The 126878-nt window shown below is 36.4% G+C and overlaps 2 protein-coding genes and 3 pseudogenes across 6 annotated transcripts; 3 read left to right on the forward strand and 2 right to left on the reverse strand.

The window, feature by feature from the left end:
* Positions 1-8509: 8509 nt before the first annotated feature.
* LOC122147598 lies at positions 8510-14866 on the reverse strand (annotated as a pseudogene).
* Positions 14867-40386: 25520 nt separating this feature from the next.
* On the forward strand, positions 40387-54081 carry anxa6 (annexin A6). Of its 3 annotated transcripts, XR_006161672.1 has the most exons (26): positions 40387-40531; positions 41690-41741; positions 44141-44225; positions 44328-44416; positions 44515-44628; positions 45835-45925; positions 46024-46103; positions 46236-46292; positions 46655-46748; positions 47085-47180; positions 47266-47324; positions 47419-47541; positions 47819-47877; positions 48529-48607; positions 48988-49069; positions 49158-49252; positions 49359-49472; positions 49839-49929; positions 50116-50195; positions 50294-50347; positions 50450-50543; positions 50632-50727; positions 51665-51723; positions 52371-52493; positions 52629-52801; positions 53399-54081. XR_006161672.1 is itself a non-coding variant. In XM_042770512.1 (25 exons), exons 2-25 carry the CDS (start codon positions 41733-41735, stop codon positions 53456-53458), a joined length of 1998 nt encoding a protein of 665 aa, XP_042626446.1. In that variant the 5' UTR covers positions 40388-40531; positions 41690-41732; the 3' UTR covers positions 53459-54081. The 3 variants fall into 3 exon arrangements, 2 of the variants coding, with proteins under 2 accessions (XP_042626446.1, XP_042626447.1); XM_042770512.1 differs by lacking the exon at positions 52629-52801 and having other exon boundaries at positions 40388-40531; positions 52371-52508; XM_042770513.1 differs by lacking the exon at positions 52629-52801 and having other exon boundaries at positions 40388-40531.
* A 6751-nt stretch (positions 54082-60832) lies between these two features.
* On the forward strand, positions 60833-71560 carry LOC122147558 (annotated as a pseudogene).
* Positions 71561-76499: 4939 nt separating this feature from the next.
* LOC122147599 lies at positions 76500-79707 on the reverse strand (annotated as a pseudogene).
* A 1309-nt stretch (positions 79708-81016) lies between these two features.
* On the forward strand, positions 81017-89886 carry LOC109066270 (dynactin subunit 4). Of its 3 annotated transcripts, none has more exons than XM_042770514.1 (14): positions 81017-81184; positions 81783-81853; positions 81994-82172; positions 82603-82646; positions 82745-82852; positions 83835-83855; positions 84359-84432; positions 84584-84696; positions 84958-85067; positions 85651-85724; positions 85819-85873; positions 86052-86159; positions 87616-87713; positions 89048-89886. In XM_042770514.1, the coding sequence occupies exons 1-14, from the start codon at positions 81050-81052 to the stop codon at positions 89259-89261; spliced, it is 1404 nt and encodes a 467-aa protein (XP_042626448.1). In that variant the 5' UTR covers positions 81017-81049; the 3' UTR covers positions 89262-89886. The 3 variants fall into 3 exon arrangements, with proteins under 3 accessions (XP_042626448.1, XP_042626449.1, XP_042626450.1); XM_042770516.1 differs by lacking the exon at positions 81017-81184 and adding an exon at positions 81221-81381; XM_042770515.1 differs by lacking the exon at positions 83835-83855.
* The last annotated feature ends 36992 nt before the right edge of the window (positions 89887-126878 follow it).

A 126878-nucleotide genomic window follows, 5' to 3' on the forward strand; every position in this document is an offset into this window, starting at 1 on the left:
CACTGATGCAATTATTTTGTTTTGTATTACACTACCTGACTCAATGTTATGACTAAAGTCTGGGATGACATCTGAGCCTTGTTTGTGTGTGCTCACTAGATATTCAGATCTTAATGGGGTTAGTCTAGATGTTGTCCTACGCCACGTGGGATCGAGAACTTCTCGTACCGCAGTCGGGCTGGAGACAGAGATCAGTGGGCAGAGATCTGTAACAGAAGATCTGTTCTACACGAGATAGCGCGAAGCCGTCCTCTGTCCTAGGTAGAACCACTCTGTGGAGTCCCCTACTCATGTGGTCAGGTCTGAAAAAAAGCTCGGCTTACAGCCCGCTTTAAACAGTCCTAAGATTTCTCTCACAATATGGTCCATAACCAATAATTTAATAGATGGTAGGACTAATTTAGGAACTACTAAATTCATTAATGTCTTTAAAATTCATAAACAAGTCTTAAATTTTTATCAAAGTAAAACAATAAAACAACAGGAAACTCAATGCATGCTTGTGGAGTCTCAAGGTAATAAGCTTTTAAAACATTAAATATTACAAAGTTTTTGACTTGGAAATGCCACTTTTTGGTAATGTCTATTCAGTGCTTTATTACATCGGCATTATGTTACCGTTTAAAAACTTGGGGGTAAGATTCTTCTGAAAAAAGCCTCTTGTCATGCTTTAAAAATACAGTAACAGTAACACAGTAAATAAAAAAGCAGTCATATTGGAAAATTATTGGCACTGATTGAACATTTCGTTTTCAGCTTAAATATTTTTAAAGGGGTCGAGTATGAAATTGCTAAAAAGAACATTATTTCTTTTGTTATTTGGGATTATCATATTAGTAATTAGATTTAAATTAATCAATTGACAGGGATCCTTACTCTGGTTTTTAGACTCTTGCAATTGTTTTGGAAATTTGTATTTGAATGAATGACGAATGATTGATGTTTCTCTTATTGCTGAAATCCTCCATCAAGTTTTGCGCTACTGGCTGTATGGCGCTGCCTGTGCTCATGAACATCAGAACAGGTTATTGAACAGAGACAGTTGCAGTGGTGTTTGGACCATGTAAGGATGAGCCGCAGGTACGGTCTCTTTCTTTCCTTTAATGCTTTCGCTCAATGATATTCCCTGTTCTGATAGTTGGAAACATTTCAAAGGTTTTGTTGCAATCACATTGCCTTGTTTTTACATTTATGTTATAATTATTATTTTTTGCCACCACTCCACTCTTACTGAGAACAACATTTAGATTGCGGCTAACATTAGTGTTTGTGGTCTTGTTTGTTTTAAACTCTGGATAATTAATTATGAACAGATATATAATTCATTAACACAACAGAGTAAACTGAATTATTTCGATAACATGTTTTTCAACCTTATTTAGGTAACACAATAGTGCTATTATAGCTGAACTGTTCATAACTTCAAGACTAAAGCCAAGATAAGGAAAATAGAACAGTGATTTTCATTTGTCAACTGTAAACCAATGAACTACCAAAATTAGGAAGATAAATACACTTATAGTAATTCCCTATTCAAGACTGATCATTGGTTAAAACACTGAAAACGCAAAGCAATCAAGATGATTTGATTTAAACAGTGTCTTGAGGTGCGGTTGCTTGTAGTCTGATGCTAGGTGCTAGATATATACTTTATTGTGAGTATTCTGATAATTATTCTATTAATTAAATGTGGTCATTTAAATACATAATGCTTAATTTTGTTCCTTCTCGGCTGATGTTGGTGTGGTTTGGATTCTGTCGAGAGTGCTGTCCATCCTGAGGCAGCAGCCTCAGAGAGCAATCCACCCATGACGATCACTGTCGGGCATGTCATCTCCAGAGACGCGACGTAACAAACTCACCAATGCTGGGAAAGTTAAGACTCTGACCTAGCATCACATTCTACAAGTTAACGTTTAAAGGTTTAATCAGTGCTAGCAAATAGACCCAGACATGATGCCTAGATGGTTATTTTAACAAGGGTGTTAAAAATCTACCGGGGGAAATTGCCGTAAAGAGATTCATTGGTAAAACAGGATCTTTTCAAAACAAATACCGATCAGTGAAATTAAAGCACTTGTTCTTATCAGGCGCGGATGAAGAAATGTTGCGTCTTCTGAGAGGCTCTGTTAGTGATGCAGTAACGTATCTTGAAAAACTAACTAACGGTCTCGATAGCAAGGCATTCGGCAAAGAGTCCGGTCATCAGGTAAACTGAACACGTTGAGCCTTAAATATATGAAAAAAAACGACAATCACAAAAACAAAGGGTAGGGAGAAACGAATTTCTTGGGCCTATTATGACCTTTGGTGTAATCATCGGGGGGTCCAGCCACCTCCACAAGCCTGTAGCTCTCACAGTAGCTCGATAATTCAGCGAAACCCCAAACTAGCGCGTGTGATGGAAGCAATAGTAGTATTTTGGTTTGTAGTCGTCTATTACAATGTCTCTGTGACAAATGCAGCTGCATTAATGTGAAAGTTTGAAACAAAAATGAAACCATGAACAAAAATACTGATCGCATATACCCCTCCATGTTTACGAATACAAGCGCATCTGTTTAGAGGTGTCACAAAATTTTACCAGTATTTTGGAATGAGTCTGTGAATGGTGCTTTTCCGGAAAAAAGACGGAATGACGTTGACTGTGTGAACAGCACATTTTTTAATTTACCGGTAAAGTTGTTCCGGTAATTTTACGGCAATTTACTTGTATTACTGTGTGAAAGGGGCTAATAATTATTGGTACCTTGTAATTACACAAATTAGTACTGAGGTATATTATTTACTAACTACATGTATTTACTTTAGGTTAGTTGCTTGGTGCTAGTTTTACAATAGTAACAAGGTCACCGTAAAATAAATTGTTATTAATTTCCATACATTTATTTTGATCTTTTATTCAGTATTGATGCTGATATTCCTTGCTTACAATGTCGTAAACTCTCTTTTCTCAGGCTTAAATGCCCATATTGTCCAATGGAGCAGAATCCCTCAGATGCCAAACAGATCTTCTTCTGATGTCTTTTTCCGGAGTGTAGCCGAAAGTCATGTTAAAGGCTTCTTGGAGCCTCTTTTCGAATGATCCTCGTTCACAGGCATGACAAGCCTTCTGTGGCGGCTTCTCCCCAAGAAGCACCAACACCTCCCTCTCCAAAGCTTTTTTAGTTTACAGAGGTCGGTGGCCATGGCAACATACCTGTAGAACTCGAGTCAGTTAGTGTACCTAACGAGGAAAACGATCTTTGCCGATCATTCATTTGTTAACACAGCCTAGTATAAACAGGCTTTTACAAGAACGGATGTGTGTGTGTATTTCGCTTCCTCTCCATTTGTTTTAATTGCAGAGTATTTTTAAGTTTCCATGGTGTAACGCCTCTCTTTTTCTTTCTTTGTGACTCTTATTAAGTGAATGGGCATGATGCATCTGTGTGGGTGACTTCTTGCCAGAATATATCCACAGTTTCCTCTTTTGAGATCACATTAAAATACATGAACGGGGATTCTTTGCAGGTGTACATGATAGAAATGGCTTTTCAGTATGTTTATTAACAGTGACATAAGGACTGGTGGATTATAAATGAATCACATCTCTCTTTCCAATATAATAAAGGCTTAATTGGATCGAATGGCGTTTTGATTAGTGAGTCAGTGTGAATACTCATCAGAAATCTGAGGATTTGTTGATCCTCTTGATCTTGTTCCTTGCGCCAGTGTGATGTCTGAGAAAACCTTCTTGTCCAAGCCATGTGTGTGATTTGTGATGGTATAAATTTTCATTAGTATAATTACATATGTAATGTATTTAAATGCACACACAAATTGTTTTATCACAGAGTTGACTGGACTTACAGCTCCAGGGTTCTCCACTTTACATAATCAAAATGGGTCTATATACGATCTTGAGAAATGCATCCTCTGCAGACAGTTGCATTAGCGATTGAACCTTTGCCAGTTGTAACATACTGAAACTATATGTCCATTAATGTATGGACTAATGAGTTTCTGGGTGTTTCCCATCGTCCCTGAAGATATAAACAGGGTGACTGTTTATATCTGTATAGGTGACGGGAGACAGTGGAATAATATTTTGTCCGTCAGGATGCTCTTCAAATCCTCCCTGGCTTTAACACAATGTAACAGCTAATTGTTCGGTTCCACTTTAGGGATCAATATCTCAAAATTTGCATGCCGAAGCAGAATGTGGGTTTTTTAAATAGCCGTTTTGCTGTGATTGATTGAAAATGAAATTTGGAAACCTTGCCCTCAACAAGCTCTTCTGACAGATGTGATCCAGACCTGAGACCTAGAGAGAGAAAACCTTTACCAGTGATCTTTGACTTTATTGAAGGTCGGGCATGTTGTACCCATGTAACCAGCACAGCTTCGTTCTGCGGAATGATGTCTCGATTTTTTTTTGTTTTTTGATGTCTTTCTTTTTAAAAGGCCTTCACGAGGTGTGTAGGAGTGCTGTGTGGCACGGGACATGTGGCTGATAATAAACATGTCTGATTTTTCTTTTAGTAGACAATATTGATTAATCCTGGAAAATTTGCAGATCCCACAGCAGAGTACTGGTCACAGTACCGTTATAACAGGAGTTTAAGGAAGTACTTTTTTGTTTAAGTTTCCATTCAGTGATTGTCGTATATGACCTCTGCTTTCTCTGCTGTAACAACCCTGCAAGGCACACTATTGTAAATTTTTATCCTTCTACCAGTACAATACTGTGTTATTATACTTGCATCTTAAATAATAAAAAGATGTATTACTCAACTTTTGAGTTTTGTTGTCTGCACTCTACACACAATTCTCTCTACAACAGTAATTTTTTCAAACCATTAAAAAGTCTTCCAGATGGGTGGTGATTGCATTAAGTACCTCAAAAACTATTATTCTAACATTTTTTTAATATGCCATGGGATACATGCAATTTCAGTGTTTTAAGAAAATTAAGATGTTTAAAATGTTTTTACTGAAGGATTTCTATTCAAATATATGCTGTTTTATCAAATAATAATTAAAAAATGTATCTGGGTTACCACAACAATATTTAAGCCAGCACATCTGTTTTCAATATTGATCATACGTAAACAAAAGAATACTGGGGTTTTTGCTGCTGAAAAATACAATAGAACATGGTGACATTACAATCACCGGAAATAAATCTTAAACTTGTAATACTACTTCTATTTTTTTTTTAATGCTGTTTTTACTGTATGTGATAAATTAAATGCAGGCTATGATGAGCATAAGAGACTTCTTTCAAAACATAAAAATGTAAACCGACCCCAAACTTTTGAATGATAGTGTTCATATCAATTGTTATAGGTCAATGATTCTGGGCGTATTCTTTGTTTTGTCTTAAAAATAAAAATGCCTCCATACTGAAACTATTGAAAACAATAGCAAAATGTTTTAAATGAGATGTTGACCCTTTACTCCCACAAGAGGGAAACCTCAGTTCACTGGGGAATCTGTAAGGGCTTAAATTGATGCAAATGGATATATAACATTACAGGAATTAACATGGAAGTAGTTTTGCAGGGGAAAAAAATGTCTTGATTTTATGTTATAACGAGTTTTTTAAAACAGGACAGTTGTTTGTAATAAAACAGTGGTCAGTCGTTCAACAATTTTATTTGAAACTGTGACCACAGTGGGGGTAGGGCAAATGTAATTTTTCTTCCCATTAAGGATCTCACTAGTAAACCTCACAACCCTTAGTTAAAAACTTTACAGGTTTTCTCCTTACAGCGATTCTGTGAGTTTTCTATGCAAACATCCTGGTTCTTTTAAAGAAATTGAGAATCCTCCTATGGTTGGCACACTAAGTTTAGATGACCTCTGGACTGCTTTAAAAGAGCTTGACATTATAATGGACCTTAGGGGGCAAAGCTATGGCATTCAAGAACAAGATAAAACAGGCAGGATGTTTTTCTTTTGAAAAAAGGTCCACGTTTTATTGTAACTTCTAAAAATAATAAATAAACGTTGTTTCAATTTTTGAAAGTGTAGACATTCTAAGTTTGACCGTCTGCCTTTTCTTTTTTTTTCACAACTTGATTTACTTTGTGGCTTCTAAAGAAGCAAACTTAAAGTCTCTTACCTGGAGACAGAAATAGACTCCTTATTGTCCCTCGTGACAAATGGCCCATTCTGGGTCTAGCAAGGCACTAAAATCGGATCTGATGTGCAGGGCTTGGGGGGTCACATTCTTTGCAAGCCCACAAGGCTTGCAAAACTGTTCCTTAGATGTTTGTTAATTCATTTTTTTTTTGGTTAATTTTATATTTTATTATGCTTTTTGCTACACTGCTTAATTATCGTTTCTTCGCTCAATAGTTTTTTTCCTATTTTTCGTCCCCCGAAAATATATTTTTTATATTTAATGGTATGCAAAAATATTAAGTATTTCTATTACAATGTGGACAATAACCGTACTGTCTCTGTGAACAGCCCTATAAATAGTAGAATAAAATTGGGGTAAGTTTTCAATGAGTTTGGCCGACAGCCAAAAGTCCTAAAAAGGGGTTAGGCCTAAGAGAGCAAATGAACAGACACACACAAGAGTGAACGGAGAGTGAACCATCGGTTAAACTTTACTCCCCGTAGGTAGGGGCTCAATCTTCAAAAGGCTGGCAGGACGTCGGCCACTGAAAGGGTCCCGTGAACGTGTCTGATTCTGTCAGTAGGGAGTGCAACCGATAGTACACATTTTTTCAGATCCGATCCGAATCCGCTCCGATAACCAAAAAATTCCTGACTAATTGGCCGATTCAGCTTCCAAGCCAACTCAGGTGTTTGTTTTTAAACACAATCTTACTAAATATAGACAACTTAATTTTAATGAAAAATAACAAATGAAAAAAATATATAATCTTAATCTGTAACGAAAAATATATATTATAAACTAGATTAGTACATAATTCAGCAGCAAAAGTTATTCTAGAAAAATCAAGAGTACACAATAATTATATAAAATATAAAACTAAACTAAACATTTTTTAAAAGGCAACATTATTTTGTGGGCAACAAATAAAAGATAAGTGTAGGACACAACCCCCCCTAACTGGTTTAAAATGTTTCACATTGCTCTTTGTATTGTTGTAAAATACATTCACGTAAAACAAGTAGCCTAAATATATATATATAGCAACATATGATAGAACAGAACAAAAAAAACTAAATCGTTCATTGCACAAAAGGATAATACGAAAGGGTATGGCTCCAACACAGAGCGGCGCAAAGCCTTTTCTTTTCTTTTTCTTAAATCTCAGTTATTGTGCAGAGTTTAATCGTTTTGACTGTAGTAACCGAACGCGACATGCAGTTTGAATGCTGAATGGACTATGACAGCAGCGGGGAGAAGACTTTACATGAAAAAACACCTTGGTTACGCCCATAGACTGTATGGTTACGCCAAAGCTGCGGGATCGTTAAAGAAAGGGGCGTGTCTAATTCTGCAGAAGTTCTAAGTATTACAGATGTTTAAATTGCGTCCCTATACTTTTACAGATTTACAGCAGCCAAATTCAGATCAGAAAAGTAAAAGTAAACTTATTTATGAGGCTATATAGCCTAATATAATCTATATAATAGATATATAGTAGTACTGGCCTGGAGTCCCGCCCAACAAATAGTCTACCTTAATAAGGTTCATACAATAAAGTTTTTAGATACTTTATTAAAATAATAAAATATAGTGTATGTGAGAAACACTAATTGGGAAGACACATTTGAAACTTTATTTTGCACTAACTGGAAGACACATTATCGAGCTGTGTTTTTTTACAGAAAACAAGGGAAATAACCTTCAGTCAACGTAAGGGGAAAATGCAAGGTTTAGCGACTCTGAGTAAAGAACACCATACCTATATAGTAAAAAATCTATACAATTAATGCATGAACTAGAAGATGAAATTCAGTAGTTTTTAACAACAAGTCACAGTATAGTTTTTTGCTATATTAAGATATAGAAATAATGTGGGATCTAACGTTACCCTTACATCAATGACTTTTCACACACAGGCATCAAACTTTCCAGAATTTTAATTTCACATTCATGCAGTTTTACACATCTTGGGTCAAAAGAATAGAACAGCCCACCAGAGCCACAACAAATACCAATAGTAGCAGAAATGCTTCTATATGGATCTGCTGTTGACATACTTTTTTTTTCTAATGCAAAGGACAACTTATAAGTTGTGTGCTTTTAAAGTGCGACATGAGTTTTAGGGATGCACACTTCTGATTTCAGTATGGCAGCATAAAAAAATATGATGTTGGGATTTGTGATTTATCATCCACTGAAACTCACAATGACCCAGAGCAATATTCAGTACCTAAAGCACAAATATACCATAGAATCAATGAAAAAATAGTGCTCGAACACTCATTGTGATTGTTTAAAAATCCAAAATCAAATTTGGGATGAGTCACTACTGTTATTGATGATTCAAATTTATCAAAGCAAAGTCCCTTCTGTGTTACAAAAACAACCATATTATTTATCTTGCTCCTCTGTTTGGTACACTTTTTGGTCAAACTTACATAGTTTAGTTTATTTATTCGGTTTAAAACATTGTCTTGGGTTAAGGAGCCAGAGCTGTTGGCATCAATCTAATCTCCGATGCAGAAGAACATCTGCAAAGTCAAATTTCAGAGGACTCAATCCTCTCTATCCAGGGCAGGCCACTGGGCAGCTTTGCTTCTTGTAAAACCCCGCCCTCATCTCCGCCCCCTTCAACTCTTGCCCTGCCCCCTCTCAGCATTGCCAGTTCTCTCTCTAAGGCCTCATTCTTGTGGTACATCTCCAGATAGCTGGCCTGCAGTTCCTTCTGGTAGCGTATCACCTTCTCCTTCTCATTCTGCCACGTGCTCCTCTCAATTTCAAAAGCTGAAGCCTGCGCCTCGTTCCTGCCGCCTTTTCCAGCAGCAGTTCAGCTCTGAGACGCTCCTCTGTAGCACTGGCTTCTCCAGTCTCACCCCGCATCCGCTCGATGCTCCTCGAAGGCAGGCAAGGGGCATTTCCGCCGGGCGCCCTGTAGGGCCATCTGTAGCATGTCGATCTGACTGTCCTTACTCCTCGATCTGATTGCGTGCCTCATGCAGCTGAGTCTTTAAGAGGAAGATTTCACTCAGCTTCTGTGTAAACCTCTGCCTGAGAGTCCCGAAACTGTTGCTTCAGTAAAGAGATTTCTCCAGACTTTGGCAAACCTATGAGAGAAATACAATTTAGGCATTTATTACAGCTTATACAAACACACAAATACAATTTGAAAGACTGATGATTGTTGCTGTCCTTTGTTTTAATTATGAAAGCCTCACAGGGGTTTGTTCAGGTAGGCAATTAAATCTTTTTTTTTTTTTGTCATTTCTGATTTAAAAACCATTTAGTTTTTTTGTTTGTACAGTATATATATATTGTTTAGTGGTGAACAAACTAACAAGTATACATGATACATGATGTTTATTTTGCAAGCTAAAATGTATTTCTTTCTTTTATCTCTTGCAAACTTTTCTGAAATCCCCAGAGCTCTGGACAGATAGCTCTGACTTAATGCATACCTCCCATTGGGTCTCTTCCAGCTGGGGATTAATGCTTTGGCTTAGTGCTGCTGGGCTTTGACTTCTCAGGGTCTGGCACTGCAGCCTGACTGAATCCAGCTCCTCCTGCAGCCGGTTGCGTTCCTGCTGTGCCTTATACAGCTGCAGCTGCAGGTTTTCGTGGGTTGGAACGCTGGGACTGCTGGGACACCTGCCGCAGTCTGGCGTTGTACAGGTGTTTCAGTTCTGTCACTTCCTTCTCCCACAGCCGCTGCTTCTCTTCAAAAAACCTACAGGAAACACAGAGATTTGAATTTTAATGTAGTTTTTTATTTTGTAATAATGGTACGTGTAATTCTTTATTTTCAAATTTCTTTTCATTTTTCAGTATTTTCAGGTTTGCTTATTTTTTTTTGTGTATTTACTTTTTTTTTTAAAATGTAGTATTTGTTTATGGGCCTATGGTTAAAATGATTTTAAATATATTATTTTATAAGGTATCAACCTTTAAAAAAAAATAACAAACCTATTTTTTTGTTTAAAGAAATGAATACTTTTATTCACAAAATATGCATTAAATTGATCAAAAGTGATAGTCTAGACAAATATATATTCTTTAACCAATGTTACAAAAAATATCTAACTGAAATAAATGCTGTTCCTTTTGAACTTGTAAATCATTGAAGAATCCTGGAAGAAATGTATTTTTGTCTTCCCAAAAATAATATGCAGCACAAAAACTTCTCTCAATTAATAATAATAATAAATGTTTCTTAAGCAAAAATTCATCACCCATATTTCTGAAGAACCAATGTGATACTAAAAGACAGGAGTGTATGATGCTTTTTCCATCACAGGAATAAAATACATCTGAAAATATATTCAAATAGAAAAACTGTCATTAGTCACAGATATTACTGTTTTTACTGTATTTTTTGATCAAATAAATGCAGCCTTGATGAGATAAAACTGACAATATATATATATATAAATTACATATAAATTGTATAATATATTATGAAAACTAGCACAGTTATTATTATTATTATTATGAATCTTATCCATAAGAATATATTTACTTTATATTGTGAAATTTAGAATAATTAGTTTTAGAATAATATTTCACAATATTACTGTACATTTTTATTTAAATATATTCAGAATTGTTGAACATAAGAGATATTAAAAACATTCAAAAAAATCAATCTTAAAGATGCTGACCTGCGCAATAGCGTCTTCGCTCTCATCCAGGTTCCTCCTCATCTGACGTAGCTCGTGCTCTTTTTCCTGCAGACGGTCCTCCAGGTCCTTCACCACGTCCTCCAGAGAGTGCGACAGCTCGTAGGGTGGCGGGGCCCATCGCTTCCATAGCACTGCAGGCTGTTTCAGCGTAGCCATACTCTGACAGGACAACGTCTGGGGCTGTGGAAGCGTGCTCCCTTGGAGCCCAGCGAGGTGCGATCTAGTGAGCCGATGTGGTTGATGTGACCCATAGGAGGCACTGATTTGTCCCAATGTGTGGGCGGAACGGCGGCCGATAAGGCGGGCAGGCTGTTCATGGAATTGTGCCCCCCGAGTCGGACGTGTTCTCCTCTTCCTGGCTGAGGGCCCCGGGCTGCTGCTAGCACGCCTTTGCTGACACTCTCGCGCCTGGCCGTGAAGGGGAGGAGGACGAGGAAGAGGTTGACAGCGATTTTGGACGCTGCTTTGGCATAGGACGGATGCATGCCGTTGGTTAAGCTGCTCTCTACCTTCTCTGACTTGGAGGGGTAGAGGTTCTGCATTGAACTGAAGTTTTTTGGGGTGACCGGTTTAAAGGCGGAAGGCCTGAATCGTGGCTGTGAAATGAAAAGATAAGTCAACTGCAGCATGTGCATCAGGAGAATAGATCTACACTTAAATTATTGAGCCATGCCAAAAACAACATAGTAATTTAATGTAGACTACTTTCACTTCCATATTTCTTGGTCTCGCTGAATTTCCTGCACAATAACGTCACCTGAGGGGGACCATATTTGATTACAGAGATAAAATTTAGCCAGCAGAGGCTAGTCAGTTAGTCTACACCGCTGCTGGCCTGAACAGGTTATATGATTTATATCCGTTTTGAGACTGTGGGTGGGAGTAGCCCACCTATCACTAAATTACACTTGCCTCCAAGAAGAAATATTGCTCTTATGGAGCCAGACTGGAAAACATTGTTCACGATTTTTTCTGCATTTCATTGACAGGGCTTTGAAACCACAACGAGGAACCTATTTCATCCTTGTTTTAATCCCATTCATTGTAAAGTGTATTTTAACCACCTGCTCCCCTCCGAGATTGTTAAATACTTAATGAAAACAAATGCTGATGGGCAAAAAAGCCAGTAAACTATGATAAATTCATCCTTTCTTTCTTTATGTACAAAGTGGTTGGAAACAACTACTGAACAAAGTTTTTGTTTCTTTCATTCCCTTAATTAAATAAAAATTATTTTAATATTAACAAAAATGCTTTGTTTTGTTTAAAATGACAACTCTGTTGTCACATCTTTAGTTTCATAAATGATTAGTTTCCATGGCAAAGCTCATTATAACCCTAATTAATCAATTTGTTTGTCCACTCAAAGCTCTTTATTCATTAAAAAAATAAAACTACTAAAAATTATTAATAACAATAAGTAAATAAATTATGTTATTTTTTATTAATGTATTACTTCTATACTTTTTTTAACAACTTTCTCTATGTGGTGTTGATGACAACCAAAATCTGCAAGAAAGAAAACGTCCGATTTTTAATTGCTGGTTTTACATAAAATTAGAAAAAATTGATGCTAATTTGTATTTATAAATATTCCTGTATTATTAATCTTTTTTAATAAAATAAAATAGCAGTATATATAAGATTTAATCTCATTTAATATATATATATATATATATTTAATATTAATATTATATGTAGTTTACATATATATATATATATTCAGTGGTGGCCAAAATTATTAGAACACTAGTATTTTCACCAACTAAAAATGGTTTCAAGTCAGTTATTTCTATCTTTTGCTGTATGTGTGTAAGTAGGAAATATCATTTTTACATTTCCAAACATTCATTTTGCCATTAATTGTTATAACAGGGTTCGTACAGAAACTGCAAAATGAAATTCCAGGACTTTCAAGGACTTTTCAAAGCACGCTTTACTTTTCTGCTTTTTCAAAGGACTAAAATCAGAGATCTCACTTATCAAACAATATTGTTATTAACTTTCAAATTCTAATAAACTAATAAAACAAAATGGCACAAATAAAGTGCAGCACAAAATCATGCAACAACTGTGGCAACCTTTACATTTGAAAGGATATTATGGCAAAATTATCGCTTTCCTTATTCAAACTGAATTTTTTTTTTTTTTGTTCATGAATATGATTGACCTTAAAAATGAAAGCTGTATCATACACTTTGGAAATTATGAGCTTTATCACCACTTATCAAAACTAGGGTGTGTGACAATACACTTAGCTCATGAGATATACAGATACTTTACTAGAATGAGACAATATTTGAATACTATTTTTACAGATTTTGTTTTTAAAATGACAAAATATGTGTCTTTTAATCACACAAATCAAAACAATGCAGTTGTATTCTGAAATATTTTAACTCATCTAGGGCTGTAACAAATAATTGTTTTGGTAATCAAGTAATCTACTGATTATTTTGACAACTGAGTAATCTGATATTTTTTAGTAATAAAAATAGACCTAAGTGAAAAACAGGCTTTAGTATGACTATTTATATATAAACTAACGATGAGGCGATAATAACTGGTTCAAATAAAGTATCAAAACCAAGTAATTACATGGTTTTATTGAACAACCCTGATAAAATAGGACTACATAATGTAATATGCCTACACAAAATATGAACATAACCTATTTACGCACATAATGTATTATAACAAACACCTGCAGAGGGCACCAATGGCCTGGCCATACTTCACTTTACAGTGATTCAAGGACGTTTTAAATCCATGTAATTTTAATATTTGCCCCCCTGCAAACTCAGAGTGAGAGTTTGAACTTTTATTTTGAATTTGTGATGTACAACAAATCGCATATTTAGAAAAATGTTGATGTATTATTCTGTGTTGGTTAATAAATGATTTACAAATCTAGTGAGATAACATGCACTGTTGTCCTAGATGAATGTTAAGCAACCCAAACTCAAAGTTTATGCAGAGGACGAGTTTGTCTCCCGAGCAGCTGAGATGCGCTCCACGCTTGTAAATGATAACAGTGCAACACAAAACACATCAGACTTTATATGCGTTCCTAAATGAAACCCAAACGAACATCACATGCAATAAAAGACCGGACAATATAATGCCAGAACTATCAAAAGTTTCACCACAAACACAACTTTATACTAATATCGCGATACACCTCAAGAACTAATATCGCCGAGATCTGGTGCACTGCTAAAAGCCAGGCGAAACAGCTCTGTAATTTGTATTAGACGTGCTGCATAGTTAATTTTGCCTAAAATATTGCTTTATCTATGGAAAAAAATAACACTTATTTCATATATACTGCCCTTTAAAAAGTCAAGTACTTTTCAATTACCTTCTCAAAAATATGGCTGTTTTCAATGGGTTTCCAGGACTTAAATTACTTCAAGCACTTTAAGCAGCTTGTACGAACCCTGTAATAATCCAGTGAGATTTCTGTTTGCACAAGGAGTCTGACAACAGCCAGTGCTCCACAAACACTGTTCCCCAAACACTCCCTGCATCTGCCATTGGCCAGAGGCTCAAACCTATAATTTTGAGCTTGACAAACATGGAAAATTACAATTACCGTAATTCTTACATGACACGAATGAAGCCACTCTTTGACAGTTGTGTACCTTGTCAAACTTGCCACCTATGGGAAGTGAATTCTTTCCCAAATCGACCTCCTTTCCACCCCTGTGGTAGACTTTAGTGTAGAACGTCGTCGTCCTCTCTCCTGTGCTCTCTCTTGATAGAGGATGTCCCAGAGATGAGGGTGTTTGCTGCCCTTTGCTTCCTTCTTGGTGATGTTCAGATAGTTAAGCAGCTCTCTCTGGTTGAAACCCTTCTTGAGCAGGCCGTGGTTCTGCCGTCCTTTGCACTTGTGGAACTGCTCTGTTGCTCTTGGTTGGTGACACGTCTGGTTTTCTCGATTAGGCTGCCCACACTTCCCATGACGCAGCGCACCTGATACCAAAGTGGACGCTGGATAACCGACACAGATGCTTTTGCTGGGGTCCTGGTTCAAGGACAGGGCCTGGACTGTTGCCATTGGTTACAGGATCAAATGGCTCATTGGATCTCTAAATTGAAAGAAGAGAAATGAAAAACAATGAAAACCCCTTCACAGGATCAAATCTGAAACCTGAATCCTTCTTCTGCAGAAAATACGGATATTTCAAGAAGCTCTGGTTGCATCCATCTTTATGTTTCACATCACGAAGCAAGCTATTCCTCTTACCATCCAACTTATTTTACTTGCTGGTTTTACAAAAAAGAACATTTCTTAATTATTTGATAATGCCACACTGCTGTCAGTGCTCCAAATGTCAGCTATTCATAGCACATTTAATATATGTAGTCTAATAAAAACCATTTCATATAAGACCACGAAAATAGGTCAAAAGCTTCTGCTTTCCTTTAAGAAATGAGAACTACTGTACACACTGAGGTTCACAAGTCTGTTATATAACTGAGATGATACAAGCTGGGAATCGTCTCATGAGCCAAATACCCTGAAAATGAGGGCAGACGCCTTTGGAACGCAAAAAAAAAAAAAACACTTTTAATTTACACTGCAATACTGCTGCATTAATCAATGTCCTCTGGTAATCACTAATCTTTCCTTACTAAAAAAAAAGTTGTGAACATTTCCTCTCCCCTGGAAGTGAGGTTGATCTACTTATTCGCTCAGTGCTGTCCCTGCTTCTAAACGGTCTGGGTTTCAATATATCTGTTTAGTACTGCCTCATTCTTTGTTTCTTTCTAACCCTTTCTCAAACAGTTTTTCTCCCTTCCAGAGCACCTCATTAAGAGCCTGTATTGATTTCACCTCAACGACCTTCTCTCTCATTGCTATAAACATAGGCTACTGGCCTCAAACACCCATAAAGACAAATGCACTTAAGTGTTTCTGCTTGTGTGTACACTCATATACAGGCACATCCAGTGTGAATACATACTGTCTGTCTTATATACATGTAGGACACATTTCTGTAACTAAGAATAAACAGATTGAAAAAGAGCTAGTGCCCTCTGAAAGAGTCATAAATAATATAATGACCTGGTTTAAACCACACTTAGGCCAATTATGACTTTTGGTGGAGCTTATACAGAGAAACGGAGGCCTAAAATATTCTAGCACTTTCCAGATCACTACTGAGAACCTCTGGGTCATGCTGAGAGCATCTCTAAGTGTTTCCTTTTGTCTAGTGCATCTTCACCTCTGGCATCTCACCCCAAAGCAAACATTTGCTCACTGTGATCTTCCCCCATGACGATGGATCTGGCATTAAAGAGCCATGCTATATGTTTTTTTTTTATTATCTAATTAGTTTTTTCCTGAAGTCCACCTAGTAAAGTTTTTTGTTGTTGTTGTTTTCCCAAAACACTAATGAACTTTTCCACCCTCTTTGTGAGCCTAGGTGCATTTTGTGCTGCTGTGCCTTTAGGACTTGTACTGTAGATAAGAGAGACACTTATTTGTCCCGGAGGTTACAGGATGTTTTTATGGTGTTTATACTGTTGTATTCCAAAAGATCAAGGAAAATTAAATTTCTTATATGTTTGTTTTATAAATTATTAATAAATACCAACCTGCTGGGAACGATATCCATGTTGCCAGTCAAAACTGCTTTTTGAAGCTCACAATATCTCTTTGGCATTCATAATCAGTGAACGCTGAAGCACAATTGAAGTCCTGGTAATTAAAACTCAGAGAACTAATTTATTCCACTGATATTCCAGTATTACTATATACTCTAAAATAATTTTCTAAATAAACACTTTGTCTTGGTTTTCATAAAAATGTCTAAACATCCTGAAAACAAAACCAATGAACATTTTCTAGGTTTTTAAGGAAATGTGTCTTCATTTTATTTTTTAATTCAGTTTTGAGTGTAAACCTCACTTAATTTTGTTTTTACTAAATCTTGTTTATACTTAAAAACAATGGAGAAAAATACTTAAGATATATTTCATGAACAATGTGATAAAATACTTCTTAAAACCTCAACTAATTTTGTTAAACCTAATTTAATTTTGTTTACACTTAATATCTGTACTTAAAACAGGAAAAAAAAATCTATTTGCCAATGGAGAAAGAAAAATTCTCACCTCAAGATATATTACCTAAAAACAAATGGTGTTGTTTTCCCTTAATAATTTATTTAGAAATAATAAAGAATAGTAATAGTACTAGTAAAAATCGTAATTTTACATGTTTTGTAGTGTATTAACAGCTTCCCCAGATGTCAGCACATTATGCTTTCAAATGCACAGTTAAGCACAGGATCCCCTCCAGGCTCTTCCTTATATCAACAAAATGATAATTTACCAAATTCAATCTTACACCACTGGAGTGATTATGCAAATTGTTAGAGAAGAGGCAAAAAAGTGCGGCACTTAAGTTCAGGCTTTTACCCATAGAGAGATCAAAACGGCACCTCATGATTTTATGCATGAGATGTGGCCGAGCTCTCTTCAGTTTTCTGCCATCACAAGCACTCAGCTAACTACAACACTTACGGCACAAGACCTGCGTCTGCGCAAGCGCTGATTATAAATATGCCATGACTTGGAGTGCCACTTTAGTTTATGATTGACAGGATGAATTGTGAAGTATTCTAATGCGGGAACTTAGAGTAATAAGTGACTGCTCTCCCTCAGTGTGAAAGGAAGTGGTTGTGTTGGGAAATCATTTTATGACTAGTTGCTGAGTTCAGATCATTTCGGGTTTGATATGCATGATGATGCTTTGTGTCACAGCATGAGTAAACACTGACTGTTATGCTTATATCCCTAAGTGTAGAACAGTGGCTGCTACAATTATGTTCAGATACAGTAGCATACTTCCTCCTAAAAGTGCAATCAGGTGAACCAAAGTGATGTTGACACACAGACAAACCAGGAAACTGATGTCTAGCTTTATTAGATATCAAAGTTTACAGCTGTTTATACAACATATGGTTGAGCTATAATATAATTCTTAGTTGTGTTTTTTTTTTGGGTTAGTTAATCTGTATATGTATAAGGTATTTAAATCAATTATATTTGTAATCTACTGACAGGCGTAGCAACCGTGTGAGGAATGTCTGTAGTCTGTTTACAAGAAAGCTTGAGTTTTTATGACGTTAGCTGAGGAATTGGAGGGAAGGTTTAGCAAAGGTTCAAAACCCTTTTAAAAGTGGCCACAAATCTTGAAGTCAGGGAAAATGTTGCATCCAGTCTTTTTCCGTAATTGATTCAGACGTTAAACAGCCAGAGTGAGTTGAGAGACCAGGTTTGATTTACAGCTTAGTCGGGCCCTTCAGAGCCACATACACACACACACTTTCATTTACATCCCCCTCATGGAAAAGCTTTAATTAGAGGCCTGTCTACCTCACAGCGGTTCTGTTTAGTTCATTTGTTTAAAGAGCACCTGAATCTTCTCATTTCTTTCTTCTTATGCTGTTTTAAATATCTCATATTATATATTTTTGCATTATATAATGATTGTGAATGTAACAAATGACATCCATGCGTCGAAATTTGGTGTTTTCTGTGAGGAGTCAAATTTACCTGGGTGTTTGGATAAAAGTTCAAGCATTTTCCAATGAGAGGACGTCAGCGTTCTCAATGTAGTATTTAAAGTACATTCTGCAACTCTCACTAGTGTAACTACTTTTGAACACTTTCTTTCTTTTATTAGTTATTTTATCCAGATAGTTACAATAGAGTATAATGTGTCTGGCTGAAAAACATATGCATTGGCTAAATAGCTTTTATACAAGTGCACAAGGAATATAAAACTAATGCAGGTCTCAAAGATCCTTCAAATTCCAAACATACCTCTAAAAATCAAGTTAAGACCTGCATTCTCTCTCATCAAGACAGTTCCCTGTCTAACTTGATGCATCTCTAAAAATATCAGAAGTTTACTTCCTTTTTTGGCTCTAAACATTCATACTGCCTCATTCTTGTGCACAGACCAGCACAAACCTTGTTCCAGCACAGACAAGAAGGTGATGTTTGGAATAGCATACTACTAGCATGCTACTACTCTTACTATTTCTGCAATATGCAGCATGGATTTTCTTCATCCTTTACCTGTGTGACTACATTTGACAAAACACTGCTGTACAGAGTATACTGTGTGTGTAATGTATCCCACAATGCAGTTTGATCAAAGGTGATTATAATCCAAATATTATTATTAACATCATTATTAATATTTAAAGAAACAATATAATGTATACTATGCAGTATACTAGTATTCCATTCAGAACAACAGGTTTATACTTAAAATGACTTTGGTGCCCCATTAACTGAATTTGAGAAGGACTGACATGCTGACGCCGTAACAGGAAATGACACATTTTATTCCACAAGCCATTTCCAGTCAGCTATCCTTCATGTACTGTCAGTCAAAAAACAACTTACAGGGCTATTTATTCACTCATAGCTCTCTGGTAGGTGATTTCTGTTACATCATAGGCACCGTGTCATAGACAAAGGCCATAGACAAACCTAGACATGAACCCTTCTGTGTATCATCACATTAATGAACATGACCAGTAATTACAAAACCTAGTAAGCTGCCTCACTGCCTACTAACTATACCCTCCCAACCGGAAAGTACTTCATAGACATCAACTCATAGAAAACAAAATTGATCAATACTTTACTGAATGAAATGTAAATAAAAGTTTATTTTAAGTATGTACAATATATCAGTACCATATAAGCTGGTACTGTGATTTATTGATTTTGATTTATTGGTATTGTTTAATACTTAATATTTGTTGGTCGATATTAAATATATTTAATTATGCATGCTTGTTTTCCCTTTTTTTTATATATTTAAATGACTTATTCATCTAATGCTCACTTCATAGAATACTGTATTATCGTCTTATCTGTATTGACCAGAATTTAATATCAGCATTTGTAGTATATTTATAATCAGATTTCTATCAGCTCACTTAATTGTGGGAACATAACAACAGCTTCTTTATTGTTAACTAATTATAGACGTTAATAAAAGGTCTGTTGAGGTAAAGACCCAAAGTGACACTAAGTCTCCTTTTATTATTCACCCATTTAGCACCAAACTACAGTCATTTGGCTGAATATGACTCCCTGTGAAATATGACAAGTCGAATGGTGGCGACTTCATTCACTGAAAAGGCCCTAACTTAACACTAGCTCTCTTTATAGGGATTGCATCATGTTCTTAAGAGGTCTTATTTTGGGATAGAAGCACCATTCATTTTTCACAGGCACACACACTGGAGACATTCTCTTTAGTGAGTACAGGGCTGTTCACTCATGCCATTGGAAAAGCACCATAAACTTGCCCCTTCAGGCTTAGAGGCTTGGGGTCAGACAGAGAGGGCAAAGAGGAAAGTGAATGTCTTATCACAAAATAATGACCTGAGGGCCCCACAGAGACCTTCAGCACACTGCAAGTTCTCTCTGGTGCTAACAATGGTGCTAATATTAGGAGTTAAGGAGCTGACTATATCAACCATACTTATTTTTTTTGTTTTTAAAGGATTCCCTATGACCACTGCTACTTATGTTAGTAGTGTATAGGTACTGTGTATTATGCTGCTGTATATTACGCAATTTCTTTCCCAGCTGTTTAACTTCACATACATAACCAACTGTGTTTTTGTAACTTATGTGTTTTTAACCTAAACTTGTGTGTATTTGATAGTTTAAGCACAATAAGACACGAAAGAGAACTTAGTTTAAAGGGATACTCCACCCCAAAATTAAAATTTTGTCATTAATCACTTACCCCCATGTCGTTCCAAACCTGTAAAAGCTTCGTTCATCTTCGGAACACAATTTAAGACATTTTGGATGAAAACCGGTAGGCTTGAGACTGTCCCATAGACTGCCAAATAAATAACAGTGTCAAGGTCCAGGAAAGTATGAAAAGCATCGTCAGAATAGTCCACCTGCCATCAGTGATCCAACCATAACATTATGAAGCGACAAGAATACTTTTTGTACACTTAGAAAACAAAAATAACAACTTTATTCAACAATTCCTCTCCCCTCTCTCTCCAAATCAGCGTAGTGCCATTTTGACAATTCTGAGCAGTACGCAGGTGGCGTACATTCTTCTGTGTCAGCCGTGCTGCGCTGTTGCGGTGTTTTCTTTCAAACCAAAGCATAAATACACAGAAAAAACGTATCCTTGTGGCGCCGCTGATACAGAAGAGCATACGCCGCCTGCGTACTGCTCAGATATGTCAAAATGGCAACACGCTGATTTGGACAAATTCTTTGTTCATGCTACTTTTTTACATTGGTTAGAAGAACTTTTCGAAAATTTGATTTTTTTACAGTGTGATATGGCTTTGAAAACGCATTATTTCATTGCGATATACATGATAATCAAAACCAAAGAGATGTTTTTTGGCAGAGTATCTGAGGTTCGAGCTGTAAAGGCACAAAAAGATACAAAAGATTTTTCAAATAAATGTTGTTCTTTTGAACTTTTAAGAAACAAAACTGTTTTCACCTGTGCTCATGTACGCAACAAAATTTGGAAATGTGGTCTGAAGCAGAAGCAAGCCATGTGGAGGTGTGTCAAATCCTGCACGTGCGTTAATGTAGTGAAGATCAGCTTGCGAAGGAGCTTTGTGGAGGTCACTCTGAGAGTGTTAAATCGTATTAGCCCTAATGCTGTAAAGTGCCCAGCACAGACCTGAGCTGTTCAGGTTTGTTTTAACAGAGCAAATCCTTGTCCCCCGCCTGCTGAGTGCTGTCAATACTGACCTAAAGCACTTTTTCAAACAGCTACGTGAGAAATTAGTGCATCAGAGATTCAGATGTTATCACTCAACTGCAACCTGCAACTTTAAGGGCACTTGTCTGTATTTTATGGATGCATTTTAAACAGTCTCTATGGCAACTGAATGGAAACTTCACACCTACCTTTGGAAACTTTCAGTAAATATAGCCGATGTGCTTTGCATGTTAACACCTACAAAGTCTTTTATGCATGATACATTTTGATACATTTGCTTTTAAATTATGCAGCAGAGTTGATTAGCATTCAGAGGGCTGTGGAGAAGAAGTATCTATCAATATATTACAGCAATCTGGCTTATGTAATTAATTGCACTAAAAATAAATGCAAATGTCCTTGTTTACAGTCCTCAAAAATTAATCAAATGTAGGTCAGGGTTGCCACACTTTTCACCAATGAACTTCTATGGTTGAGGAATATCTCTAATATTTGAAAGCAGCCTACATTTTACAGGTACCAACTAACACTTCAAAAGGAACAACTAGTTGCACAGTCCAGGTGTAATGTCGTAATAGGTCAGTGGTGAGGAGGGGCACTCAGGTTCTATTGTTTAACCAGCTCTTTTTCTGTTTACTTTTCTCAGTGAGTTAATATGAGGTAGTTCTTCTTTCTATCTGACCCTTTTCAGTGGGATGCCTGTGCCCAGAGCCGAATGGTACATTCTTTAGGGGAAGTTAGATAAGTGGGTAAAAAATGGACATTCCTCACATTTCTGTGGAGGTAATGATTAATATGAGATTTATGGCTTGGTGCTGATATAAGACCAAAAGAAAGAGAAATTGCAGAGAAAGATCAACCAAAATCTACACAAGATATGGAAAAAAATCTGCTGTTTTAGAAATAAACAACAATTAATAAATTATTAGACTTAGAGCTGGGCAGAAATACAGCAATAGTAAAGCTTTAGGAAATATAATATTGGGAGAAATACTGTCCGAAACACAGTCTGATTTACTGCAATCAGAATTCTTAGAAAAAAAGCATCAGTTTCGCTCACAAGGTCATGACTAGGGTTGGGAACCGAGAACTGGTTCTTATTCAGAACCGGTTCTGTTTTTTAAAAAGAACCGGAACCGTGAGCAAATTCTAAATTTCGGTTCTGAAAACCGTTCTGGTGCGACACGTGACCAAGCGCCATGAGCAGCCTTGTGCCAGTGTTCTGACGATTCGTGTTTCCCGTAAAGGATGTCACAAACCAAATAACAGAAACGCCGCCCTGCCTCTTTAATTACTGAGCACATCGTTTCCAATGACGCGCACTCCACAGACTAGTCGCACCGCAACGTGTCTTTAACTGACGAACATGTTTTCCACGACTGTACTGCACTCACGCCTTTGATAACTGTGCACGTCATTTTGTCTGACTGTACATGTACCGGCAGCGCACAGCACCTGCCACCACTAAATTACATTATATTTGTCCCATATTGTCATTAATATACATACTGACTTCATCTTGGACCACTGAATAAATAGACTGCTATTGTTATGTAAGTATGAGGGTTAGATTATTTAGAGTACAGGTCATTTCAAGAGTGATAAATAAATAATTTTATGCATTTTAAATCTTTAAAAATGTGGAAACCACTCATTGCATCACACCATCTCCTGACTGCATTATTATTCGTAAAATAGGGGCTTTATGGCGTGTGTGTATACATGGTTATAAGTATAACAGTTTATATTTCATTCATTTAGGGAAATGAACAAGGGTCTTAGCCCTCAAGGGACTACAGTATTTGGCCAACCAGCTTATTCCTGCTTGAAAAGCAAAATGTTATTGATAGTGTAAAAAACATCAACTTTGAAGCACATGCTGATTGATGGAATAGCAATTATCAACATTATTTACTACCTTCCAGCAACACTACATTCAATAAAGTTAAAATAGTAAAAAACATAATAATAGTTCATTTAAATGGAACTGGAATCGGAACCTGAAAATCTGTATACTGTAATATATGTTGAATTTTGATATTGCCAAACTTTGAATAGTATTGATTGAGCACTGAGTAGTTGAGTATTGTGCATTTTTCCTTACCAACATTTTTTTAATAGTTGTTTAATGGTTTTAATGGAACCAGAATCGGAACCAGAACCGTTAGGCGGAACCGGAACCAGAAATTTTCTATTGATTCGCAACCCATAGTCATGACATCATCTTGGATTATTATTAAAGGAATGCTCTTGGTTAAATGCAAGTTAAGCTTTATTAATAATTAATCATTTACATTTATTCCGCATTATGTAAAAAGATTGCATTTAGAAAGCTTTGTAATAATATTTCATAATATTACTGATTTTACTGTAAGAGACATTAATAAAAACATTTAAAAAAACTTTAAAATGGCAGTGTGTTACAAAAACAGTATATATCACTTCATTATCAATAGCCGTTATGCATAATTTAGATATAAAAATGAAATGTTATAGTATTCTTCCACATATCTTGTGAAAATTAGACCATATTTTTTTAAGTAAATTAATATGTATGATATGTTGCATATTGTTTGCAAACAGTGGAAATTTTAACCATTTATTCCAATATGATACCTTGCCCCATAGACTGTCATTAAAAGTGCCTTATTGTAAACATGATTTTTGTTTATTTTTACAAACTGAAGGATGAGTCAGAATTATTTTATGTTTTTTTGTCATAACAGCATGTTAAAGAGCTTGTATGTGGCCCAGAACATTCCATTAATTATGACATGTCAAAGCATGAGATGGAAGATTTCAACCCTTTCAGTGGTCTCTGAACACAAAGCATGGATCTGAACAATGCCACCCTTGCGCTATAGTTTTCTGAATTACAATGCTGTCCCTGCAGGGAATGAGCATGTAACTTGTACTGGCAAAAAAAACAATGCAAATCCTGTGTTTTCATTTGATGTCTGTATTAAAGAAAGTGGTGCAGTGCATTTTAATTGCAAATAAGCTTCCCAAAGCTACAAAGAGTCTCACTTCACAACTTTCTTGACAGTAAACAGAATGGAAGTTAATCAGCCAAACCATAATAGGTTTGTATGCTGAGAGGATCTTTTATGATGCAGAGAGCCTTCTTTGAGGCAGAGAGAGCTGAATGTCACAGTGAGGCAGCATTCGGAGACAAACATCCTGTCCAGTTCTTATTTAATGATGCTACAAACACTAGAGAGAAACACACAATGAAATGCGGCTACATAAAATAAAATGCAAAACAAGTTGTTCACCTGAGAAAAACTTGCTGCCGCTGCTCTTTTGTTTTCCAGTCAATGCACATATATTTGATTTCCTCCTAATGCCGCTGAGGAGAGATCCAAATTACCCATCAGCAGTTAAACATCTCTTCCTTCACTCCCACGAACCTGCTGCCAGACTATGGCCAGGAACACCCCTGGGAATGTCTCTGGTTACTCTCTCCTGCCACCGGTACACTGATCACCCCTCTCTCCCCCTTTTGTAAATAAAGAGCGCCTTTCTATGGTGCCGGTGTGGAAGAACCTGTTCTCCTTGTTCTGTGACAAATGTGAAGGACACTACTTGTGCCATGGGCAGCGTTATTGAATGCTGCTAATGTGGAATCAAACTAGATGTCGGAATACAGAAAGTGGAAATCGTTTGGTTTGCTTTAGGCCAAAGAATGTTGTTTGTGATGGAGAAGTTCATAGGCTCACCGCAGAATCTGGTGTCCAGTGGGAAACAAGTTGTGTTGTCATCTTGCAATGTGTCTAAACAATAGGCTTAGTCTTGCAGGCTACATCAGGCAGCCTTGGCAAGCTCTCCACAGCATCAGATTACATCATGCTGGTGGGAGACACCTGAAAAAAATGAGGGGCTTGTTCTACAGGAGAACTTTACAGAGCAAATGAGTCAGTTTCTTGTTGTATCCACGTGACTAGAGACCCATAATTGGTTTGAATTTTTTTTTTTTTTTTTTGTTTAGCAGTATTCATAATCTTTGATTACTGATTATAGTTATGGTTTTATTTTTTGTTATATTATTTATTATATTTATATTTTATTATATTTTATTAATTTTTTATTATATTTTGATTATTATACATTGATTATTGGTTATAGTTATTGATTATTTTTATTAGCTATTGATACTAAACTGATCTAGAATATATATATATATATATATATATATATATATATATATATATATATATATATATATATATATATATAGATAGATAGATAGATAGATAGATAGATAGATTCATTACATGTAAAGTAAAACATTTCAAAAGTTTTTTTTTTGTTGTTGTTTAATTTCGATGATTAGAGCTTACAGCTCATTAAGGTCAAAAATCCAGTATCTCAAAATATTAGAATATTTCCTGAGATCAATCAAAAAACAAAACCAAAAAAAGGATTTGCAAAACAGAAAAGTTCAAGTTCTTTAAAGTATGTTCTTTTCTACACTTAATAGTTGGCCGAGTCTCCTTTAGCACAAAAGACAGCATCAATGAGGTGTGGCATGGAAGCCATCAGCCTGTGGCACTGCTGAGGCACTATTGAGTCTTCACCTCATCACTGGATCAACTGTTTCTCATCTTTCTCTTGAAAATATACCATAGATTCCATATAGGGTACAGTTCAGGCATGTTGGCTGGGCAATCAAGCACAATAATATCATGGTCAGCAAACCACTTTGAAATGGTTTTGGCACTATGGGCAGGTGCTAAAGTCTTGACTTTGGATTTGATAAAACACAATGGACCAACACCAGCAGACGTCACGGCACCCCAAACACCACTGACTTCAGAAACTTCTCACTGGACTTCAAGGAGCTTGGATTCTGCCTCTCCAGTCTTCCTCCAGACTCTAGACCTTAACTCTTAATGAATTTCCAGTTGTTTTTCCTTAGCCCAGGTAAGATGCTTCTGACATTTTTTTCTGTTACAGAAATGTCTTTGAAATGTTTCAGAAATGCCCTTTTTCTGAAGACGTCTGAGCGAGGTGACTCTTGATGCACTGACTCCAGCTTCAGTCCACTCCTTGTGAAGCTCTTCCAAGTGTTAGAATCAGCTTTACTTGACAGTATTCTCAAGCTTGCAGTCATCCCTGTTGCTTGTGCACCTTTTCCTACCCAATTTCTTCCTTCCAGTCAACTTTGCATTTAATATGCTTTGACACAGCACTCTGTGAACAGCCACCCCTTTCAGTTTTTACACTCTGTGACGTACCCTCTTTGTGGAGGGTGTCAATGATTGTCTTCTGGACCTTTGCCAAGTCGGCAGTCTTCCCTATAATTGTGGTTTCAAAGAACAGGGGATACCTTAAAAGATACCGGAATTTATACTGTAAGGATGGTCATTTAATTAAACTCAAATGTAAATATTCTAATATTTTGAGATACTGTATTTTTGACTTTCATGAGCTGTAAGCTCTAATCATCAAAATTAAAACAAAAAACTTTTGAAATGTTTTACTTTACATGTAATGAATCTAGAATATATGAAATTGAATCTTTCATAATATTACTGTTTTAACTATATATATATATATATATATACATATGCATACATATATATACACATGTTTTCCTTTAATGGAAAAGCTGAATTTTCAGCAGCCGTTACTCCAGTCTTCAGTGTCACATGATTCTTCAGAAATTATTTATTACCTTGTTATAACTTCTAACTTATTATCAATGTTGAAAATGGATGTGCTATTTAATATTTTTGTGAAAACCATAAAACTTTTTTCAGGATCCTTTGATTATATAAATTCAAATGAGCAACATTTATTTGAGGCCTTTCACAATCAAATGGCTTTATTCGCTATATATATTTTTTTTATAAAACAATACATTTTACTGACCCCAAACTTTTTATGTATATTCACACTGCATCTTTATATTGTTTCACTCTAATGTTATTTGTGCAAAACAGCTGCAACAATACAATAATTATTGGCATACTGGTTATCTAACACTTCTAACAAAAGAATCTGGTATCGGTCGATACATTATCAGTCAATCTCTTCTCATGATCATGAGGGAACTTGTTACAGGTGTCAGAAAGGGCCAGATCTCACTTCTGGAATGCCTCAGCTGCCTTTTATGATACACTTTAACCAAGTACAGTACGTCACTCTTGGCCAGGGATCAACCAGACAAACAAATTCTTTCTGGCAGGGAGATTTTTGGAAAGGCCATATTTACATATGGCTTATTTCACTGACAGAGAGATCAAACAGAAAAAATAAATAGCTACTGAAGGACGAAGCAGACTTTATAATGAGTGCCCCCAGTCATGTTTCTTAAATACAGTGTTCCTTCAGGCAAGTCAGTCTAGAAGATTCCATAAATTCAACTGGCAGGAGAAGGCTTTCCCAAGATGACAGAGGAGCAGGAAGAAAGAGAACAGAGGGAGGATGAGGACGTGTAGTGTGGTAATGTAGACAAGTTGAAGCCTGCTCTCAGTCATCTATCTGACTCCTGATGACAAACAACTAACTGAGCCGGACCTGTTTCCTCAGCCTCAGCCCATCATAAAAACAAATTATTGTGTTCCTCAGAAGAAATGTAATCTTGAATAGCTATGAAAAAACAACATTAATTGCTTCGAAAATCATAGCACAGCTTTCATCAACAAACCAGGTGATTTGAGTTATTTTTCATTGTGAGTGGAAAAACACTCAAACCAACTCTGCTTTTTCTACAGTAGCAGCATGTACAGACAAAATAAATACACAATCCTGTACATTTCTGGAGTGCAGCAATTAGCCAGCTATAAAAAGAAACAATAAGTACCAGAGTTTGATCCTCTTCTACACCGCAGCCCAAGAGACCATCAGAGAAATAACTGCAAACTGATTTCCAGGTAGTTTTGAATTACAACCTGTTTGATGCTATGAGAAATATCTGTGTGATGAAAACAAAGTGCTCTAATCAATATCATCCTGTTGCTTATGATTTGCTGGAAATTTGATGAGGAGAAAATGAGCTCATGTGAACTAAGGGTCACACAAATTATTACTTAGTTCCTCACTGAAGTACATTTCATCCGAAACAACATCCAGCATACTAATTGCAGGGAATGTCCCCTGGAGTAATCTATAGTTAAATGATCTTCACAAGGAAAATGGATCTAAAAATTCAGGAATTTAATATATTAGTATTTTGACTAATATTAGTATACATTATACTGAAAACATTGGTGTAGCAACAATTTTCATTCATAAATTGCTAGTAAATTTCATAAACAATTACAAAGAAATTTCTAGTAACACACTGAATTAAACATCCCAGTTTGAGTAGAAAAAAATGTAGATTTAAAATACTGACAGACCTTGTATTTCAAGTTGTAGCCTATAGATTTATACCATTTTATAGAAACATTAATTGAAATAAAATTTCCAATAACAATTATTTTGGGAATGAAACTGATTCTAGCAACCTTAAGCATTAGTTTCCTTAGCTTACCTCATTATGTCACTCCAGGAGCCACAAAAAACTACCACTGCATTCTTCATTCTATTCAATACACAATAGACCCACATACAAATGTTCCTAACTGAAACCTGATATAAACACTGGCTGTCAAGACCATTTTACACTCACTGTTCTTTTTCAGGCCGTCAAACTTCAAAAAAACCTCTAAAAAAGAATGTTAAAGAAAGCAATCCAGTAACAGACCAGTAGACTGATAGACAGACATGATAGTCCCACTAGGAAATGTTTCATACTGTCCAAAAGACTGTTGTGAAATCACTTTGCAAGAGTATCAGCACTTGGTTTGTTTAGTAATGATATCAAAAGAATCACATGAATCAGCACAAAGCTACAGTACGTGCTTGAAGGCAAACACAGTCCAGAATGACTTCTGCAGAATGCAGGATAGCTGAGGAAGTTTTAATGACGTCCTGATTATTTTGAGGTACTGTTTCAGCCACAAATCTTTAATTACAACGACAGACGTGTCTCTCAACGGATAAAAGGATCTAAAGAATCTGAGTGGTGAGTGTGAGAGCGCTGCGCGTGATGTTGTCCTGAGAAAGAAGCGGACTAATCCCTAATCCTACACAAGACTTTCTATGCAGTGTCAGAAAGAGGTTCATGGGATAGAAGGCTAGCAAGCAGAGGTGAAGGGAGGATGATTATAGCTTAGCTTATCTAGGTCCAGCTATGTTAAAAGCCCACTGTCTTCACTAAGGTCCTGGAACTACATTCCTGTTACTTTTTTTTCCGATGGCATAAAAACAAGGAAGGCATTTGAATTATTGACTTAAAGCGTTAAACAGATACATTTTTTGAACAGATCCAATACTAGAATACACCCTAATTTATATAAATAAACACTGCACTACATTGCTAAAGGTAGCTTGATACCAGATAAGATACAGTATTTTAAAAACAGATAAACTATTGTCACAACACTTAGTTATTTCCCCAACACGACTAATGACTTGAGCAAAAGTTTTAAAAAAGTGTCCTGTTTTCAGATATTCAAAGCAGGTATTACGTGGCCTGTAAAAACTACTGTGCCACAGGATAGAAGCACAAACAGGTGAAGTGATTGCATGCTAATGCATGGTTTAGTTGCTGAGCCAAAGCCCTGCAGGTACCAGCTTTAAAGGTGTAGTTAGTTTCTGATAACGCTGAATGATGCCTTCCCTGCCACACACCTGCTCTCCTGACGCTTACACCAAATTAGTGTTAGTCACTGTTGGATTATGTCTCTTTTGAATGTTAATAAATTATTCATTACTGTTATACAATACTGTTTGGAGTCTGTACGTTTTTTGTTTTTGAAGGAAGTCTCTTATGCTTATCAAAGCTGCAATTACTTGATGAAAAACAGAGCAAAACCAATAATATTGTAAAATGTTATTACATGACAAATTGCCACACTTTGTTTTAAGGTCCAGTTCTCAGTATTAGCTAACAAATAACTACGATTTGTGCCTCAATAAACTCCCAATTACTGTTTGTTAATAGTAAGGCAGTTGTTAAGTTTAGGAATTGGGTAAGATGTAGAATATGGTCATGCAGAATATGTGCTTTACATGTACCAATAAACTGCCAATATGCTAGTAATATGCATGATAACAATTAAGCAACTGGTTAATACTGAGGATTGATCCCTAAACTAAAGCCTTAGGTGTTACCTAACAAAGTCTTTTTAATATATTTAATATAATAAATATAAAACGTAATTTATTCCTGTGATGGCAAAAGCTCTCATTTTCAGCAATCATTACTCTAGTCTTCAGTGTCACATGATCCTTCAGAAATCTTTCTAATATTGCTGCTCAAGAAACATTATTATTGTCAGTCTTGAAAACAGTTGTGCTGCTATTTTTGAGGAAACTGAGATAAAAGAAAAAAAAAATCAGTGTTCCTTGATGAATAGAAAGTTCACAAGAACATTATTTATTTGAAACATGTATAAATGAATTAACATACAGTACAGGTACATACACCCCAAATTCAGACCACTGGTTAACCTCATGTTATTATGTCTTGCCCAGAATAGTAGCACAGTTACTTAACAATGGATATATTCAGCAATGCAGGTCAAGGATGGCATGACAGTTTGTGCCAGATCTTCTGCCTGGACAGGAGCTTCTACTACTAGTCTCATCCGACAGCTGTCATGTACGTTTTCTGTAAGGTGACAACCAAACAGAACAGTTGAAACCCTGAAAATAAAGCCCTAACCCAATGGCTTGTATTTGTAGCTCTTTTTGCATTCACACTAAGAACAATAAGTGAACTGCACAAGAAGCTATCCACTGTCAGCCGTCCAACTGCCTTGTCTAAAAGCCACCCTAAGTGTAGTTTCATGTTGTTAGACACCCCATTAATGCATTCTGTGCCACTGATAGGAGATGTGAGACCCGCAGAGGAGCTTCACGCCCTCTGACCAGCTCCACTTAAGAGCCATTCCCACAATGGGCTCTGACTCTATAGGTCAGGGGTCCTGTTTTGGCCCCAGGTTTCCAAGGTTACTGCCTGGCAGAGAAGAACGCTACTCAGTTCCCCTTTTGTCCCTATAATCAGAGCATCAAAAGCAGAGCAGAGCTGGAGTCTAGAGTAAGGACTCCCACCCAAATATTTCACAACAGTCACCAGTACATACATGTAGACACTGTGCAGAGTGAGTTAGATGGGGGTCCGAGCACTCAAGATGACAGAAACAGGCACGCTGTACTCCAACTATGCAAATGGCCTTTTTCTGATTTGTGGCAACCTATTAAGTGCTGAGAAAACTTCTTAGTGACCTTACTTTAATGGAACTGACCTGCTAGGAGGGCAACGCAATTGTTTTTCAAACAAGAGTGTACTAATCTATTTGCACATAAAATGACTGAGATGATAACAATATGCTTCCATGAGCATAAAGAGAAAATAAATGATAAATTGCTGTTTTAAAAATATCCATATATATACATATGCTATCCACTACCTATTATATAACATAAGTGTTACACGCATGTATGTGAAATTATTTTTGCCGCTCTTCTGGTAACGTTATCAAACTGAAAGACACCTGTAAACTCATTTTCAGATCACGTGCAGTAAAAATAAAGTAAAATTAATTCAAGTTCAGTGATGTGCGCCGTTAAGCTATGTTTACAGACAGATCAGGCTTAATTCTATATGTGGCGGTCTATATAGAGATACTGCAGCAAGTGCAAACCGACTCTAAAGTCACAGCAGACTCACCATTATTGCTGGAGCTCAGTCACAATACAGATGGGATCGCAAGAGATTTTTTTCAGATTGTTTTAGAAGAAAACAATAGAGAGATATTCCTCGGCGCCGATGGCGATCTGTAGAGACGCGGTGGAGATGATCTGATGTCGGAGTCCTGCACAACGTAATGAGAGTTTCCCTCTCTGAGATTTAAACTAATCTGCACTGGAGCGGCTTCAGTGATTTATCACAGCGACTCTACAGCGACGCCTGGCGATTACATAGAGGAACTGCGGGGTGTTTTCTTTTTCTTTCTTTCTTTCTTTCTTTCTTTCTTTCTTTCTTTCTTTCTCTTTCTTCTTTCTTTTCTTCTTTCTTTTCTTCTTTTTTCTTTTCTTTCTTTTTTTTTTTTTCTTTCTTTCTTTCTTTCTTTCTTTTCTTTTTTTTCTTTTTCTTTCTTTTTCCTTTCCCCTTCTTTTCTTTCTTTTTTTATTTTCTTTTTTTCTTTGTTCTTTCTTCAATTTAAAGTAACACTTTTTTCTTTCTTTCTTTCTATTAGTAAACATTAATATTGTAAATATCATTTCAATTTAAAGTAACACTTTTCTATTTTAAGATACTTTCAAATATAATTAATTCCTCTGATGGCAAAGCTAAATTTTCAGCAGTCATTACTCCAGTCTTTAGTGTCACATGATCATTCAGAAATTCTAATGCTGAAATATGGTCTGGAAACCGGAATACATATTTTTCAGAATTACTATTCTTGGATGAAAATACTGCTACTTTTGTTTTTACCATTTTAATGCATCCTTGCTGTATAAAAGAATGAATTTCTTTCAAAATGTTAAATAAAATTCTACTGACCCCAAACATTTCAAATGTAATAATATACAGTAGTATAAAAAGGTATAGTGTGATGAACTCTCCTTCATTTTCCGCTGTTTATCTGGATGTGTAATTTGGAGCACAAATGAGACCTGAGGCTGTGCTGTGTAAGAGCTGCATCAGCTTTATAAAATTTTTATACAGATAATGCATTTTTCCGATGGGAACGAACAGAACAGAATGATCAAAGAGGTGTATCCTAAGCTCTGACACATCCTGTTGTTATAATTATTCATAGAACTAGACACAGACTCGTATCTGGCCCCCAGACCTCCTTATACAGAGTACGACTGACAGCACCCTGTCATTACCGCTCCTCTCCACTCTCTCTCTGATGACTGTAGCCTCTGGGCACACACCTGAGTGAACACTGCATTCTTCCTGTCCTCTGAGGATAGAGCAGAGACATCCTGAATGGTTTTATTTCAGGAACAGTAAATAAGTGAAAAGAAATCAGCTTCTGGAGAATCTTGGTATGTTAAGACTTTTAAACCCCTTAGAGCCCCACTGTAGCAAAAACTGCAAAATTATATATATATATAAAAAAATAGTTCACACAAAAATTTAAATTTTGCTTGGAATGTACTCACTCAGGCCATTCAGGATGTAGATGAGTTTGCTTTTTTCATTGGAACAGATTTGGAAATATTTGGCATTACATCACTTGTTCAAGGGGTGAATGGGTGCCGTCAGCATGAGACTCCCAACAGCTGAGAAAGACATCACAATAATCTGTACGTAAACAGCCAATGTTTTAACCAATTCCTAACTCATTATAAATGTGGTTGTTGTTGTATTATAAACACATTGCTTTAGCTTTTTCCACATCTTTCCTGAGTTTTCAATAGCGCAAATATACCGCCCCTCTGCTGGTAACGTGAACGCTGTGGTATTTCTGAGATTCAGTGGGAGTCACAAACAATAACTTTATTTATTATAACAGTAGTACTTTAAATGGTTATAAAGAACAACTATAACAGAAGCTGTCATTAATATATTGTGTTTTATTTATGTAGTATGAAAACATAGTAGGTAGGTACAGGATTCAAAAGTGCACAATATTTGAAATATGTAAATAGCCAGTAGTAAAATGTTTTTACAGAGACTAAGATGGATACATAACCCTCGTTTCATTTATTGTTTATACCAGCATTTCTATACTTGCATGTTTGATTGTCATATTTTTTTTGTCTGTGATCAACTGCCATTTCTACAATCCTCTTTGCTTTCTTGCCATAGGATCAATGAAACAATAGTAATGCACATACTACGTATGTAATATAAGCACTGTTTCTGCTTTGCTCTGTGTTCTGTGGTGATCATTCTGGTTATTTTTCAGCAATTTATTATATCATGTTATAGCTGAGAATATCTGACTGGCATGCTCCAGGTTTTCAGGTTTTTTGCAAGGACTTCATGGTTTCTTAGGCACAGTTCGTGCTGATTGCACTTTGACACTGGGGTTGTGCAGACTTGAACCCTCTAGGTGTTGAGCTGTGCAGGTGTAGGTTCCTTGGTCAACCTCTCTGACCTCGTCCACCAGCAGTATCGTCTGAGTTCGCTGTCGGTTCTGTCCATCCAACTGCACTGTCTGCACACTGTCCTGGGTGTACAGTGGGCGCCCAATCTGATAATAAAAAAAAAAAACCACCACAAAAAAAAAATCTTTTAACAAAACACTTGACAATGTTGTTCCAAACCCGTTAAAGGATTATATGAAGTGACGGGAACACTTTTTGTAAACAAAGAAAACAAAAAAAAACACAAAACCTCCTTTCATCTACGGAACACAATTACAGATATTTTGGATGAATACCTGGAGGCCTGTGACTGTCCCATAGACTGCCAAGTAAATAACAGTGTCAAGTCCATAAAAGGTATGAAAGTCGTCGTCAGAATACCCATCTGCCATCAGACGTGCAATCTGGGTTTATATGAAGCGACAGGAAACTTTTTGTAAGTGAAGAAAATAAAAATAACGACTTTATTCAAAAATTCCTTTGTCAACAATCTCCTCTGTGCTCTCCATATCACCTTATGCTGCGTGTGCTCTTCTGTATCATCCGTGATACAGGATACAGAAGAGCATACACGGCATACGGTGATATGGAGAGACACAGAGGAGACTGTTAGAAGAGGTAGCAGGGAGAGGAAAACCGAGTGAGAGGTCAGAAGTTTTACCAGAGTTGCATGAACACCCTAATTCCCTCTGGTTACACTCAATGGGATCCTTTCTGTGTTCATTCTACCAATCAGGTCTGAGGAGAGCTGACCATCCAACTCAAAAAAGCAGCAAGTGTTTATTTAGCTGTAAAAACTCAGAGGCATCAGTCTAAGGTCTGCTCTGTGAAAAACATTTGTCACAAGGCAATTTGTAATTACTGAAGACTTCATGTAAAATTGATCCACAAATATGATACCTTGAAAGAAACCGCTTTTAGCTTCAAAGATTTGCATCATGGTGTTAGAAGGGAAGTTTGGAGCTGGGAATACAAGTGTGTAGGAGAAGAGGGTTCCAATCGACATATCAACCAATGCCTTCAGGTCAAATAAAAGAGCCATTATTGCTGGAATAAAGCAGAGCACATGATTTCCAGAGCTTTTGTATTTTGCTCAAAAGCTGCAGACTATTTACTATTCATCTTAAAGAGAGAAAAATAGCCTAGTCTTATGATTTGGCTTAGTCTGTCATATGTGAGAAATGAAAGAGAGGCCCAAATTAATTAATCCGATTTGTAGATTTTTTTTTTTTTTTTAGTGCCATAGAGGTAGTGTTGCCAACATTGGACTCATTGCCATAAATTGACTTTATACAGTGATTTGAACATAAGTCCATCTCTGGCCATGGTGAACAGGACACGGGGCATTGGGAACATGGACCCCAAGAGACTGCAGATGAAATTAAATGTCTGTAACTGTTCTAATACATAACAGAGATTCAGATCTCAATGTGACTACCTTTACCTTGTTTGACAGAAGGGCACAGGGACCCGACTGCCCACAACGTACTTTGCAGCAGCCCAGCCAATGTAAGCTAAGGCCACAGGCAAAGGACTCTGAATGCTGAGTCTGTAATATGGCATCATCAAAGTGAGAGCAGCCGAAACACCAAAATATGCCAGGAAACAGAGATGCCACGATACACACAGATATAGACTTCTGAGGATTCTTCACCTCCTCGCCTAGAAAATCAGTTTAAAAGCATGACTACTGATGATAACATGCACTAACTTTTAAAAGTTTGGGATCAGCAAGATTTTTAAGAGAAAAAAAAATAAAATTATTGAGCACCAAATCAGCATATTAGAATGATTTCTGAAGAATCATGTGACACTGAAGACTGGAGTAATGATACTGAAAATTCAGCTTTGACATTATAGGAACAAATTACATTTATTAAAATAGAAAACGGTTATTTTAAACTGTAATAATATTTCATATTATCACTATTTTTACTGTATTTTGATCAAATAAATGCACTCAAAGTGAACAAAAGACTACAAGAGAAAACATAAAAAAAATCACTAATTAATATATTCATATCAAACTTACATTTGTAAATGCAATCAAAGCCAACAAATACACACATGTATGTAGCTGCCCCTGCAAGTGTTCCTTCAAATCCAAATGGAAAAAAAGCCACCTACTCCATACTGAGTGGTGATGTAGATGGTGGATGTTAGGTTTCTAAAAAAAAGGAAGCAGTTTTAGAAAACAACTGAGGATATGACTGAATTTGGAGTAGCATGCTAACATACTAGTCCTACTATTTTTTGCCATAATAGAAAGAGTAGTATGCTATTTTTATCTATCTATCTATCTATCTATCTATCTATCTATCTATCTATCTATCTATCTATCTATCATGCTGTATTTGCATTTTTATAGGCCTTTAATTTCTATTCACCGATGACATAAGACAGTAAATTCCATCCTGTGGTGAAGGCTCACACCTCTCCTACAGTCACATAGCTGTACAGACAAGCAGAGCCGGTCTTAGGAAACCTTGCGGCAAACTCAGTATAGCAGAACCCAGCAAAGACAGAAGCTAAAGCAGTAATAACTGGTCCAGCCAGGGTCCGGGCCACCTCTCCAGAGAGCACATAAACACCGGCTGCCCACTCCCAATGCCACCAGATCTAATGTTGTAAGACGAAAGGTGGACATCTCTCCCTCTGGTTCCAGGGGCTTCCTGCGGCACAGGGCCCTCAGGAAAGACCGCATTGACTGCATTATTGGCTGTTATAGGTGAGTGAGAGTAAAATTTTAAAGGTTTACTTTGAATATAGCTTGTGTGTAAGGTTACAATTTTTTTTTTTAAATGAATTGTTTACCCAAAAACGAACATTTGGTGAAAATGTACTCAACCTCAGGACATCCAAAATGTGGATGAGTTGTTTTTGTTTGGATTTGTTTCTTACAAACACACACTTGTGGATTATTGTTATGTTTTTTATCAGCTGTTTGGACTCTCATTCTGACGGCACCCATTCACTGCAGAGGATCCATTTGGTGTGCAAGTGATGTAAGGCTCAATTTCTCCAAATCTGTTCCGATGAACAAACAAACTCATCTACATCTTGTATGGCATAAGGGTGAGTAAATCTTAAGCAAATTTTAGTCTTTGGGTGAACTATTTCTTGAATCTAATGACATTTTTCTGCATTTTTATTAAGTTCAAATGACTTTTGTTTTATTATTTTATCATCATATCAAATGTCATTTTTAATATAATTTCCATGCTATTGTGTCATTGGACAACTAATCTGGATTATGCTCAGTAATCCGCTTGAAAATAATACTTTTTAATCCGTTGCATGCTGGTCATTTATTTGTCAATACATTTTTATCCTCCCTTTTACCTTATCACAATGTCTTCATGTTTTCACAAGTACTAAGATGTTTTTCTTTTTTTCTTACCTTTGAAACCTAGATCTCTAATTTAAGTATAAACAGGTCACTTATATCCATCACTAACTATCTTTGTGATTAATAAATTATTTCTTTTTAAAATCAAATTAATTGATTGGTATAATGGATCCACTTTAAATTATTAAATCATTTCATTTAAGTGATAAAAAAAAACCTCAATCTCATTTTATAGGCTATTTTAACTTTATTAACATTACATTAATCTTTTCATTGGTGTATTGGTTCATACAACAAAAATATACAGTCAGGTGTCCTTCACTTTCTACTGTATCACTTATCCTCTTCTAATCTGTGGTTCCATGAGATAGTAATGAAGAGGGATAGACAAAGCTGCCTTAATGACTTGACTCGGCTGGCACACGTTCTCTTTGTGTAGTGGCTTTCTAAAATCTGCCAACTGGAGATTTACAATCCATGCTTATCCTGCCAGGAATCTACTGCTGCATACTGCATTCTATAGCACTGATTACATGCCATGCCAACATGAATGTACAGAACATAGTGGTGCAAAAAAGTTCTACTGTAAGAATTTTACTTTTCTATTGTGACTATTTTATGTAGAAAACTATTATTCGCTAATTTACATGCATTATTTGATGTTTTCTAAAATGCATGTGAACTGAAGCAGGATTTAAAATAATTTCCTTATTATGATATATTTCCTTATAATTTATGTTTTTTTTTAGCAGCATTATTTATACCTACAAATATGCACTGAATGCACTGAAGTAATGCATAATAAAAAGAAAAGCCAAACAAAAAAAGTTATGACTATAATCATAAAATGTTATGACTATAATGACTAAAGAGCTTGCAAAGACATTTCTTAACTCATCGAATTAGTAAGTGAATGTTTGTTTCTTTACCTTAATTGTCCAGAGAAGTTTGCAGTCTGTATCTTTATAATAACCATCTAAATATATCCGTCCCTTTCACAGCAATGAGGCCTGATAATTGCATAATTGCAGCCAAGGCACAGGGTGAGGATAAAATTCCATGTTGAAAACCAAAGAAAGATTTGTAACATTGCTGTGAGGTAACGATGACCATCTATCTCAGGAAATATTCACACAATAAAACAGGACATGGTTTTATACAATAAAGAAATAGGACAATTTCAACAAACACTTCACTTTCTGTACACTAGATGGCAGCCCAGTTTTGCCATGATTTCCTGTTAACTGACTCAGGACTCAGATGGTGACCTTCATGATTTGTAGTGCAGAAAGTTAATAATGCTTTATGTGACTCCAGCAATTAAAGCATGTTTTACCAATAACTGTAACAAAAGTGTTAGGAAAATACTGTCATTCTGTGAGTGTAATGAGATGACACTGTATTTAGGAAGAAAGGTTTACTGTAAATGAGAAGTGGCTGTATCGGCCCCCTCTCCCTCCGTTCTGCTCTGCTCTGCTGTTCTGATCTTGGATTCCTCGCCCTCTTATGGAATGACGGAATGACAGAAAGGCTCGGACAGAAATAGACCTGTCACAATCTCACGCCAAGGCAGACATGATCAGCCACTGGATACTAAGACCATATCAGAAAACACTCTCTGCTTTTCTCTTGGAGTTTATTCAGAAGACACTGTGTTTGATTTAGTTTGTACATAGCTGCAATTCAGACTGCATCTGAGTGCTTCATTAACTGTTCATCTAAACAGTTTAAAAGATGTCTCTGCCAAATATGGGCTAGGCCTAGGCTACATTTCCAAGCAAGAGCTTTCCTCAAGATCTTTTACGTTTACTGTTTCATCTTCTTGGCTATATAATGAAGCCTGTATGTACAGTGCCGTGAAAAGGTTTTTGCCCCCTTCCTGGTTTTATTTATTTATTATTTTGCATATTTGTCACACTTAAATGATTTAGATCATCAAACAAATGTTACTAATACACAAAGATAATGTAAGTAAATACAAAATGCATTTTTTAAATTATGATTTTATTTTTTAAGGGACAAAGGATGTCAAAACCTACCTGGCTCTACTTGAAAAAGTAAAAAATAAATAAATAAATAAATAAATAGAAAACAGCTACGTGAAAAACAGCACTGTATATATACAGTGTGTGTATACATAAAATCTTATCTCAACAAATATGATGCATTTAAAAAAAAAATAATCAAATTTATTACACTTATTTGTGTAAAACTTTGCTGAGAATATATATACCTCACAAATAGCCTACTGTGCATTTTTTCTCAAAGACTCGACTTCACATGAATCCCCAAATTAGCTGCGTATGCAGATAATACTGTCTAAAAAATCAATGCATGTCTTCACTGATAGTAATCCCTACGTCATTTGTGAGAAGTGACTATCACGACACGCCGTGGACATTACATCATAGCTGCTTATCCTGAGCTGCGTCATAGAAGAACAGCTGATACATGCACAGACGTTTCTCCGCAGGACCACTGACGAGAGACAACGGACCACCGTCAACCGGAGCTCGAGACTCCCTGAGATTAAGGTAAAATGTTGCTTTTGCTGTTGTTATTATTTGTAACTATTCTTAACGAATGCATTAGCAAATAGTGGGACACATATTGTAGCATATAAACCTTCAGGTTCATAGCCAAATGGTGCAACTTTATTAACTTTAGCGTTCACAGATGAATTCACTTACCAGTAGTATCATTTTTTCCTACTAAACTTTATATAAACACTTAGTTATATAAATAAACACACATATGATGATTGCAAATGTGAAAAGTTGATTAAAACCAAAGGTCTTAAGATTATGATTGTAGTAAACGTCTTTTTATGTCATATCAGATCAGTTGAGGATAATTTTCATTCATTTTTGTATTAATTTCATTATAATTTGTGGTATTGCTGCCTGGGTGGGGCTGTAAATGTCTTTCTCGGACCTTAGATGTATTCCTGACTCAGACCACACAGAGAGCCTATTTTTGGACTCCACTGGCACACATTTACAATTTTAAACAGCACAGAAAGTTGCCTATGATCTTCTATTTTCTATTTTTATTTTATTTTGTTTTACAAAAGTCTGCAGAGTCAGAATGCACAATCAATAATGTTTACACAACATACAAGAAGAAGCAAGAAATTCGATGAATTGTCCATTGTGCATTAACTGCTTGCATCTTCCGGATGATTTGTGCACAAGTTTAGCATTATAACAGAGAATCAAACTTCCATTGGTCGACTGCAGACTGGACGTTCTTCCCTCACAGAGAGTTCACTGTTCTTTATTTGCCTGATTATGATTTAGTGAAAGAGCAAGAGAGTATAAATTCACTATGGAGCCAAGACAAAAGTATCCTGTGGAAAATGTGGCTTTGCCTTCAGCGTTTTTTAAACCTAAAGGGAGTAGAAATTGTTTGAATTAGGGGGAAATTATTTTTTCAGATCACAATGTGATTAAACAAAAGTCATAAAGATTGAACGGTTTGGGATAATTATAGGAGTAAATTTATGTAAACATTTCATAGTTGATTTGCTTCAGAAGCAATGTATTTTTAATACACTGTGAATAACGGGACTATATCTAACATATTTCTGTTGTAGCTTAGTAGACATAACTCTGTCTTTAACTTTGTCTTTAATCATACACAAGCTAAGGACAGACTGACATTAATTTGTTTCTTCTTAATTCTCTCTCCAGGTTCAAGACTATCATTCCACTGGCAACCAGTAACTGATCAAACATGGGCAAAGTAAGCCAAAACTTCTACTTGCAATATGTTGACGTATAAAAATGGCCACAAAGACTTGACCTCTGCCTTCTTTCTCATGGTAACGAATCTCGTTTTCCATCTATTGTAGTTCTGAGAGTATAGGATATCACAGTTTTCTTTATGGAATCTCAGAGGTCAATGAGTTGCTCATTAAAAAATTAGATCTGTTGCGAACACCACAATGCTGCATGTAGACATGTGGTGGCTCAGAAGTCTTATTTTTGAGTTATTTCATTCTTGATATCTTACATATTATTTGAAATAAGAATGAAAGAATGAAATAATAACATATTTATTATTTCATTATTGATATCTTATATATATATATATATATATATATATATATAATATATATATATATATATATTTTTTTTTTTTTTTTTTAATAGGTAGTAGCAAAAAGCACACTAATAAATCATTATGTATTATGATCCTTGTAAAATTAAGCATCACTATTGCTTTTGCCATTATCAGGATTATGGATTTGAATAAACCTCTTACCCTAAGTATTAAACCTGGTTTGTGCTACGCTTATGAATAATACCTTAAATTAATGCAGCTTATTGAGGAGAGGTGAGCTATTACTTTTGTAAGTGGTCAAAATGAAAAAATGCAGAATGATAAAACAGGAGAAAAAAAAATTAATTCAAGGAGGGACCATGCTGGTGACATACTGTCCTTTATATTGTTATATTTTGTAAGTTTATAAGTTATATTTCACTGTTTTCTTCTTTCTGTAGTTGAAATACTTACTATGTTTCCAAAATTTTCTTGGTGACATCTTAGATAGTGACATCTATGCACTTTGGATGGGTTAAATGCAGAGCACAAACCAATAACATCAGTCACCATACACTTCCACACATCACGCCAATTTCACTTTAGATGTTTTTTGAAAGTAAGAAACTGCTTGCCACTACACTAGATTACATAAAGCATTTCTTATAATACTGTAGAAGTGTGCCTGGCCGGATGTTTGTTTGCTGAGGTCTGTGTTGCTAGGGGTCTGTTGCTGTAGAAGTGGAACCCTACAGCTGCTGTGTTGAGTGATAGCTGCTGGACAGGCCTTGAGCATGTGCACAGAAGCATGATAGGGAGGACCCTGGCTCTGTGCCCTACTAAAACACACCAGCAAGGCCAATATAATGGGGAATAATTATAGGGAGACAGTGAGTGCAGAGGAACTTTGAAAATGCACAGTCATGCAGCATTTATGCCTTGTCAGATGTGAGGCCTGCTGCTCTCTGAAGGAGAACGATCCCTCTATAGATTCAGTAGGGTTGAAAGTGTAAGGTTACAGACATTTAAGTCGCATACAGGCTTTCTATCTCTCTCTCTGTCACACACAAACTGACTTTTTGCTGCTGACCATAACACGCAACTGCTGCACTGACAGGTGTCAGCTGTCCACTCTATAGTCCCGCCTGGGTTTGGACTAGAGGCCAGATGAGGGAGAGTCTGATTGTTGGTGTAAAATTACATATTGGAATTATATAAACACATGTAGCCTGTCCCACCCGTGAGCAACTTAAAATACATTTTTGAGTTCAGTATAATGCATGAGACTGTTAAAGACTTCTAAATGCACGGCAAAAAATAATTGTCTTCATCAGAATTTTGTTTTGTTTTCAGTAAAAATGTTCAAACATCCTTAAAACAAGATGAATTAACTTTAGATAATGATTTTCAGATTTTTTTTTAAATAATATTTTATATATTTTTAAAAACACTACTGTTCAAAAGTTTTAAAAGAAATTACTATTTTATTCAGCAAAGATGCAGTAAATTGATCAATAGTGACAGTGAAGACTGACATTGTTACAAAACATTCCTATTTCAAATAGATGTGAACATTCTATTAATCATACAGCACAGTTTCCACAAAATCATTAAGCTGTTTCTAACATTAATAATATGAAGAAATGTTTGTTAAGCACCAAATTAATGTATTAGAATGATTTCTGAAGGATCATGTGGCACCGAAGACTGGAGTAGTGATGCTGAAAATTCAGCATTGCCATCATAAGGATATTACATTTTAAAATAAATCAAAATAGAAAAATGTAATTGTATAATGTGTAATATTTCACAATATTACTGTTTATACTAAATGTTCTTGTTTAAGCATAAACCTCACTAAATTTATGCTTGAAGACAGAAAAAAATATTTGGGGAAGAGCATTTAATTCAAGATATTTTCCCTAAGAATAAGTCATAATATTGTATGCAGTTTTGCTTCAAGTAATTTGATCTTTTAATATGGAAAGAAAACATTTTGAATGCTTATTATTCATTGGGTTTGACAAGATTAATTTTGCAACAACTCTTGGACTTCACCGTTCAATAAAAACAAAACACATTTATCATTTTTGTTATAGGAATTCAGAGGTACAGTTGCAGATCACCCTGACTTTGATGCAGGCAGTGATGCAGAGGCCCTGTATGATGCCATGAAAGGCTTTGGTGAGTGTCAGGACTCCTCATCTATAGATGTTATATATCAAGCCAGTGGCTGCTGGGATATGTCCATATGATCACTTAAAAGTATTCTCTTTTGTGTCACAGGAAGTGACAAGGAGGCCATCTTAGAACTGATTGCTTCACGAAGCAATAGGCAGGAGATACGTGCTGCCTACAAATCACAGTTTGGGAATGTAAAGGAAAATCAAAATCAACCACAAACAAAAAGTAAAAAAAAAAAAAAAACATAAAACACAATACAAAAAATTAAAAAAAGGATGTTATTTTATAGGATTTAATTGATGATCTGAAATACGAGCTGACAGGGAAGTTTGAACGTCTGATTGTGGGTTTGATGAGACCTCCAGCCTATCATGATGCTAAAGAAATCAAGGATGCCATTAAGGTATGTAAGAATCTTGATGCTTTGAGAATTTGAGACATTCAGTTAAATGTGCTGTGCCTGGCTGATGGAATTGCACTGAGACGAACTATTAAAATGCATGGCTTGTATTTAGATAGATGTGTTATGCTGTATTAATTAATTCTGTCCTTAATATTTAGGAATTATAAGGTTCTATCTGACATTTTTGTCAAAATGTAGTCATTCACATACTTATTCCGTGACAACTTATTAAAATTATGTGATAGATTTTTTAATGTTGTGTACATTTTGGGTCTTTTTATTTAAAACACAAAAAGGTTCTATCTACACAGTCGAATGGAATGCAAAAACTTTGAAGTTCAATATCTCAAAACTATTTAGAATATAGATAGAACCTTATAATTCCAAATGGATGATTTTCTGAAAATATATTTAATTACGATTATATATAATGTAATATGATAAGAAAATGGCTACCGGATGTGTGGTCTTTACTATATCAGTCAATCAGCTAAACAGAATAGTCACTTACAACCTCATCTCTAAGCATCATTCATTAAAAGACCAATTACAATATCAGTTATTTACTTCATGTTTTGTTTTATGAATCTATTTTGCTGTTGCTATCATTAGGATTCGGTAAGTGATTTTCCTTAACTAATTAAATGCCAATATTTAGGCCAGTTCTTTCTTTAGTGAGTGTTAACTATTTCATGATCTGTATGGCTGTGAAAAATCTAAAAGGCTTCAGTAATAGAAACCATGGAAGAAATGTCTGACTATACCTTTGGAAAAGAAATAGATTTATATATCTAATATGTATTTATCACAGATATAGAACCTGCTTTGTTTCATCTCTTAATGGGGAGTTTAAACCTAAATTGCTGTTAATTGCAGATTTTAACTGCTTACTGCAAATGCCTTGTTACAACAAAAGACTGCATGGTTTGAAAAAATGTTTGCAATACTAACACTATCCTATATGACACAATCTTCTCTCATTTTTGAACACGTTCAATTTCAATACTTAAATATTTATTAATTTTAATATTTATACATATTCAATACTGTAATTTCTCTGTGTCATTTAAGTAACTGCACTCATATCCCTCTGTAATAATTATACTATCTGACTATACATTATCTTTTACAAATAGACAAATACAAATTAAGAGACAGAATATGCGATTTATGCTCAGTAATGGACCTTCTTGCTCTGCTTTAAAGGGAGCAGGAACAGATGAGAAATGTTTGATTGAAATTCTCGCTTCAAGAACCAATGAGCAGATTCATAATCTGGTGGCAGCATACAAAGATGGTGAGTTTTCTTAGTTTTTTTTTTTTTACACAAGATAACAAGAAACCAGAGATTCTTCTGAACTGAGGCAAAGCCTGACTCTGTGATTGTATTTACAGCATATGACAGAGACCTTGAGGAGGATGTTATAGGGGACACATCTGGACATTTTAAGAAGATGCTGGTTGTTTTGCTTCAGGTGAGTCAAATCTTGTATATGTTGATTTATGTTTATATATCAAAGGTTTAGAAATGTATGATTTTAAAACCTTCATGTTGTTGTTTTTGGAAATCCAGAAGCTGTGTAAGTTAATCGTGTCTTGTTTCTCAGGGGACCAGAGAGGAAGATGATGTTGTTAGTGAAGACCTCGTGGAGCAAGATGCTCAAGTGAGTGCGAATATTAGACTTAGAACTAGCTATAAATTGCAATCTGTTTCAAACAGATCACTGGATAAATGATACTACGTACAAATCAGTATTGCATTGATTCTGATTGGTTGATTGTGACCTTCTGTGGTCAAATGTTATTTACAATGATTGTGTAACTCTCTTTCTTCCCACATAAAGAAAAAAAAATGTAATTGAATATTCTATGCTTGTTTACATATTTATTTGGCTCTTTAGTGTATAAAGTCAACAGGAAAACTATGTAGCATACTAGAATACCCTACCATGCAACTTCGCAAGTGTGTTTTTGACCTCCTGACTTGCATCCTGAAAGAATGATTGTGTGTAATCTCACTGTGTAGGACCTGTATGACGCAGGAGAGGCACAGTGGGGCACAGACGAGGCCAAATTCATCATGCTGCTGGGAAACCGAAGTGTGACCCATTTGCAGTTGGGTATGAGAATTGCAGCCACACACTGGACACAGAGATTTCTGCTGACTAACACCCCTCCTCCACTACATAATCTCTCTTCTGTGTCTGTAGCACTCCTCACCGCAGTGCTGATTAGATTTGACCATCAGGTTGCTGCTTTTAATACCCTGACACAAAACCACTGTGCAGTGATCCAAATGATGCGTGATTATGCAAGATGCACCACTGTGCAATTTTATGATTGTTAATGAATTTAGATTATTAATGGTTAAGATTCATTGCAATATTCGGATTAACCAGTGTAACATGGATAAATTCTGTATGACGTAACAGCAAATAAATAACTGTGTTTTTCAGTTTTTGATGAATACCAGAAAATTGCTGAGAAGTCCATTGAGGACAGTATTAAGAGTGAGCTCTCCGGAGACTTTGAAACACTGATGTTGGCTGTCGGTAAGCTTTGGCACCATGCAATCAATACCTGAAAGCTCACTGCTGCATGTGCTCTAAGATCTGCTTTTTTGGTTATCTCCCATAGTTCAGTGCATCAGGAGTAAGCCCATGTTCTTCGCCAGACGCCTTTACAAATCCATGAAGGTAGTGTTACCTGTTAGAAAGAATTGTAATGGAGTAGAATTGCATTTCTCAAGGCTTATATCAATGCATTGTTATTTTTCCCATCTGTCTGCAGGGTCTGGGCACGGCTGATAACACTCTGATCCGCATCATGGTCTGCCGCTCTGAGATTGACATGCTGGACATCAGAGAGTGCTTCAGACTGCGCTATGAGAAATCTCTGTATAACATGATTCAGGTGCATATACATCAGTATCCGGACATTTCTGCATTCTCTCAGTACATTTATGTGTGTTACATTTATTATTGTTTGAAATCATTTACAATACAGTGAAATTTTTCTCTTTGGCCTTATAATTGCATTTGTCATTTGTTGTGTAGTTACATAGGAAATATGGTTTATTCATGTCGGGCATTGATGGCTCATATTTTAAAAGTTACCCACAGGGTGCATGTTGTGTGTGTCTGTAATTAAAATAGTAAATAATATATTTTCCCATGTGTTAACCCAACAGGATGACACATCCGGGGATTACAAGCGCACCCTGCTGAAACTGTGTGGAGGAGATGATGAGTAAGCTTTTTTAAGGGTCATGTTAAAAATCCTAGCTTTATATGTAGAGATAACTATAAGTGAGCCATTCAAAGGTCGATTCCTCTCAAAAACTGTATTATGTAAATTGCATTTAATGATTCTAGTGGTGCAGAAATCACAAACTTCTCTAGATCCATTTTGCAGTAACTATGAACAATCAGTAGAGGGTGACATTGGTCTATCATAAAACAAAAAAAAAATTAATAGTATCCACAGTTTTAGATATATAGAAACAAGACATGAGTTTCTATCTATACTTTCTTTAAATGTTCTTTTAATGCACGGTACTGTTTAAAAGTCTGAGTTCAGTAAGTATGTTTTGATGTTTTTCTTATGTTAGTCTCTTATGCTTACCGAGGCTATATTTATTTGATGAAAAACACAGTAGGACAGTAATATCGTGAGATATTACTACAATGTGATTTTCTATTTAAATGAATAGAGCTATTATGCCAGTCTACAATGTCATATTATTGTATGTCATGTATTATATTATTTAGAGGTTCTTGCAGATTTCATTGAGCTAGGGCCAGAGATCAAGAATTGAAACTATTTTGTTTTTGTCAAGCCCTCAACCCACACATTGTTATTTTGTCAGCACAAAAGGCTAAAGAGCTGTTTGTTTTTCAGTATTGCAGGGGAGTTCTTCCCAGAGGCTGCACAGATTGCCTACAAGATGTGGGAAATCAGCGCCATGACCAAAGTCCAGGTTGGAGACCCCCACGTTTTCTTTCAGCAGCATGCATTATATTATCCTCTGTGCCGGCCAAGCTAGAGTTGATAACTGTGTCATGCACCCTGAACATACAGCAGAGCTTTTGTCTCTGCACAGATAGCATACAAATGCAACTCAATTTGCTAATCAGAGTCTTGATTTGCTGCCAGTTCCTGTGACACTTTTCCAGTCACTCAGTAAAGTGTCATACCAATCCCACAGATCTCAGTGTGTCTGTATGTGTGCTTGTGCTGCTGCTGTGATGTTGCTGCTAATCAGTTTAACAAATATGCACTGATAGATCTATGTTATCAATATGTGTATGTCTTTTTAATGTGTAAGTGTATCATTTTGTCTTTCTTATGCATCACTAGTTACGAGGAACTGTGCGACCATACCAAAATTTTGACCCTGCGAGTGATGCTCAAGCTCTGAGAAAAGCAATGAAGGGATTTGGTACGTGAAAACACAGTATGTTATGTTAATAGCATGCATTAGCCCAAAAATGGCTAAATATAATATATGATTTCCTGTTATTTTTCAGGAACTGATGAAGATACGATTATTGACATTGTGGCAAACAGGAGCAATGCACAGAGACAGGAGATCAGACAGACTTTTAAATCTCTTTTGGGACGGGTACGACACTGCCCTGTCTAGTTTTGTTCCCAATTGAACAGAGTATATTACTGTAAATGTGTATGCATTTGGTATTTAGCTGATTTATACAGTTGTTTTCCATCAGGATCTCATGGCTGACCTAAAATCAGAACTGTCCAAAAACCTCGAAAGACTCATCCTGGGTCTCATGATGACTCCAGCAGAGTTTGATGCTAAGATGATGAAGAAAGCCATGGAGGTACAGAGAATAAAATTGTAAAGGCATGACGGAACCAAACAAAAATCTTATTTGAGTCATAGAAAAGGGTGTTTCATCATTTAAGCAGATCGACCTGCTTTTGCTTTTTAACCTCTGTGTTCATTTGTTCACTGGGGGTCAGTGACCTGTCCAAACAAGAGCAGAGGTGATCTGTTTGTTTGCCAGTGTTGCTTTCATGTTGAGCTTCACTGGGTTAGTAAAAAAAATTAAGCCAAAAGCAGTATTTTAGTGATATGCATATGTTTACATATAAAAATTTAAAGCAATTTGGTATGAAATACAATGTTTATGCTTAAATAGATCCTTGTTTATGCTTGAATAGATGTATTTGAAATTTTTTATTAGGGCGCAGGGACCGATGAACATGCATTGATTGAGATCCTGGTCACTAGGAACAACCAGGAGATTCAGGAGATGTGCTCTGCCTATCAGAATGGTAACTAAAAACCTTGCTGTAAATTTAATAATACATTGTCCAGCAGGCGGCGCCATTGATTTAGGCTAAACAGATATAAAACGTCTCCGTAATGGGGTATTTAATACAGTTTCAACAATCATTTATAGAGGAGAAACTATCCATCACTTTATGTCTATGCATATATATTAACTTTCTTCTACATAGCTTATAAAAAAAGTTTGGAGGATGCCATCGCATCAGAAACATCTGGGCATTTCAAACGGATCCTGATATCTTTGGCACAGGTACATCTACACAGTTCTTGCATCCAAACATGGACTCACAGTTCATACTTTGTGCTTTATGAACTCATAGTTTACTTCAATCTGATGGTGTTTGTCAGGGAACCCGTGAGGAGGACCCAGCAGACATGGCCAGGGCCTTAGAAGATGCCCAGGTAAGTGTGAAATACTCATAAAACACAACTGTCTTTTGTTTACTAAGTAAAAAGGTAATGCCAGAGTATTATCATAAGATTACTTTTTTTTGTCCAATTTAAGAATTGGCAGATGCATGCAATGCAGACTCCGGTGACTTGGAGGACAGGTTCATGAGTATTCTGTGCACGAGGAGTTTTCCTCACCTGAGGAGAGGTAATGTAAACTCATGTTTGCTTCTGGTACACATGCTAATACATGTTTTCATGGACGCTCCAGCCAACATTTGCTATATCCCCTCCAGTGTTCCAGGAATTTGTGAGGTGCAGCAACAAAGATATCGAGCAGATTATAAAGAAGGAGATGTCAGGAGATATTAAAAATGCCATGTTTGCTATTGGTAAGATTTTTGTCAGGACAATGACCAATGAAAATATTTTTTATTTTATGGCAAATTACTTTGAATTTGAATTTTTTTTTTACTGATACAGGGGTCATATCATCATGAAACCAGAAATGAATTCGAGCATACTGTCAAAATTAGTCAAATATAAATAGTCAATTGTAGTATTTGTTCATTATGTGCTTTTATCATTTTTTTAATAGATCTATTTAGCTTTAATTTGTTATGTTTTATGTGCTTTTTATCATTTTTTAATTTGTTTAGATATATATTATAGCTTTAATTTGTTTAAATATATATATATATATATATATATATATATATATATATATAATAAAGCTATGTTTAGATTTATTTCAATTAACAAATTATTTTTTATAGTTGTAGATTTCATTTTAGTTAACAATAACAACACTTAATCAGCACCATATTTAATATTTAAGGCTGTGAGTGATAGAAGTACAGTGCATTCAGTGGACTGTACTGTTGTTTAACAACACACCGATTGTTCAGCTGATGAAACATCTTTCTGAAAAAACTTTCAGTAGACAAAGACACCATAAAATAGTTTTGAAAGTTGTGAATTGTGAAAAATACATGATCTAGGACCTTTGTACAGTGTTCCACTGTAAAGACTGAAAGTCTATCCTTCACAGCCTTGTTTTCATCCGCATTAAATTCATTATGGTGTCTAACCTGATTAAGGTTTATAACAAAGCTGCAGACATTGTATACATGCGAAGAGAACGTCTTAAAGTCTTACAAATGATTAAATCATGACTCTATTTTCTAATATTATAAGCGGTGTATGATACAACTCCTTTAACAATTACATCAGCAACCAGTGACATTTATGATCACATGTTTTACATACAAAAAAATCACATGACCCCAGTCATCTAAAAAATAGCAATTGCATGTGTGTATTTTCCAGTGCGGAGTGTGAAGAATCAGCCGTCTTACTTTGCTGACCGATTGTACAAAGCCATGAAGGTAAAAGTGCATTTTTATGTAATACACTTCCCTCAACATCTGTTTCTGAGCAGGAGGAACAAACTCAAACAGCTGATGTAGACCAAGAACATGACATCAGTCAACTCAAAGTGACTACAAAACACGAATAACTCGGGTCTCTTTAATATCTAAAGTGTTTCAATGCTCCCAGTGAAAGTGGGAGCAAATGGAGATACTTGTTCTCACATAACAGTAATCACACTCCAGTAGTCTGGAGTTTAGAAGACATTTCAATAATAGCATTTTATAGCTCTTACTACTCCCACTCTTACTATTTCATAAGTTGATGCTGAAATAAAACAGAACTGAAGACTCAGTTAAGTCTCTGAGTAAAACCATTACAGACACTGATTAAAAACATGCTTTACTGAGTAAGTCGCTCACTATAAAATGAAACATGTTTTATGGTCTTAGTTTTTGTGGGCTAAACACACTTGTGTACAGCAACAGTCATGTAGAGCTCATCTGATGAGAGAGTATCTGTGCCAGCGATGGTTCTCAGGCTTGATTATGAGTCACAGGCCCTGTGATGAGCATCTGCACTATTGCTGATGCTTTGCTTCATAAGCATCACACAGATCAGCGGTCAGGCCAGAGTTTCCTAAGCACTGTGACTTTCCCTGCAGGGCCTGGGAACAGACGACAGGGCTCTGATCCGTATCATGGTGTCCCGCTCCGAGATTGACCTCTTCAACATCCGCAAAGAGTTCAAGGAGACCCATGACGCCTCTTTGCATGAATTCATCCAGGTAGAGACGTTCGTTGTAAGTTGTGTGCTCCTTCTCATACATACTGCATGCATTTGTGCATGTGTTACTGGTGCGATCGGACGTTAGTGAATTTAAAAGAGAGTTGTGTAGATATTGTGTTTTGTCTTACTGTAGGCGTTGCACATCCTCTTTTGGTTAAGTCGAGGGGAACAGAGTGTTTGACAGGTTCCTGCGGTGTACTCGCTCGACTCAGCTGTTTAGGAATTCCCCCCTGCATGCTTGACTTCCTCTCAGTGTGCTGAATCTGATTGGTGGAGAGAATGGAGACAGGAAGTGTTCAATAACAGGTCTATACTGGCTCTGTAGTCAAAACTCCCTTTAGAGATCAATAACAACACTAATTTATACCTTTTATGTCTTGTTTTTGGGGCTTATCATGTTATTAGTTGGGCATGTATGCAGATAAACCAACCAAAACAAACTAATGCTTCATTTAAATTCAAATTATATATTAAAAATAAAAAAATAACAGCATGATTTATTTTTAGATACTTGCAGATAAAGCATGCTGAGAACAAGTCTTTCTGTGTGTGTTTTTAAGGTGTGTCAAAAGATTTCCTGATTAGATTGAATGTTTTGTAGAATTGCATGGTTTCATAACATTTTCATTTGCATTTGCAAACATTATTTCCATGGAAATGCACTTTAGACTATGAAGGAAGGAAAGTGATCTGTTGATCCCACTGCTTGTACAGTTATTATGAAAGTTTATATGAAATGCTCTGTAATTACGTAATGCAGTAAATTTCATAATGGCTTAATATCATTATGCAACGCAAAACTTCCACTGATATGATTATGATGTACACTCCCAAATTATTAGGTATGTTTTTGATGCTTTATTTCACAATGTTTTGTCTGACCAAATCATATTATTTTCTCAGGGTGACACATCAGGAGACTATCGTAAAATCCTTTTGATTCTCTGTGGAGGTGAGGACTAGAACATTGTCTGTCGTCCGGGATGTATCACACAGGATATTCATGCCAAGTAACCAGTGCACTGTGTCCCCATTCATTGTTTGTGAGTTTCTAGTGACATACAGTCTTTGTGCCCTCTGCTGCCATGCCAATGCCAAAGCTAATGACCTGTGCAGAAGCCACACCTAGTCCCATTTTCTAAAAATCGTGCGCGAAACACTTTTTTTTTTTTTTTTTACAGTTAAAAGCACTTTTTATGGTGTTACCGTACTACTAGTGCTTTATTTGTTACCCAACATCCTGTTTAAATTGATTACCCCAGAAATAAAAGGACGTGATCGTGTTTTGAGTTTGTGTTGTTAGATGGACACCATTGTTGTTGTGTTTTAATACCAAAAGTTGCATTAAATCTAGTACAGAATGTGGTGATATGCTTCTGAACACAGTACCAAAATTGTTGATCATACAAAAGATCTGCACACTTGTTATTCTCCTTTTATTCAGAAAAAGTTCAAAGTGGCAACGTTTCGGTCAAAGACTGAAGTTTTAATTATCTGATGTTTTTTTACACCTGGCCAAGATGTGTGTACTTTGACTTTTTTCATACAAATGTAAACAAATAAAATGAATGACTTGCGGTCACGTATGTAAGCTTTCATGGGCATTTCAGTAGGAATCCACATGAATATTTTGCCTTGCATATTTTGCAACAGGTTTAAGTTGGTCACACAAATTACACTGTTGACAATAATCAATGAACCTTTTCGACCACATCTTTAGTATTTTCATATGCTTATTGATATTATGCATAATCAATATTATGACATACTGTAGGCTAAATAGAAAAACTGACAAATTCGTTTTTTAAGGCCCATTCACTCCATGGATGATAGTTCTAGTGAGAAAGATATAGTTTTAAAAATTGTTCTAAATTTAAAGGGGTCATATGATGTTGCTAAAACAACAACACATTATGCAATGTGTTCATGCAGTTTAAGGTTCAAAAAACACATTATTTTCCACATAATGTACATTATTTTTGCTCCTCTATGCCCCGCCTTTCTGAAACGCATAAATTTTTACAAAGCTCATCGTTCTGAAAAGCGAGGTGTGCTCTGTTTGGCCAGCTATCCAGTGCGTTGTGATTTGCCGAATGCCTCAAGCGTGTGACAGAAATGTTACGCCCCTTACCATAAGAACATAACGAAATATAATGACTTATACTGTGTTTTTATGCGTTGTGTATCGTGCTGCGTAAACATAAAACCATGTCTGCATTTTGTGATCGGAGAAACAACAAACAACAAGCGCTACTCTACACTGCTCAAAACTCACCTTTGAATCATCAGTGGCAAATTCTTTAAATATGTAAACGTACTTACAGGCTGTGAGTCAGAAGCGGATGGAATTGCCCACTTTATAGAAACAGCCTTTGTGCACAAAAGCATTGTAGGCTATTGGTTCAGGAAACAGTCCTCGTCCTCCATAAAATGTGCTGCACACATCTGAATATTTGGGTTGAACGGTTCTGGAACAGTGTTGTAAATACAATTTTAACCACTGATTTCTAGTTGTGTCCTCTTTTGGAAGGCCAAACAAAGTAGTTTCGCTTTCACAACGAAACACACAGCGTCTCCACGACATGACAGCGGCGGCAACAGCGAGAATAAAAGTTACACCTTCTTTCTTTGCGTGAATATTTGCACGGCATTATGCAAATCTTTCCACATCGTGACGTAGACATGTGGGGGTGTGTTAGAATGAGCTGTTTTAGGTGGGCGTGGTTGACTCTTAACTTTTATAAAGAATATCTCTTTGGATTTGAGACTTTAGTCTTTGCAACTTTACAGATCTTCTATCTTCTTCTTAAGAGCTTGTAACACTCCAAAGAGAAAGGAAAAATTGAAATTGCATCATATGACCCCTTTAAAAGAATAGACTTGAATGATAACAGCACAGAATGAAAGATATCGCTAGATTCTGCTAGATATTGCTAGATATTGCTCATTTTCAGAATTATTTTTTTCCAGCTGATGAATGCTAAAAACATTGACAGCCAATCAGAATCAGTCCTGCTTTCCTGAGCATTTAAAGCAACAGGCGACAAAACTGCATCATGTGCTTATAATAAACAGAACATTGTGGACACTATCATAGTTATTGTTATAATTATTATGTGAATAGGCACTTAATGAAGTTTTCATGATCTCAGCAGCCAATAATTCACAAATTGTTGTTTATGCTCACTTATAAAAAAAAATCATATTTTTATGTAGAATGGGTAATTTTTTTATTCTGTGTAGTTTTTTTTTTTTATTACAGGTGACAAATTAATTTTCTGTTGACAACAGAAGATACAGGACAAACATTTCCTACTTTTTGAAAGTTAAGCATATTTATTTTGCTCTTTTGTATCTGTGCATGATTATTATATAACTAGTTGCATTTAATGATTTGCATTTTCAACTGATGTTTGTTACCCTTTGATCCATTTTTCAGTCACAAAAAATCGAAAACCACTGGCCTAAAACATCCAGTATTTATTTCAACAGAGGATGTTTCTCACGTCCTTATTTTCATTAGTGGTCTGAATAGCTGATTCACCCAGATCAGTCATTAACTTTATTTACATGACAGACGCCTCATAAGGAAATTCCCTCCTGTTGTAATCTATGCAACTCTGTTCTGAATAGGAAATATCTGGTTATAAACTGCAGATGGTAAATGTGATATTTGATGCTTGGTAGATTTCATCGACTTTTCAAAAGATAAATCATGCATTATGACGTTGATTAAAAAAAGCATAATGATGTTCTAAAAATGGAGAGAAAAAACATAGGACTTGATACATACATAAGTGTCTGCCCTGAATACATTGCTTTTATTGGATTCTCGATGCACATCACACCTTAATTACATATCATGTGTCATTTTGAAGAGTTTTTTTTTTTTAAATTGTATTTCAAACACATTTTCTGTTCTCTTGGGCTTCACACCAGTTTCAAGAGAGGTTTCCCAGATAACAGACAGCAACCGTATTGTTATCTGCTGATTTTAGGGTGTGAGTAGAAGCATTGGTGGGTCTTTTTCTGTGAAACAGCCTTCCTGTGTCAAAAAAGAGCCTTTAAACCAATAATTCATTCTACTCTGTCTGCAGCTATGTGTATTGTGTGCATACACGCATCTGTTTGTGTGTGTGTGCAGACGTTGTCTTTGTGTGAGTGCAGCTGTTGTCAGGCCATCTTTAGTTAAAAGAGGAAAGAAGAAAAAAGCTTGTGGGGCTAGGAAATCCCCTGCAAGTAGACCAACATCCCATCCACCATCGATGATGTCCTGCAATAGCAATAACATGTTAAATTCAGAACAAAACATCAAATACATGATCATAATGATATTTTCGACTGTGTGTGAACAGTTGCACATGCAAAAGCAAGACAAAACTGAACTATCCAGGGCGTTGTGAGATGTTTAATGTCAGAGGTAACAAAAGGTTACTATGCAGACAAACTTTAAACAACATGAGTGCATTTCTAAGTGTAATTTCTGTTGATTTTGCAAAAGCTGCATGCAGTTTTGCATTTAAGAAATTTTTATCAGTGCACTTTTTGTGCATGTAACTGTGATGTCTTTTTGTGGTTTAAAAAACTTTTGAAAGACAACCAAAATGCAAATATACTCGTTTTATGAACTTTCTTCTTCTTCGTTGAGTTTTTATTTATGGGACAATTTCGAAGCAAATGCATGTAGACTAGATGGCGTATTATAATCCTCTAGCTCAATATCAGGCATTAACTGCTGATTTATGAAGTTACTATAAATAATTTGATGCAGTAATCCTTTCGCTCCTATATACAACATACTTGTGGCATTGTAAACAGTCAAAAGATGCTAAGTTTCTATTAAATATTTCTGTTGTCTGGTAACACTTAGCTAAGCAGTCTCAAGTTCCTGGATGCATACCAGGTCCCACTTTTGAGCTAAAAAAATATCAGGGCCTTTCACTATGTGGGAATTCCCCCTTCTGTTTAAAAACACAGCAAACGCTTCCCCCACTGCCACCAGTTTCCTTAAAAAACGCCTCTCGGACACAAGTATAATGTGTAGGTGAGTAATTGTACCATGCTTTTTTATTTTCTAATATTACTAATAGAAAGAAAATTGCTGTATCTTTTTAAAGCTTGGATAAAAATGGGAAATTATATCAGTAAATCAGTAAATTTTGGGTTTCCATAAAAGCTGTGACAAAAGGGAATTTATTTTTTTAGGTGATGATGATTGTAGTACATTTCAAAGGAAATGGTTTAATAAAAGTCACCTATTTATGTATTGTTTACTAAAAGCATGTGTTGTGCATTCAAACTGGAGTAATGTAACTTTCTAAACAATATTTAGTTTTTAAATGATTCCTTTTTTCAAACTATCCTTGAGTGCATTTCATTTAATTATATATATTTCAATTGCACACTCATTTGGACACTGTTGTACATGCAGCTGTACAAGTTTTTAAGTTTCTTGACTGTTTACCTCCGTTATTTAGAATAAATCGAGTGTTCTTATTTTTTGTATTATTAATTTTGATAGGTAACCACTTAAATTTATCATTAAACAATTAGATCACACACATATGTGGCAGAATCTAGTACGTGTGTGATGTTAATCTTTAATTTCCACAAGATGTCACCATTTATTTTTTTTCAAGCAGGTAAGATTTACAAATCGGATGTTAGGGTAATCATTTTGATTTTTTGGTGATGGCTGCCTTATCAATGATACTAAAAAAATGTGTTTAAAAAATTACATTAAATTTCCTGTAAGAATATTATGTTCTATGGTGCTGTAATGATGGAAACTGACACTCATACTTGGATTACAGGATAGAAAGCTTATATCTGGCTGGTGTGATCCTTTTGTTCTGAAAGTATCTGTGCATTGCATGTGCAATGTTTTTTTTTTCTTTTTCTTTTTTTTGCACTGATTGTAAATCAAATGTTATGAGCTTCAAAGTAAAACAGGTTGGATATGGTTAAAATAATAAAGGGAAGTAATAGTAGTGGTTTATTTATTTGTATTTTTTACCCAGAATACTTTTGGGATTCTTATGATTAATAAATTTTCCTGAAGTTAACACAACTCAAGGGTCATAAAAAACGTTCATCCATCCATGTGTTTACTTTCATAATGAGCTTCAGTTTCTGTTTTTCAAAGTAATGGTATCATTGGAAAAAAATGCTAAAAAGTACAAACCCAAAGATTTCCTTTAATTAATTAGACCTACCATCTCTTCATAATGGAAAAAAATTATCATAAATTCATAACTCCTGACAGTTTTTTTTCTTATTGGTAGGCTATTGTGTTAACCGTGGAATATTTGACAAAAAAAAAAAACTCTTAATATGTAACCCTGGACCACAAAACCAGTCTTAAATCACTGGGGTATATTTTAAGCAATAGCCAAAAAAACAAAACAAAACAATGTATGGGTCAAATTTATCGATTTTTCTTTTATGCCAAAAATCATTAGGATATTAAGTAAAGATCATGTTCCATGAAGATATTTTGTAAATTTCCTACCGTAAATGTATCAAAGCTTAATTTTTTTATTAGTAATATGCATTGCTAAGAACTTTAATGGTGATTTTCTCAGTATTTCGATTTTTTGCAGCCTCAGATTCCAGATTTTCAAATAGTTGTATCTCGGCCAAAATATTGTCATAACACACCATACATCAATGGAAAGCTCATTTATTCAGCATTCAGATGATGTATAATACTCAATTTCGAGAAATTGACCCTTATGACTGGTTTTGTGGTCCAGGGTCACATATGCCAAGCATCTTTCAAATTGCAATGACTGTACTTTCTAAGTATTTTCTAAAACTCTCATATTTCTCATATTTAAATATGTACCATGCATCATACATCATAGTGTATTGTTTATGCTAAGCATGCTGAAAATATGTAATTTTCATATAATGGTTTAACTTCCAGAATTAGCCAATAACGACAACTCTTCTGTTACGCAATTCAAAGTCTCATTATTTGTTTGTGAATTTCTTACTTTCTTCATGTATGAACAGCCTTCTAATTTGCAAGACTCAGATTGAAGAAATATTATAGAATGAGTTGAGTAGGCTGTAGAACTATAGTAAATAGTATTTACTGAGTACTTTTTATTTTATGTTTTTTTATTTCTTTTTGTTTCAGAATAACTAATTGGGTTTAGAACAGCTGAGACAACCAATTTAGTTTCCTGCAGTACTGATTAAAGTTTTCAAGATAACTCACACCGGAATGAGTAAGTATGACAGACCTCTGAATCACCATTAGGTTGCTTAATGAATGCACAGCTATACATTTACACCCTGTATACTGCATGTGTGGGTCAATAATAATGCAGAGATACAATTAGATGCTTATTCTTGTCAATGAAAATAAATTTTATGATAAAGTGGATTTTTTTTTAGGTAGTGTCTGCGCCATTGTGTGTCTAACTTTATTTGGCACCAGGTGGATTATCACTGTAATAAGTGGGCCTACTGTAAATCTGTACATTAAAGAGTAGCCTACCTAAAGGACGCCTTGCAACTTTAAATATAAATCTGAAATATTTTATCTATTCTATCCTATTACCGACCACTAAAAACATATTTCCATTTTTTTTGGTTGGCTGATCACGATGATCACGAACGTTTTATAAACATGACATTAGATGGGCTACAAGAACTAGTGCAATGAAACATCAAATGAAAAGCCAGGCGAATCATTTAAACGAATCATATAAAGTTTAATCATAAAATGTGAAGATGAGTCATTTTTTTTTCTATCGCCTTTATGAGCACAGCCACTAAGTCAATATATTTTAATAATTTGCGAACGTGTGCGAGCGAACGAACGATGACTGATTCTTGAACGAATTGTGTTCATTTGAGTCGGATCTTTACCATGACTCGGTTGAACCGGTTCACAATAATAGTCCCAGAACAATTCTTTCACGAATTTGTACTGAATCGATCCGAGCGGTTCGTAATGAGAATCGATTCGTAATGATCCACGAACCGATGAGTGACTTAGACTGTCCGGATTTGACTAATTTGAGAGATATTAAAGGCCTTGGAATATATGTGTGGCCTGAATATGATAGATCTTAATAAAATTTTGTTTAATAAGCTACATTTTAATAAAGCATACAAACCTTTGGCTTTTAGTATTGTTAAAACAAATTATATTTATGTTCTAAATGGCAGGATGTTTTTACAAGTAAACACGGGCTGCAACAAGAAACAGGAAATACAATGAACACCCTTATTATTATTATTAAAACTAGAAAAACGTGTAACACATGACAAAATATATCTTTATCTGAACGTTTCAGATCGTGTCTTAAGGGACCACTTGATGGCGCAATTACGCTCTGACGTGAAAGAATCACTTAATTGTGTTCTATCTAACGAACCGTTTGAATGAGCCGATTCGCAGAAATGAGTCGGACTTCCCATCACTAGAGCATACGCGGCTCTGTTTACATCTGCGGAATTTCCCAGCTCGCGCCGCGAACCACTTCCGCAAACCTCCGGCCGATCAAAGACGCGTCTCCGTCAAGGTACAGAAAGAGCTCCTCTTTTCATTAAAAACAAAGAATAGGGGTCAAATAAAGGTATGTATAAACGTTATCGTGCGACCGATATGTTTTATCCTCTCCTAGGACATTATTGAGAGTATTTAGGTGCTGTTTGTGGCTTTAGGGAGAGCTAGCGTGAAAGCTTTTGTCTGCTAGCGTGGGGTAAACACATCACCTGCTGTTCGCCGGATGCTAAGCTAATAGCATCATGTATTTGTTTTGAAAGTGAGTCATTTTTTTTAGAATACAAAATACGTTGGCTTTGACCTTGTGTGGGCAACGTTAGGGGTTTCGGGTCATTCTTAATAAAAGCTCAAGGTTTCCATACTGTTTCTGTTTGAGGTCGTATTGTTTAAGTGAAGTCATTCGAGAGCTGTTGATTAAAGGCTTGGGGGGGATTAGAAATAAAACATGATGCTCTAGATAAGGTTTCCTCTGGTCTAAGATCATCTATCAGCGTGATTTTGACACTGCCAGAGCTGATTAAACAGGTCTTGTCATGGAAAGGAAAGTGAAAGGGTTTAGCTTTAGATTTAGTTGGATTTAAAGTTGCTGTGAAGGTAGGAGACACTGTTTGTGAGAAACTGTCTTTAAGGATACAAGATATTGTCTGGTGGCACATGAATATTCCTTTGTCTGGCTGCTGGTTTGACCTGTCGCTCAGTGTAAATGTCACTTGTCATGGTTATATGGAAGTGAGGATTTATGCTGGTCTCGGTTGACTGATTATTAAACGCTGATGGGAAAATCATCAACTGTTTTAGAATTCTAATAATGACTGCTATGACACATTTAGTTATGATATCAAAGATGTGCATTCAAATCATTATGTCTTGAAATAGGCAAAGAGAAATCCCCAAGATGCCATTATTCAAAATGCTTCTCTTTGAATTGCAAATCAACAATTTTTACGCCCTCCATGCTGTCAGTTCATGGCTTGTCTGAGAGTTTTGTTTAACCTGTTTGTACAGTACACACATACGAATGACCACCTGATTTCTTTGTTTTAGTACAGGGAAACATGTTTGGTAAGTGACGGGGGTGACAGATGGAGGGAAAAGGCCCATATCGCATCTATGACCCCGGTGGGAGTGATTGCCAGGTGAAAGACGAGGCCAGCAGCCTCAGCTACAGACAGCTGCTAGAGGAAAACGCCGTTTTGAGGGAGAGAATGAAAGGTCTGAAGAGTTTAGGTGAGGGATCCTAAACTGCCACCTATTTTTAATACCTTTTAGAATCAAGAACCTGATTGATCTGGCTGGTTTTGGGTAATATAAACCATCTGGGAAGATTTTAGAATAATCACCTTTTATATTTCAAATTTCGCCATCTGTAAGTGTCTAAGCTGAGGTCACCTAATAGTTAAATGCCTTGCGTGTTGCTCATTCTATGCATCAAACTCATGTATTAGTTCATTGGTATCTTGTGTTTGCTAATTTGGACTTTAGATCAGAAATGAAGCTATTCTGGATTTTCAGCTTTTAGCTGCTGGCGCTGTGTTTTGACGTACAATTGTGTCAGGGCAGCTGCTTTTCTGTCATTGTTCGCCTTTCTCGTGACTGGTAGGGAGACCTGTTAGAGGAGTCTCAGACAGAGGCAGCCCAGCTTCGGAAGAAGGTGGAGGAGCTGGTGAGGGATAACGAAGCGCTGAAGTCGTCCACGACCAGCTTTGCCTCCGTCTGTGCATGGGCACCCCTGTTTCAGACAGACACACAAGGTACAGTTATATCATTATTCTGATGGAGTGAGGTCAGTGAAAGGTTTGACACCAGAGAGAACTGTTCTTAAACCAGATCTCTTGTGATTGTGGCTTTCTTTAGGTCATGGAAAACATCACGCTGATCCTGCAACAGAAAGACAAGAATATCGGGATTGTTTAAACTGGAAATACTTTACAAACCAGAGGCAACTGTAAGAACTTCTACTGAAACTTTTGGAAACATGCTATAAATATGATACCGTCCTACTTAAGTCAATGATGATATCTAACATCTAACATTCTAACATCTTTCAGTTTTGGAAATTGCAGTCAATTTGAATCCCATGTGAAGTCCAAAATAGGAACATGTCCTTTATGAGTTCATACTGTATAAATGAATATCATAACACGTTATAACTTGTTGGATTACCATTACGCCTTTTATGTTGTGAAAATCCCACACTGGGATTATAAGTTTAGATTTGTGAATTGATGGTTAATTTGTTTTGACCTGAACAGTGAAATATCCTTTATGGCTTAATATTGGTGTGAGATTACCGCAATACACGTGCAATGGTATATTCCCAATTCCCATCATAACTTATTTTTAACCGCAACATGCTGAAATAATTAAATACAAATGGAACTTCTAGTTTTAACTTGTCGTTTTCCTCATCTGTGAAGGGTAAGTCTTTACCAGTTGATATTCTGTGTGACGGTCAGAACAAGTGTTGCAATGCTGTGAATTCTTGTGTTTTACAGGAAAGTTCATCTGAGTTTGAGGTGGTGAATATGGAAGAGAAGACGGTCTCGGAAACCCAGCCGGTGAGTTTTAGGGATGTTAGGAAATCCTGGGCAGCTCAGCTGCACGTGTGTGAAACTTGGTGTGTATTTTTGCTGAATTGTTGCGCTCCGTTTCGAACATTCCGTATTCTGTCATTTTGTGCTACGGATGTAAGTCATGTGTGACACATTCCAGTCACTGTAGTTGCTCAGCTGTTTTCTTCTTCATTATCAAGGATTTTGTTCACTGTAAATGAATCAAGTATCTGTATGAGGCTGTTCCTTGGATGACTCAGAGGGAAACTCCAGGATTTAGTTAGTATGCAGATAGACTGAAAAACTCATGCATGTGTATCAGTTTATGGAATACCTCTTTGGGTTAGGTTTACAAAAAACTTCTGTTTACAGATTTGCAAACTGGAAATGTTTAAATAGAGGTATTCATGGGTTTTTTTTTTTCACTTCAATTTATGGTTTCGCAGTTGCTTTTCTTATGTATCGGGGAAGATAAAGTCTAGATATTGACAGTAAAGGTGCCACTTGATCCCTAGTGACGGATATTATATGTTAGGGTGTTTTTTTGGGAAGAATATTTGGGTAAATTCTGCTTTTATAATGCAGGCTGGAGTGATGCACCTTGCCACAGGAGAACATGGAGATGGGGCGAGTCAACTCCGGCGACTGGAGAGCTCTTTTAGTGTATTTGCTGAAGAGTCAAATCCCAACCAGCTGATGGCTCACCTGGGCCGCATGGCTGTGGAATTCCACCACTTATCATCCAAGGTCCAGAAACGAACGAACAGAGAACATCTCTCCTGCAGGTGAGATGGCTGAGCCTGTGACAGCTTTGGGCCTCTGTATGTGCTGGGAGTTGTGTTATGTGAATTAATGGCAGGTTTTGATTTGCTGAGAATTTAATTCGCTCTTATGTCTAGACACTCTGTGAACAGCTAAGACAGGAAAACAACGAGCTTAGGAAAAAAATGGAGAGAAGACCTCCATACCGTAAACCGTGATCTGGAACAGCTGAGGTAATTTATTCACTTTTATTATTCATTTACATTACATTAACATTTTAATCATTTAGCAGACGCTTTTATCCACAGCGACTTGCTAATGAGAACAATAATAAGCAATCAGACCATGAGATAACAACAACAGGATACAAGTGCCATGGACAAGTCTCAGTTAATCTAGTACAAGAACCCATAGCAAGGTTTTTTTTTTTTTTTCTCCCAGAATAGGATAGACAACAGAAAAGATAAGTGCTAGTATTAGTTAGTTAAGTGCTGGCGAAAAAGATGAGTCTTTAGTGTTTTTTAAAAAATGAGTAAGACTTGGATGTTTGAATTGAGATTGGGAGGTCATTCACACCCGCTGGGCACAGTCCAGGAAAAGCTCCGTGAGGGTGATTTTGAGCCTCTTTGGGATGGCACCCACAAGGCGCCGTTCACCTTGCAGAACGCAAGCTTCTGGAGGGCCATAAGTTTGAACTAGTGAGTTTAGGTATGTGTTGGTGCCGTGCCAAATGGTCGTCTTGTAGTAGGCAAGCATCAGTACCTTGAATTTTTGATGTGGAGTGGCTATTGGTATAGCCAGTGTAAAACCTGATGAGGAGAGGCGTTAACATGAGCTTTTTTTGGCTCGTTGAAGACACCCCCCCGCTATAAATATTCATTATAATAAACTCATCCTTTCATTTACTCATGGAACAATTAAAAGCAAAAAAGCCCGCTGTGAATCTGTGAGAGGAAATCAGTTGAGTAAACTGTGAAAATATCATAAGGTGCCACAGTATTTCTGCTGTGGCTGGAACTGAGGGGTCTGTTCCATCTGAGGCTTGGTCTCTGACTGTCAGATAGAGGATTCTGCAGTTTTTTCTTCATTTTCCAGTTTTGATTTTGGTTCTGTGTGCTCTCGGACAGGTCAGGAGAATTTGAAACTGAGAGGAGCAAGTCAGCGGAGGAGCCCCAGGCAGCACCTAATGAACAACCGAGCCCCAAGGAGGAGCCAGTGAAAGAAGAGACAGCCAAAACTAAAGTGGAAATGACCATGACTCAGCAGGTGTGCACTTTTTTCCATGAACCTCTTTATCGCAGGTGACATCACCATAGCATTCCTGGTGGCTGTTCTAAATATGTGTTGGGTTTTTTTTGTCTTTAAATTCCCTTTCAGACCAGGACTTTGTGGTCTAGTTGCTTTTTTTTTGTTTTGTTAGCTCGTTCAGTGGGAGTTTACTTATAATAATAATAATAAAAAAAAAAAAGAACCAATGTGCAAAATTGCTCCCCCGGTTTCTAAATTGAGAAGCTTCTTATTTAGTCACTTTTGCCACTTAGATTAGGTTTTGGGAATACCACCTTGGCTCTGAATACTGCTCTTCCTCAATGGTCTTTTCTGTTTAAGTTCCTCATTTGGGGCTTTTTTTTTCACGGTATGACTAAATATTGAAGAACAATACATATGGTCATTGTGTTAGGTTCTGACTCAACCTAAAGACTGCTGTACTGTAGTATGATGGAGAAAATTCTGGTGTTCTTTGGTCGGTCATGAACTAATACTTTGATTGATTACACATGTAATGTTATCAGTTTTCAGTTTAAAGTCTAGCAGGGATATTTTATGGTATTTCATTGGAAGACCGTTCATACTGAGTTTCAGTTCTGCTGAAAAGATATAGGATGGATCCAGATTTGGTAATAATTTATTGTTCAGTTTTTTTTTTATTTGACAGAGCAAAGGATTATATTATAGTGTCTCTTGGTTAATGTTTTTAGTAGTTTTACAAACAAATTCCACTTCATTTTATATATATATATTCTGTATATAAAACCCGCATTATTATATATCTATATATAATAAGAATTAGAAAGCATGCAATATTTAATCTTCCATAATTATATTTCAGATTTTTTTCTTGTCATAATTTTTTGTCATTGTCATTTAGAGTTTTTTGTAAACCTAATTTTTTTTTTTTATTAGGTATTGTTTAAACAGGTTAACATTTCAGTATGGACTTGGTATTGAAGTACTGGTAATTGGCTGCAGATGCATAATTTAAATAGTTTTTAAAATTATTCTTATTCTTTTTTTTTTATTCTTATTATTATTTACAGTCTGGTAAAGCTGTGGAAAACATCTACCATCTAAGACTTGGTGATCCGGAGGTGTATGAGAAAAAGATCAAGCTTCTGGAGAAACAGAGGAAAGATGTAAGAACTTTCTGGAGTCCCCTGATTTCTTTATGGCTTGCTTTACTGGCTGACATAGTTTCCCCGTTTGACTCTGATGTGTCACACTCTTGCCTTTGAACCTTTCTCAGGTACTAGAGGTGAACAAACAGTGGGACATTCAGTGGAATTCAATGAAGACACAGTTTGAGCAGAAGGTACATGACAACATATACACGTATATAAGTGCTCTCTAAATATGTTCCAGTTGGTTTTGTAACTAATCATTGTGGCTCACCTTCTTGCTAATAAAAAAAAAGAAGCAGCATTAAGAAACATGAATCACTTATACTTAGAAAAACAATTGCTTAATGAGTCTGACCAGCCGGAGTGTGAATGGTGGGAGATCGAAGCATATGAACATCACACAGTGAAATTCCTGTGCAACGTGAAGGCTGCTGACTGGCCCTGTTACTGCATTTTGGGTGGCGGTGGAAACGCTTTTGGGGCAAAGGAATGGAAAAGCAATTCTGTGAGTGTGTGTGTGTTCACAGTGTTGCACACCAGACCCACAGGGCCCCTCCGTCACACCTCTGGCAGATTTCCCTCACCTAGCCCGTACCCACTGTCTTCCTGTGGTGGCTCGCCGTGGGGGCTGGCCAAGGTTGCAAAGCCGCGTGATCTTAGGGCCCAGAGATAGTGACGCCTGTTGCATGTCCGCATCTGCTCGGTCTAAGCAAAAAAAAAAAAAGAATAAAATAAGCATACCGGGGGCTGTTTCTCTCTACAACGCCTCCTCTGTCGTCATGGGGGGTGCGTGTTAAACTCCGAGCAGTGGAACAAAACAACTCCATTTTGTTATTCTATTGCTTTGTTTTAATTTTTTGTGCGGGGTTTATTATTTTAAAATCATTCTTTTTACAATAAAATGCATCACGCGACTATAAAACATATTACAGACCCTTATTAAACTTCTGATAAAGGCACACTCTGGCATGCAGATTAAAGCAAACTGCAATTTACAACATTGTGCTCATTCAGGGCTGCTCGTTTGAACTGATGGTCCTTGAGGGTGTGGTTAGTATTTATGGAATTTTTCCCTCCTTTATAGATCACAGAATCTAAAGGCAGCGGCTCACTGACTTCCCAAAAGGCTGTGCTTGAGCGCGAAGCGAGAACGTGAACTTAGGCAAAGAGATTATGACATAAACTCCTCCTCGCCAACAGTCTACGATCGACAATGTGCAGGTACACCCTGGTCTCAAGGCGCAGACAGCACACCCACCAGCCAGTCGTTATTACTTTTATGTGAGAGAGAATTCTGAGTTTGAGAAAGTTGACCATTCATTTTCCTCTATTCATTACATACATGCAGTACATGCATACACACACACACAACCCAACACACACACACGTATGTATCTAGTCTGTTATTGTGGTTTAAACCAGATAAACTTAACCCCTACATGGAACAAAAAAGCTTTACATTTTGGTCAGACTGTCTCTCCTGTGTTAAGTTTTTATTCCTGATGCTGTTGAATTAAAAAAAGAGAATAAATAAGTCTTTCTTTTCTTTGTTTTTTGTTTAATAATTTACATTTACTTGCTCTTTATGGAACATTTTACTGGTATTAAACACCCATGTGGAGCTCTGATGAAGTCTTCAAGTAGTCATGTCTGATGGCTTTCAGTTTTCTCTTGGGAAGCACCATTCATTCCCTCTAGCTGAACCATATGGACATTCTTAGTATTACAGCAATAGTTTTTCCCCGTTCCGTCCCGAAGGGGACATTCAAGCATTGCCACAGATAAACTGTCTATTAAATTGATTGAAGTGTTCAGATATTGTAATTATAATCGCTGTTGATTTTGCCATGAATATAGCTTGTTGCTGCTGATATGGCGCTTAAATCGTACAAGAAATTTAGGAAGTGGTCATAGACTACGGGGGTCATGTGCCGACTGGTTTCAATTCACATCCACAGCCTTACTTATCTTTAAATCTCAATTGCTCTCCTGTTGTTTAGTTGAATGTATGAGTTATGGGACAACCTTACTAAGTTTTTGGCAGTGTTACTCACCCCACATAGCAGACCACAGCTGTTTCCACAGGATGAGGCCCATATGCGTCAGTAACGCATCATCGAAATGTTGTGTCCGATGCTAGGTATGTCGTACTTGTAACCTTAAAAAATGCTTTTTGTATGATATCGAAATTGAAAAAACGTTGACCACAGGTTTTTAATATTACCACTGATTTAAACAGTCACAAAGAGTCTCATGTGGGCAGACTGGCAGTGTGTCAGGTGCTTTGACAGGTGCTTGCTTGTGATTATGAGTTTCCCCGTGAGCACATACCATACATATTGGGTATTTTGAAGAGTGTTGTGTTTATTCAAAGTCATGCGATAATTTCCCATTGGTAAAAACGCCCTTACATCCAGCAAGTGCCAGGTGACGTTGACCTCAAAATACATACCTGCAGCACCCAGCAATTTTGACTATAGATGTGTGATCGATAGACTGTTTTTTGGAAATTACAATACAGGAGATGAACTTGCACTGTGTTTTACCCTGATTAATCAAAGACGTGGATTGATTTTTAGGTATCCTTAATAATTGGCTGGATGCAGCCCTACGGAAAAGTGCCATTTATAGTAAGGATGTTTTTTAAAAGACAAGTCCCTCACTTACTAGTGTAAGAACAATAAATGTCCCTAACACTAACTGTAAGGGTGAAAAGTGAAAAGTCGTGACATTTGTCAAGCGACCTTATGGTTACAAGTCCAAATCTCTAACCATTAGGGCCACAGCTGCCCCCATTGAAGTCTAGATGTATGATCAAGTGGACTGTTTCGCTCCCAGTGGTTTTAACCAGTGTAGTTTCTTATGTTGTCATAGTTGTGAGAAGGAGTGCCTCACTCAGAAACATGTGAGTTGACAACAAAAGGTGCGTTACCTGCAGGACTCAGTTGCTGCCCAATTAATAAAACAAAGAGAAATACCAAGAGAATAGAGATCCAGCGGTCAAATGGGTCAGTGAAGGCACACAAACCTTACACTAATGCACATTACACTTCCTAGCTATCTCAGTGTGAAAACTTTCACTGTCCATTGTAGCGCAGAGCCCGGTTCGGGGGTAAATGCGGGGCCGAACACCCACTAATCTAAACGCTGTTATGGCATTTTGTAAAAGAATTGCATTTTTGTAATTTATTAAGTGCACTAGCTGTGGAAATCATTGGGGTCAATAAGATTAAAGCTTTTTTTTTTTAATCGTCTCTTATGCGCACAAGGCTGTTTTTATTTTGTTCAAACATGGAAGAAAAAACATTTAATACTGTGAACATAATATTACAAATTAAAAATGAACTGTTTTTAATTCATATATCTGAATGTATGTATGTATGTATTGTGTATGATTATATATAGAATAGATTATATATATATCTATATATATATATAATGGTATATCCATAATATATATATATATTATCTATATATATCTGGTATATTTGTGTTAATATTCATTTCTTCCTGTGTTGGCAAAGCTGAATTCTCAACAGCCCCCATTACTCCAGTCTTTAATGTCACATGATCCTTCAGAATTGTTTGTACTATATAAGATGATCAGATTTTGGTGCTTAAGAAACATTTCTTTATTAATGTTGTGCTGCTTGATGTTTTTTGGTAAATATTGTTTTTAAAAGCAAACAAGTAAGTTCTGATTTGTCTTGTTCTCTTTTACAGGTACATTAGAGGGGAAGCTTTGAACCTCCACTCTTCCTTCGTCCACCCAGCCAGGCTGAACCTCGGGAGGAAGGTGTGGCCAACCTGAGACAGCAGGAGCTGCACACACAGATAGCTGTATGAAGGAGCAGGTACAAACACTTGAAGACTCTGATACATCTTGTTGACACATGTTAAAAGCAACATTCTTCTTGTCAATGTCAGTGGAACCAGTGGGGACAGCACACTAAATGTACCATTTATTATCATTGAATGCAGTAAAATTTATACATTTGTGTGTCTTAAGTCAAGTGTCCAATACGGTGTAGGGTTCACCGTATACTCTAACATTGGCACAGTGCCCTGCTGTGGTCAGATGAGCTCAAACAGTGAAATGAGCTCCTCGGAATGCTTGAGAGTTTTGTCTCATTGCGTCCAGGACTTTGTCAGAGGTTCTCTAGGAGTTGAGGTTTCACTCATTGAAAACTCTAAATGAATTGATTTCTGCAGGACATGTTACCTCATTTTCAAATGCTTTGTAAGAATGATTGTGTCAAGGTTCCACAGTGAGTCATACGTTTGCTTGAGGTTTTGATAGCTTCCTTCATCCTTACAGTCTGTCTGAAATGCACCAATTGGCTGCAGAGCATTCTTGTAGATATGCGTCCTCAGCACATGCAATTTATTTCAGGTGAAGATCTTGAAGAGGATTTCCGGAAGGAGAGGAAGCGACAGCAGAGAGGGATGAACGAAAGAGAAGAAGACCTGAAGGCGGCAGGTGGAAAGCGGCTGCCGGGTCCATTGACCAATCTGTTTGACCCTTGTATCTAGGTCAGTAACTACCACGGACCCTTATCCGTGCTCAGACTTCGACCAATGACAATGACTCCAGATAAATGCACCCTAGTTTGTTCATATAATGAGACCATGGAATCAGATACTCCCTTATCCGTGAGTTACTCGAATTCACAGTATCTCTGTCGTTATTACTCAGCTTCATCAAGCACAGAACTGAGTGTCAGAGAGAGCGTGCAGAGAGGTGTGTAAACTAGACCGAGTACTTCAGATGCAACATAAGCCACATCGGTACCAAGTTGCCACAATTGGCACCACACTTTGTTGGTAGAAGCTCCTAATACTGTTATAAATACAGATCACAGGTCTACAAATGTTGGTAAGAATTCCTAAACGGAAGACAACAAGCTTATTAGATTTCGTTTTTCAAATTGTTTTGGAGGGGCAAAGCCACCCCATCACCCGCGAGGACGTCCTATCCCACTTCTGGGCTTAGGCCAATGGCCCCCGACTGATCCCTCCATGACGGTGGGCCATTCGTCAACAGGTGGGCCATCGGGTCTACAGAGGGGTGGCACATAACACTTCCCACCCGGATCGCATAATATCATGTACAGCACCTGGCAGCCAGCGAGTTCCTCCTGTCAACACCTGTAAGTATGCGTATAGCAACCATGAAGTAAAATTTCACGGTTTCTTTGAAACCACAACCAAAAAGCATCCCTAATTTCTTAAATATTAATTTAAATTTTCTACTAACATAATTTTAAAACAGGTTGAAGTTTGTTCTCATGGCCATTGCTTTAAGTTTTTCAATTATTCAAGTAAACACTCAGTACCCAGAAAGCACAATAAATGATTGAGCTTTTGTTAATAAATTAACATTAGTCCATTCACTTTATTAGGTTGTACTTACACGGCACAAGTTAATTAAATTAATTTTTAATTAAGATTAATTATTATTTATTGATTTTAGTTTTTTTTTGGGGGGGGGGGGGGGCCTAGACCGTTCACTTTGGTATTTGTTTAAATCCACTTGACACTGAAGTTAACGGGTTCGCCTCACATCTAGGAATACACTTACTGTAACACAGTTGTTGGTTTTTTTTTTTTTTTTTTACGTGTTTATTTCAGAGGAGGTTTCGTTTTGACTGAGAAAAATTCCTGTTTTTTTGGTGATTTTTGCTTCTTTTACATCCGTGTCATTCCAGCATTTTTCAGTGGTTAACCACATGTGGTATGAAAAAAAAACAAACAGGTTGGGTGGCCGGGGTACATGTGTGGCTATTATGATTTGTTCAAACCGGCTTTGGAAGAGGTACAGTGTTCAGAATGATCTGACACGAGATCGAAACCATTGTTCTCCTACATAATTTGCTAATGATAATGGATTTCTTTTTTTTACGCGTGTGTCCCGCTGCCCTGTGTGTGGTGTTGCAGGGTTTTCTTCCCCTGGCAGTCATCCTTCCCACAACCACGTGGTTCCAGAGGACAAGCAAGACACAGCGCGAGAAACCCCTCCGAAAAAGGCAGGTATTAATAGATTCATCCTGCGTGTCCTTTCTGCCGTCACCATGACTTCATATTTTGTTTTTGGCCACGTAATGTCATTCTGACCAGTGATATTTCAAGCATTCTGTCTGAATCAGTCAGCTTCCACTGGAGGAAGTGTCAAATGATGACGACAATGGAGAACATGACGAAGAAACATGAAATGGCAATAGTTATAAATTTCACAATGATTTGTACGAGTGCCTATGAAGTTTAGTTTGCAGTTTGTGGTCTGTCGATTATCTGTATCATCTACGGCATAACAATTGACGCAATTGTTGTTCCATTGTGTAGAATTTATGAATGTGCTAAATTATTCTAAAAATGAAAACTTGATCAAAGCATAATGTCAGTTTTCCACCTATGAAACATCTCTGCTGTAGGTGATCTTTTTTCCCTAGTGATCCCTACTTCCATAGTGTTGCTGTTTATATATCCGCACTACAATATTTTTGTTGAGTGTAATCATAACTCAACTTTTACACATTTTGTCAAATCCAGATGATAAACTCAAATCAAGACCTACATTATTTCCTACTGAATATCCTTTGTTGCTCCAGCAATGCGATCCATTTGCCTGTTGTCTTTTAACAAATATCATGACTAAGATCAAAATTGAATTTGGTGGTGTTTTGGTGTCAGATCAATTAATAATTCAGTAATATTAAATGTTCATTTATTGCAGTGAAATATTTAACTTTCTGTACACTATACATTTTCAATGTAAATTTATTCCTGTGATGGCAAGATTTGTTTTCAGCATCATTACTCCAGTCTTCAGTGTCACATGATCCTACAGAAATCATTTTCATATGCTGTTTTGGTACTCATTTGAAAAATTATTTGTGACAGTGGAAACGGTCTTTATTTTAACTTTTGATCAATTTAATGCAACCTTGTTGAATAAACTGTTAAATTCACTATGCCATCTAATAAAGGCAAAAAACTGAAAACATAACATCTAAAAAAAATAAATATATATGTATATATAAATGTTAATATATGTATTAACATTTCTGACACTGTTCAGAACAGTATTTTAACTATTTACTAAAAATGTAAATAATGTATTATAAATGAGGATTCTTAACTTGTTTTTTTTTTTTTGACAGAAAATGGGAGCAAACTGGATATGGGGAAAAGGGAGCGTCAGAACATAGACCCCGGAAAGCACTAAAAACCACATATTCTCTCTCCTGGAATGGCTCCCAGCTAGTAGCATGATGCAGTTTATTTTCAGTTGGCATGGTGTGAAATATTGTTTTTGTTTTTTTCTTTTCCCTACTGTGTATATATATATATATAAATATCTACCCACTGATGAAAATGTGTTTATATACTTACGTTTTATAATCCTGTTTGTAAAACACTGTTTCACTGCAAATTAAGAATATATCCATTTATTATTTTACCTTTTATTATTTGTTGAAGTTTAAATTATCTGCTTTATATAATTCTATGGCAGGAATTGAAGTCAGTTATTTAATGGATAATAATATGATTGAATGTTATTCTTGAAACAATCTACCTGTAGAGTTAGATCTCCACCACTTCATTGAATAATAGCCACCTGAAAACATCATATTTAGTGATTCCCTGACATGTGTTTGGTATTGACTGAGACTGACTGAGAATTGTAAACTCTATAGGTGAATTGTCTTGAAAAATAACTAACAGTGAATGTGACTGAACTGATTCATGATTCCTTCACTGACTGATTGAGATTGAGTCACAAACTGTTAAACGTCCGCGAGTGTCACCACAGGCTGGCGTTACTCTTTGACTGGTCATCTGCCCCACTGTTTATTGAAGCCATATACAACACCTGTTAACCTTTTCATCTAATAGATTAGTTCTGGGAACACTTTAATAAGCGCTTCACATGGCTTGTTGATCTTCAGATATATGATTGTAATTGAAGTGATAATCGATCATGGAGGGCTTTCATCTGGACGAAAGAAATATCATGGTAGTTTTGCTTAATATATTTTAAGATTCAGTGTTTAAAACATTATTCCCGATGTGCAAATGGAAGTGATAAGTTATTTATATCTATTTGTTTTGACAGCTGAGTGTGGTTTTTCTTGTTTCTTAAGTGATGTTGTCTTTAGTGTATTGTTTTGTGTCTCCCTTTACATATTGTAGCTACTGGAAGAACTGTAGGATGTGAGTTTGTGTGTTTTGTGCATATGCATAATCAGAGAAGTGGGCCAGAATAAATAAGTTAATGCATCACATTAGTGCAGCCCACTTTTATTGGTCTCATTTTTGATTTGGGCTGAACATGAGCAAATCACCAAATGGTCTGATTACAATGGGGTCCAATGTTGCACTTGGAAACATTGTATTATGTTTGGAACAGGGTAAAAAATCATATCCTTTCTGCTTTTACAGTCATCCGCCATCATGAAGGCTGTTTTCCGCATATGTGCAATGTCTCCAGCCTTACTGAGCAATGCTTTGAACCAAACGCAAAAAGGTTTGTATGCTCACAAAATATTCCCAAAAGGCGAGCAACTTTTCAGATGGTGTGATACATGTCATATAAATGTAAAAAAAGAGAAAAAGGCAGACATTTATTTTCTGAATATTTGGTTGAAAATTTAACCAAACAGAACGAGTTAAGATTAGTGTTTTCAAGTTGAAAATGTTTTTGAGCTGGACTGCACTCTGAGATGTGTGCTTTATTTTACCCGTTTCCATCATTTACTGGTTGGCAGTTTGTGTTTTTGGAATGACTCTTTTTCTCCAGTTGGTGAAAGCAGACCTCATGTGAAACTTTTGTAACTGATTAGTATAATAAATATATTCTAACTGTCTAAACCTCCAAATGTTATTGTGTGAGAGTTAAACTGCAAGTTGCATCACCATATCTGACATTCCCTGACATGTGATTGTGGAACGCAATAACCAGAGAAAGCTTTTTTTTTTTTTTTTCTTTTCTTCCATTTCAGTCTTTATTTACTGAACATCCAAAGAGCTTGCAGTAACTTCAAAGGGTTTGTTAAGGAGATGAGACATGATCGAAAAAGGAACAGCGAAGCAGCCTGAATGCACTAAAGAGCTGCCGCTGTCCCTCTGCCTCAGGTCAGGCACCACAGAGTGTCTGTTTTCAAGCCTTCCCGTCATCAACATGCCAGTTCTCCAAACTGACCCCTTGACAGCGTCCTGAAGGAGCAGTCTGAGAATCATTTTACTTCAATTTCATACTGTTTCAATTTCTTGTAACAATAATCCAATTCACAAAGGTTTGCATTTTTGTAACTTTGCCATTTTATTTTGCTGTTACATGGTGTTCTGCGAGTCTGAAAAAGTCTTACTTCACCCCTTCCACAAATCAAAGCCTTGAAAAGTCTTAAATAACACTAGAAAGTCTTAAATTTTTCGTAATGTAATGGGATTAAATGTTGCATGCAAATGAGTATAAAAAAATGTTTTCCCTCTGAATTTTTTCTGAGCCCATTGCAGATATTTGTTCATTTTAAATCATAAATTAATTATGATCAAAAACAAAGCTTCTTATGTCCACTTGCTTTTCTATACATCCTGATTTTAAGAACCTTTAGACTTATGCACTGTAAAACAAGAAATAATGAGGCTCCCTAGACATTAAGAGTTCGAGAACATTGACATAATGTCCTTACATTTTCTAGAACTGTTTTTAAAATGGTCTTAATAAGACTTAAATTTTGCATCATAAGACCTGCAGAAACCCTGTGTTAACTAACACAGGTTTCTGATGGAGTGAGAGATGAATGTACAATTAAATCCACTATTTCAAAGTTAATCAGCCTTTTGAACAAGCTGACGGAAGTATTTCAAGATGTCTGCCCTAACTTCAGATACGCTCACTCTGGGAAAACCACCTCATTACAGGTCTGCCGTCTGGACCCACTAGAAACTTCTCAAAGTTCCACTTGATCTCGTTGACTCTGAGAGGTTCCCAAAACAATCTTTTGGTGTGGTCTCCCACAGGTGGGCAAGCATTCTGAAAGAGAAAGAGCCTTTATTTTTAAGATCTCAGATAGAGAAAAGTAGTCCCCAAAAGTATTTGGAGTTTTATTGCAAAATATTAAAATAAGAGGCATTTATTTGAAAGAAACCACAGCAAAAAACACACAGAAATTGCTAGTACATTTCACAAATTATTACAAAGAAACATGAAATTGAAGTAGAAAGACTGAAATAACATTTTCTTGTTAAATGTAAATTGTAGATAAAACAAATATACTGTTTTTTCATGTTCGTAGATGACACTTGGTTTTGATATCATTTTATATATTTTCTGTTGTATTGATTGATTTCAAAGATATCAGTTTGTTCAAATGGAATGACATGCAGATATCTCATTTAAGAAGTGTCATTAAAGGTGTTTCTAATGCTTTTTGGGTCTCTATATATTCCGAAATGGGTAAATAGGTTTTAAATTTCAACAATTTCATGTTAAACTAACAAAAATTGTTTCTAGAAAGTTTGGTCCTAAAATGGTTTTCTTGTTTCATAAGGTGTTTGAAAGCAATTTCAGATTTTAAGCAATGACCAACCTTTAAAATTGTAAAAAGGGCGTGTTCATTGACTCCATTCACATCCACCTTCTCAAATAACTGGAAATTTGGAACAAATCCATTGCCTGGACGGACATACCTGTGAAGACAAAGAGAAATTTGTTTCATTAAGGGTTTGTCTATAAGGAAAACAAATAGAGACTTTAGAGGGTCATGGCCAGATATGTGGCTTCAGGTATAACTCCAGAAAAGAGCCTTTAGGTTCAAGATATATGATACGTGCAGTAATTTAAAGGGGATGATGGATGAGAAAGACAAGCTAATTGCACACTATCTGATGCTCAGGTAGTTGTGGCTCATGAGTGATGGCCAGTAACCTCAAGGTTAAAATGCTCTTGAGAAACCTTAAAAGACTGTGTCTTCTGATTAAACATGAACTCGCTTTAATGCAGGAAGAATTTCATTATTTTTTCCAGGCTCTTGCATCCCAAACTACATGGAAACCCAAGAATAGTGAATCCAACATCTCGGAACTCCTCTTGTAGAGCATTCAATTCTAAATAGCATATAAATCACTCAGTCAATACAATTATCATGAACAGGTTTCATATTTGCTGTTGAATCTTTATTTATCTTATTTGCACATATTACCGTAATTTGCAAACATAAGTAATGTTTGTAAATACTAATATTTTTTATATTTATATAATATATATTTGTATTTTTATAGATGTGTTATATGTATGTGAAATAATTTGTATACTTACCCACATACTGGAAGGTGAGTCCTCAGAAGGTGGCCACATTGACAATGAGGACATGCTTCCCAGCAAAATAGGAGAATGGGATGTACTGGGTCCCGATTTATGGTTTTCGCACAATAGTTGTGTATAGTGTCACCTACACCTGGGTTACAGACCTGAGACAGACAAATGTAAAATAATGCTGTACCACATTTACAAAGTAGAGAAACATGAACATGAAATATACACCATGCAAAAAACTGGGTCGGTAAGATACTAAAAAAATAAATCGTACTCTTATTCAGTAAGGGCGCACTGAATTGAAACCGAAAGACATTTATAATGTTACAAAATACTTTTATTTCAAATTAATCCTGTTCTTTTGACCTTTCTATTCCTCAAAGAATCCTGAAAGAATCTATCATGGTTTTCACAAAAATATTAAGGAGTACAACTGTTTTCAACATTGATAATTATAAGAAATGTTTCTTGAACAAAAAAATCAGCATATTAGAATGATTTCTAATCATGTAACATTGAAGACTGGAGTAATGGTTGCTGAAAATTCAGCTTTGGTGTCACACAAATAATTAAATATAAAACATTAAAACAGAAAATGTTATTTTAAATTGCAATAATTTTAGGATATTGCAATTATTTTTGCATTAAAAAAATGCAACCTTGGGTTCTTTCAAAAACATTAAAAAATAAAATAAAAATAATCTACCAACCTCAAACTTTTGAAATAAAATTATTATTTAAACATTGCAGTGACCTTTATATTCTCACTCAAAATTGTGAAATCCCAGGCACACCCTTTGTCATTGAGCAAAGTAATTTTCAAGAAAATGGGATGTGACTAATATAGGAGTAAAAAAACAAATAAAGCTGTAATATCATATAATAGTTCTATTTCTCAGAATAGAAATGTTTAAGGGTTGTATCACTTTGAAGCTGTAGTAGTGGATTTACAATACCCTGACCAGGCAAAGTAAATCATTTACCTTTACTTGACTTTTGCTGTTTGGTATTTGAAGTGCTTAAAAAAAACAAACAAACAAACAAAAACAAAAAAACAAGCAGTTACAAAACAGTCTGCTATTTTGCTATATATATCCCTGGACATAAGAACTGAACACAATTCTTGTATTTTTTTAACCCTGTTTATTTCATTATTTCCAGTCTCAGTTACTGTGGCAAACCACTGCACCTGCTTCTGCTTGGTGAAAACAGTGCGCACAATCAAACCACACTGATTTATGAGCTATAACCTAAACGTCCTTACAGCACTGTGTTTTAAAAACATGCTTCAATACAGAGATTATACAAGATCTTTTTAATGTTTCATACCAATTTGTTCCTATATTTACTGTAAGCTTCAATGTAACATGCAAATACTTGGATGTTGTTTAATAAAAAGCAATGCCTTTACTTTAATTCAATAAAAATGTGCATGTGTACCTTACTCTCATGTTCTCTTTTGCTGGTTTAAGTTTTATCCAACTGAGCAATCCAGTGTTACCAAAATAGCATATTTTAAAAACTAAAAACTGCATAATAAGTATATGTCTTAACATCTTACCTGGGTATTGGATAGTCCACCAACTTTGTGTAGAAGACCCACCAAGACCAGAACAGAGATCCAGGGATTCTTCTGGTTCCCCATGAGGGTGACGTGTGGCCCCCTGCAGGGTGTCTGTGTGCAGCCTGGCTGAGCTGGAGATGAAAAACACTGCAGGAGAGTGACACAGACAAGCCAATAATATTCAGCCTCATCCCACATTTTGACATAGTGAATACATCCTGTTTTTTTTTTTTTTTCAGTTCTAACCTAAGATTATGTTGTAATCTAGTTTGAAATTAATGTATTTGTCATTTGATTAAAATAACTATTGTAATGAGGCTTAAAACCCCCACTAATCTGTTATTTGCTTGATAGTGGTGAAGCACTTGACAGTTATTTTTGTCACCAGTCTTCAACAGCTCGTCTGCAACACTGATATCACAAAAAAAAAGTCCTGTTACATGCATGTAAACAAATTTGAGTAACATCTCAAGAGGTCCCTCTTCACAGATACATCATTTTTTAATTTATATAAAGACCTCCAACAAAAGCAATGAATCCCAGTTTTGTATTTTACTTTGGCTTCCTTTGTTTTTCATAATAAATTCATTAAATTAAATAATTATTTTGGATGGTATGCACCTGCACTGGTTGCTTTATATTCTATGCAGCAGCGGATGGCTTCAGATCATCTAATGTTAAGCTTCTGAAAGTATCAAAGGTTAAGCTTATGTATAGTGGAGTGGCAGCTTTCAGCTATTATGTGTCTAAATTATGAAAGCTGTCAGAGTAGCAAAACCACCAGTTGCTTTTATTTTAAACTTTTTGTATCCATTTTATATCCATATATATATAATTTTATTGTTATTTTTACTAAGATATAATAGAAACAATAGTGCAAATGAATATAAGGGCTGAAAATCAAGCACAATATGTGTAGAATAAATAATTTTGAAAAACTAGATATTAAACATGAATAATCCAAGAGGTTGCAGTGCAGTTGCTATGTCAACAGAAACAGGTGTTTGCCTCTGTTTGATTAGACTATTATAGTGTTTGCAGAACAAATGACTCACTCACTTGGTTGATTGGTTGGTGGATATTTTGCACAACACAGGCTTGAAATGGACTAGTATGCAGTAGCTGTTTCTTATAAGATGTTGATTCTTGTGGAAGGGGGTAAAAAGGGTAAATGCATAACACACAGCTCAAACAGGCATCCTAATAAAACACATCATGACAGCTTGACTGAGAGGCAATGGAGAAAAAATGCAAGCAATTGTACATACAAACTTTTCTTGGTTGTGTAAGAATAATGATGAGGAGGACAGAAGAAAGGCAATCCACAGATGTTCGTGTATGAACAACAGGGGCGCTATTGACACAAAAGCGGAAAAGAAGGCGATCACGTACGATGACGTGTGATCGTTACGTAGGCAGAAGGAACTCAGTCAGAAATGGCGACGTTGCTGCAGCCAGAGAAAGTGCTTTATCTCGTCCGAGGCGAGAAAAAAATTCGCGTTCCGCTCTCTCAGCTGTATTTTTGCAGATATTGCAGTGAGCTGCGATCTTTGGAATGCGTGTCACATGAAGTAAGTAACGCGGTGTGTGACATTTAGTTGACACAATAGATGTTAGCCATGCTAAGAGCGAGCTAACAGTCTATTGATGACAGTATTGTACCCGCCTGTCGGTTTAAGTGGAAGGAATTCTGGTTCTATGATTGGCTAGTTTATCCTTCCGTCATAAATTATGCGGCAATAGCGCAATCCAATTGGCTGTGACACCAGTAAGTTAACTTCTGCACCACCCACTTTTATTTATTTTATTTTTTTAAGGAATTTGACAACCTAAAAGCTAATAGAAGAATTCTGAACGAAATGAAAAATCTGCTATTTCCGTTATGTAGATTAAAAGACGAATGAGGTTCTAAAATCAATGTGTTAATGCTTGCAGCAGCCATTCGTGTTATATTAAGGGCATTAACTCTACCACACCCTATACAGACAGCTTGGGCTATTTTTATTATTGTCTATTTATTTATTTTAACTAAAGCAATGTGTGAATTTTACCTCTGGCACAATGATTAAGTTCCATTAGGCCTTTCTCTACTTTTCCAATACATTTACTTTGAGCAAAACACATCTGCTTGTCTAAAAGCATTGTTTTGTTGTTATGCTTGTTATATAGGTCGATTCCCATTTCTGTCCCAGCTGTCTGGAGAACATGCCATCAGCTGAGGCCAAGCTCAAGAAGAATAGGTAAAAACTACATCTGTGCTAAATATCTGACAGGCCTGTGAATGAATAACCGAAAACAGACTGTGAGAGTATTTTATCAGGTCAGATAGATTGTGTTTTCTCGTAATGATGTAGAATGCTTTGTGATCCACCGGTTTCAGGTGTGCCAATTGCTTTGACTGTCCATGCTGTATGCACACCCTCTCCACACGGGCCACCAACATCCCAGCACCACTGCCTGATGACCCAACCAAAACCACAATGAAGAAGGCCTACTACCTGGCCTGTGGATTTTGTCGCTGGACCTCAAGAGATGTAGGCATGGCTGACAAATCTGTGGGTGAGTTCTGGCACTTCCTGATGTGGACATATGTTCCAGTGTCTGTATTGGTTCATCAGTAAACCCGACTGATCTTAACTACAATCTGTCCTATTTAATCCATGATGGTTATTTTGGTTTAATTTTAAATGGTTTATAATGATTATTATGTTGTGTTTTTGTAGGTTAGTTTTTCTCATACTATAAATAATATATATCAAAATCTTGTAATGTTCTGATCAGAAGTGATGTATTTGCTTACTGTAACACTGTGAAAGGATTTTGGGCCAATTCTATTTCACTCTGAGCTGGAACATGACAGAAATAGAATCAAGTGACCATTAAATGTTGAAATTGACATAAGTACATTTTGCTTGTCGCTTTGAGCCTGGTTAGAACATTTTAATCTGTATGGACATTGTAGTAAAACATTGTTCATTTTGTATATTAGCCAGTGGAGGATGGCAGGAGCCTGAAAACCCTCATACTCAGAGGGTATGTCTAAAACAAGATCTCCTCTTATTCAATTAATATTACATTTTCCATCGAACTGTCTCAGGTAGTTGACAGATCACTTATTATCCTCTAAATAGATCAACAAGCTGATTGAGTATTACCAGCAGCTGGCCCAGAGAGAGAAGCTGGAGAGAGACAGGAAGAAGCTGGCACGAAGACGCCCGTTCATGCCTCAGGCATTCTCGGTAGACACTCACACCACCATGTCTAGAAACACCCTTCTAACCTTACATTAACTTTCCATTTAGTAAGCATTATATGGCTGTGGTTTGTCTTGTCTAGAGTCTAAACTTGGGCAGAGTCTTGTCTAAAAATTTTTGTTACACTGAAGTACTGCTATTTTGTGTTAAAATGTGTGATAAATTAAATCAACTTTTTGCACACCACAAGCTGGCTAAATTGACTAAACCTACCAGGATCTGAAATGTGACTACATAACATGTTTTTTCAATTGTTTGGCATACATATACAGTACATAACAGTTTAAAAGTTGGGGGTTATTAAGATTTTATTTAATTTTTTTTTAGCAAGGATGCGTTAAATTGATCAAAAGTGACCGTAAAGACATTATGCTACAAATGATTTCTATTTAAAAAAAAATAATTCTATTGTTCTATTCATCAAAGAATCCTGAGAAGAAATGGTTTCCACAAAAATATTAAGCAGCCTAAAGGTTCATCAAGTCAGCATATTAGAATAATTTCTGAAGGATCATGTGACTTTGAAGACTGGAGTAATGATGCTGAAAATGTAGTTTTTCCATCACAGAAATAACTTGCATTTTAAAACATACTAAAATAGAAATGACTTATTTTCGATTGTAAAATTGTTTCACAATATTGCTGTTTGTACTGTATTTGTGATCAATTAAATGCAGCCTTGATAAGCATAAAAAGTTAAAAAATCTTACTAACCCCAAACATTTGGACAGTAGTGTATTTGGAGAATTGAGGGCTTCAGATGCTTAATTTCTAACCCTGTAATACATGACTGGATACTGACAGCACTTTGAGCTGCATGTCTTATTTACCAATGCAATCCTTGTTTCCTTGTGCTTCAGACTGCCACTTTAATCTTTGTTTGAATGCATTTGTATCACTTGATTCTGTCTCTCTCCTTTTCTTTGCTTGTGCACGCTGATATTTTTGGTTTTATACCCCTCTCCAGCAACACACAATTCACGTGGTGGTGAGTGGTATTTTTTTCCCCCCACAATTCTTACAGAAACACTAAGAAGGTCTTTCTTTCCCTTTAATCCTTCCATCAGTTTAGCATGTCTAATCTGTTACTAAATGACTTTATTAATCACATGAGATTCACTATTGCTACTTGGAATTCTCTGCACAAATGAATCTTTGTATTTGAGAGGCAATGTCTTTAATGGCGCAGTCCCGGTTAGCTGGTATTTATGTTTGGAGTTTATTTTAATGATGCTTGAAGTTTTTAGTTGCAGACCTATTTGTATTATATAGATTTAGAACAAGATTTCGCTCTGAATCAATCAGTTGGTTTCTTGGAAAGCAAGTTTTTAGACATCATTTGTGCTTAAACTATGGTTAACGATTACTAAATGCACCCTTTCAGCAAACAGTCTGACACTAGCATTCATCTAACAATAATGAGCTATACCTTAAACCTAGAATAACTCTTTATTATCATAGACTTAAGTGGTCTGTATTTATTTCTGAAAGGAGAAGTATGGTCTGGGAACCAGACTACAGAGACAGAGATCTGGAGCCCCAATCAGTGCCCTGTATGGCCTTTCGTAAGTATTGCCTTTCAAAAAAATGTGATGGTGCATCCCATTGCTTAGTGGTGTTTAAGGCAGTTATTATTATGTTGAGTACCAATATAATTGATGCATCACATTTTAAATTATTGTGGACTTTGTCTATATGATGCTGTATTGTTCTCAGATTAAAAGAAGGAGAAGACCAGAAGGAGATCACTATAGAGCCAGCACAGGCTTTGGATGAAGTGGAACCCCTGCCTGAAGACTATTACACTCGCCCTGTCAACCTTCCTGAAGGTTGGACTCATCCCTGCTTCACCCAATAATACTACTTAATTATCGTTTTAATTTAATACCATTTTAGTGCATTAATCACAGGCACAGCCATATAGATCCAGACTTACAGGTGTCAATGGGTGATTTTTGAAGTTGCATGTTCATGTAAGAATTGGAATTGATATAACTGAACCAAATTTTCTATTTTAAGGCAGTGAATTTGTACTTTATTGACATGGTTATATGATGCATATTTTAAACATTGCTTGTGTTTTGATGCAGTAACGACTCTTCGCCAGAGGCTGCTTCAGCCTGATTTTCAGCCTGCAGGAGCTTCACAGCTGCACCCCAGACACAAGCACCTGCTAATGAAACGCTCTCTGCGTTGCAGGGTATGTAAATACATCCACAGCTTCTCTTTCACTCCAGAGAAAGCCATTCAAACCGCTGTCATTGAATTACTGAGCTAAAATCATTCAGCTTGTTTTTCTTTTATATACACTACCATTCAAAAGTCTATGGTTTTTAGTGTATAAGTTTTTATTTTCTCTTATGCTCACCAATGCTGTATTTAGTTGAGCAAAAAATAAATTAATAATAATAATAATAATAATGTCAAATATTATTACAATAAATAAAAAAGTATATATTTTAAAATGTAACTTTAATGCTAATTTAGTGCTCTTATTATTATCACTTTCTATTTTTTTTTTTTCAGGATTCTTTGATAAATAGAAGGTTCACAAGAACTTGAAATTTATTTTTCTGTAACATTACTGTCACGTTTCATCCTTGCTAAATAAAAGCATTAATTTCTTTCAAAAACAAAAAAGACTTACTGACCACAAACCTTTGAATGGTAGTTTATATCTGAAAAGCTCATTTGGTTTCATATTTGAATTAAATTAATCTGCAAATCTGTTAAATAATACTTTAAAGTGCTGTTAATTACTGTTCCTCATCCATTCATTTCAGAAATGTGAGCACAATCTGAGCAAACCAGAGTTTAATCCAACCTCAATAAAGTTCAAAATCCAGCTTGTGGCAGTGTAAGTCATGTGTCTGTGCCATAAATTCTTGTATTTGCTGTTCTTTGAGTGTGAATGAAAACAATCAACCAATGATTTGTGTTCTTCTTTACAGTAGCTACATTCCTGAAGTGAGAATCATGTCCATTCCAAACCTGCGTCACATGAAGGCAAGTTTGATTAATACTGGGACACTTAAATTTATGCCGTTTATTTATTTGTTCTTAATAAATTAATAAATAAGACTATTTGAACTTTTGAGGCTTAGTCTGGTTACACATCTTTGACGTTTTAAGTTATAGAACTTTTTACATTTGTAAGTAATTGTAGTGTTTTGTTGTAATACAGGAGAGTCAGGTTCTGCTGACCCTGACCAACCCAGTGGAGAACATCACTCATGTGTCTCTGTACACCTGTGAAGAGGAAGACCCAGATGACATTAACAGCACTGCTAAGGTAAAACACCACAGCTGAGCCTATATAAACTACCAGTACATATGAATTATAGTGATTTAAATGAATTATAAGCAGTGTATACTGTGTGTCCTATAATGATGGCTTATGGTTGGTTTGTGATTTGGACAATTGTACTTATGTGGCTTGAGCTGAAACAGAAGCATGACTCTCCAAAACAGTGTTCATTTCGTTGATGAGTAATTTTTGTCAACATGTTTTCACAGTCGAAAACAAGACGATAATGAAATAAAAACTTGTTTTGAATGACAAAAACTATGACGAAAAATCTGTTGACATTTTTGTCAATGAATAAAAATGATGAAAATGTTAGGGAGGGACGATTTGGGAAGAGAGAGATTCAGTCAGAACTAATCTCCTGCGAGGTTATGCTTACATTTTAAAGGTGATGCCTATTGATCTATCTGGTTGGACATAAGCTATTGCTGCACGTCTCATAAAACATTAAAAAATGTCAATATATGCGAGTAAGAGAAGAGCAGACATGGAGAAATTTGAAAAGCACGACGATGCAAAAGAGAACTCAGTTTGGTCAGGTTTTCTGAGCGCACACATCCAAAGCATGCACACAGAAAAGCGGTTCTCACACAGTGCACGAGTACTGAATTCAGTTCTCTTTCATTTTTGCACAGAGAAATGCACTCAAATACACACAAAATGATGTCGAATTGTCCGTTTTGATGAGTATTCACGTAAACACACACTCGGTTACGTCTTTAGTGAGCGTGAACAGTTTGGAGAATATCAGATGTGTATCAGTATAATACACCCTTGCATTCCATTTTAAAGGGACAGCGGCCTAATTTAGCTGCTGTCGAATGTGTCATTTATGTTAATCAAGCAACAAAAGAGCGAGAAATCATTTACTGCTCTTGACTGAAAGACTTTAGTAACCCTAATAAGGATTAATCTAAATTTATTTATGTCTGCTTGAAAGAATGAAGAATGTGTTAAGTTGTTATAAAGAATGAATATTATATAACCATTGGTACTTCATTAAAAGCAGGACTATGTTCTGGTTTTATTTAATGTTGATATAAAGGCCTATTGTGCGTCACAGCATCTAAATCTGTGTCTGTACAAACCTATATAATGAGTTTGGAAATCTTAGAGAAATGTGTAATAAATGCATCACACTAACTAAACCCATTAGATGTACTATAGATTTAGTCAACTAAAACTAAAACAATTCAGATGACTAAATGGCATTTTAGTCAAAAGACTGTGACTAAGACTAAATCAAAATTTTTGGTTGTCTATATTAACACTGCTCCAAAAGCAACCACTCATTCATTCCCCAGACAGACATTGTTTACCTTGAGTGGGCCACTGCAGGGGACATGATAGTCATTACAGGCTCACTATTACTGTGCTGCAGTGTGTCCTTGCCTTGTGTTGTGCCCTCATGGGTTTATTATGAAAAATTATTGTTTAATAGGTGCTGGTGCCCTCAAAGGAACTGGTCCTGTCAGGGAAAGACGCTGCCGCTGAGTATGATGAACTGGCTGAACCTCAGGGTTTTCAGGATGACCCAGAGTAAGAACCACCTCTGCTGATGGATATTGAGAGCAGATCAATCAATTTAGCTCATAAATTACCAAGCAGTAATACAGAGTCTGGGGCATAGACTTTGAATAGGTTATTTATTTATTACTAAGTAGGGCTGCATGGAGCTCGCTTTGAATTTAAACATCAGTTGTTCACTAAGTTTATCACACTCTCTATTCCTGAAACATCTTTGGCTATTTTCATGATTCTTTCAGGTACCATATGATTTTCTTTCTTCTGAGAAGAAGATATTTTAAAGAATGTTGGTGACCAAACTGTTGCTGGTCCCAGTTGACTTCCAGTTGGCAACCAGCAATTGTTTAGTTATGAACATTCTTCAAAATATCTTCTTGTGTGTTCAGCAGAAGAAAGATGTACAACAGGTTTGAGTGAGTTGAGTTTTTGGGTGAACTATTCCTTCAGCACATTTAGCTGTATTTAAATCCATTCTCTGTAATACTGCAATTTCCTTCCACAATCAGTGTAGAAAATGTCACAAATTTCCAAACGAAATTTTAATATTTTATAGATTATAGAGAAAAATCTATATTATTAAAGCATTGTTAACAGTGTATGCAGCATAATGCTGATTACCACAAAAATAGTTGACCCTGGTTGTTGTTAAAAATCTAAAAATTGCAGGTGTTTACAGTGAAAAACAGTAAACTGGGTCCGTATTCTCATGGAATTAAAAGCTTAAATGTAAGAGGTTTGACAAATATGAGCTGTATAGGAATTAAGTTCTTAACCGTTCTTTTTGAAGTGGGAATACTTTTATAGATTAACTTATTTTTATGCATTACAGAATTAAATCATGTGCATGGGGTCTGTATATTAAAGCAGCTGTTTGTAGTTTTGTGTATATTAAGGTGACTCGAGCTCCCTACGGTTAAATAGAATTCACTGTTCTAAGTATATCACTGTCGTAATTACAGTAGGTAGATGTACATGAGCACATGCTTTTGTGGACAAACTTACATACTCCCAGAACAGATGTTAGAGGGGAAGCGTGGGGAAGAAACCGAAGCCATTCGCTTTATTAGAAGTCAGTGTACCATCAGAATGATTTTGAAACTGACATTTCAAGGTAAAAAATGTATACACAGCATATAGAAGGTTTATTTTTGAGCTGAATGCAAAATTATATTTTCTCTGATAATCACTATTATGCCACAAATGCTGTTGATAGAGCAGAAACTTGTATTATAGATGAACATTTAAGTTTAGTCAATACTCTTGGGGCATCTGCTTCTAAACATGATAGCATAGTTTCCTGTTTCTGCCGTTCATTCATAACAGTCTGTACTCTTTTGTATCTTCAGTGTGGTGGCCTTTAGAAAGTCAAACAAGATCGGCTTCTTCATTAAAGTGGTTCCGCAGAGGGAGGAGGGTGATGTCACTGTCGCTTTCAAACTCCGACATGACTTCCGGAACCTCGCTGCTCCGATCAGACCCACTGAGGAGGGGGAAGCCACCAGTGAGGCCATCTGGCTCACACACCATGTGGAGCTTAGCTTGGGCCCCCTGGCAACTTGAGAACAGAACACACATGAGCTACACACGCAAACATAAACACACTCTGACGCATAAAGGGACAATGTAAACAACATGGCACTAAACTCACAAACTCTTTTGCTCAAAAAAACATTCATTATCTTGACAAAGTGAGTGTAAATATTATCAGGCACACATACATCACTTGCAGGAATGCAGTTACTTGACAGTACACACAGTAAGCCTACACTTATGCCAGATGCTTTGCGCAGTGATCTTTCTCACTCTCTGTTTCTAGTGCCCCCTGCTGACGTGTTTATCTGCATGTGAGTACAGTGACATCACCTACTGTTATATTTCACGGTTCCAACTCCAGTTTCTCAGTCAGTGTTAATAAAGACATTTAGATTGATGCTTCAGCTAGGTTTTATGTTAATTTAATATTTTGTATTTGCTGTAAAACAAGCAAAATGTGCACTAATTAGTAACTGAGACAAAGTCATTGTTTCACAATCAGCTCCGTTATCCCGTCATCTGTATTAACACCAGTGCATTCAGCTTTATTTATCCGTCCCATGCTAGTAGCTGGAAGTCCTGATTTAGTTTCTAATATGACCGGCTTAAATGTGGTTGAGCAGTCTTATTCAATAAAATATGAGAAAAGTGATGGATCTGGGTGTGTTAATATTATTATTATTATTAATGCTTCAACATACTGTGTATAGTAGCCCTGTTGATTTTTACTTCATATACTGAAAAGAACATTTAACATATTTGCTTAGAATAAAGGAGCAAGCCTTTTTAAACTTTATTTACAGGATTCTTTCTTTCCCTCATTTTAATTTTATCAAAAATAAATAATTTATCTGTATGGCTTTCTTCTTTTTGGACACTAATTTTATTATAATAAAAGTGAACAGTGACTGGTTTAAATTATTAACCATTAAAAACCATTAAAACAATCATAAAAGTAGTTGCACTACAGCTCGCTAAACGCAATTGATGTCAACAGAACTGGAACGACAAGAAGGCGAGTAATTAAAGCGTTTTAATTTTGGGGTAAACTTTTTCCTGTAATATTCATTCAATGTTAGATACTGTCCACTAGATGGCAGTCTATCATGTATAAAATGTATCATGGTCTTAATATTTGACATTGTGCAGTCAACAGACCGGCCTTTCAAGTATAGGATTCATATGTCTTACTTGACAGCAGCTTGTTATGAGTCGTTAATATTATTAATCAAATTAAAAGCTGTTGGGTTTTAAGATTTTTTAAAATTTTTATTTTAATCTCCGCTGAATGCATGAATGTAAGCTAGAGGCTTTAAAATGGCCTTATGTACAGTGTTTAGAGAGCCGTGCTAAGAAGAATCTACTTTCCTGCAGGCCTTGATGTGCCCTTAACCTAAAGAAGACAGGTAAATTGACTTAGTCAGTGGTATGATTCAAAACTGAGTCTGTACTGTCTGGTTAAACATTAACTGCCCTGTATTTTACAAATAACACAGTGTCCCACAGTGTGTTTTTAGCATGATTGTCACAGTTCTTGTGTCCTAACTAAACTGAACAGCACTTCCTGTGCTGCCAGTGCACGCAGGTACACATTACAGCACACCTGATTATTATATTTTACAAAGGTGACAAAGTGTGGTCTTAGTGTAATGCGTCTAACAGTCGTATAGCAGTTGTGCTGGGGAGTCTGGGTATTAAAAAAATAAAGTGAGCTTTAACAGTTATTGGCAGACCTCTGTGTTTCTCTGCACTGTTGACAATTGGCATGGCTGGTGGTACACAGTAAATGATGTGGATGTGGAAATCGGTTTGTGTGTTGTGTGCGTGTGTTTGTGTGTATTTTTTGGAAACAGTGATCAGATGGTTTTGTCTCCTTGCTTCGCAGATAATTATCTTAAACTATGCATCTATTAAGAAAAGGAAACCGTAGCTTCCATGTATGACGCATTCATTTTTCTTCATAATAGGCATGTCTGCCTATGCCAGCAAGGCCAAAACACTTATGTGCTGATTTTTCACGATCTTTAGAGGAAGATAGATTAAAAGTATCTTCTGACCTTTCAAAACAAGTTGGAGGAAAGAAAACAGTTTGGAACTGATTTGAATTCACATTTATATACATTCAGAATACGGCAAAATAAATGCTGGGCAACGGGCAAGATACACTATTCGATTACTGTTTTTTCCAAGCCTTTGACTCTGTAAAGTAACAGTGTAACATAAGTTCTGTGAGTTTTTTTTTAAATCAACTTTATTTATTTACTTATTGGTGCCTGATCACCATTTGATTAAAAAAAATGTCTATCAGCATGGTATGAATTTGTTATTGTTTTTTATTTTCTTAATCTGATCCTTTTTTAGATTTTTTTTTTTCAGTAGTTTTTTTTTGCGTTCATTTTAACATTAATTCAAATTATTTATTTCACATCTGGTCCTGTGGTGTGACAATTAATTAATTAATTACATTAATTAAAAAAATAGTTTCTCAATTCTCATGAGACCATAAAAGTGGTATAATATAATCAAAATAAATATAATAAAAGAATAAAATTACACATCAGTATCCCAAAAAGTATTTTCAAGTCAGCTGCCCATGTATTTGTTATGAGTAAACAGAACAAAATGACCTGTCAACTCATGGTCATAAGTTTATTCACAAGGAAGTGGCACATCTGTAATAACTATACAAAGGTGCAGCACAGATCATGATTTTAAAGCCTGATGATTTGTAACTTCATTTGATCTTCATGAAAGCCTGTTTAGAGCTGTTAGAGTCTGAAAACACCTTGTGTTGCCTCTTTCTGCAAATGTGATACAGACTAATTATGTGCATGAAAGTGTTCAGCGCTGCTGATCTAAAGTGCAGCCAAATCTCACAAGTTATAAAAGTCCAGAGTAGAAGTGAAAAGTGCCACAGTAAAAACTCCCCATAACAGGAGAGACTTAGACTTCAGACACCAAAAGCCTGGCTGTTTTTACTGTTCACTGGATTCATTTGTAATTAAACACTTCATAGAGAGCTTTGATAAACGATGCATCAGAGATCCTCTCCCTGCTCTGTGTGTCTGTTGCCACGTAAAGGATAACCTGAAGAATGTATATATTCCAGACTGCTCCATTATGATAGGAAAGATCCTGGTGTAGTTCACTAAGGTTCCTCTGTGTAGGATTAGCCACCTCCGGTTGTTTCCCCCCATTTAGGGAATTCTCTCTTACCGTTAAACATATATCTCTTGTTGGTTGGGATCCCTTGCTGCTATTATGGGCTGTTGGAAGTCCTCTTCTAATGAAACTGACACATATTTGTGCAAAAGACTTGGTTCCGGCAGCAGCTTTTCACTGGTGTCCTTCAGCGCTGACCTGTGACACTGCTTTGGGTGATTTCAAGTGCACATTTTAGGCAAAACAGAATTCTTTCGCTTTCTATTTTCCACACAGAAGAAATGAAGCTTGAAAATTATTTGAATAATCTTCACCTGGAGACCTTCGAGAGACATGCAGTATATGAAAACACTTTGAAGGTCATGGCCAGAATTAGGATTTCCAGCTTAAATGCTCTGACGCTTGAGCAATTTCCTCAAGTAATGGGAAGATTACCTAAAGATGTACAATTCTTCCCCGCATTTAAACGTCTTGTACCTTATTATGTATTTTCTAATGGAAAATAATGAGGGGTTCCCGTCTTGTAGTTTTTCAAAATCTGTGATGTCCTTGTGTTGTTTTTTATCTTTAGCGCCAGCACAGAAAGATTCACATTAAATTGTGAGGCTGACAGATGTCTGGACATTTCCACCATGACATCACCTACAAAAGCAGTCTGAAATTCTGAACTCACTTCTCATGGCAGTACAGCTCAGAAGTCAGCTCGAGCAGAGAGCAGATGGGGTCCACCGAACACCCCAACTTTAACATATATAAGAAACTGAGAGTTTTGAGATGCCCCTAGACGCTGATAGTACTTCACTCCTGAGAATCATTAAAAGGCAGAGCCTTGAGCATTTGTTTACTTTATTTTATTGCCTGCCTGGATAATATATTTCACTGTTTTTTTTTTAGTGCTAAAGTATAGGGTATTTTAGCAAGACCTGCATACTAAATTGTTGTACTCTTTTCTAATAAATCTATTTCTTTGAACTTTTATTTCATAAAATAATCCAGAAAAAATATTCTGTCATGGTTACCACAAAAATAGTATCAGCATCACTGTTTTCAACATTGATAATAATGATAATAATAAATTTTTGAACACCAAATAAGCACATTGAAATGATTTCTGTTAAGAATCATGCGACACTTTAGACTAGCTGTTGAAAATTTAACTTTGCAATCACAGAAATAAATTATGTTTAAAATAGTAAGTTTTCTAGTTTTAAAGTGTTATAATATTTCACAATATTACTGTTTTTCCTGTATTTTTATAAATTAAAAAACATAATGAAATGTCTTTAAAAAACATTAAAAAATCTGGCTGAATGTTAATTTCTATCAATATTTTCTTTATTTTATGCTTCATAAATATAATATATTTATACTTCATGTAATAGGGACAGTGAATATAAGACAAGAAAAAGAGTCAATAGCAGTGAAACAGTATCAGGAAATATCGCAAGCATATTCAAACTTGCATCAACCCACATGAATATCAAAGCATGTGTGCTAACTTCTTAAAATTACAGCTATGACGTTTTTGGCTGTAAACTCTGTTTGTGCCTAAGCTGGATGTTGGAAAGACCCAATCAATCACTGTTTTTTCCCCTTTATTCACCGGACCAACATCTGACAGATTACAGGTAGCAGGACCATGTCTACATAGACAAATGGCTTCAGTCTTCTAACCTTGAGACGAGGCCAGGTCTGTGAAATCTGTGCTTTGCACAAAGTTCCAACAGCTCTTTCTCTTTCTTTCTTTCTTTAGCTTGTGGTGGAATGTTGATTTTGGAGGCTTTGGTGAAAAGTAACACTCTTGAGAAAGCAGTCCTGCTCCGCTCTGCCTGAAAACTGACATACAGGCAGCCTGTCACCCAAAACTCACTGTTTTCTTTTATCATTTGTCTTTTAGTGTGTGTATGAGATGTGCACGGGCGGCGAAAGCAAACTATCCTACACAAACCTACAGGAATCCCCTAAGAACATAATGTAAAGTCCACAAGTTTTCCAACCTTGGTTGTGGGTTTTTCCTGTGGTGAGTCTGAAGGGTTTATTAAGGTTTATTTGTAAATTTGCACACAGTCCTCCTTATAAAAAGCACCTTTGAGGTGTAGAATTTGTATGCTGGCCGGGTTGCTGTAGGTTCATGTTTTTCTTTGTTGCTGTGGCTGATTGGGTGTTGAAAGGAAGCCAGAGGGTGTGGGAGGGATGCTGCAGAGATACACCATCCTCCATTGCTCCTACAGGCTGGGTAGTGCCAAAACCCACACCACATCCCTATACGTATTGATTGAGGACTCGAGGTTATTTGGGTTGTTAGACACAAGAGGGTGGATGAAGGAAGGACATATTGTAACATAGAGAACTGGAACAAGGTTGGACCTGCCTTTTGAGCGCTCTAATGGGATGAAGAGCATAAAGGGCATAATGAAACCAAACAACTGCATCCATCAGACTGCCAAGTTTGAGACTTAACTGTGTATAGCCTACTCTATCATATAGGATATGCAAAACCCTTTATAGTTAGACAACATGATCAAAACTTAGCAGAAAAAGGAATGTGGTTCAGAATATACAACGTATCTTCTGGATGTAATTAATAGTTTATTCTTTGTTGTAAGTAAAAATTCTAAAAACATCCCCTTCAGGTCATGGTGCACTTCTTTTTGCTGTGAAAGCTTTACTTTTTTTTTCTAAAAGTAAGAATAACTTTTATATTGTTATTGATATTTTAAGCTGAACACTTGCTGGACTGAAGAAATTTAGGTTAACTACCATACATAATTTCAAAAAAAATCATGTAGAAGTGTGAGTATCAAATATGACGATCTCAATCATTGTCTTGCGTTGCATTTGAGTTTGGCCATACTACATTAAAAACAACAGAGCTTTTATCATAAACTAATAATTTAAATGTCATCTTACAATACATATATTGGAAGATTTAGAGCAACATCTGAAATTATTTGCCATTTATTAATCCTCTTTATGGCCACAAAACTAACAACTGCACCAAATTGCTAATTTTTGCTCAATTGTTCCTCTTCATAAATTCAAAGATGTTTTATCCTCCTTGTTATGAGCTCCACCTCACTATATCCTACTATAGAAGCCATCAAAGCCTGATGTATCAAATGAGATATTCACACCAAAACACATCACACACACACACACACACACACACCACACACACACACACACAAACACACACACATCTATATCAGACAATAAAAGGCGTTAAAAATATTAGATGATGTTCATATATCAAGGCATGTGATTTGTAAAAAAGTCGTTGATCGCCCATAATGACCTTCAATATGTGGTGGGTATGGTTAGTTACACTGGGTCTGATGCTTTGCCATACAGTTCTTGAAGTTTCATTTTGGTTTATCTGGATTTCGATTGAGGTTAGCCAAAAGGAGACGCCTCTCACGAGCAGAGGGCAGTTGTGAGATGATACGACAATGTGGTTTTATTTTGCTTCACAACTGTATTAATAGCACTGGAAATGGACGTGTTGGGAGCAACCAGCAAAGCACGCGTCCTGGCTTGATTTGATAACCCTTTCACTAATAGAATGAGACATCTTGGATGGAAAGAGACGGATCGAGTGTCGCGGCTTCATGGTTTCAGTATGTGGTTCTGGCCTTAGTGTGAGATTATTAAAAGCAAAGTTTAGGGGAAGGGATTGGAATGATATCACACAGAGACGGATATTGGATGGTTAATGCTGAACGTTTCTCCAAGCACCATGATCTTTAAGCTCCAGATATTTTCAACACTCTCGTTGAAGGATCGGAGTTGATCTTGACGTTCATCTCCGATTGGAAAGGTAAGGGACATGGAGAGTGTTCATTCGAGAGGGATTGCATGTACGTGTCCTATGTGGGTCAGATCATTTGGGTCCAGACAGGCAGTGAGGAATCCACTCTGTGCTTTGGATTGGGCTTTTGTCTAAAACCATGTTGTTCTGTTTCATTTCCTGTTAAAGTGGTTCACAAGTTTTGATTTCCGGAGCTGTTGAGTCTGGGTCTTCCGTGATGAATGTTTCCTCCTCGCCTTTCTGACCTGTGTTGGATGTTGTTGTCTTGAATTTTGTGAATTTGTGATTTTTGATGTGATTGAATTGGTTGATGTTGCATGTTGATTGTGAATACTGAAGTCTCATATTGTTTTGTTATGTTGCTGTTTCGATTAGGTTAGCGAAAGTCTGGCACGCCTCGCGTACGCGCTGATTTTCCTGTGATGGTTACGATTTTGGGGGTCCTAGATGAGTTTTCCTTTTCTTCGTCAACTCTATTAATAGCACTGTTCATTATTGGGCGAGCCCTGGGGCTCGCGTGCTGGCTTGATTTGCTTTCCCTTTCGGTCGGATATCAGACTCTGTCGACACACCAACCCCCCCCCCCTGTGTTCCCAGTGGCTTAGGTCTTATCGTAATTGCCTATTGTGAGATTGGTAATTTGACCTTTTACTGTGACTTATGTACACCAGTGATTGGTGATGGTGACTGTTATGATGAAATTTCTGTGTGTTGATTTGATGTTCTTGTTCCAGATTGATTGAATGATGAATGAAAGTTGTTCTTGTTTGTTCCTGTGAAGAGTGAATGTTGTTGCCCTGAGAGTGCTTTGATGCTGATTGACTGGACGCCCGATTGTGATTGGGTATTGCTTGATTTGGCATTTGATTCACTCATTTTTTTTTTGGTTTGCCTTTTGTGTGTTGATGTTTTTTAGTCACTGTTTCGTGTTGCCTGTGATATCTCACCCTTGACCGTGATGATTTCCTGTTTTGTTGAAACGTTATCTGCTCCATTCCATCCCAGACAACTTGCCTCTCCGGTCATTTTGAGATGGTCTCACGCTTGTACAATCCTACGTGTCTTACTGTTTCAGCAGCAGCATGCACGGTAATGTTAATCGGAAAAACACTTATCAGCGAAATGACGGCTGTGCTCCTTAGTAGGGTTTTTTTTTTTTTTGCCTCTTCCATGGTCCACTGAGGCCATAAAATATTTTCAATGCAGAGGGTTATCATAAGCCTGACCTTTTGAAGTAGTTAAACAACGCTTTTCCTTCTCCTTATTCACTCAGAAATAAGGGCTCTGTTCCGAACCATAGTGAGCTGTCTACGGCCTACAGAGGCAGTTGCCATCTAATGGTAGGTCCTCTCATCAATGGAACCGCAGGAACCTCAACAAGTTGTACCATTCTACTGACTAGTCAGTTACTACACAATAGGTTTCGGGCCAAGAAACGCCAACTGCGAGATGCTATAAATAATGCTCCTGACAGTCTGTGACAAATATACAATAACATTAAATATGAGTGGCAGTATATTTTTTGGGACATAGTAATGTTTAGCTCATTGGATTTTTTGTTTTTTTTTACATTTCTCTTCACTTCATCTGCAAGGCAAATTCTGCTTTAAAATGTGATTAAAGGCTTGTTACAGAGGCCCAGGAAAAATGTATTTTTGTTAATATACTAATCAAACATTTTAAAAAAAATATCATAATAAAAAATTGGAATAATATTTCAACTTGTTGATGCTGTATATTTTTCATCAACATAAATGCTAGCCTGGTTTTGAGCATTAAGCGCTATATGTGTCTTGAGGTATGCAGTTGTACTCTTGACTTCCCTTTTCTTTGTTCACGTTACTCACTCTTCCCTATTTCTGGGTACTTCCATTGCCTTCGTCTTTTCTTTCCACCCCCTAATTAAAGAGATGTTTAAAAATACAACTGAAGTTGCTACGCTCGATGGACTTTCTCCTATTCTGCATACTCTTAACACACAGTGGTTTGCTTACAGACAAGTCCCATATAGTGTGTTTGTCCAGAACGCATTCGATATATTGGGCCGAAAACTGAAACCTGGGCATCATTCCTCTTCCCCTGTGAATAACATCCCCTGGGGAGAGCGCATTGACCATATGCCATTCTGACAGCTTAAATCAACACTCAGTTTAGCTCAGCCATCTCCAACCCCAAAGCTGTTTTTCAACTGAAAGTATTACAAGCTGTCACCTAAGGCTAGAAAGGCGGTTTTTTAGATGGTAGCGGTGAACTCATACAAGAGATTTCGGGCCAGAACGAAGTCTCGTGGAACTTGAACAGTATCAATGTGAGAGCACTATGACTGCAGTTTGCTGTTCTTGTGGTTTAATGAAGACTATCCGCGATGACACCTGGCCGGCAATGCGCTTGTTTTATTTCTGCCTGTCCAGAGAGATATCCCTGCACTGCTGTGTCTGGCAGATCCGTGCTCTATCATGTGATGATTCATTCTCTTCATATGTTTACAAACATTGTTTCAAATAAGTTTGCTCGGGATCTTTTTAGGATCTGGTTATGCAACCACAAATCTGTTTTGAGAGTTTTTAGTGGGGCTGCATGATGATGAATCAGATTGTACTTGTGATCCGCGTTTCTTCTGCTTCTCATGATTAATTAGGCATAGTTATCGTGCATTATTTGCCTGCTGGTCATTTATACTAAAAAAATTTCATTTTCATTTGACATTTGCATTAAGCCTCCATAAAGCGTTCATGTTTTGGGGTTTGCCAGATGTCCAAGAGTGTGCTTTACTTTGCTGATTTTTAACAAAACCACTGATGATGATCTGAAACCACGGAAAACATGTATGAGTTTGAAGTGATCTCCATGGCGATATTCTGCTGGAATAGACGTGTTTTAGTCCTGTTTTTCTTTCACATTAGTGGAGCTGTTCACACTGTTTGCTGTGACTAAAAAAAGTGTAATAAACTCAACAATGAATTCTGATATATATCTAGCAATTGTGTTTGCTGGATAAATGCAACACCGCTTCTGTGACCTATTTTTTGCTGTTGTTGTTTTTTATAGAGATACATTCACACTATAATTTGGAATTGTTGGTGTTAATATTGGCTTGTTGCAGTTTTCATATTGTAAAGATTGTGTGCCCTTAATGTAAATGATAATTGTAATAAACCACAAGTTGTTGTTCTCTTGATTTGTATTTGTTCTTATGTGAAAGTGCAACATAGTTACCTTCTGATGAAATGAGTCACCGGAGTGTTGTGTAGTTTGAATATTTCAATTAATAATGACTATTAATTATGAATTGTGGGGCTGAATTTGACAAAAGGTCCACAAAATGTAGCTATAAACTGGTTGAATCGTCTGTGATTTAGTCAAGTTTACTGATGGAAACTCTGTTAGCCTGCTCATGTCTTTGAAATTAACTTTTTTTTCTTTTGGGAACATTTAAATAATATTTCACATTATACAGATATTTGTGTGAATTCTGTATACAGTTAATTACGGCCATTAGTACATGTCAGTGATACTTAGTGTTATGAGTCATAACGAGTTCAAGATACCAAGTGTTCTTAAGAAATGAGCAAGCAAAGTAATTTCAGATTGTTGACAGTACAGTGGGGGTAATTCCCTTTCATCATTAAGTGTAGGCTCACATAAGTGAGGGGGAACCAGTCCACTGCCAAAGAGAAATAAGAAATTCTGATCTTAATTAGGCACGGTCTTTTTTTCTGTGATTTTGTTTTCATTCTCTCTCTCCTCTCTCTCATTTCTCGCTCTCTCTCGTCTCTCTCTTCTCTCTCTTCTTTTTGAGTATGGCTCTTCCTGAGATCATACCTTTCTAGAAGAACACTTTCTCATAACCAAAACTGGTATTTAACATCTGTGTAGCTTCTAATTAGGCTTTACTCATGGTTAGAAACTCTGGCAAAAACTTTAGCAAAGCAGAGAGAGGCTGAAAGTTTTTGCTCTACACAGAATATCACTGTCCCGCACTTTGATTTTCAAAAACAATGACATTGTTTTCTTCCCCATTTTTTGGATATTTGTTGCCTGCTTCTTACACTTGATTGGCTGCGTGTCTGGTATCGGAACATCGATGGTTTTAAAGTAGAGCTGCCAATCACAATGCCACAGAAGCAAGACTCGCAAAAACAACTCAACTATTAACATGACTGAGGAGGAAGAAAAGACTTGAATTATTTGAACGTGTTCTTTGGAAACTCACATCAAGAGTCTTTCCTTAGAAGTATTTGACTATATAAACATAATTTTTAAAATATTTTTTCTTATAGAAGTTGATGAATGGCACCTCAAATTTCACTTCGCATAGATATGTGATGTCCTGTCACTAAATATGATATTTCAGTGGCTTTTTTTGACACTGTTTAACAGTCTTTGCTGTCTAACCATAAACCTGTGCTTCAATCCATAAAGACAAGTAAGGCTATTTATTTTTTGGGAACTTTTGTTACTTCATGTATATGTGTCCTATGAGTGTGTTTAAAAGGTCAGTGTTCTGGTGAAATGAGGCCTGGACACACACACACACACACACACACACACACACACACACACACACACACACACACACACACACACACACACACACACACACACACACACACACACATACTGGCAACTCTGATTCACCGAGGGGGGATTTCCTTTCGCTTACTGAGGCTTTCAGACCTATTGAAACAACATGCCTGAGTTCAGAATACTGAGAGAGAAAGTGCTCTTCCTTGCACAGCACATGGCTTTAGCTCTTAGAAAACTGAGTAAGAGACATATATTTATGTAAATTATGAAATTAAGCACAGCTGTAGAAAGAAAGTGAATATGGTTGTGTTTACTTCTGTAATGTGCTGTATTTCCGAGGATACTCAACAACACTTTGTCAGTTATGTTTGGTTTTGAGTTTGTTTCCTGTCTTTGTTGTAGTCCTGCCTGCCTGAGTTAGTCATTTGTCACCAGTCACTCATTTGATTTTCGTTATTCTGTCCAACTGAGTGTCATTAATTACCCTTGTTTGCTTTTGTATATAAGCTTGCTGCTGTGTTTTCACTTCTCATTTGTCTGTTCTATGTCATGTAGACTTCTGCATATGTCTAGGTTACGGCTGTATTTAGTTTGCGGGCCTTTTTTGGATTAACCTTTGTATGGATTATCAAAGACTTTTAAACCTGATCTTCATCTTCATCGTGTGCTCTCTGCAACTGTGTGTGACACATACCCATAGATTGTGAAAAGTGGGCTCTCAAAAAGTGTTTATTTTTTAGTTGTTAATGTATTTAATTAAAGTTTTTTTTTTATTTAAAGTTATTTATTTCTAAATTAATTTGCACAGATTAATTATTCACAGTATTTTATTTATTGCAATTATTAAATTTTAGATAAACAAAGCAAAAAAAAAATTGTTCATAATAATTTTAGATTTAGCACAAATAATTTGCATAATATTTTTTAATATTGGATTCATGTGGTCAGTGTTTCACAATATTAAATTAAATTATTTAATTTTAAATTTATGTGCATAAATTAATCAGTGACAGTATTTTTTGTATTTTGTTAACGTTAACGTACATTTATTATCATATAATTATCAGATTTAAGTTTCTGTTTTAATTTGTTTTAATTACATTTTTGCTCAAAATAATAATTCACAAAAACAATAATTCAAAATGTTTAATTAATTATTACATTTTTAAATGAATGTACAAAAAAATAATAATTCACAATATTTTTTATTATTTTATTTTAGATTAAAATACAAAAATTCATTTTTCACATCTTTACCTACATCAGTAAGTAAATAAATAAGGTTTAAAAAAAAATAGGGCTAGGATGTGATTGTCACCTGTTTTCAGAAAAAACAAACACAAATTCCCATGGTAACCTAATGTGCTGACATCTACTGACATTATGGCTGTGTGACATACACTGCAGTGCAGTTTTGCATCAAAGTAAACGTTATCTGTGCTCTTTGAAGCCTCACAGTTCATTCTCACTCAAAGGGGTGCCATGCATTTAGCAAATCTCAAAGTTCATCTACATGAATCTGATTTATTTACCTGTGGCTTCATTGAAGATTATGATATTAAGTAGTTTGTCTCAAATCACAAGCTTTTGGAATGCTAAAGAGAAACAAGAAATTTGGAATCTCTGGAACGTGATCTACTGGAATAGCTCAGAGTTTGTTGTTTTAAGACCTTTGGTTTTAAGGGGGCATATAAAATCAAATAAAACAAACAACTAGAGAGCACATTAAAGGTGATAAAAACTGCTAACAGCAGACATCAGACATCTCTGTGGTGATATCTGTTCCTAATCAGAGTCACAGTTTAATTCCTTAATCTGTGCTAATGTCCTTAACGACCCATGGGTTAAACTGTGAGCCGCTGGCAGCTGTTCTTACAGAAGCTGAGGGACTGATGTGTCAGAGAGGCAGATCTCAGAGGGGTTGCAGAGCTGATGAAGATGCAGAAAGGGAAGATTAAACAACGTCTAGTAAGTCGTCCATAGCAGTCCCTCCCCGTGGGCGCATCTGCAGCTCTCCCACAGGACAGGTGATGGGGAACAGAGCGAGGCATTGGAGCCCTGTCCCCTTGCTCCCAAAACAACACAAAAAGAAAAAAAACCTCTCACAGAGAAAAAAACAAAACACAAAAATCCACACTCCCACAAGGAGACTAGGAGCAATGGATAATGCCATCCAACAACAAGATTGTGGAGCTCCACTCAATACCTGTTGTCTGCTTACAGCCAAGGGTGAAATCCACAGCGTGAAACCCTATGTTCTGCTCTTAGAGTTTCCCAAGGTTGCAAAAAAAAAAAAAAAAAAAAAAAACAATTAAGGGAAAGAAAGAGAAAGAAAGAAACTAGGAAAGGAAAAGACTACTAAAATAATGGAAATATATCCGCTGAATATTTGTAATAAATCAATTTTATGTACTGTTAGTACTAATGTAAGTTTTGGTGAGACAAAATCCATGTTTATTTTTATGGAAAACTATTATGTTAATCTTATTCCCCCCTCCTTTTAATGTTGATTTTGGCTAGTTTCAGTCTTGACCATTATGATATGGAGTTACTATTTATTTATTTATTTATTTATTTATTTATTTATTTATTTATTTATTTATTTATTTATTATTTTTAAATTGTATTTATTTATTTATTTATTTATTTATTTGAATGTCTTATTTTAATTTAATGTTAATATATATTTAATGTACTGCTACAACAAAATCATACATATCAGGAATTGTAACTATTTAGTGTTAAGAAGGATTTATTTTAAGAAAATCATTAACAAATATGATTTACTTATTTAAATTAATAGGAAATAGATTAAACCATCATTTATTTTAATTTAATTAAAAAAATGTAATTTAATTTAACTTTAGTGAATGAGAATAAAAAAAAACAGGTCATTGATTGTTAATGTTTGCTAAAAAAAAAAAAAATCACATAAATCAGGAATTAAAATTGTATTTAGGGTTGGAAAATGGCAAACCTCACATAAAATGTAAAATAAATTACGTTGAGTTTAAACTTAAAGTTTGCAATCAATATTTTCTAAAAACATTGCCCATTTACTAAAAAACGCTTCATTATTTTGAGAATTTATTATCTATTTTTTAGCCTATCCATTGCAAGTGTCTTTCAGCAACATTAGTACGAAATGCCATCCTATAAATTCCCCCAGGATGACCGATGCAGTCCAACAGAAGAAAAAGAGCTCCGATTACAGCATCTATCACTCCCATCACTCTGTGTGCCTGTGCTCTGAGAGAGGTCAGGCCTTTGAAGTTCACGTCTGTGCTGCACGGACCCCCGTCAACCCTGGGCTAACTAATCCCCAGACATTGGCTCCTCTACCCCATTCAGCCCCAGCTCTTTGTCAGCCTGTATTTACTGTGAGTGCTCCATGGCCAGACCTGTTTGCATTGGTGTAAAGGGAAGTGGGGCATTGTCTGGACAGGATCTCGCTCTGAGATCATGCTTTAGATTGAGATTTGGTGACGTCAACTGCGTTTTATTTGGACCCGTCAAACACTTGGCTAGTCCAAGAACCTAGACATCCAGGAAGAGGGGACTTGCAAAACAAGCATCCTGCTGACAAAAGAAAATTCCTTAAAGTTATTATGGTCAATTCTTCGCTAAAGAGTGTTTAATATCTTATTTGACAAGCAAAGTGCACACGTTCTCCTGTAGGTGGGTGTACAATGAAATATTTATGGGCTACTTTTAAACAGAATGCAAGGAATGACTTAATACTTAAAAGTCAGTGCCTTGCATAGCCTAGTTAATCACAAGTCTGATAAAAGACTGTCAGGATTTTAAGATTATTGGTGTGGAAAAATAAATGTGTGTTAACAAATAATTCTGTTACAATTGTAAGTCTTTCTCCCTCCACTCAATGTAACATCGTCATTCAAAGTTTTTAACTGAATAGCATGAAGCTAAATTTGCCTATATTTGCAGAATTTATATGGAAGGAAGAATCTGCAAGATCAAAACAACAACTGCAGGGAGTTTTACTGCAATGCATTTTGATATTTACTGCAATGCAGTATGATCTTTCCCCTCAAAAGACATTCCAAGTCTGAAATAGTCTTGCATAGCTGGACTTTTGACTATAAAAGCACATTGTGATTTATCCTGCCTGGATAGAAAGATAGATTTCATTTAATTTAATTTTTTGTTTTAGCTCTTTATTTTCTTTTGTGTGGAAAAAATAACAATTTTGCTATTAGTGATGAAAAAATTAACACTTTATGTAAAATATATGTAGACTTCAAAGTTTAGTAATTGTTGATGACAGCTTTTAAATATAACGTATTAATGGCTATAATACCATTTTATCCTTTGAATTGGTATTGATATCTTACCTGATAGTATTTAGAAAAGCTGTGGTATCGTCCATCATGAGCTGATGGATGTAAGCTTCTCTTGTGGATTTTTAGTGCATACTTGTTCCATATGCAGAAGTTATAGCCAACACAAACTGTATACATAACGTACATGCCTCATGCAACATGTAGATGTCAATGACCCAACCATTTTTTTGTCAAAAATGGCTTTCTCCCACCACAGAGTTTGCCACATTTTAAACACAAAGGTTGGTTACAAGTTGTTTTCTCACTAAGCAACACAAATGATTCTGTCTGCAGAGTAGAGCGCTCTATTGAAAGATGCAAGCAACTAATTTATGTTTTACTGTCTAACCAGGACAATTAAGGCTTGGCGAAAGGCTGAAATTACAACATGCATGAGCTGTTGTGGCCTGCTTGAATGAGGCGAAATAGAGTAGACGTCTCTATTTCAGCTAAGCATTTATACACAGTATATGGTCAGTGAGCTTGTTGGAAACTGGGTTTAGGTGGTAATACAACCCATATGTCCCTTTATGCTTTGATCAATCTCTCTTCTGCTGTGCCTTTCTAACAGACGTCATTACTTAACCAGTACTATTTAACATATAGTAATATAGTATTTAAAGACAGAGAGTGCTGCTAGAAGGGGTTTTACTTCACAATGCAGCACCTGCAGCCAATCTCTAGAGGAAATAACTTCTCCTATTCTCACCATATTCTGAGACAGGCATTTAACCAACCCTTTCTTTCCGGAACACATCATATCCATGGAATTGAGTGCCAGGACGGGCCCACGCAGCGGGAGTCTACAGCACAGAGGCTTGGGTTTCTCTTGGCTTCAACAACTCGCTGCAATTTCCACTGTGTCATTTCCTCCCAAGGTCAAAGAGAATCATGGCACTTCCTATTGGTTTGCCAACAACTGCCCCTTCCTCCTCCCCAGTTTCCACCTATAAGCTTCTCCTGTTTGCCAGAGAGTTTGTTTGTTCCCATAACTAGAGGTGCTCTCTGTGAAAAGAGTGAATGGAGACAGTGAGGATTTTTATGTCAGAGCATCTGCAGTACAGGTAGCTTTCAAGCGGAGATGACATAACAAAGATGACATCATCCCCTGTGAATACGATTTTGCTCCCTGTAATTAGCGTATCGTTCTCTGTACAGAGGCTTGTAAAACACTTACTTTAGTCTCAGGCATGCAGATGTGACTCATGATCTGTGCAACAGGCAATGTTATATAGCAGAATTTATATGGAAAGAGGAATCTGCAAGGCCCGAGCAACAATTGCAGGGAGTTTTATTTCAATGCACCTGTATTTAAGTATGAACTTTTTCCCCCAAAAGACACTCCAACACATTGTGACTTATACTTCATGCTTAGAAAGAAATATTTTATTTTATTTTTAATAATTTTTTAACTCTTGCTTTATCTCTTATGTAAGGTTGTTTCCACCAGAGGATAAAAAAAATAATAAAAAAAGGAAATTATGACTTTAAATTGAAAAATAAATTCTGATATTTTAAATTCCGATATTTCCCCCCCTTGGAATTCTGAGTTTACATCTTGCAAACCTATAGCATGCAGTTTATTCTTTGTTTCTCTGAATTCTGAATTTAACATCTCACTATTCTGTTTTTTTTTTGTATTTTTTTCAGCCACAGAATAAAAAATAATAAATGATAATGACAAAAATGACAATCATTTATTTTCATTTTTCTCTCATGGCGGAAACAAGCTTCCATAATCTTTTGCTTTATTTTAACTTTTTTTTTTTACTCTTTTACTTATACTTTTTTTTTTTTTTTTTGGGAAAAATAAATATATTTAATTTGATATCCTGATGTTGAGAATAGACATACATAAGTTTATTTTTCTAATTGAAGTTTCTCTTCTAATTGACCAGTAACTGATAAAAATACATTTTTAAGTGTTTTATTTTGTCTTTATTTTGTGCAGTATTCATAGAAAGCATCTTTTTGGCATCATCTTACAAAATAACATACTGCTATACATAAACACCAAGAAAATGGGCCCTCCAGACATTGTGAAAAATCTGATTTTGGAGTAGCTCAGTCATGAAAGTTTATAGTTGTGTGTGCAGTATGCATCAGACATCCAGCAAACGGACTGTGTGCGGTCCTGTCTGAGGCTAGAACTAACACTGGATTAGAACACTTGCAGCTCAACGTTTTCCTAACGGTTTGCATTAAATTCAACTTTGGTATCTGCTCAAAGAACTCTTGTCTATGACATAAATATCATCCACATGGCAAGTGTTAACAAGAACATTATTTCTTCCTTTGGTCTTTGCAGTGAAACAGACACTTCTTTGTCTAAAAAGAGATAAAATATGACAGTTGGCCAATGGAAAAAATAAAGCTTTCCATGCCTAATGGGATTCAGCTGTGGTTGTAATCAAAGGAAGATGACAGGAAGTGTAACAAAGCTGAAGCAAGATAGCTCAAAAGCTACAGAAGACTGTTTTTAAACAGACCTTCAATCAGGCCGTTTCTGTTCAGTCTGTGATCTCTGTCTGTGGTTGATAGAAAAGGGGGAAAAACTTACAAGGAGACCTGGAAACGATACAGACTTCAGACCCAAATAACTTGGCTATGACCGAGACTTCCCATACTGCTCAGACTACCAATAGTCTCATTAATTTCGCCTGTTGTTATTTTAGACATGTTGGGAAAAAAGTCTGACAGTGGGTTGTACCATATGTTGGACTTTCATGGTGGGCATCATCACTTGGGCTGCAGCATGGAATTGTTCATTACAGGGGAGGCATAATGGTAAGCAGGCCTACAGTATCCATTCACCCCTCAGACACATACCAACTTGACATCTGTATGACCACTCACTATATGAATATCACTGCATGACATAGACTTAATGTGCATCCAAACCAGTGATCCATTTTATTTTGGCAGTCAGTAAATGCATGAAAAATATGCTATAGCTAGTAAATCTTTTGGACAGTACGGTAGCTGAAGCTTGCAAAGCTGACATCTGTGGGTTAATACACTTAATAAAAAAAAAATGTATGTTCTTTGTATACTGATAGAAAGACATTTCTGAGTAATTTTGTTTTGTTATGAAAGTTATGACACAAACATAATCATGAACAAACAGAATGCTTGTGTGAAAAAGTGAAGTAACATTGCACAACCTCTTCAGTCTATGCCAAGAAACACTCCGTAAAAACAGTTTGGCTCCAGTTAGAAACTGATTTTTTTCAGAAAAATTGACTAAAATTGGCGTTAAAATTTTAAATGACTGAATGTCATTAGGTTATTATTAATACTTTGCAAATACCATGTGCTAAATATAAAGACAAAACAGAGAGAATGTCTGTTTTTGTATCTTCAGAAGACAAGCAACTCTTTGTCAGGTATAATGGTATAGATGTGTCGAAGATAAATAGTAACAAATGTTCCTCATAAGAGTATTGTGGTCTGTTTTTATCTCTTTTAAACCTCAAGACCTGTTACTAGCAGTCAAAACACTCAGTTATACCACAGCAACCAGCTTAGTCTCAAACACCAAAAATACATAATAATAATAATAATAATAATAATAATAATAATAATAGTAATAAACCTGTTTGGGAGAGGGAGTAATTTGGCTATCGTTTACAGGGTGCTTGGACATGTGCATGAGGGGATATTCAGTTGTTTGCAAATCTAGACCTCTTGTTTGCTGAAAGTTTTTCAGTCTTCCTGAAAGCACGGAAATAATATTACAGTGACAAATGGAAGGAAAGTATTTGGCTTTATTCAGTTTTGAATGCAAATAGCAGGGACTTTAAGATTTGGTTTCACTGACATTCAGTGACATTCTCTCTGGAATATTTTTTTCCATCAGTGCCAGAAAACATTCCAGTCAGCTGGAAATGTAATTTTTTTTTTTTTTTTTTTTTTTTTTTTTTTAAATATGATACATTCAAGAAATTTTTCACAATATTGTTTCTTTCAGGTATAATTAACAGAGGTAGACAGTAACAAAGTACATTTACTTAATTACTGTACTTAAGTACACGTTTTAAGTATCTGTACTTTACTTGAGTATTATTTTTTTTCTGGAAACTACACTTCATTTGAAAGACAAATATCATACTTTTCACTAGGCTCTTTACTTTGAAGCAGCTTTGAAAATTTTCTCTAAAACGTGACTTTTTTTATTTCTTCTTCGTCTTTTTTAAAAAAAAATTTAGGCAGTTTAGTAATCACTCTTGCAAGGTTACGTGAAGTGATTTCCCAGCATTTTCTGAACACTGACCAGTTGCACATGTGATATTTATTTACAACAATTCAATAATAAGAAGTTAATATTGTGGTATATATTAGACACAATATTGCCTGATTTTGCTAAACTGTGTAAACAAAAATATATTAAAGCCACATAAAAACTATTCATCTCCTAACAAAACACAATAGGTGTATGACTTTTGTGTATGACATCAAATTACCACAAGTGAGTTTTAGAAAGATATCAAATAAAATTTTCTAAATTTTTACAGCAGTGTTGCTTTTTTGTTGCTACAGTTATGTTGCTGGGTTTTAAAGCATGTTTGACTACAGTTATGTTGCTGGGTTTTAAAGCATTTTTGATTTTTTTTTCTTTCATATCAGTCTGTATTTACAGATGTGGATGAATGGCTACAAGTATAGATGTGTGCACAAACTGCCGAAGCTGGTGTGAGATCACTACCATGCTGCTTCTGTGCAGGTGGGTAGGGGTTTTAAATATTATTTTATTATTTTATTCTTATTATAAACTCACTTGTTTGGTTCTATAGGCTCTTAACATGTGTAAAAGCTATTCATAATGTAAAACTAGGCATAATTTATTGTTGCTTCAGAAGCATAAGGTATTGCAAGTATTACATACAACAATAATAAAACAGTGTATTGACATAAAAAAAGAAATTTAATTTTGGTAGTTAATTACTTTTAAAAGCAAGTACTTCTGTACTTAAGTAAAAATCTGTTCTTACAACTTTCAGTTGTAAGGGAGTAATATTTGACTAGCAGAATCTATACTTTCACTCAAGTAATAGAATTGTGTACTTTGTCCACCTCTGATAAACTGTGTAATCTAATGCATAACAATAGTGAAATGTAAGTTTTTGTGTATGAGTGTATGAAATGTAAGAGTTTTTCGTCCAAGAATATGGATTATTCTTAACATATGTTTATTGGTAATTTAATGATTCCACATTTCTCACAGAGATCGGACTGCCCTGTTCATCTCAGATGAAGCCAAATCCCTTTCAGAGTCTGCTGATAACAAGCCACTCATGGTTCACTGTGTGATTAATGTAGTGCAGTATAATATTTTATTGAAATCTTGGAGATATTTTAGATGTAATTATAGACTATAAATACAAAATTTTTTTTTTTTGCTTAAAATACTGAAAGCAAGACATTTCTGAGTTGAATAAGGTTCCAGTGAATCATAAATCATGGTCAAATGTAAAAAAAAAAAAAAAAAAAAACAAGAACAAGATGGCACATTAACTCACTGATACTTTTTTTCTTTCAGGATTCTTTGTATAGAAAAGTTCAAAAGAACAGAATTTATTTTATTTACTTATTGTTCTTTTAAATGGCTGCTATCTTGAAAATTACATCAAATGTTGCCAGATGTCTGACCTCGAGCACCATTCCAGTGGTTGTTTTAAAGTAAGAGGTGGGAGAATTCCAAGTTGTCTGGAATGCAGCATTAGAGAATTGTTGGGGGTGGGGTGATGGTTTTTACCCAGCCTTTTGGGAAGTGATGACATATCAAAACCTCAAAGGGCATGTCTGGTCCAGCCATCCCGGGTGAGGGCACGTCTGCGGTCCTTCCTTTTGTGTTCACAAAATGCTGGATAGAAGAAGGCCTAGTTAAAACACACCTAACTCACACAAAACGCACCTGATTGCAAGGCCTGTGTTATGATAGAGAGAAGGAAATATTTTCATAGTGGGATATTCCCAGAAGAGTTTTTTTCTTCTTCCGTAGATGGACTTTTTAATACAAAAAAATGGAGGTAGAAGTCTCTCCAAAGACATGTTGACAGTTTTGTGTCCCTTCTTGATTGAATTATTCATCCATAATAATAAAACTTGACCTTGACATTTTGCTTTACCAAGCTGAGCAAAAACAGTTTTTGAGTTTATGCACTGTAAAGGAACTGGAAATTGTGTCCTCTTGCAAAAAACATTACTGTCTTCTTATAAACATGCTAAATTATTGTCAACTTTCGGATGCTAGGCTGTTTAAATCGTTTTTTGTTTTTTATGTGAACAAATTTAACATGTCTGCTGTGGTTTGTTATTTTATAGTTTGTCTTTTAATGACTCTGGGTGTATTTACTGAAGACAAATCCTGAGAAACTTAGGTGCTTTGGCAGAGGAAAATGTTGCGTCAGTTATATAGCATTTTTCAATAAAAGAAGAAATAGTTTGTGCACCACAATGCAGGGCTGGACTATGGGAATTGCACTGTAAAACAAAGAATAACAAGGCTTTGAAATCAATCTCCGTGACTTACATGACTACAGTACATAAAATCACACAACAATAACCCAGCGCAGAAGAAATGTAGTTTCAGTGAGGTCACACACCCCAATGAATCACGCTGATTTTAGAAAAGGGCTGTCTAACTAAAAAGGTAATGTCAAATTGGCCATACCTCCCTTTTCTATCAACCTCCCGTTTCCTTTAAAACAAGGAAATTCTTTTCCCAGCTCCATCTGGTCCATGCATCATATCTCAAAGACACAGTTATGTTCTGAAAAATAGTGCACTATCGACTTATTCCGCCCTCTTAAACACCTGAAATGACTGTACGTGAGGCTGTTAAACAACACACAACAGACCCTCCATTAAAACAATAAACCTTTCTTTTGGGGCTAGACTAATAGGACACACACACCGATAGTTGACTTTTAACCCCGTCAAGTAGACGAGAGGGCCAGTAAAGCCACAGGAAATTCTGCATGGAATAAGCATCAAAATCCAGCTTCCAGAAAAAAGAGAAAATTGCGGAGGATAAAGCGCAAAAGCGTGAGAGGGAATAAACTAACATAAACCCTCCACAAAAACCCTGTTTAGTATTTTTCTACTTATCTTTGTTTTTGGATGTCTGTTTACTTGGAAAGGGAGGTCACTGTTAAGTTGAGAGAATGTTAGTGAACATTGCAGCATCAAAGCCCTAGAGGCCTTTCTAGATGGCGGCGTTCTGATATTGTTAAAGGAATGGCGAGGCCAGAAATTAGATTTCGGTAAGTAGACTTTATTGAAATATGTTGGACCTCAATGCCTACACTAAAATTAAAGTACATAATTTTACAATTATTGAGATAAAACAAGCAAGCTAATTCCAACATCTTAAAATGGCATTATCATTACAGAATACATAGTTTTGTCATATGTCATTGAAAAAGGTCTCAGCTAGTAGAATACAAGCATAATTGTTTCAGTAGACCAATCAATACCAGTATTTTTCGTTTGTAGCTTCACCAAACATTAGCAAACAATCATAGCAGATTGACAGCTCTTGCATTTCCATTTGCCATAAAATAGAAGCGCACAACTGGAAGATCAGGACTCATCCATGGGATCTTATTAATTATTCTTTACATAATCAATCTGAGTGGGGCCCAGTGCACCCCTGGCACTCGTGTAGCCTCGCCACTGTACTGTAGTTCAAATTATACTTTCTTTATATATTTATTTCAGATGATTTCGGGTGAGGGTAAATAATGATACAGTTTTCATGTTTGGGTCAACTGATCCTTTAACTAGTGGTGAAACCGATTAAAGAACACAGGTGTCACAGTACTCCAAAAATTACTGTCAACCACAAGTTTGAGCTTGAACCCGCTTCTGACATGCTGTCAGCACAGACAGCTGCTTATGTTTCAGCACAAAGACTTAGATTCAGGAAAAGACAGAGATATAATCCGATGAGCACAAACTCATTTCAAACTCAAAAGTAGCATGAAATAAGGTCAAGGAAAAGCTGTGTGTGTGAAAAAATATACAGCCTGACATTGATCTACAACTCTGAGGCACGACATCATCAGCGACTTGACTTTCTCCTTTCATCTTATCTTGTTTGACCCGGGTGTAAGAGGGCAATGTACTGTAATCTGTTTATCTGCTCCCCTGGACCATCGTGAGAAGTGGGGTCATCCCAAGGCCCACAGTCAAGGATATCTGCCTAACCTGGAGCTCTTCTGTGGAGGCAGTGAACTTGAATGAGCCCTTTCTGTCTGTTGAAAGGCTTGGTTTTGTGTCCGCGACCTGAGGCACTTTGCCTTGCTCAAAATGTTCTGTTGTCCACAGCAGGTGTGCTAATTGAGAACTATGTGTGTTAAATACCGCATATAGTAATGGAGTAAAAAAGGAGTGTGAAAACATCAGGGCTTTTCCCAGAATCCCGGGATCATCTTTTATGAGAGAAACCACAAAACTGTTCTCCCGCTCAGTCTTATGGTTTCAAGTTTGACCATAGGTCAAAGAGTAATAATACACTCTTTGAGCGTATTAAAAACGATCTGGCTGAGCCAGGAAGGAAGCTTTCATTGGTAGCATCAATTCACACATAAGGTTAGATCATTATGTAATTATTCAATATTCATTTCCCCTTTGACTGTACAACAAAAGCAATTACATGAGATGATTGCTGAAAGCCAGACAAGCTGGTGATGGAAAAGAAAGATTGTAAGGAGAAAAAAAGCATTCAAGTATTGTTCTTTGTCCAAAGAATGAAAATGCTTCAAGTCATTGAATGGAAAAGATATGAAGGGGGGTTGTTAAATCAGAGAATAAGAATTTGAGAAGCCCGAGCACATATGGCTGGAGTCATAGAGTGTAATTGCTCCCAGGCCTGTTGCAAAAGGAGGAAAGAGAGGTAGCTGTACAAATAACCGCTATGAATCATGGGATTCATATTTTTCCTAAGAGGCTATCAGACACAAGCACCATATTTGGGCAGTCTGAAAAGCTGAAAAGCTGAGTTGTCTGGACATTTGAAAACCATCAAAACAGCTTAATTAAAAACCTGGAGGCCGAGCGGAGCATTAACAGAGAGGTATAGATTCGTTATTGACGTACGTTTGGAGAAAGGCAATGGATTTCTTAGTAAATGTTGACATAGCCTGGCGTATCTGATCTGCCCCTAATTGCTGCCGGTCTCCAGTGACCCAAATAAAAAAGATAGAGGCCTCCATGAATCAAAGGGCACATGAGCCCCTGCTCATTTACAGCAGCACTGGCTTGATATAATGAAACACACAAAAAAGTGCAGCACAATCACATTGGGGGCCACTGAGGTCCCTGGAATGCTGAATTACTCAGGTCACCAGTTAGGGAAAAGGGTTGTTGTGTGGTGTGTGTGTTTGGTGTGTGTGTGTGTGGTGTGTGTGTGTGTGTGTGTGGTGTGTGTTTGTGGGTGTGTTGTGAGAGGAGAGAGGGAGAGAGAGAGAGAGAGAGAGAATTGAGAGTGAAAGAGACAAGCGGAGTTCTGATATTTCAGCCTTATCAGCCTAACGTCATTTGGTGGAATGCAAAGATTGGGAGGAAGATAAGTAGTCTGACATCCAAACATATGAATATTTATGAGTCAGTTTCTTTATAGTGGGATTAAAAACTTAAACAGTACAAAAATGTAGCTTGATTCTCAAATAAGAGATTCTAGTAAATCAGTTATTTTTAGTGAATCAGAAACCCCCTTGTTTTGTTTACGTGTAGTCCAACATCTGAACAAACCTTATGCATTTGTTATTTTAGTGAATGATAAATCTACAGTGTAATCTGATTCCCAAATGAATGTTTCTAATGAGTTGTTTCTTTTTCATTAAATCAGTTTCACTGGAATGATAAAGAAAAGATTAGAACCAGTGCTGTTAAATTCTATCGAATTTTTATTGCTTTGTATCACAGACTAAGGGGATTTTGCTAAGAATGAAATGACTCTTTATAGCATTGTTTATTTGCAGGCACTGTCTACTTGTCTGTACTTCTGAATGACTAGAGGAATTATGCAAATTATATTACCCCATAAAATATGCTGACCCTGTATTGCAGGCGCTTGGTGAATAAGATACAGGGTGAAATATGGTTTGCAACTGTTTAGTGAAGTCACCCGAGGTCTCTGAGCTCAAATTCACAACAAGCCAGCTTGTTCCTGAGATATTTTGTTTATTTGCATCTTGGGAATGATTTTGATTACAATCTAGGGAATGGGGATCAAAACAGACAGAGAGGGGGAAATGCTGTCCCACTCTGCTTCGCATCTGTGCTTCAGTCCTTTCCCAGGGCATGTTTAAAAACAAACCCCATCAATTTTTCTGGTCTTCTTCCAGTTCATCCAGAGATTTTTTGCTTACCCTGTGCCTAACCCATCATCACCTAAGCATTTACAATAATTAAAACAAGGTGTATACAACACCAGTATAAATAAATATGATTTCTAATACCCAAACGTATTTCATTAACAGGCTGTATGAAGCAGTATGCAGCAATTTGGTTACTTAATGGTGATCATGCCGAGTCAATATGAGTTGTTAACCAAGAATTCAGAAGTGTGTCTGTGCCCATTTCCCTGAGGAAAAGCTCCCCACCATTTTCCTGGTCATTCTTTCTTGTAGCATCATTAAGACGCGTAATTAAAGCAGTGCTGGCAGCTGCTCCTCTCAAGGCCCTGTAATGCTGTGTGCTGGGTGGAATTGCAGTATGACTTGAATGCACAATAATCTTCTATTTCCATAATCTTGCGATGGGTAATTGCCTTAATGCAAGGTTGTATAATCCGTTCATCGTTATAGTTTTGATCATCATGGTCCCGCCTGCAACTATTTAACAAAATCGTCTTTTTCTTGGCACTCTGCTAGTTTAAAGGAGATATATCATGAAAATCGGACTTTTCCAGGTTTTAAGTGCTACAGTATAATCAGGTCCCCGGTGCATCTACCAACCAAGGAAACGTGAAATAGGTTAACCCAGTAACTTTGTTTTTTGGTAAGCCTTTTACTGTAAGCCTGTGAGAAAAAAAACATACTATTGGATTCGCTCCCTTGGTGACGTGGCAAAGGGATCTCATTATAATATTAACTCCCCTTAATCTGTAAGCTTCCATCCATGGCACCATCATTTTAGATTTTTTGCAAGCGGACAAATGGTGTATGAGCTCTAATGCCATGGCGGAAAGTTGGAGAGTTTTGAGCAAAACATGCTAACTGTTCTGTCTTTGTCTGCACAGATGAGAACAGAACACTGTTTAGCGACCCAGCCTCAGAAGACCACAACAGAGCAGCGGAATTATTGCTATATGTATGTAATATTGCTGCTGCCACACAGATCTAAGACCTTCACAGACATAACCGACTGCTTTTTGTAACTCAGGTGTTTTTTGTTATACATAAGCTTGTGTGTGACTGAGAACTTTAGTTTTCAGTACTCTGCTGTGACAGCCCGCTTTCTGTCCATGTGCTTCAGATGTGTGCTCTCATAAAAACCCTATATCAGAAGTTTAAACTCATGGTTTAAAAACACATATGATTTCAGCGCTATAAACATGAGAATAAGAAACCAAAACAGATGTGTTTTAGCAGGTGAGCTGTTAATTAATGATGAAGCTCTATTCTGGAAAAAGGCGGCGGGGAACAGCAGCTAATTTGCATTTAAAGAGGACAGCATTTAAAACAGCGTGTTTCTACTTCCACTCAAAAACAGGCCATTTTTAAAAGGATGTAAAAAAATGATTTGCGCTGAAACATTACAGACACATTCTGGGACACCAGAGACGGTATGTTACATAATGTTAAAAAGGGGCATAATATTGGTCACCTTTAAGGAAAAATAAGGCCGGTTTTAAATCTGGGTGACCAGTCCGTCAGGAGTGCACACAATCTTTGACTAGCCAGTAGACCTAGCAGTGAGCAACAGCCAATGAAATAGTGAAGAGTCACAGGACTAGTTGAAACTTTTTTCCCCAACCCACCCTCTTTTTTATATTTTAAGCCTCTTTAGGTTTTTTCTTTCTTTCTGTGCAAAATTTAGTGTAAAAACAAGTCTGTCTGAATCTACAGTTAATCTGTGAATGTGTGTTTTCTAGATAATTAATTTTCCTCACCAACAAGCACAATGCACACTGTTATACAGAATAAATCAGTAGCATAGCTGCTCCTCATCAACAGATAAGTGAAATTGTTAAAGAAAGTTTGCAACAATTTTTATTACTTACCTTGCACAAAAAAGCAAAAAACAAAAAAAACCTGTCACATATTTGCACAAAAATCGATTATTTTCAGCCCTCATTCTGACTCTGTCTGGGGAAATTATCTATTTTGGATGGCGTCTGCCGTAAGTCTTGTCAGTAAACATCATTGCATGGTAACAAAGTATCAAAACCCCGCTATTTCATTGCGAGTAAAAATTATGAAAACATTAGCCATTTTAAAACCTTTTTAAATTTACAAGACAAACATTATGGTACATCATTATTGTTTGCATCTGGTATGCTGTATTCATTTGTAGACAGTGTCAGTGATTCATGATGGGCTCCACTTGCTTATGGTTGTCAACACGGATTTTGCTCTTTTGCTTTTGCTTTTTTGTACTGGGGGGGGGGGAGGAGGATGATTTAAGAAGATATAAAAACTTTCATGATGATTTTATGTACGGAATACCTCTAATATTACGGGATGTCCAAACTTGGTCCTGGAGGACCGATTGTACTGCAGAGTTTAGCTCCAACCTCAATTAAACACATCTGGACCAGCTAATCAAGGTCTTATTGGCATACTAGAAAATTCCCCAGGCAGGTGTGTTGAGGCAAGTTGGAGCTAAACCCTGCAGGGACAACAGCCCTTCCTAGGACCAAGTTTGGACACCCCTGTCATGACCCCTCTAAGATGAGCACTTGGCCTTAGTTAAGGAATAAGATCCAATTCTGGATTTTGAATTGAAAGCTGTGCATGGACAAGGAATCTATCAGTGGTTGGAAGTGCAACTTAAGTTTAAAAGCCTGGAGTGTCTTCAAAGATAGATCTTTGTGTCATGGAGATTTATCGATTGGTGGGAGGAAGTGTTCGATGTGAGATGTTTCAGAGTTTCGCAGGTACTGACTCTATAGTGTTGTGGAAAAAAAAAACTCTAGAGCATTAACACCATCTTTTTTCAGGTGCATTCACTGGAGACTGGCCAAACACAGCTGAGATTGGCGAGATGTCTGGAATAACACATTTGCTGCACCCATAGAAGGCCCGCCGACTCTACGTCTCCCATTTATTTGCGGCAAATGATTCCATTGCCATACTCTGCCATTTGTTTTGCGTTGGCCCGTGTAAAATCATATCTCGTGTATTGAGGGATTACACAATGGAGGCCAGTATGTGTCATATTATGCAAGCTATCAAAACCGCACTAGGTAAGAAACCAAATAGCAAGTGATTGTTTTCCAAGTGTGTTTTATGATTAATCCAGACTTTTAATGCTGATTCATATCTTTTAGGAGTTTTTTTCTGAACTCTGCTGGAAGATCTATCGTCAACCACCTCCTCACCTCGGGTGTTTTGTGGTCTGGATAGATCCTTATCAGCACAGGAAGACCCTGTAGACTAAAGAGGGATTGGGCTGATTTGTACTTCCCTCTTGACAAAGGACATAAATACACATTAAGCAGTGAAGCATTTGTTTTAGGAACTCTTTAAAAACACCTCCAGAGGCCAAGAAATGCTCTCATAAACAAGGACGTTGCAGTGCTTTTTAAGATGGATGGGGAGGTAGGGGGTGTGCAGAGGCATGGAGTTGAGTTTTGGATGGCAGCAGAGGAACTCTGACCACATGAAGACGCCTAGTAGGCTTGCCTCTGAAAGATTTTGACTTTGTCATTTCACATCATTTCATTTCATTTAATTTCAGGGTCTGATGGTCTCCAACTCAGATGTCATACCCCCTTGGGCTGGCAAGAGTTTGTTGTGATCTTCGTCTGATTATTAATTGCACACTGGAAAGCATTTCTTGATCAGGGTAACCTGTTAATCTGACTTTTTGCAATGTGTGTTGTGTGTTTTTTTTTTTTTTTTTTGCTTGGAGAATGAGAAATCACCCATATTTCTCAATGTTATATTTCCTCCATTCGACCCTGAAACCATCTCTTTTTTTTTTTTTTTTTTTTTTTTTTTGGCATAATGCGTATTCAGAATCCTAAATGCCAAAAAAATTGAAAAAATAAATAAATAAAAAAAACACCCCATCTGAAATATTAAGGTTGTCACTTTTTAAATGTCAGTAACGATGTCGTTCTTCTTCTGTATAAATTGGCAGTTTTTGGCCGAACTTGGGATGTGGAGACTAGAACTTTGCTGTTAAGTCACGTTAGTCTGGCTAACAGGAGTCTATTGGTATTTGGATAACATTGTTGTCATTGACCTTCTGAAGTTCTGGACACCGTGGGGCTTTTGCAATTGCCAGTGGACCATATCTACATTTTTTTTTTTTTAACTCGGTTGGATTAGTTTCCATCTCTTCAACAGGGTTTTGGTGGTCTCCAGGAAGAGGGGGACGGAAAGGTTCACTTACAGGCTATGAATGACTCCAATCAATGATACTCTGCTATGGCCTTCTCTCAGTAACAGACAAACATACTCAAAAGAGGTGAATGTAAACCAGAACAATTAAAGGGGTCATATGATGCTGCAAAAAATTCTTTATTTTGTGGTATTTGTGTGTAATGCAATGTGTTTATGCGGTTGTAATGTTAAAAACAACATTATTTTCCATATAATGTATCATTATTGTTTTCTCCTCTATGCCCCACCTTCTGAAAAAGGATCTATTTTTACAAGCTAATCATTCTGACAAAGTGAGGTGCGCTCTGATTGGCCGACAGCTACATCCAGTGCATTGTGTTTGGCCGAATGCCTCAAGAGTGTGACGGAAATGTAACAACCCTTTAACATACTATGCCGTTCTCCCAGGCCAGCAGCACGAGACACCCAGTCCAGGCTTTCCCTGCTTGTGCACATCCCATCATCGGTTCTCCTTTTAGCAGTTCAGTCAATGCTACTGTTAGGACGTAACTGCAATAACTTCAGGATAATGGTTTATTTCGCGAATCATAGGGAGTGTCAAGGCATGTTCTAAAACTGAATAACATAAGTAATTTGTGGATTGAGTGCGTACTGTAGACGCGAAACAGTTTTTCAAGCGATTCAGTTCGATTTGGTGAACGGTTTTTGACCGGTTCACTAAGAAGATCCGGATTAACTAGAAAGATTTGTTCGCGTTCATCACTAACCAAGACAAAAAAAACAATAACCCCATTACAAACAAGGCATTTGTTGCATCCGGGGGGGACATAATTGCGGGATTATCAAGGGACTTATACTGTCCTTTTTACGCATTGCAATTGCGTTATCACGCCGCATTAAACATAAAAGACATGCCCTGCATTTGTGATCTGAGAAACAACAACAACAAACATACACTGAGCTGCTCAAAAATCGGGTTTGAATCATCATTGCAAAATTATTTAAATAAAAATGTACTTACAGGCTAGCGTCAGAAGCGCCAGACTGGGCCTTGCAAAGTTTGAATGTCCAACTTTATAGAAACAGCAGCAGTTGCGCCACAGACACATTGCAGGCTACTGGTTCAGGGAAACAGTCCTCATCCTCCATAAAATGTGCAGCACACATCGGAATATTTGGGTTGGACTGTTCTGGAACAGTGTTGAAATATAACTTAACCACTGATTTCTAGTCATGTCCTCTTTTGGAAGGCCTTTTAGTTTCACTTCACACGAAACACAGCGACTCCACAACATGGCAGCGGTGGCAACAGAGAGAAAAAAGTTACGCCTTCTTTCTTTGCGTGAACATTTGGGCGGCCGTTATGCAAATCTTTCCTAAAATAATGACGTAGAGATGTAGGGGGCGTGTAAGAACGAGCCTTTTTAGGGGGTGTGTGTTGACTCTTAACTTTTGATAAAGAATATCTCTTTGGATTTGAGACTTTAGTTCTTTGCAACTTCACAGATCTTTTATGCAACCAAAAGCTGTTCTTAATTTATTGCTTTGAATCATCCATGTCTTGTTTGTTTCATTTTTGAAAACTTTGAAAGACATGCCATGAGATTCCTATAAAACTTTTTCTCTAAGGAATTTGCATATTAGTCAGGCTGCATGATGAGTAATGTGCACTGATTTTTAATCATTTTTAATAGTTTAAATAATTATTATTAGTATTATCATCATTTATTAATTATTATTATTTAATTGCATTGTTTTTTGATACTTTTCTCATAGACCCAGTTTTGTGCTGTCAAAGCCTTTATTTCTGGTATGATCGAGACGGTGGTTTGAATATGGCTGATGGCCTCAAATATCACCCAGGTATTACATTTCAAAACAGAAGCTAATATAATTGATGTGGTTTACAAAGGAGCTCAATGTTTTAGACAAGACCGATTACCTGTGGGTGTTATTTCAAAACTGTGAGAAGCACTTAGAGATGATATAGATCAGAGCTTAGCTTACCAGTTTGCATACAACACTGAGCCTATCATAAAGATAATTTTTCCCTAAAATTAGGGAAACCATGCTCTGAAGTCGGTAGTATTTGTCCTGCCACAGATACCTTGTTTTTCCCATCTTCTTGCATGTCTGTTCTTAGACAGACATCTCTGTCGGGAGATCCGTGTACTTCAGATCCCATCCCATTGAGACTTTAAGTGTCTTCTTGCTTCAACACACGCAGCTCAAGAATCATTGCAGGGGTTCTCCATGTCTGTGAAACCAAATCTGCGAGGCCCGTTTGTGTTACACTTTATTCTTCCTCAAGAGAAAACACTTGACACGGGGTTACTTTTTATAACTCATAGCAATCAGAAACAAGCACATATTGGCAGGTTTTTATACCAGTGCATAGACTGTGTATTTTTATTCCTCTGTCCGTGTAAAAATCTGAGCGGTGACAAAGACCAAAGTGCACACCGATCCCCCAACACACCCATACTTTAAATATGAAAATATATTAATGGTATAATGTGTTCAGTATGCATACTTGAAGGAAAACCATATGAAGAAGGCAGACAAAGAACTCTCTGTGTTTCCAACTCCTGTTCGTCCACACCCCCTTTTTCCTTTCTTTCAGTCTGCTAGAGAGGAAAGAGGAGAGTGAGAACGATAGCGTAACTCCATGTGAGGACAGAGGGGGAGGTGAACACAAGGAGGACCTGAAAAGGGGCTGTACAAACTAGCCAAGACATACACACCGAAGCACTTGGAAGTACAGGTGAGTCCGACCATCAGCTCCAGACCTTTCATTGAGTTTCTCTTGGCGTTGTGTTATCAATGAACCAGCTTTATCACCTGTTGAATTGCAAACTGCTTCCTTGAAGAACCTACTACTTGTGAGGTAGCCAGCTGCAACCTGGAAGAAATGTGTTTGAAGTCGATCTATCTACAATATTTGTTGAATACTTGAGGACGTTTAACTTTATTCTCCTCCGGTGTAAGGGAAATCTAACCTGGCAATGGGCTTCATGTGTTCCCTGTTTGGCTCTCCTTTGTCTGCTTGCCGTGTGGTTCTTATAAATGATAAATTTGTAGCAGCGTGCAGTAACAGTAGAATGAATATCTGGTGCTGGAGTTTCTTAGGCGACAGTAATGACTTATACATTAGGCCAGGGCTCTGTTTAGCAGAGGACCGTCATGCCTGAGCATCTGTCACTGACCATGGTGGCATAATTTGCAGGACTTTTTAATGGTACTGAAGTTTTATCTGCTATTTGGATCTGCTAGAAAGTTAGTGTTGGAGTAATTGCTCTGTCAGAGGTCCAAAAGGCTAGTTTTTCTTTTTATGTGTTTATGGATCTTTAATGAGCCATTTAAAATTAAATTAAAAAACGGTTACAGTATTTGCACTTTATCCAAAGCACCTGTGTTTTGTTATTTTTGTCTTCTCATTGGATTCTCTGCAGGCTTTGTCAAGTCACCTTTATATAGCATTTTATATACAATAATATATTCAGAAAATAACAGAATCAGTGGACTCAAATATTAGACAAATTCTGCTGTTAAAGCAGGTTATAAAAAAGACAGTAGCTATCATTTATTACTCTCAGAGAAATTACTCTCAAAAAATGCCAAATGTAGAGTGCAACCCCCAAATTATTTTTCAGGCCACTCACAGGTGCCTTATCAAGGATCTTGGAGGGCTGTAATGGATCTGGAAGAGAAAAAATTAGAGAGACCTGTAGGGCCCCAGAGGTCTATCAAAACACTGTTACGTACTATTACTGCTCATATTATGCACTGTAAAGGATACAGCCCAAAACACACACACAATACTATCTCTCCCGTACCTGCATCCGGTGCCTTGGGACGGATAACGTATGGAATGTGATGGGTAGAACTCAATACAGCTCATTAGATTGGTGTATGATGAACACAAGAATGACCTCACTGGATTGGAATGACTCATAAATCAAATATGGCAAATCGTTAAGAGTTATGTGAGAGAGCCATGCAGGTAGGCTGGTAAGTTAATGTTGTAATATAAATACCAGGAAAGTGAAATCAGATAAGATAAGCATACTTGACACCTTAAGACACAAAGATTTATCATTAGACAAATCCAACCGTCTTTCAACAGCTTTCAGCCTTCAAGATGTTTTGGTGTGTAAAGGAATTAGTTGATTGCTGTTAGCTGTAATTTTATAAGGAACCACAAACATTCTAGCATGCATGTAAAAAAACTGAATTGATGGAGATGGAGATGAAGAATGATAGTCTGAGCTTCCCTGATGTATGATTCAGTGAGATGTAACATGCTTAATGTAAGAAATTAAATGGAAAATTCTTTACATTAAACAACATACAAAAGTCTGAGGAACAAAATCTAAATATATCTGGAACAATGTATATTGAATTTAAAAAAATATCTTTATTGCCTAGTATGTAATATTGAAATATTACATTTTTATCTGCCAGTGTGGTAAAAACGAAAATGTGTTTGTCAGAGCGTTGTCAGAGGTCACATTACTCAAAAGCATTACAAAACAAAGCAACTGCTCTTTATATGTTTCGTCCAAAGCAGAAGAAAGGCAGAGAACTTGTGAGAGGCTTTTGTGGGCAAGAGTGTTTGTTTTTGTTGAGTGATTGTGGAGGATGGCATGGAGGGCATGAACAGTGGGTGTTGTTTTTGTGGCCACTTTGAGTCAACTGTTTGGAGTGGTTGGGATGTTAACTCCCAAACATAAACGCACAAGGGGCGAACTAATCACTGGAAGAGTGAAACTGACCGCTCATTTGTCATAGGTGTTATTAGTTAAAACAGTGTTTGAAAGGGGGTGATGAAGACTAATAGGGTCTTATTACCTCATGTGACCCATGGCCTTGTTGTAGCCTGCAGGATGTGAGAGAGACAACACTCAGCTGACAGGGTGATTCAGTGTTATTGAGACTAGACTATGCTATTTGTACAACTGCCAATTAACACACTGTCCTGTTTCAGCATGCAACTTCTTTACAAGTCATCCGAGATCATGCATAGACTCACATTTGAGTCAAAGCCTTTCCTATTACAGAAATTTCCTTAATTGACGAAACTGACAGATATTTGGCTGTGTTGCTGCAAAAGCCTTCATGAAACCAAATGATTTATATAGTGACTCCACCCCTAAATTTTTAAAAATCATGACTTTTTAAAGGGATAGCTCACCAGAAAAAAAGAAAAAAAAAATTACTTTAAGCTTTTTTGTAGGTAATTCTTATAACAAGCATAGCTTAGTCAGTAATTTACAAACCCGATTCCAAAAAATAACAAAAAAAAAACAAATAGTCACTAAAAAAGGAATGGAATTATTTACAAATCTCATAAACTTATATTTTATTCATAATAGAATATAGATAACATATCAAATGTTGAAAGTGAGACTCAGGAATACTTCCAGAAAACATTGTCAGTGAACACAATCCACCGTGCCATTCGCTGTTGCCGGCTAAAACTATATAGGTCAAAAAAGAAGCCATATCTAAACATGATCCAGAACCGCAGGCATTTTCTCTGGGCCAAGGCTCATTTAAAATGGACTGTGGCAAAGTGGAAAACTGTTCTGTAGTCAGGAGGAATCAAAATTTGAAGTTCTTTTTTGGAAAAACTGGGACGCCATGTCATCCGGACTAAAGAGGACAAAGACAACCCAAGTTGTCATCAGGGCTCAGTTCAGAAGCCTGCATCTCTGATGGTATGGGGTTGCATGAGTGCGTGTGGCATGGGCAGCTTACACATCTGGAAAGGCACCATCAATGCTGAAAGGTATATCCAAGTTCTAGAACAACATATGCTCCCCATCCAGACGTCGTCTCTTTCAGGGAAGACCTTGCATTTTCCAACATGACAATGCCAGACCACATACTGCATCAATTACAACATCATGGCTGTGTAGAAGAAGAATCCGGGTACTGGAAATGGCCAGCCTGCAGTCCAGATCTTTCACCCATAGAAAACATTTGGCGCATCATAAAGAGGAAGATGCGACAAAAAAAAGACCTAAGAAAGTTGAGCAACTAGAAGTCTGTATTAGACAAGAATGGGACATCATTCCTATTCCTAAACTTGAGCAACTTGTGTCCTCAGTCCCCAGACATTTGCAGACTGTTATAAAAAGAAGAGGGGATGCCACACAGTGGTAAACATGGCCTTGTCCCAACTTTTTTGAGATGTGTTGATGCCATGAAATTTAAAATCAACTTATTTTTTCCCTTAATGATACATTTGCTCAGTTTAAAACATTTGATATGTCATCTATGTTGTATTCTGAATAATATATATATATATAAAAAATCTGTGAGTCTTTCTGTTTAGTTTTGTGGCATATATTTCACGTGTTCTAGCTTTGAAAAATATTGACCTTCCTTCCTTTTATAGTGCTTTTATAAAATAAAAATTCCTAATTGTGTTCCAAACGTGTTCCTTTCATTATCATGTCTCCTTGATACAAGCCAGGAGGAAAATGAGATGTCTTCAACTTCACGTGTAGGAAATGCAGTTCATTCCTCCCACTGATTTGACAATGGGTGGGGTGTCATTTTCACAAATGATATCAAGTGCACAGTGCCAGAGGAAATACCTCTCCTTATTCAATATATTATATTATTTATTTATTATAAGTGCATTTAAGTATATATTTTGAATGACATTCCAAAAAAAACCTAATATTTTTGTATATATTTTGACTGAAAGTCTGCACCTTATATGTTTCAGGAAGCAGCAGTTGAGAGGAAGATCACTGACTCATCGTACCCTGGCAGCAGTGGAGGTTCATCCAGTGGCCTTTCATTTCAACCACACAACTAGAGGTTAAGACATTAAGCCCTGTCTGGATATACCATATACTTGCCTGAGGAGTCTTTTTGGACCTAATCTGAAACAAGCAAATGAACTATGCCACTGTGATGATGAGTTAGAGATCATATCACTGGGCTTAAGCCACCCAGAGAGACTTGATCAGTAATTCAGGGATAAAGAATGAAAACTACAGAAACCATTTGATTAAAATCCAAACATATGGACTGCGCACAATAAAGCCTTTCTTGAAAGTTTAGCGATAACAATAGCTGCAGTCAGAACATTTGGACAACCTTTCAGCTGAATGTGTTTGTTCATATGCTAATGAAACGACAGGAAAGCACCAAGCACTCCCCTTCATCTTAACATTGTTGAAACATTTTGAAAGCAAGGGCTACGCGTGCCTTTAAAGAAACAGTCTGCCTCAGGGAGACTGTGATAAACTCGAGGGACATGTTT

Source organism: Cyprinus carpio, chromosome A14, assembly GCF_018340385.1.
Source record: "Cyprinus carpio isolate SPL01 chromosome A14, ASM1834038v1, whole genome shotgun sequence".
Taxonomy (NCBI): Eukaryota; Metazoa; Chordata; class Actinopteri; order Cypriniformes; family Cyprinidae; genus Cyprinus; species Cyprinus carpio.

Coding starts and splice junctions, on each gene's coding strand:
- anxa6 (XM_042770512.1), top strand. Junction 47,325..47,418: donor GCCTTTACAAATCCATGAAG/GTAGTGTTACCT, acceptor ATCTGTCTGCAG/GGTCTGGGCACGGCTGATAA. Junction 51,724..52,370: donor GATTGTACAAAGCCATGAAG/GTAAAAGTGCAT, acceptor CTTTCCCTGCAG/GGCCTGGGAACAGACGACAG.
- LOC109066270 (XM_042770514.1), top strand. CDS start 81,050: ATGGCGACGTTGCTGCAGCCAGAGAAAGTGCTTTATCTCGTCCGAGGC. Junction 81,854..81,993: donor GCCAAGCTCAAGAAGAATAG/GTAAAAACTACA, acceptor CACCGGTTTCAG/GTGTGCCAATTGCTTTGACT. Junction 87,714..89,047: donor GGTTTTCAGGATGACCCAGA/GTAAGAACCACC, acceptor TTGTATCTTCAG/TGTGGTGGCCTTTAGAAAGT.